The 141,156-nt window shown below is 40.6% G+C and overlaps 2 protein-coding genes across 7 annotated transcripts; one reads left to right on the forward strand and one right to left on the reverse strand.

Moving 5' to 3' along the window:
* Nucleotides 1–41,142: 41,142 nt before the first annotated feature.
* On the reverse strand, nucleotides 41,143–50,462 carry OXSM (3-oxoacyl-ACP synthase, mitochondrial). 2 transcript variants are annotated; one of them, XM_072651156.1, is made up of 3 exons: nucleotides 46,204–50,462; nucleotides 43,766–44,777; nucleotides 41,143–42,062 (listed from the first exon to the last, which is right to left on the reverse strand). In XM_072651156.1, the coding sequence occupies exons 2-3, from the start codon at nucleotides 44,749–44,751 to the stop codon at nucleotides 41,660–41,662; spliced, it is 1,389 nt and encodes a 462-aa protein (XP_072507257.1). In that variant the 5' UTR covers nucleotides 44,752–44,777; nucleotides 46,204–50,462; the 3' UTR covers nucleotides 41,143–41,659. The 2 variants fall into 2 exon arrangements, with proteins under 2 accessions (XP_072507257.1, XP_072507256.1); XM_072651155.1 differs by having other exon boundaries at nucleotides 46,462–46,702.
* Nucleotides 50,463–60,732: 10,270 nt separating this feature from the next.
* Nucleotides 60,733–117,020, forward strand: NGLY1 (N-glycanase 1). 5 transcript variants are annotated; one of them, XM_072651162.1, is made up of 13 exons: nucleotides 60,888–60,904; nucleotides 66,844–67,120; nucleotides 77,403–77,517; nucleotides 78,580–78,825; nucleotides 90,770–90,932; nucleotides 95,762–95,981; nucleotides 102,424–102,545; nucleotides 103,460–103,605; nucleotides 103,937–104,047; nucleotides 107,753–107,917; nucleotides 109,843–110,028; nucleotides 115,646–115,823; nucleotides 116,231–117,020. In XM_072651162.1, the coding sequence occupies exons 3-13, from the start codon at nucleotides 77,503–77,505 to the stop codon at nucleotides 116,404–116,406; spliced, it is 1,728 nt and encodes a 575-aa protein (XP_072507263.1). In that variant the 5' UTR covers nucleotides 60,888–60,904; nucleotides 66,844–67,120; nucleotides 77,403–77,502; the 3' UTR covers nucleotides 116,407–117,020. The 5 variants fall into 5 exon arrangements, with proteins under 5 accessions (XP_072507258.1, XP_072507259.1, XP_072507263.1 ...); XM_072651160.1 differs by lacking the exon at nucleotides 60,888–60,904 and adding an exon at nucleotides 61,684–62,750; XM_072651161.1 differs by lacking the exon at nucleotides 60,888–60,904 and adding an exon at nucleotides 64,691–66,377 and having other exon boundaries at nucleotides 66,842–67,120.
* Nucleotides 117,021–141,156: the final 24,136 nt, after the last annotated feature.

Genomic DNA, 141,156 nt, shown 5'->3' on the forward strand with positions numbered 1-141,156 from the left:
AACACCTATGATAATACTTCACTGGATGATCCTGATGTCCTTCGTGTCACCTTATCTCTACAGCTAACAGAAGTCTCTATTGATGGGATCAGTGGTCTAAGGACCACAGAGAACTGGAATTTTAGCCTCGCTTCCAATCCAGGGTCTGGTTAAGTCACAATTCTAGTTGTCAGTTAACACTTCAGCTCTTTCCTTCTCAGTTTCTTTATCTGTAAAAAGACAAACTTGAATGAGATGACCTTAACATGTCTTCTTGCTCCAAATTCTATAATCTATGGAGGTCTATGGTCCAAATAATAATGTTGAAAATAATGAGAACATGAAACAAATAAAAGATTTTGTCTTTCTTCTTCAGTTTTTCTTCTTGCAAAATGGGAATAAAGTCATATTTTGTAGGATCATAGATTTAAGGACCATCTAGCCCAAACATTTTATTTTACAGATGAGGAAATGGAGCCCAGAAAAGGAAAATGACTTGAAGGCATCAATGGAAGACTGAAGAGAGACAGCTCCAAACTGGATATTTTCAGTTCCTTTGTAAGGAATGGAGACAGTATACAGAAGGGCACAGAGATCCCTGTGCCCTTCAATGTCTGACTCCACTCAAAAGCTGAAACCTAAACTTCTATCATCAGAGAGAACTTCACCACATTTTAAGGCTTTAAATCCTGTGGAAGGTCAAATGCACTCGGGATGGGTAACATTCTTATCGGTCATTAACACCTTAGTGCTAGAGAACTTAACCTTTTTTGTGTTGTGGACCCTTCTGGAAGTCAATGAGCCTACAGACCCATCTAAGAATAATGTTTTAAGTATATAATATAAAACGTATAGGATTACAAAAGAAATCAGTTATATCAGAATAAAATTATCAAACTATAAAAGAAAGCAAAAATGTCCCCTATGACCCCAAGAATTACTGTGAACCTAAGATCTAAGAATTGGTTTGGTAGGAGGAGGTGGCAATGAAACAGATCAAGAGAAGGAGATAACCTTAGGTTGGGGGTAGGGAACATGAATACAAAATTGAGAGTCTCTGAATAGGCTGAGGTCAATTTTATCTAATTCATAGCTTTGCTGAGAGTCTATCTTAGCATCACCTCCCCCGAAATCAGATCAGATCAGATCAGATCAGAGCTTTACAGGAATAACCATGATATCTTATAACACTGAGAATTTTAATTGATGAATCCCTGCCAAGATAATTAGGAAATTATACAGAATATTAAAAAGTAACAACAATAAACAATTCAGATGTGACAGAACACACAACAGAAAAAGGTGAACTAGGAAGAATAGTTTAATTATAAAAAATAAGGAAATGGACCCCCGCATACAAAAATATTTATAGCAGCTCTATTTGTGATGGCAAAGAATTGGAAATTGGGGGAATTCCCATCACTTGTGGAATGGCTGAACAAATTGTAGTATATGAATGTGATGGAATACTCTTGTTCTGTAAGAAATTAAGAGAGGGGCAGAGCCAAGATGGCAGAGTAGAAAGATGCATATACTCTAGCTCTTGCCCCACAGCCTATAAAATACTTGCAAAGAATGACTCTCAACAAATTCTAGAACAGCAGAAGCCACAGAATGATGGAGTGGAGGAGATTTCTAGCCCAGGGTGACCTGGAAGGCCAACAGGAAAGATCTGTCATATCAAACTTGAAGCAGAGCCCGGCCCAGCCTTCATCATGTGACACCAGGAGGAACAGGACTGGAGCAGGCCTCAGGGGTGGAATTCCCAGCAGCAGCAGCAGAGCTGCTCAACCCACAAGCACCAAATAAAGCTTCAAAGGTCAGTGAGAGAGTTTTTTCACCTCAGTGACAAGGGAGCAGGGTACTCCCCTAATCCAGGCCCCAGGAGTTCGCTGCAGTGGTGGCAGCAGCAGCAGCAGGTGGGTAGCACTGCGTGGTGGTGGCCAGGGCAGGCAACAGCCAGCCTCCATTCTTGGAGCCTCAGTTTAAAGCTCCTGGGGGAATCAAGTAGCTGATCTGAACCTCACCCTTGAGCATGGTCCAGGGGCTTGACTGAGCTGCAGGTCCTTGAGGAGTAAACTCCTCTCCCTTGATTGTGCCACCTTGGAGGAACTGAGAACTTACAGGTTCCCAGAGCATACCCTATTCTTGACAAAGGACCCAAAAGTCAAGTGACTGGTTGGAAAAATGTCCAAAACAGGGGAAAAAATAAGACTACAAAAGGTTACTTTCTTGGTGAACAGGTATTTTCTCCCATCCTTTCAAATGAGGAAGAACAATGCTTACCATCAGGGGAAGACATAAAAATCAAGGCTTCTGCTTCCCAAACATCCAAAATAAATATGCAATGGGCTCAGGCCATGGAAGAGCTCAAAAAGGATTTTGAAAATCAAGTAAGACAGGTGGAGGAAAAATTGGGAAAAGAAATGAGAGAGATACAAGAAAATCATGAAAAGCAAGTCAACAGCTCACTAAAGGAGACCCAAAAAATGCTGATGAAAATAACATCTTTAAAAATTGGCTAACTCAACTGGCAAAAGAGGTCCAAAAAGTCAATGAGGAGAAGAATGCTTTAAAAAGCAGAATTAGCCAAATGGAAAAGGAGGTTCAAAAGCTCACTGAAGAAAATCATTCTTTAAAAATTAAAATGGAGCAGATGGAAGCTAATGATTTATGAGAAACCAAGAAATTACAAAACAAAACCAAAAGAATGAAAAATAGGAGATAATGTGAAATATCTCATTGGAAAAACAACTGACCTGGAAAATAGACTCAGGAGAGACAATTTAAAAATTATGGGACTACCTGGAAGCCATGATCAAAAAAAGAGCCTAGACATCATCCTTCATGAAATTATCAAGGAAAACTGCCCTGATATTCTAGAACCAGAGGATAAAATAAATATTGAAAGAATCCACCAATTATCTCCTGAAAGAGATCCAAAAAGAGAAACTCCTAGGAACATTGTAGCCAAATCCCAGAGTTACCAGGTAAAGGAGAAAATATTGCAAGCAGCCAGAAAGAAATAATTTGAGTACTGTGGAAATACAATCAGAACAACACAAGATCTAGCATCTTCTACATTAAGGGACTGAAGGGCTTGGAATAAGATATTCCAGAAGTCAAAGGAAATAGGATTAAAACCAAGAATCACCTATCTAGCAAAACTGAGTATAATACTTCAGGGAGATAAATGGTCATTCAATGAAATAGAGGACTTTCAAGTATCCTTGATGAAAAGACCAGAGATGAAAAGAAAATTAGATTTTCAAAGATAAGAATCAAGAGAAGCATGAAAGGTAAACAGGAAAGAAAAATCACAGGGGACTTACTAAAGTTGAACTGTATACATTCCTACATGGAAAGATAATATTTGTAACTCTTGAAACTTTTCTCAGTATCTGGGTAGTTGGAGTGATCATACAGACCCACACACACCCACACACACACACACACACACACACACACACACACACACACACACATGTATATAGAGAAAGAGACAGACAGACAGATAGACTGAGCCCAGGGTGAGTTGAATACAAAGAGATCATATCAAAAATAAATAAATAAAATTAAGAGGTGAGAAAATAATATATTGGGAGGAGAAAGGCAGAAATGGAATGGGGCAAATTATCTCTCATAAAAGAGGCAAGAAAAAGATTTTTCAGTGGAGGGGAAAGGGGGAGAGGTGAGAGGGAAAAAGTGAAGCTTACTCTCATCACATTTGGCTCAAGGAAGGAATAGCATGCACACTCAATTTGGTATGAAAATCTATCTTACACTACAGGAAAGCAGGGGAGAAGGGGATAAGCAGGGCGGAGGGGATGATGGAAGTGAGGACAAATAAGAGAAGGGAGAAATTAGAAGTAAACACTCTTGGGGAGGGACAAGGTCTAAAGAGAGAATAGAAGAAATGGGGGACAGGATAGGATGGAGGGAAATAGAGTTAGTCTTACACAACTTGACCATTATGGAATTCATTTACATATATAGTCTATATTGAATTGCTTGCCTTCTCAGTGAGGATGGGTGGGGAGGGAGGAAGGGAGAGAAACTGGAACTCAAAGTTTAAGGAATGAATGTTGAGAATTGTTTTTGCATGCAACTGGGAAATAAGAAATACTGGTAATGGAGTATAGAAATTTATCTCTCCCAACAGGACAAGAGAGAAGATGGGGATAAGGGAAGGGAGGGGTGTTAGAAGGAAGGACAGATTGGTGGAAGAGGTAATCAGAATGCAAGGCATTTTGGGGTGGGGGGAGGAGAAAGATGGGGAAAAATTTGGAACTCAAAATTTGTGGAAATGAATATTGAAAACTTAAAATATATTAAAAATAAAATAGGATGTCTGAACAGAATTTTTAATGAATCTATTATCATTATAAACATTAAATAAATTGAAGTGATGTTTTCATCATTAAATAAAAGGAAATGATGAGCAGATGGATTTCAGAAAAACCTGGAAAGACTTATATGAACTGACGCTGAGTGAAATGAGCAGAACCAGGAAAACATTGTACGTAGTAACAACAACACTGTGCAGTGATCAACTTTGATAGATTTAGCTCTTCTCAGCAATGCAAAGATCTAAGGCAACTCCAACAGGCTCATGATAGAAAATTCTGTCCACATCCAGGGAAAGAACTAAGGAGTCTGAATGCAGATGGAAGAAAACTATTTGCTCTCTCTTTTGTTGTCATATATTGTTTTATTTCTTCTTTCTCCTGGTTCATACCATTGATTCTAATTCTTCTTTACAACATGACAAATGCAAAAATACATTTAACATGTATGCAGACCCTATATCAGATTGCACATTATCTTGGAGAGGATGGAGAAGGGAAGTGGACAAAATTTAAAACTCTAAAGCTTGTGGAACTAAATATTAAAAACTAAAAGTACATTTTTTTTAAAATATGGAAATGTAATTGAAAATGTTTAGATTTGACAAGGGAAGGGAGGGATGATAGAAGAGAGGGCAGATTGGTGATGGGGCAATTAGAATGCTCGGTGTTTTGGGGTGAGGGGAGGGGACAAATGGGGAGAAAATTTGGAACCCAAAATTTTGTGAGAATGAATGTTAAAAGTTAAATAAATAAAATTTTAAAAAAATAAATAAAAATAAATAAATAAAAGAAAAAGAAAACATAAAATCAAGATAGTCTAGGGAAAAGTAAGAGTTTTGCTATTAGAAATAAGCATTTGAGACCACAAAGCCAGGACAGTATACAATAAAATAAAAAATTTTCTTCCTTTCCAAAAAAAAAAAAAATGTTTAGATTTTCATTGAAAAGATTATCTTTTCTCAGCATTTGCAGGGAAGTAGTCCTGAAAATGTCTTTTGTTCTCTTCTCTTAATGGTGCTGGTCTAACCTATTTGGACATTAGGAAAGTTATCCTATAATTATCCCTCTAAATGTAGCCAGGTGACTCAGGGTGGCTTCATTTGCAGCCTCAAAAGCAACAAGGAAATTTTTAAAAATAGGTTATTTGTGAATCAGTAAAATTTTGCTTTTGAAATTTGATTCTGATAAGAAACGACTTTTGTATTGCTGAACACAATAAAAAAGATCAGCAAATATGCTCTGTATGAACAAGAAGAGGCAACTAAGGGACCCAGTGTATAAAGTGGTAGGCTTGGAGTTAGGAAGCTGTTCTGTCATTTATGACTCTTCATGATCCCATTTGGGACTTTCTTGGCAGAGATACTAGAGTGCTTTGCCATTTCCTTCTCCACTTCATTTTCCAGATGAGGAAACTGAGGCAAATAGAGTTAAGTGACTTGCCCAGGCTCAGCCTCAGACACTTACTAGCTGTGTAACCGTGAACAAGTCACCTGACCCTATTTGCCTGTTTCCTCATCTGGAAAAATGGGAATGATAATACCTACCTTCCAGCGTTGTTGTGAGGATTAAATGAGAGAATAATTGTAAAATGCTTAGCATAATGCTAGGCATATAACACATACAATATAAATGTTAGCTATTATAATATATGTTTGTATGTATAATAGCACCCATCTCACTGGGTTGTTGTGAGAATCAAATGAATTTATATTTGTAAAGTACTTAGCACAATACCTGGCTCACAAAACCAACTTAAAAACTGCTTGTTCCCTTCCCCTTTAAGAAGAAAGGCAGTGCAGTCAATGGAAACAGTTCTGGATTTGGAGTCAGGATGACTGGCTCTCCCTCTTAGTACCCAGGTAGCCTTAGGTAAGTCTCTAGACCCCACCCCCATTTCTTTATCTGTGTAACAAAAGATTAAGTCCTTTCTTTCTTGAGCCCACATGAATCAAAAGGCACGCAGAGAGTTGGAGGGACTGCCCAGTGAGTTCAGTCCTTATGAGCATGGGTAGAGTGCTTAGCTGATGCAATCCCCACACGGACTTTGGAGCATTTTAGATTTCTGTATCTGTTACCAGTCTGGAGCCTCTTTTATTAGTTATGGCAGGGTAGCCAGAATTAGGCACTGGCCAACCTCACCCCTGGTCTTGGTTTAGATTATCCTAATCTGTTGGCATTCCAGTGAGAAGCAAGGCTAGAGGGGCTTTGAGGTTCTTCCCATCCAAGGGAAGAACCATGTGGCCCAAGAATACTGGCCTTTGGTTTTTGACTCTGTATTTGCTCTTTCATTTTAGGTGAAGGAGTTTAGAGTTTATGGCCTCTTGAGTTTCCGAAGGTTAGAAAGCAAGCCACCAGCAGATCCAGGGGTAGAATCTGTTGCAGGATTATGTAGGCAGCCAGTCCAGCTTTGAGGACCCCAAATCAAGGAGCAGTTGAACAGAGGCTGCTAAGGGCTCATACAGCAAAGATGCTAAATTTGGATGTGAACTTGGTGGGATGTAGCAACTACATTAAGTCTGTGCCTGCTCCTCAGAGCCCAAAGCCCCATAGCAGCAAATGTACCCCCCAAGGAATACCTGTACTTTTGTTCTGGTTTTACAAACAAAGTAAACATCACTAGGTAGTACAGGAGGTAAAATGCCAGGTCTGGAATCAGGAAGACTCCTCTTCCTGAGTTCAAATCCAGCCTCAGACACTTCCTAGCTGTGTGACCCTGGGTAAGTCACTTAACCCTGTTGGCCTCAGTTCTTCATGTGTAAAATGAACTAGAGAAGGAAATGGGAAACACTCTAGTATCTTTGCCAAGAAAATCCCAAATGACATCATGAAGAGTTGAACACAAAAACAACTCAACAATAAAAATCCCTTTGCAAAGGCTCAGCAATTTTAACTGGGTAAATGGAATTAGGGCACTCACTGTTGGCTAATGGTGGAAGAAAAAATAGACAGAATGGAAACTTGAGCCAATGACATTAGAAAAAGAGGCACTCCACCTTCAGGGGTACCTCTAGAACACTGAGGGGGAGATGCAGCCAGCTTTGCTTTTGGATAGTGAGTCCAGAGAGTATTTACTATATCTGTACAATAAGAGAGCTGGACTATATGACTTCTAGGTCCCTGAGTCTCTGAACCCAGGGAGAGATAAGTATCAGAACTGTTAGACTCAGTCTCCCTCATGGCTGAGAAACTAGGGACTAACTTATATGTCGAGAAAGACAACTATTTCAACATTAATCACATAAGATTTACTTATTATTTATTACTTTTTATAAAATTTTAATGGCAAAAAATTCTTCTCTACACAGCAAACAGATTTTTATTCTGTGGTAAGTCAAGTCTCATGTGTCATAGTGAAGGCTTAAAGCCTCTGGAACATAGTAAGGTACAAAGGATTAAATTCTATATACTACAACCTGGCTCAAGGGCACATAAATGTACCCTTGAAATTCCCACATCAGTGAAAAAGTCCCAGATATGGCCTTCATTTAATATACAGTTTAGCCTAGAATCGGTCCTGCATATTAGTAGTAGATTATTCAATGATTAGTCAATGATTCTCTGAGCAATCACTTCCATACGTACGCTCCCTTCGTTGACATAGGTAGTTGCCTCCCTATAAATTAGGAAGTCCCTTTAAGAGCTGATGAATCATAGATTTTGAGACCTAGAAGGGACATCAGTGGTCATTATGTCCAACCCATACATGAAAGGGTTACCCACTATTGTAACCATAATCAACCATGAAACACAATGACCCACAATTCCAAAAGACTCAAGATGAAAAATGATATTCACCTCCAGATATTTTTCTTCATTATTTTCTTTATTTTTCTTGCCTTTTTTTACAACATGGCTATGTGGAAATATGTTTTCCATGACTTCATATGTAAAATGGGTTTTGAATTTCTTGCCCTCTCAATGGATGGGGGAGGGGTGGCAGGAGGGAGAGAATTTAGAATTGAAAATTTTAAAAAATATTTTTTTAAAGAAAGGAATACCCACCAAAACATAACCATTGAGTGGTGATCAGTCTCTGTTTGAAGACCTAGGATGAGAGGAAATTCACTCTCTATTGAAGTGGCCATTCTATTTGGGGATATTTCTTTCCTTAATAATTAAGAAACTTTGCCTGAAATCAGACCTACTTTGCAATAACCACCCATTTGTCCTGGTTTTAAGCCTTCAGGGGTAAAACAGGACCACTCTGACCCCTCCCCCAGGTGACAGCCTTTCAGATGCCTAAAGACAACTATCTTGTTTTCACTGAGTCTTCCCATTTCCTTCCATCACATGAACCCAAGGCCCTCCAACATGCCCTCCTCTACACACTCTCCAATTTATCAAAATTCTTTTTGTGCGCCTGGAACAGAACACACTACCATACATGAGGTCTAACCAGGGCAGAGGATAGTGATCCTGGTACCTCCATAGTCCTGAAAGTTATGCCTCTTTTAAAGTACTCCAAGAGAATATTAACTTTCTTCATCCCAAAGAGGCCAGTTGGGTTGTTTGCTTTATCTAACCTATCGTTGCCTACGCAGCTTTAGGCTTACATGAACCAAATCCAATCTTAAAGACATTTCAAAAATTATACTCCTTGGCTCATGGTTCATTCAAGGTTTTCCCTAGGAACAGAAAATTGACATTGAGCTGAAAGTACTTTGAAGGGAGAGGGGGAGGAGTGAAAGTGGACATGGAGAGGACAGGTGGAGCTGTGTGAAGTATTACCTATATAAACCAACCTACTTAGACACCATGGAGAGTAGGTATAGCGTCATAAAAACACCATTAGAGATGACAGAGAGAGAGAGAGAGAGAGAGAGAGAGAGAGAGAGAGAGAGAGAGAGAGAGAGAGAGAGAGAATCCAAGAGAATCCAATCCAGCAATAAACCATGATATTAGATGTTTCTACAATGTGTGATCTATGAGTAGATCTTCCTGATAAATCATATTATCCTACTGTATTATTATATTTTATCTCTTTTCCTTCTTTTAAGCAAGACAAGCCCTTCCAGAGCCATATTCCAATTATGATTCCTATCCCATCAAGTGAATGAAGTCTATTTTGCCTATTTGCTTAGGATCTCTAATTTACTCTTTTTAATTAGAGCTTCTTGATGACTTTGAAGACAGACATCCAAGGCTATGGGTTTGAGTGTTGGCTTTCTTTTTTAGGTATGATCTTCTATGAAGTACAGGTCCTGTCTTCTACTCTTCTTTCTATGGTATGCCCAGCACTCAGCACAGAGATTGGCATATAGTAGGCATTTAATAATGTCTATTGATTGACTGATTGATTGGCATCAGGTTGGACTAGATGAGGGCAGCCTTCTTTCTACACTTCCATTTTTAATTTAAAGCCTTCTTGATCTGAATCAGAAAAATCCTGGAAATTGTATTCTCATCATCCTTTTTGAGATGCTCTCCAGTCCTGCCTTCAGGCTCATCATTCTTATATTGTAAGCATGAGTCCTTTATTTTAAACATCCGTTGAATGAGCAATTAATCCTTCCTTTATCTACTGGACTGTGACAGGGCAAATACAGTCAGACAATCCAGTAGCCAGGGATGGGACTCCATGAATAGTCAAATCTTCCTGCCTAGTAGCACAGAGCAAATTAAATTCCTTCCCTTCTTTCTATTTTTATTGTAAATGGATGTTTATGTTTCTTTCCCTGGGGTCTAACAAAATGTAAATTAACAAAGAGTAAGGGATTTCACCTGTAATGGCATTTTTGACATTTTTTCCAGTCTATCTCATTGCTTTAAAAAGAACAAAAATTGACACAAGAGATGTGGGCCTCCATAAATATATGGCACATTATTTAAATGATTCTGTTTCAGAAGAGCTAAGAGATAAGTGGCAGGTCTATAATTATCCCTCTACCATCAATAAGCCTCAAATTGCGATCTGCTCTCAAGGGTAGTGAAATTTGAAGATGTTTTTGATGAAATTTCAAAAGTTGCATATTCATTAAACTGCTACAGTATAAAATACTAGAGGTGGATAGGACCTTGAGATTCTGCTTACTTAGAAAGAACTTATTAGCCAAAATTCTTAATTAAGCATGAAGAATCATTTTTCCACCAAACTTCTGAATCTAACACATGACCCCAAACCAACCTGAGTTTTGATTGTGTACTTACAGACAGCATTAGGGTCAAAGCAGGAAGGGACCTGAGAGGAGATCTAACCCAACAAACTCATTTTACAGATAAGGAAACGGAGACTCAAAACAGTCAAGTGACTTGTCCAAGGTCACACAGGAAGGACCCCAACTTCATTAACACTCAATACTCTCTCCCCAAACCTTGATCAATTTTTTATCTTTCTCTCCAGTTACATCTTCTCTATTCAACTTTCTTTCTTGGATTTACATTGCAGTCCCAACTCTCCCAAATGGACCAAAATCAGAATAAAATGGTATTGTGAAATGTTTAACAAAACCAACAAAAATACAATAAAACATAAACGATGTTAATGTGTGATTTTCTAAGTCAACCCGCAGACCTGTGAGAATCTTTGTGTTTGGTTTAGTGACCTCCATTTCTACTTGAGTTTGACACCCCTGCATTGAAGGAGGGCAAGGAAAGGTACAAGTATCCATTTGAGACTAGCCACAGGATACTGTTTGAATAGCAAATCCTGGCCTCACTTCTCTTTAGCATCCAAGTTCAATTAAATAGTCTCTGTTCTAGTCAGCAGCATAAAGCTAAACAAAGAAAAGCTTAGCTTCAAAGGGAGAATTACTTGTCTAAAAGGCTTTTGAAATAATGTTGTTGAGACACAGAACTGTGTTATTAAAAACCTTTTTTAAATCCTGCAAGCTGTAAATGAATGCAAGCACAGGGTACATTCAGGGACACACACACTCTCGCTTTGCAGCCTGACTTCCCATTCAGTCAAGGATTTTTGATCAGCAGTGCTTCCTGGGCAGCCAATGATATCCATCTTCCCCTCATTATGAATGCTAAGGAAGGTTTCATCTGGACACGTAGTGCCCCTAAGCTGTTACAGATCAACTGGTCTCAGGGTCAGAGACTGTCTAAAAGAAATAAAAATAGTTAAAATGAAACCAAAGGGGAAATGGAATTGCCATTTTGAAATAAATTTGCAGATCAGCTATCCCATTAGGGCAAGAACAAGACATGATGAAACTGACTTGCCTAGATGGAGGAAAGTTAAAAGCATGGGATCACGGATTTAGAGCTGAAAGCAGTCTTAGACATCACCCTAATGCAACCCCTTCATTTTTCAGAAGATCAAAGAGGTCCAAGAAAGTGATGCGACATGGCCAATGTTATGTTTGAGATACAGAGCCAAACTTTGAATCCAAATCCTCTGACTTCAGATGCTGGGTTCTTTTCACCACATTGTACTGCCAAATGCACTTAAATGAGTTGATGAATGTAAAATACTTTTCATGCCTTAATGCACTATATGAGGACTTGGTGTCATTACTATTGTTTGTTAGTATCCAGTGAGTGGTGTTAGGGAACCTCAGCTTCTTAAAGATCAAAAAAATGAATCCAAGGCAACAGATGATCAGAAGACCGAGGTTGACTTCTCAATTGATCATCTTCTCAGAAAGTGCAGTTATTGGGTTCTTTTTAGATATCTCTCTCCAGCAACTTCAACTAGCTCTGAGTGATTATACTAGGAATATAAGAGTAAGTTTTTTAAAATATTCTAAGTATGTAAGGAATTAGCCAAATTAGGGGCCAGTTTTTGAAATTGTCTTAGATATTTCTTGATTGATTTCAGCAAATACAACATACATATGGGGAAGGGGAGGGGTAGAGGGAGAAAAAGAGAGATTTTTTTTTCTGCCTGTTTCCTGTCCAATGATGACATGAGTTGCTGAGCTAGAATTGCGTGCATACAAAAGAAATGCGCTTTTCTGTGGCCCTTTGATCTTTTCCTTCTTGGAAGTTATTGAGAAAGAATTTTTCTGAGGTACTAGCATCATCAACAAACTGCATTACCTAACCCAATTTCCATGTGTCCATGAGCACATGGCACCTTTGTTTCTTTTGGTTTTGTTCCTGCATATTAGTCAACTGGATATCAATAGATTAAATTAATCGGACTACAACCATGTAAACTTTGAAATGTCAAACAATCCATGAGAGGACTCAGTGGAAACCAAAGGAAGTAGGACTGGCTGATGACGAAATTCTGAAACACCTAAAAATAGATGTCCCCTGAAAGAGTGATGCCATCTCAGGAAAGACAATCACCTGAAGAAGGTGGTAGTATTGCGGAGTAGGACCCTTGAAGATCACAGACACAAAAGAAACAAATTCGCCACATGCTCATGAACACATGGCCATCCAAGGAGTCTAGTAAGGCACTGATCTCCAGAGTGCAACAGAAAGACTCCAGGAAAGAAGAAGGGCCCAGACACACCCTAGGCCCCATATGTTCTGCACAGGTGTCCCTGAGAGCTTTTGTTCTTCTAGTCTGAGTCCATTCTCTCCAGAGACCTTGATGTAAAAAAGGAGAATGAGCCTCAGAGTTTGGGGGAGTGTTATTGTTCTCACTAGATTTTCTCAGGAAATCCAGTGGACAGCACTTGGTTGATTAATAATGGCAATCACATAAGAAGAGGGCTTGGGAGCTAGAGTGTTAGAAACCCTAGTCTCTTAGGTTTACTCTTAGAAACCTAAAGGGAGAAGTCATCAGCCACCTTCTGAGGACCTCCTTCCACTAGTGTGCGTGCGACTGGGGAAAGTGGCTCCATGGAATCCTAGACGAGTAAGACAAGGTTTTCACCTGTTGGTAGCTGCTGCGTTTTTTTGTTAAACAGCCATGTCAACTGTAAGAAGGAACCGCTGTGCAAGTAACTGAACTTTTTCACTGACTTAAAAGCCCACTGGAAATATCTTGTCATTTTCAGATTTATTGCTGACCCACACTGCATAACTAACTAGTCAGCACTATTTTAAAGTCATACAGTGATCTTTCTCTGAGACTTATTTTTCATGGTAATGAAGCAGAGAATAGGTGAGATGTGACTATAAAACAGTTACTGATTTTTTTAAATTCATCCCAGTCCATTGTAGTTTAGGGAAAGTTAGACATTTCTATGGCAGAAGCACTCATGCTAATAAATGCTAAAGAAAATAGGCTTTTATTTGGCACATCTGAACTCACAAAAGGGAAAATATGTGGCTATTTATTTTAACATAATTTAATGTACTTATATGCAATATAAAATGTGAAATAATATATTACCATTAACTTGAGACCCTAGAGGATATGGGGTGGGTGGCAAGAGAAGAGGGGAAAGGATATATCTGAATCATGGTTACCAAAGAGACAAAGATGCAGTCAGTTTTCAAGAGAAGAAAGGTACATCTATCAGCAGGGAGGCACTTGGAAAAGGGTGAGATGATCTACAGTCCCGATCGGGAAGAGAAAGGGATGGAAGATCCACTGAGGCAGCCCTCCAGACCTGTCACCTAGGTTATGCCATGTTCTGGTCCATTTGAAAGCAGCAACATTATGAGTCATCCCACATAAAAGGGATGCTCAGAGATACAGATGAGAAGCAAGGTCTTAGTCTCTTTCACTCGTGTCTGATTGGTTTCCCACACCTGAACTCACAGGCAGGAAAGTGAATTAGTGAGCCTGAAAGCTTAGAGCTTGGGAGTTTCCAGATAGTTAAGGGGTACAGAAAAGGGAGCCAGGGATGGCTGCTGGGAGAGTACCAGGAACAAAAGGAGGCATATATTGAATAGAAAGTCTAAGGTCAAGAAAGTAGTGAGACTTATCAGACTACCACATCTGAACATATACCTTCTAACAAGCCCTTTAAACATATACCTTCAAAGAAGTCTCCTCAGGAAATGACCCACAGGTTGCAATAATAATACCTTTGCTAAGAGCATTGGAGAGGTCATGCTAAGATCATGAAATCTCAAGCTTACAAGGATCATAAGACACAAATCTAGAAGTAAGCCTTAGGATAAATTAGTCCACTTCTTTTATTTCACAGTTAAAGAAATTGAAGCTGAGAAAGGATGTGTACAAACTATCCAAAGAGATCTAATGAGTACCAAGTGCTAGAAGTGGAATCACAAGCCAGGTGTCTTAACTCTGAGACTATGATCTAAACCATATATTTTACACACATTCTTTCGCAGCTGGTTTTCAAAGAGAAAACGTGCCCTAATCCAATGAACAATTATTGATAATTAGTTAAGCATTTATTAAGCACTTTACTATGAGTTGGAGAAGAAAATGGCAAATTCCTCCAATATCTTTGCTAAGAAAATCCCGAATGAGGTCATGAAGAGTTGGACACAACTGAACCACAATGATATGTGCTGGACCTCTTACTAAGCAGGGTCCTCAAGAAACAAAAACAAAAATGAAATAGTTCTTGCCCTTAATTAGGGAAAACAATATGTAAACATACAAGTATAGACAACACAAGTATCCCACAAAAGAAGTTGCACAGCAAGCAAAGGGAAGCCTGGACAGGTGTAGGTTCTGATCAATTCATTGAAAAAATTTGCAATTTCAGCATTATGAGAATTATGTCAATATTATATCAACCAATGCAGGCCACAACCTACTGACTTATTCTTGATTTCTGTGATTAATTCTTTGGCATGTCCTCAAAGAAATCCTGCACAGAAGACCCACTTATTCAACATGCTAGAAGGAAACTTTCTTTAAGGTCTTGTCAGATATTTCTATTCCAGAGCATTACTGTCAGACTCAATAGAATGGATGCAAGTAATTTGTTGATTCATTTTTCTGATATTCTTTTTTTCTTTATTATTTTTATTACAAAGGGTAACTTTCTAGGTAGAATGATATAGATTCTGAAATTAATTTTAAAAGTATCATGACAAAACAAAATATAGTGATAAAAATATATAGTAACAAAATTTTTTAAGAGAACAATATATATTCTGAACCCATGTTGCTCTCAAATACATGTCTCTCTACTTGGGAAAGAGACAGTATTTGTTTGTTAGATTTAGGGGGTTTGGGATTCTTTTGGCCTCCACAGTGTGATGGTTGTTTTACATTGGTTAAATACTTCTGAGAAACGCTGACAATAGAAGTCTATATCTTCACTTTTAACAGCTTCCTTTCCTCTTCAGAGTCAACAGCTTGTATAAATAATTCAGGTTGGTGACATTATGATTATACACAGTAGCTTCTCATCCTCATCTTTTCTTGTAATATGGTTTGGATTTTTACCTCTGCTTTAACAAATCAGTGATTTGATTCTACAGACAGCTAATTAACTCCAAATGGGTAACCAGTTGCTTCCTGTCTGTTAAATTACGATCAATTTCATTTTCTGTGGAGCAATTCAGCATCTGCCTCATACAAAAAAGAGTCAGAATTCAAAGGGGTTATGATAGTTTAGGCCAAAGGGTTGAATATAATAAGAAAAAATAATAGAAATAGACTTAAAATATCACATTCAGGAATAAAAATCAACTTTATGTGTAAAAGATGGGAACAGCATGGTTAGATATGCTTGTCAGAAAAATATCTTGGACTTTTAGTAGACTGAAAACTCCATATAAATCCACAGTGTTTTGGGTCAACCAGAAAAGCTAATGAAATGTTTTTATTGTTCTGTTGTTTTCAATTGTGTCTGATTCTTTGTGACCCAGTTTGGAGTTTTCTTGGCAAAGATGCTGGAGTGGTTTGCCATTTCCTTTTCCAGTTCATTTTACAGAGGAGGAAACTGAAACAAAGAGGGTTAAGTGACTTGCCCAGGGTCCCACTGCTAGTAAGTGTCAGAGGCTGGATTTAAATTTGGAAAGATGAATTCTTTTTGACTCCAGGCCTGGCATTCTATCCACTGGGCCATCTACCTGCTTTTAATTTCTTTTGAGTAGTACTAAGTAAATTTTATTTCCTGCGGGTATATCATTTTTTTAAACCCACATTAAGACTTTTGGGACACCCTGCTAGGTATATTTTGTACATATTTATGTAGGTCTATGTTGTCTCCTCAAACTCTTAAAAATATAAGCCTCTGAAGGCAGGGATTATTTCACTTTTCCGTCCCTAACCTTTAGCACAGTCCCTGACTCATAGTGAGCACTTAATAAATGCTTGTTAATTGAATAATTGATTAATAGTGAGTCCCCCCCCCCCCACTTGAGATCTTCAAATAATGGATGAACAGCCACTGGATATGCTGCAGAGAGCACTGTTATTCATGTTAGTTGGAGTCAATGATTATCTGAGGCCTTTTCCAATTCTGAGATTCTGGGATTCTCTGAATTTTTTTTTCCTTCTTTTCTCTCTAAAAAACAGCAAACACCCAGATCCCTTCATCCGGCCTTCTATGTCTTGTAATCATTTCATATAATCATTTTGGTATTCTCTTCAAATAACTCTTCAGCAGAAAGGGAACATAAAAGTAATCTCTTTGAACCTTCAACCTCGTGTAAGAATCCCCTCTACAACAACCCTAGTTATCTAGCCTTTCTTGAACACTTCCATTGACAGGGAACTCACTCCCTATCAAAAAAGTTTTTCTGATAGTACCCATCGTAAGAAAGTCCTTCATCACACTAAGCCTACATCTGCTTCCTTTCATTCTATCCATTGTTGCTAGCTCTACCCTCTGGAGCCACACAGTAACATTATTGTTGCTCGGGCCTTCAGACATATCCAGCTCTTCATGATCCCATGGACCCTCTGTACTACATTATATCTCAAATCTGTACAAGTTTCATCTTTGTTGTTGCCATGGCAGTATCTGTTCATCTCATCCTCTGCTGTCTCCTTTTCCTTTTGCCTTCCATCTTTCACAACATCAGGGTCTTTCCCAACGAGCCCCATCTTCTTATCATGTGGCCAAAGAATTTAAGCTTAATACATGAAGACAATTACCAAGTCATCTCTTCTCCAGGTTAAACATCCCATTTTCTTCTAATGCTCTTCATGACATTTTTTTAAGTCTACTTTTATATGAAAAGAAAAACTTTTAGATTCACCAATTCTACTCTTGCTTTTTCTAAAATCTGGCTAATTCATGTCAAACTAGAAACAAGAAGCCTGCAAGTACTAAGTTTGTCTCTTGATTCATTCATTTAACAAATGTTGACTGTGATCAAGATTCTAGGACAGAATGAGCTAGTTCTTTCCAATTTTATTACTATGAACAGTTCTAATTAAATAGCAGTCAAGAGTCTTTTCTTCAAAATATTCACAAGGAGTCTTATGAATGAATGAATGACTCTAATATTCTGAGGGAATGTGAATTAACTAAAAGCTCACCCTTGCATCCAAACACAATCTGCACTTTGGGCAATTTGTCAATTAAGGGGAGTGGAATTATCTTCTACCACCAGAGTAAAGAGGGAATGTGGCTCCTCAAGTTTGTTTTGCTCTAGACTAAAATTCCGAGGTTAGATGAATGGTTTTGCTAGTAACCAGTAACCTGAGAATTAAATTAGAAAGTGAGGACTCTGAGTTCCAATCTAGACACAGTCGTTGGTTTATCATAGACCATTGACCTTACTTCAGTTTCTCTATGTGTAAAATGAGAATAGGACAGCTAGGTGGAACAATGCATAGAGCGCAGAGCCTGAAGTTAGAAAGGCTCATCTTCCTGAGTTCAAATCTGGCCTCAGACACTTCCTAGCTGTATGACCCTGGGAAAGCCCCTTAACCTGGTCTGCCTTAGTTTCCTCATCTGTACAATGAGCTGGGGAAGGGAATGGCTAACCAGTCCAGTATCTTTGCCAAGAAAACCCCAAATGGGGTCATGAAGAGTCAGACACAACTGAAGCAACTGAACAACCACAAAATAAGAATAAAGACACTGCCTCACCCCAGGCTTGATGCATGAATGATGATGAGTTACTCTGAAAATACACAGAAATGGAGCACATACTAGGATTTTTTAGAGTATCCCAGTTGCAGCTTTTCTCAAAGAAAGTCGAACTCGAAACCCAATCAGCTATGTCAACTCCTAAGGGTTTGGCGCCATCGTGTGCTCATCTTTGGTTTTTCATTTGAAGCTCAAAGGCTGTACTTTGTCTTTTATACAGAGGTCTCAAATTTTCAAGGTGCTACATTCACAACAGCCACACAGGGGAGAATATAAACTGCAAACAGGAATATAGGAGATCAAACATTAGGGCTGAATGAGACCTCAAAGCCTGCATTACACAGAGGAGGATGCTCCCTGGGTTCCTCTCTCCCAAGGGGTGTGGTGGGTAGAGGGTTAGGCTTGGATTCGGATACCTGAGCTCCAAGCCTACCTCAGACAGATGACCTTGGGAAAGTCACCTAATTTCTCTGTGTACCTGCTTTCTCAGCTGTAAAATGCATTGAGTTGGGTTAAATGGCCTCTAAAGTCCCTCCCAGCTCTAAATCTATGATCCCCAGAATAAGGGCCACAGAAACTCAGTGTGGTATAAGGGATCTGGTCTCAGAAACCTTGGACTCAAGCTACCTACAACCTGTAAGGTTTTCAGGCAAACCATTTTACTTCATGAGATCTCAGTTTCCTCACCAGCAAAATGAAAGAGTTGTATCAGACTAGGTATTTTCTAGCTCTGATTCCTAAACATAGGACAGTGAGGTGGCATGAGGGATAAAGCCCACCTCCAAGGGTGGTTTTAAGGATCAAATGAAATAACATGTAAAGTGCTTTGTAAATCTTTTTCAAAAGTGCTATATGAAAGCTAGCTGTTCCTATGATCCCCTTCCCTGCTGGCTATGAAATAAGCAGATAGCTCTTCGGCAGGGTTACAAGAAGGTTTTATTAATAGTAACTGCAGAGAAGCTCTTTCTTACCTTCTCACATCTTACTCACAGCTCATTCCTTTCATTCCCCCTTTGGGGAGGAAGAAAACTGGAGCAGATTTCTGTTGAGATTTCTGTTGAGTTCAGGACCTAGAGTCTAGGTCCTAGTCTCGAAGACCAGCGTTCAAATTCTATGTCAGACACTTAATAGCTGTGTGACCCTGGACAAGTTACTTAACCTCTCTGGGCTTCACTTGTCTCATCTGTAAGAGCGAACTGGTAAACGAGCTCAGCAGCCCCTTCCTGTTTGATGATCCTGTGGTTCTGATGCCAGAACTCAGCCTGCTCAGTGTTACCTGGGATGGCTGCTAGCTGAAGGGCTCAGACTCACAACTGGAACGTGCTTACATTCACTATCTTTGAAATGACAGGAATCATTCATCCACTTTATAGATCGTTATTGTTCAGTCACTTCAGTCCTGTCTTACTCTTCCTGACCCCATTTGGGGTTTTCTTGGCAGAGATACTGGAGTAGTTGGCCATTTCCTTCCCCAGCTCATTTTACAGATGAGGAAACTAAGGGAAACAGAGGTGAGTGACTTGCCCAGGGTCACACAGGTAAGTTTCTGAGGCTGGATTTGAACTCAGAGATGAATCTTCCTGATGCAAGGCCCAGCACTTTAGCCTCTGAGTCACCTAACTGCCCAGAGTCGGGAAGACCTGAGTTCACATTCAGCCTCAGATACTTACAACTTTTAATTCCAAGCAAGTCACTTAACCTCTCTTTCCCTCATCTACCTCCCAAGGTTGTTTTAAGGATCAAAATAGATCATTGTAAAGTCTCTGACACACAGTTAATGCTATATAAATGTTAAAATATAGTTTTTAATAATATCCTTCACTTTTCTCTATATCAATATCATATATATGATTCTGTATTTGATCTAAGAGGTTCTGAAATGCTTCAGGGCTAAGAGGGATTATATTGAGGACAATCCCATCAACGGTGACTCCCTTTTCCATTTGGACTCCATGCTGGATGACAATGTCAAACACCTTTGATGTCCATGTCTCCCTATCTCATACTTCACTTGATATTAATAATCAGAGGGTTATTTATTTCTAATCAGTCCCCTGGCATTTAAGGCCCTTCATAATGTGTTCTCTTTCTGCTTCCCAGTCTTCTTACAGTTTACTCCCCTCTGTGTAGTCCACAGTCCAGCTACACTAGCCTACATGCTGTTCCTCAAATGCTACCCTCCACCTCACATCTCTGTGCCTTTACACTGCCTGTCCTCTATGCCTAAAATGCTTTCCCCCTTCCCCACTATCTCAGCTTCCTTCATGATTCATCTGAAAGCTCCTTTTCTTCGGGAGGCCTTTCCTGGTATCCTCAGATGCTCATGCCCTCCCCTTTCAGGTCACCTTCCATCTACTCTGTGTATGGAAGACCCTTTACCTGGTCTGGTGACCCTTCTGAGGAGGACTTGGGACTTGTGGTAAGACAAAGGCAAGAGTGGCCCAGAACAGGTAGGCATGGGGTGGGGAGGGAAGGAATTACAATCTGCATTGATGGAAGGGACATACAGATAGATAAGATCCCAGATCTACTGCAATATTTTTAAATATCACTTTTAAAGACACGTTTTCCATTAAAAACAAGTCAACAAAAAAATAAAAATGTGAAACATAAAATGTGAACCAAATTCAAAATTAAAAGTCGATGTTCATCCCAGGGTGAGAGATAAGGAACAGAACTGATTTGAAGAATTAAAGTTAGACTTTTAGAAAACATAGTCAGTTCCTAGAGAGGCTGTGCGATATAGTGGATAGAAAGCTGCCCTCACAGTCAGGAAGACCTGCAGATGTGTGATCTTGGACAAGTTACCTAACCTAACCTCATGGATTCAGATCTCATTTCTGACACAGACTAGCTGAGTAACCCCAGGTAAGTCACCTGAGCTCTCTAAGCCGTAGTTTTCTCATCTGTAAAGTGGGGACAAAAATAGGACCTAACTCAGAGAACTGCCATCAGGATCAGGTGAAGTGAAATGATCTTTGAGAACCTTAAACTCTAAATGAGCGTCAGCTGTCCTTACCACGATTTAAGCCATAGAATATGATTTCAAGTGAAAGACTTTTGCTCCAAAATCATGTAATTTAGTCCGGATTGTAAATCAAAAAGCAGAATGTCCGAAGATGTGATCTAATCACGTACAAAAGTTTGAATCCATCATCACCCCAGCAGCCACATGGAGACATGTGGTTAAGATCACATCATACACTGAAAGAGGCAGTTTCATGTTTAAAAAAAAAAAAAAAGATTTGCCCAGAAAACACATGTGCTAGTAGGTTAGGAACAGTCTAACTCTAAAGGCACAGCTGCCTCATTATCTCTCCCTCTCCAGGACTCCCTGGGAAAACTTAGCCATTCCTGCAAGGAGAATTTATGGAATTCCTGGGGCTGGCAGACATAAGGACTCCAGGTGAAGGAGAGGCCTGCTCTGGGAAAACGAGAGAGGGCCTGAGCTGTTTTAAATAATCCGTTTCTCCAACTCCTTGGATTCTGTTTTATTTCATTTGCTTGACTTATGTAACTGCTGCCTTTCTGCTTGCCCCCTCAGGGTATACTTACAGAGCAGGACCTTTATTAAATCTACACCATTCATAAGGCTGGGAAAGCAGCAAAAACGTGGTAATCACCCTCTTGGGGATAGCAGATGGAAAAGTACCTCTGTAAGGTCAGCAGAGTGGAATTCTGGGGAACTGAGGTAGGAAAGGATCCTCTGTGAAGCAAGGTACATGTGTCTATCCAACAGGCCAAGTCAACAAGCATTTATTAAGCTCTTACTATGTGCGAGGCACTCTGCTAAGCACTAGGGATCCAGATAAAAATAAAAACTGGGCCCTGCTCTCGAGGAGCTCATAGCATAATGTCTTCCGATGACAGTAAACAACTAAGTACAAATGAGATAAAACAGGGTAAATTAGAGATGATCCACAGAGGGCAGGCACTAAGATCAAGGAGCACAGGGGAAGGCAGTAGATGGGACTTCAGGCCGGAGGCAGAAATAAGGAGAAAACATCCTGGGACAAGAGGGATGAACGGTGAAAATGACCACAAGAGAGAGGATGGCCACTCTGCTAGTGCCCAGGCTACCACGCTCATGGCCTCACCATCACAGGCAGACTGCCTGGTTGTCAGTCACGGGGGCCAGGAGTTTAGGGAATGCTCTGGTGCACTGAGTAGAAGGCCAGATGTTAAGACAAGAGATCAGGCTAAATTCCATCTCAGATCTGAGGGTCCATGGTAACCGGCAAGGCAGCTAACCTCTTCAGAACCTCCATTCTCACATGGATAAGTTGAGAATAGTCCATTGGGAGTCAGTGTGACCTAGTGGATGAAGGGCTGGCCTTTGAGTCAGGAAGTTCCAGGTTCAGGTCCTACCTTTACCACCAGCTGGCTAAGCTAAAATGAGGGACCATGGGAAATCTAACCTCTCGGTGCCCCATCTTTCCTAAGGCTATATGTTACAGAGAAGTCACCAATCAAGTCACATCATTGGAAATTTCCATGTGGATGAAATCATAGGTCCAGATCCAAAAAAAGGAGAGGATCCTCCATATCTCCCTCCCTCACAGGGACCTTGTGAGAAAGGCTCTTCATGAAGCATAAAGAGATCTGGAAATGTGAGTGGCTAATACAGTAATAGAGCTGTGCAGTGGGTTGGAATCAGGATGACTCATCTTCCTGAGTTCAAATTCAGCCTCAGACATTTACTGTATAACCCTGGGCAAATCCTTTCACCCTTTATGTCTCAGTTTCCTCATCTGTACAATGGGTTGGAGAAAGAAATAGCAAACCACTCCAGCATCTTCGCCAAGAAAACCCCAAATAGGGTAAGGAAGAGTCAGACAGGACTAAACAACAAAAACAATGCAGTAAAATCAGGACACAGGAGAGAGAGCCAGGTTCAGTCCCATAAGGGCTCCTGATACTTCCACTCAGTCACACAACCTAGCAACATCAACTCTAGAATGGGAAAGGACCCCAGAACACATCAAGGAGGAAAGCATAGTTCACAGATATTGGATGACTTGCCTGAGGTTCCTCAGTTTTTGGTGGCATCATCAAGATCTACCCCTGGGTCTTCCCATTAAACTAAACATTCTTTCCACTACAACATGGTGACCATGAGAAGTCATTAGTTCTAACCATCTTTGAAGACCTTGCCATGTCTCTATAGATCTTCATGTAGAATGGGGAGATGATGTAGGAAGAGGAAGGCTGGCTTAACCTAAAACTTGGGGACAGGCTTTAGTGAATATACTCATATGAATTCACTGCAGTTAAAGAGGGTCTCCATTTCCTTTCACAGCTACCAAACACCCAAGAATGAGTCTGGTATCACTGTTCCCTAACAGGTTCAAAGGAGCAGAGAATTTTAACGTTGGAAGGAACTTTAGTTAGAACTCATCTAAACCAAATCTCTGTTTTTACAGATGAGGAAACTGAGGCACAAAGTGATATAGGGACTAACTCAAGGTCATACAAGAAAGGTTGCTGAGCTGGACTTCAACTCTGAGTCATCCGAGATTAAACCTTATGTTTAGAACTAGAAGAGACCAAAGAGATTTACCCAATATTACACAGGAAGTAAGAAACAGAGTCAGGATTCCACCCCAGGTTTTCTAACTTTAAACCTAAAGCCCTTGTCCTGCCATTAACAATGATGGTAGTAGGAGGTGGGCAGCAAAGTGGGCATCTGTCAATAAACAGCCATGAACCAAGGGTTACCAACTGGAAGCTACATTTTAGATATTGGGAATAACCATTCTCAGTGAGTACAAAGGAACTGAGGGTCAGAACCAGAGACTAAGATGTAGCATAGCATCAGAAGTACGAAGTTGAATCAAAACAGGAGCCTCTAAAAGGACCATCACACATAGCAGTCTATAACAGCAGAAGTCAGACAGCAAAGACTGTTCAAGGACAATAAGAGGTCAACAGAGGCAGGGCAAAAAGAAACAACAGTTCAAAACAAGCCAATATTTGGAAAGTTAAAAAAAAAAAAAAAAAAGCAAGTGCAGCCCATCTGGGAGCCCGGGCTGTCTAGCACATGACAGTTTATGGTTCCAGATTGCGTCCTTTCTACAGGGAACAGCACTTACTTCGTAAAGGTCCAGCAGCCCTATCACAGGCTGGAGTTCCTACTTTATCCTCTTCCCTTGGTAGGACCATTCACACAAGCTGAAGAACTCTGGAAAGCTAATCACTGAGACTTACCATGGCAGGATAGGACAAGACATCTGCTTGGGGATGATCTCAAGGTCCTACCAGTATGTGGAGATTTTCTAATCTGATGAATTGTAACAAACAAAGGCAGTCAATACGTGATACATGCTGATTGAGTGAACACGGAATATTTGTGGGGAAGTTTCATCTTAAAGATGACTAAAGAAGTAGCAAGACCACTGACCCTGGCATTAGACTTCAGTACAAATCTTACCTGTGCGACCTTGGGTAAATCACTGTCACTCCCACCATGGCTTTCCTTTCAAAATATGGAGTTGAACTGGATTACCTCTTTCCAGAGCATCCCATGAGCCTTTAAGAACTACAATATGTTAGATGGATAAGTAGCCTGCACTGACTGGCTAGAAAATCTACTTGTGCAAAAGAATTTGACCCCAGTATCTTTGCAGGAAGAACTATATGGGGACACACTGAATAGTGGGGGAACAATCACAGCATAACTGAACCCATTGTGGGACTGTTGTCAGAAGGCCTGGGCTCAATACCACCTTTGTCATTACCACCCATGTGATGCAGACAAGTCATTTCCCTGCTCTGTGCCTCAGTTTCCTCATCTGTAAAATAAAGGGGGTGGGACTCTGAGATCTCTTACTGCTTCAAATGTAGGATCCTAAGTTGGAGAAAAGAATGAGGGAGTAATGGCATGTGTGCCCTCCACATCCATCATTCAGGGATTCAACTTGGCAATAGCTTCTGGAAGGGCCACAACCCTCGCCTCCACTGCCAAAGTACATCTAGAGCCTGGGAAGACCTTGCCATGACTTCCCATCAGTCTTTAACCAGGGCATTCCTCCACCCCACCCAGATGCCCAAGACCTTTCTCTAGATCTCTCTTGATGTTATATGGATGCAATGAAACTATAAGAGCTCTATCCATTGGACTATCCCTAACTTTCACTATAATGAAAATGGGAATAAAATTTTTTTAAAAACTGTTCGTTGGAAATGTAATGAGGGAAGGTAGGGTACTCAAATTCAAAAGCTGGAGAACTCCCCTTCTCCCCATAACTTTGCCTTATGTTCCTCCTGAACTCTGTGCATAAGGTATTTTATCAAGCTGAAGGAAAAAGACATGAAATTCAAATCTGCCCATTTTTGTTTCCCTATAATAGTTCTGGGTACAATGTTTCATAGAGAGAAAGACTGATTGCTAAAATGAGGTTTGGGGATTAGCTGTAGATTTCATGGATATCTGTTCCAAATATTCAATGAGATATGTTTCTTCTTACCTTATGGGAGCTAATTATTTCATTCCATGGCCTGAAGTGAGAAAGAAAGGGGCAGAAACTTTCCATTAGTATAGTCATAAAAATTAATGTGGGCCCATGAGCCTCAGGCCAGGAAAAAAGAAAGAGGCTGAGTCCAAAAGAGAAAACTAGCAGCACACAAACAATAATTTTATTAAATATTTTTAAATAAGTTAATTTTTTTCAGCTGAGTACACATCATTGTCATATGTAAAATCACCCTGGCATTTGTAGGTGTGCAAGGGACTGATGGGAGGGAAGGGGAGTGGCTGGGGGAAGTAGAGTAGAGACCCACGTCCTTAATTTATTTTCACATTGATTACACTTTTCAGAATGTAGTTCTGTCCTCCTTAAACTTAGATGTAAACCCCAGCTTCAGAAGAAAAAAATTAAAAAATTTAAGTTGTAATAGAAAAAAACATTTTTCATGTGTTTGTTTATAAATGCAACAGCAACAGAGAAGTAAGGAGGAGGGGACACTGGAGCTTTATTCCAAGGCTCCAAAATGTAGATGGTGATGACAGAACTTATTTTCCTTCAGTGGGCAAAAAGAACTGAAAATGGAATTAGTGAAATCGATCAGTTAAACCAGGAAGCAACCTCAGAATCAAGGCTACATTATTCCCTTCCCTGGTAGCCTTCCCACCAGGATCCTTGTGATATCCCAGGGGCTCTGCTTATGGGGGACAAGATCCTGGGATTTCTCCCTGATGAAAACTCAGCTTCTATGGCCTGAAGTCTTTCTCTCTAGAATCACAGAATTCCAGAACTGGAGTTATAAGGAACCACAGTGGCCAATCAGTCCCACTCATACCTGAAAATACAGCTAGCAGGTGGTCATCCAAATTCTGCTAGAAGACCTCCGGTAAGGGGAACCTTCCTAAAATGTTTCATTGTACTTTAACAGCTCCAAAAGTCAGGAGCTTCTTCCCAATGTCACATTTCAATGAGTCTCTGCAGCTTCCCCCATATCTCCTCCATGATTCTCAGTTTGACCTGTAGGGCCAAAGAGGACAAATCTAATGCCTGATCTATAGGAGGGCCCTTCATATACTTGAAGATAGTTGGCATGTGCTCCCAACCTCCACCCCCCAGGACCTTGTCTTTTCCAAGCTGAGCATTCCTAATTCTTTTCACAGGCCCTACACTCTTCTGCTTACATTCTTCTGAATACTCTCCAATGTCCTTCTTAAGTTAGGATACTCAGAATTGATCACAGTGCTCCAGATGAGGCTTGACCAGGGCACAATGGGACTGTCATCTCCAGATTCCTGGAAGTCACCTTCCTCTCAATGCAGGCCAAGATCACATTAGCTTGTAGGGCTGCTACATCATGCCTCTGACATATTGTTTTGTCTAAGATCCTTTCTGGCTCTCGAGATCTAGTCTGCCCGTAACCCTCCCTATAACAGGTTTGGGCCTGCTTTCTCTATCTTGGCTGACACAGTTGGCCTGTTACACAATTCTCTGAACAGGAAGCTTCCTGCCTGCCTAGTCCTCTCTTTATCTAATCAGTGACTGAAGTTCTTTTAGCAGAGCACACATCTCTCCAAATTCCTCTGGACACATTTGTCCTTCTCTTGAGGTTTTTCTCCCTTGCAGCTCACCAATCTCTGAATGTCCATGGCCTCTCCCAGAAGTAGCCCCCTGGCATTTCCTTACAGAGTGGCAACTTCTATCATCTTTTAAGTTTCCTTCCTTCCAATTAGAGTCCCAATCCTGGGACAAAAGAAGGAGGAAGAAAAAAGTGGACTTGCTTTATGCACCACTGTAAGGCTGTCTACTTCATAGAATACAAAACTTTCTAAAAACTTAGAATTGTCTGACATAGTCTTAAGGACAATGGAACAGACTGTGTTATAAGGTAATGAGCTCCATCTCACTGGGGGTATCAAAACAGAAAATGGATAAACATCTTCTATACTTGGGTATCCTGAACTGGATGACATCTAAGTTTACCTCCTAATATGCCTCACACTTTCTCCCCTCTGTGACTGCTCACTCCATTCTCTCTACCTGAAGTGCCCTCCCCATACCCACACACCTCTTCTGATGAAAAGCCTGTCATTCAAGGCACAGCTCACATCCTTCATCTTTCATAAAATCTTCCCTGATAGCCAAAGCCAAAAGGGATCTTTCTCTCCATTAGACCAATTATATACCATTATACCAATCAAGTATCATGCTCTGATTTCTATTATTATAACTATTTGCACACTTGTCCTATATCTTTTACTAGATTAATATTAATATTAACTGATATTTATATAGCAGTTTCAAATTTGCAAAACACTTTACAGTAATTATCTTTTGAGCTTCCCAACTCTGCGAGGTAAGTACAAGTGTCACTATTTTGATTTTATAGATGAGGAAACCAAAGTTCAGAGATGGGAAACTGCTTGCTCAGAAAAACACAGTTACTAAGAGTCGAGGTCAGGATTTGAACCAAATCTTCCTGAGGCCCGGTTCAAAGCTTTTACAACCAAGGCAGGCTGCCTTTCCCCTTGAGGGAAGGAAGTACAACTTTTGTAGTCTCCCTAGCACCTAGCAGAGGATCTTCAGCACCGTAGATATTTAATAAATGTTGGTTGAATTAATTAATGATGAATGAATGAATGAAACCCAATCTTTTATCATTCTATTTCTGAGTGAGAATGCAAAGCTCTTACTGTGTGCAAAGAGCTGGGTACACTGAAAAAGTAAGACAGATCCTGCAAGGCAGGTGGAAGGATCCCATGGTCCTTACAGTAAAGCAAAGCAAATGTTACCGTTTCATCTTTAAAGCTGTTCCATTGATAAAACTTTATCAGTTTCTGATGCTGGAACACGGACAGTGCCAAGGCTGTAGGCAGCAATGATTTTTTTTTTCTGGGTCTTCAACAGCACCTACAGACACAGTGGTCAGGCTGCATTTCCATGATAGGTCTGCGGGTTGGGTAGGGGAAATGGTTTCCCAGGATGGTAGCTCTGAGAGTCAGAAACAGCACCTGAGGGTGGTGTGGGGGTGATATCACTTCTGTGGATCTTAGGCTTACCTACTCATCAGTAGAAGCTGGTCAGCAATTAGTGTTGGTGGTGCAAGGCACGTGGTCTCCTTCTACACAATAATTTTTCTCTTTATTAATGGCTTCAGAGGCCATGTTGAACACAGGGCCAGTGCCAAGGTTCTTGAGTCCAGGGTCCTGGATTATTTTCATTCAGGTCTCTGGAGAAGTTACGGTTAGACTCACCTGGCACATGTCACTTCCTGTCTTTCCCTCAGGGGGCCTGGCTGCTTCAGCAAAATGCCTGCCAAGGCTTAGAACTCATTAGAAGCTGAGAACCTGGAAGATGCTGTCCCTTGTTTCCAAAACCTCTTGTCTAAATTTTGAAAGATCCTAAGCCCAGCTCGCACTTCAAAGAATGAAACAAAACCACATGAAAACAAAGTCACGTACTATGCTGAAAAACAGAAACCACCAAGTTTCATTTAGCTCTATTATTATCTTTCTTGCAAACTGAACTCCCAGAACGCTACTCAACTCAGCTCTTAGCCTAGCTTTTTGCCTATAGAGAGCTGCACCCTGGTTTTAAATTACACCATTCTTATGCTTATTAAAGTATGTTTAATATCACGTCTGCCCAAAAGACATCTCCCTGGCGTGTGACAATAGTACATACAGACTAATTATAGGATAAATTCTGAGGACTTTTTTTCCTCTAGCAGGTTGCATAGTAACTTACCTTGGGTAATCCCTAAGTCATTTGCAGAAACCTATAATTACTTGGCATTTACAGTTGAGAGGTTTCTGTGTGTTTGCCAAATGAAACCTATGCAGATACTATAGACTATCCCTTTAGGCAGAGAACATTATTAGGGCAAGAACATATGGCTTTATTTTCATTCTGTGGGATCTGTATCCCTGCCATTTGGTCCTCCTAATTCTATGTGTTATCTTGAGTAGACTTACCTGCCTGTGGGTATTATCATGGCTCACTAAAACTTAGGGAGGCATGCCCATTTTAGAGAAAACTGCATGTATTAGCTTACCTTTAATAAAGAACAGTATTTCAAAAGGTTTATGATGTTTAAGGGATGGTGCTCTTGTCTGACTCAAATGTCTAGTGACCATTCCTATCAATAGGTCAATATTCCTATATTGTGTATGCATATATATGTGTGCGTGTATACATATATGTATACATATACAAATATAGTTTATATTGTCATATATTCCTATCAATAGGTCAATTACTCAGGCAGCTAGCATATATTAAAAATCTACTATGTACCCGGCACCATGCTAAGCTCCAGGGAAACAGAGAAAGACAAAAAAACGTCCCTAGTCTCAAGAAGCTCACAGTCTAATGGAGAGAGAACATTCTAACTGCTTTGTACAAACAAGATATTTACAGGATAAATTGGGGAAAGCACTGAGATTAAGGAGCATTAGGAATATATTAAGAGAAGTCAAATGGACCACAGAATTCCAGAATTAAAAGGGGCCAAGCCCATTCTGAAATAAATTCTCTTTACAATTTGCCTAAGGATTGGTCATCCATCCTTTGCTTCAATTAATCTATTAACCGATAATCAACAAGCATTTATTAAAGCTGTGTGCCAGGAACTGTGCTAAGCACGGGAGATATGAATACAATGAATAAAACAATCTTCTCAGAAGGAGCTTACATGTTAATGAGGTAGATATGCTCATATACGAATATGTGCAGAGTACATATAAGGTAGTTAAGGAATAAAGTGGTTAGAGAGAGCCCTAATGACTGAATCAATCAGAAAAGACTTCATGTAGAAGGTAGTATTTGAGCTGGGTTTGGATGGAAGAGGAAGAGGAGGTGAGGAGGGAGTGTGGGCCAGTCACAGGAGATGGCAAAGATAGGAGAGGAGCATTGTGTTTCAAGATCACTGAGAAGACCAGTTTGTCTGAATCACAGATATAGATGAGTACCATCCAGTGAGGTTGGAAAGATAGGTTGGAACAAGGCTGTAAAGGACATTAAAAGCTAAACAAAAGCATTTACATTGGATCCTAGAGGCAAAAGGGAGACAGTTGAGTTTAATGAGAGGCATGGTCAGATCTGAATTTAAGGAAAATCATTGGTAGCTGAGTGAAGGATGAATGAGAGTGGGGATACACTTGAGGGAGAGACATCCATTAGTAAGTCATATTAAAGACCCCTTCTCTCCACTCACACAGCTACCATCACAATAGCTATGTGAGTGGAGAGAAGGGGTCAGATATGAGAGATGTTAAGAAGTTAGAAATGAAAAGATTTGACAACTGATTGAATATGTGGAATTAAGAATCAGATACACCAAAATATTTAGAGCATCACTTTTTGTCATAACAAATAACTGGAAACAAAGTAGATGGCCATTGACTAAGGAACAGCTAAACAAACTGTAGCACATTTGCATAAAGTCATACTGCTTTGCTATAAAAATGATAAATATGAAAAATATAGTAAGTCGGAGGAAGACATATGAACTTGTACAAAGTAAAGTAAGCCAAACTAGGGGAACAATAAACCAAAGGACTGCAGCAACATAAAAGGAAAGGACAAAGACAACAAGAATCAAAACTAAATGCTGTGTAATTATGACCAAACTTAGCTATAAGAATGCATCTCCCTCAATCAACGATCAATAATCAAGATTTATTAAGCTCTTGCTCTATTGCCAGGCACTGTGCTGGGTGTGGAGAATACAAATATAATGAATGAAACATTCTCTCTTCATAAGTAACTTACATTCCTTGTAAAGGCAGAGGATTATGAAGGTGAAACACAGCATACACTGTCAGACTTGATTAATAATTTAATTAGTTTTGCCAAACTATTTTTTTCTTTCTTTTTATTCTTTGTTATGAGAGATGGCTCTCAGGGTGAGGAAGGGAAGGATATATTGGAAAACTGAAGGTGCTATAAAAATAAATGATCTTAATCATTTTTAGTTCATAGAATCTCAGAATTGGACAAGTTCTCTGAGACTAATCCAATCCACATCTAACCAAGACACAGTTCTAAAACATTCCCCAAAAAATGAACCCCCAAACCTCTATTCAAAGCTATCTCCTGTGAGAGGGAACCCAGCCCCTCCCCAGGCAATCACTTCCACTTTGAGATGACTTTGTTAGGAGATTTCTCTTTCCTTATGTGTAATCAAAACCTACCTTTGAGTCTTCCACTAATTGCTCCATATTGTATCAGTCTAGGCAATTGGAATATCATTTGATGCCACACCTCATTGCTGACAGATTCTACAATGTTGTGAAAGGAACATCATCCTGCCCACATGCAAATCAGGCTGGTTTTTCCTTAAAAGGTACTGAAACCATCCTCAATGCTAGATAGGCTCAGGAGACTCAAGGCTTAAGCTGTTAGTAATCACTTCCTGGTCACCTGAGTGCAAAACAGCCCAAGAAACTCCAGGTTCTCTACAACGTTTGGTTGGTGGAAAATAACGGTCAGTGCAGGCACACCTGAATCTACGTGAGATGTTCTCCATGTCTGTTCTTATTGAATATACTTGAGGTAAGTCACTTAACCCCAATTGCTTCATCCTGGGTCATCTCCAGTCATCCTGACGAATATCTGGTTACTGGATTCATAAGGCTCTGGAGAAGAAGTGAGGCTGGTGACCTGCATAGCCCTCCCTCACTCAAAACAAAGTCAAGTGCAAGTCATGTCATCATTTCTCTGATGGCATGGTCTTCTTTGGCAAGGAAGGACGAACACACATACTGAATATACTCATTCTACAACTAGGTAAGGGAAGCTAGGTGGTGCCACAGTGGATAGAGTACAGAGCTTAGAAGCAGAAGACTCATCTTCCTGAGTCTAAATCCAGCCTCAGACACTCACTAACTGTATGACCCTGGGCAAGTCACTTAACCTTATTTGCCTCAGTTTCTCATCTGTAAAATGAACTGGAGAAGGAAATGGCAAACCACTCCAAAATACCACAAAAGAGATCACAAAGGGCCAGACACAACTGAAATAACCCAACAACTAGCTAAGTAAATTTCCTTTTGTTAACTGCTGGGTCGCAAGTGTCTTATTTTATTCCAGTGCCAAACCTAATCTACCAGGCTTGAGGCAGACCTAGACCAGAATAAATGTAGATCAATAGGTTTTAAAAACAGACTTGAAAGAAAGAAGCTGTTGAAGGTTTATGGAGACAAAAGGTCCACAGATACACATAGGAGAGAACCTTAAGCAAGAAACAGGAAGTCAGGAGTATAAAGATCTGAATCTGAAAAGAAATTGGACAATTAAACCGAAATCCACGACGAATCCAGGTTTCTCATTTTTTTTTAAATAAGGGAAAGTGTCAACCAAATAAGTAATTAAGAGGATGTCCATGGAAGTTGACACATCATAGGCAAAATCACCTTTCCCTGTCGAGGATCAGGAATATCTTGTAATGAGGTTTCCAAGGAACTTGGTACCGATTCAGATAACTTTGTAAGAAGCAAGGTTAGTGTTTGGGGGTGGAGGTGGGGGAGATGATCAAAGGCAGAGCCAAGAATCTAAGAGTCGAGGAAAGACTATACAAGCCAACCCTCTGAAGATTTCTTTCAGCCACGAGTAAAATATTTATGGAGAGCTTTGAATCTTAAAAATTTACAATGGAGATGGGAGCCAGCAGCTAGAGTAGTCACCCAGAAAACATTTTTTTGAAGTTGCACTTACTTATAGTCCAGAAAGTGGCTCAATATTAAAACTGTAAAACATTACGACTGACCTTCTGGAGATTCTGCTAATGAAAGACTCTTTAAAACAATTTTTTTAAAAAAGTTTTTAGATGACCTTTAAAATCTAGATTGTAAAGCACTTTCCTACCTTTACCTCTGGCATCTTTGTGTCCCTAGCAGATGTTTCTTGCTGCTCAGTCCTCTGGCCATTCTCATCTTCAGTCCTTTTCTTACATATTTTCAGAAATCCTGAGTATTAACAGTTTTCTGTAGGGCCTCTTGGCTTCCTTATATGTGAGCTGACATCATGAAATGATTGTGGCTCCTAGCCAGAGGCCAAAATTCCCAACAATGGTAACTGACAAACTATTTTAGAATTCCTCATCTCCTTATCATCTCCTCCTCCAAGAATGTGGGTTTTCTACTCCATTGAAAATGAACACCATTTTTTAAAAATACAGGATGGACCTCATCATAAATGCCAAAAACATATTTAAGGTGCTCTGGCTCTGTGGCAGATTCCAATATTCATTAGAGGTAGAAGGAATGAGGAATGAGGTTTCCTCTCAAGAGAATGGCTGACCAACATCCAACACTGGCTTGTTTTGTGTCACAGAGAAAAGTCAGTGATAGAGCCCCTGCACAACTCGAGGTACGATAGTGCATGGCTGGGACTTCAGAGAAGTGAAGATCAAAAGCTGGAGGAACTTCAGAGGTCAAAGTCATCTAGTTCCATCCCTTCGTTTTTTATAGACAAGGACAAAGGCTATAAAATGTGCCCACAGCCACACAGGCAGGATCTGAACCTGGATCTCCTCACTCCAAAACCAACGCTCCTTCCACGGCATTACGTTGTCTCCCCCCCACCCCAAAAACTGTGGCTCATATTGGGGATACAAAAGCAATCTGACAGAATATTAAACTAATTCTTCTATATAAAAAAATGTTAAAACTTCCTTACAGGAATCTTTAAATTTTAGTTTTTGTTTCCTTTTTAATATGGCATGTTCAAGGGCATGAATAAAGGAAAGGTTAAAAAAAAAAAGATGGGGCAAAGATATGATGAGATCACAGTCGACAGGAGACAAGCATATCATTAGTTCTCAGGTCATGGTCAGAGGTGGCAAGGAGTGGAGAAATCAGCCCAAGCTTCCCTTAGACCTTGAAAACCAGGGTTTTATGATTCTGGTGAGAACACACCTGGTAAGTCCCACCCAAGAGCTAAAGGTGGGAGAAGGTTGGGGGAAGGGGTAATGTCTCACTCTAGACCCCTTGATTGGTTTTCTTATACAACTGAAGGCAGGGGATTGGCAATTGTGAAGGTTGAAGCGATGGAAATTCCTAGCACAGGAGAGGTTCTAGGTACAGATGATTCCAGAAAAGGGAAGAGGATGCCAGGGGAAGGAAGAGCATATCTCTAGCAGGGACACTGTGTTATAAGAATGAATAGGCCTGAAGAAAACAGGTTTTTTTCAGACTATCATAAGTTGCTGAGACAAAATATTCATTTTAATAATAATTAATCTTAATGACAAATGTTCATCTTTATTATGCACTTCAAATGAGATAATGCAGGTAAAGTGGTTTGGCACCGAATTGTCCCTCAGACACATCATCGTTGTGGGAGCCTAGACAAGCTCCTTGACCTCTTCTGGTCTCTGTTTCCTCAGCTGAGGAGGATGCTTGAGTCTGATGACTCCAAGGTGTCCTCCAGTTCTCCATCTGTGATCTCATGGTGCTTCAAAACCTCTATGAATGCTAGATATCATTATTATCAGTAATTATATGCAGGGCATTATGCACGTCGATCATGATAGGGAAAGAGACCAGACTTGGAATTTCAGTGGTGTTGGGAACTCCCAGGTAAGGTAACTCCCTCTATCAATGTAGGTCAGCATCTTCTCAGCATCCCATAGTCTAAGGGTTTTGCCTAGAGCCCTCAGGGGTTAAGTGACTTGTCCAAGTTTATACAGTTAAGATATTTAAGTAGAGGGGTAAATCCCTTGCCACAGGCCTAGTGAAGAATGATATGTTCCCAAAAGGTGGAAAAAGAATAGAAGGGACATGACAACTGTCAACAGAGCCGTCACACAGAATGCTGGAGTTGGAAGGAACCTTAAACATTATCTGATCCAAAGCTCCCATTTCACAGATAGCAGAACTGAAATAAAAATCAGTATAAATGTATTGTTCATCAATATATTAAAGTGAGGACTAGGAATGATGCTAGCTGAGATCTTTGGGGTGCTTAAAGGTTTGCAAACTGCCCTGCATTCATCTGATATCATTTAACCTGCCTCTGGGGCCCGGAACAGCAGGCCTAATCTGTCTTTTTGCAGAAAAGGCCTTCAATACTGTGACAGCTCTCAAGTCTCCTCCATCCCCTAAATCTCTCTTTCAAGTGAAACATCCTCAGTTCTCTCTCCTTATCCCCAGGCCCTTCTCTATCTTGAATTTTTTGAATGGAGGTCAGGAGTAAAAAGGCTGGAGAGGGAAAAGGAGAATCGTAAGAGAAGAAACAAAGCTAGCTCTGTTTTTAAGGAATTCCACAAAAGTGGATGAAGAGTCTGAGTAAATGGGCCCAGCGACAGAACAGGACATTTTTGTCAGCGTGTATGAAACACATTCAGCAGAATGAAAACACACCCAGTGTCTCCATCATTCCGGTGAGCCTGTCTTGACAAAGACAGTGTGTGCTGAGATGGGTGAGCACAATATTAGGGATGTGGCGGTGGGAGGAGCAGGGGTCCCAGCTGGAGGAAATGTTACATTATTGTGAACACAGTGTGCTACTCGGCTCTGTACACATGGATTGCCCTGCTTTTCCCATGTGTGAAATAGAGAGTAATATGCTGTGAAAATCCTCTGAGGTAGTTCAAAGAATAATGAGCAAAAAATAATTGGAAGTATTTAAAAAAACACCAAGTATTAAATAAACACTAAATTATAATTACTTCTGAAAATGGAAATGGGAATTATTCGGCCAAGCTCCTTCAATGAGATTATAACCCAACTATTTGTAAATAACAACTAATGAGACCCCTCGTTAAAATTTCTAATTTTCTACTGTCTAAGTCTTCACCAAGTGAAAATTATTGGTAAATCTGGATAACTATTGCTGCAAGTGCCCAAAATGTCATTCGGTTTAATCAATTCCATTTCCTTTTAGGAACAGGTGACCTGTGCCACCAAAGGACACAATATTGCAACAGAGGGAAGAGCGACAGGGCAACCAAGGGAACCAACAGCCTCTTCTCAGTCCCCAGAAAAATGTAAAGCTATGCCAAGCCACAGGCCTTTTCCCTGGTACTTTGAACAGTGACACTGATGGGCTCACTAACTTTATGACTTCAGGCAAGGGATCTCCCTGGGACTCAGTTCCCTCATCTGTAAAGTGGAGGGGTTGGACTTCCAGCTGTGGTATCTGTGACCAAGATAAAAGACAAATGACTGGTATCATGTCATCACTCTAAATCTTTTAGCTAAAGGAAAATAGATACAGAGAGTAGATCCTAATTCTCCTTCTGAGCTCATAATGACATTTCCATCTGTGGTGGAGGGGAAAATCCCAAGGCGTCTGACTCTCTGAGTCTAAAAAAGGTCATTCTAGGCATTGAAAATAGGCCTTCAGAAGAACCTTTTGGGGCTGGCAAGAATGACAGCAGAGACCAGAGCCGCCAGCCTGCCCCTAGCTTCAGCCCTCTCCTCTTCATCTCTTCCTTTATCATGCCAGTAAAATTAGCATGCTTATTGCATTTCTTCTTTACAGGGACCCTATCGCTTTTGCCCTGGAAAGCAGGTAAAGTTTATTTTCAGAACTTCAGCACTCTTGGTGACCTCATTAGTTCCCATGGATTGAATTATCATCTCTGCACAGAGGACTCCCAGATCTATAGGTCCAGCCCCAGTCTCTCTGGAGCTTTGGTCCACTCTGGTTATTTCAGCCTGGATTTCCTAGAGGCTTCTCCAACCCAACATGCCAAGCAGTACTTAGCCTTGACCCCAAACACACTCCTCTTCCAAACTCTGCTATTTCTTTTGACAGTAAAAATGTGTGCACTTATAAAAAGTATTTTGAGGTGTCACTCAGGCACCCCTCAATGCTGCACATAGGGAGCTGCAAACTTCAGAGGCCTGCAGACCCAGCTTTGGGTAAGTTACTAACGACACAATATTAATGAAGGAGAGATACTGCAGATTAAGAAGAAGAGGCAATCTTCATCGCCAGCATTTTTATAGGGCTTTAAGGCTGACAAAGCACTTCACAAATATTGTCTTGTTTGACCCTTACCATGACCCTGGCAGAAATGAGATGATTTGTCCAGGGTCACACAACTAGTGAGTGTGAGGAAGGATCCAAACTTGGGTCTTAGACAGGAACAGCTGCATCGGCATCACAAAGTATGTGAGATCTGTGAAGGAAGAAGGGAGGGAAGGGGAAGGAAAGGAAAATGAGATTATACCTAGGAACCCGGCAAACATTACAAATAAGGACTTGATGCTATAAATCGAGCCTTCATTTATTGTTTTGTTAATTGTCTAGCCTTACTAAAGGAAGAGAAAATGTTAATAATTCAAATTAAATTTAAAAGTGTGTCAAGTACGAGGATAAACTGAGATAACATTTGTAAAGTGCTACTTACCATTATACTCATCCTTCAGACAACAGAAGGGCCACGTCACCAGCTGCATTATTGACAAGGGGGTACAATTTCTAAGTTGTCCATCAGGTGGCGATCCCCTCGAGCCTTCAGCTCCCTTGCCCCCTCTCTTCCTTTCTGGTTCATCTCTGCAGAGACCTAGCTCTCACCATGAGAAGACCCCTTTGTCTGAGTTTTAAAAGCACAATGAATGAGGAGTGTGACATCTCTACTCTCCCCTGGTCAGAGGACATGTAGACGATTAGATCTAATTTGGGGCATAACCTTTTCAGGAGGTCTCTGACAAACAGCTGAGTGTCCAGAATATGGTGAAAAGAGTAGAAATCAAGTGGTATGCAAACTTTTGTAGGAAGTAGGGATGTTTAGCCTGCAGAAGAGAGGACCTGAGGGTGGAGTGTGGAATGAGGGCAGGGAACATGACACATGTCCAAATGTCTGAAGAGTTATTGCTTGGACTTTACTGGTTCCCTCAAAAAAAAGATAATAGTTGGAACAAGGAGTAGCGATCATTGAAGTCGATTTAGGCTTGATATAAATGGAAACTTCTTAACAGAGAGACTTCCTAAAGTGGAATGGGCTACGTCAGGAGGTTGTGGGCTCCCTCTCACCCAAAGCAGAGGATCAATGGACCCCTTGTCAGAAAAAGTTCTTAGTCAACTACAGATCAGAATAGATAGCTTTCCCTCTAGTTCTTAGACTCTGTGATCCTCATTTCCACAATCCCCATTCATTTGCTCTCCTCTGAGCTTTGACTCATAAATTTCCTTAAAGATCTCTGCTTTCTCCACAACTCACTAGGAGTTATAGTGGATTAAATTAGAATAGGTCATACCAAACTAACCTCATTTAAAAAAAAAAAACTAAGACCATTGAATCAAGACATACTATAGATCATAGTATATCTTGATTTCAACAAGATATTTAATTGTCTTGCATGATCACATGGGGAACAAGATAGAGATGTATGCAGGTTGGTAGTGTAGTGAGGATTAGAACCTGGTTGAACAGCCTTACTTAAAGAGTATCAAAAACTTAAAGAGTTATTCTGAAGCAAAATCTAAAGTCCTAAAGGGCTGGATACTTGGCCCTGTCTTGCATAGTCATCATTTTTGATCAATGACTTAAATGAAGGTATAGGACTCACCATTCAGATTTGTAGATGACACACAGAATGGAGAGACAGCCAACAAGTCAAATGTCAAACCAAACTACAAAAAAGATTTTGACAGATTGGATCAATGCATAGAATTAGGATTAAATTTAACACAATTCAATTTAAAGTCCTTCACGTAGTTTCAAAATTTAATTGCACAAGTGCAGAAATAAGGGAGACCTAGCCTAACAGCAATACATATCAAATAAACCTGGGATTTTGGCTGACTACAGCTTTAGCATGAGTCAGTTTTGTGAGGTAGCTGTTGAAAATTAAACCAACCAAACCTAATGCAGTCTTTGGCTATCTTAATGGATATATGGCAAAGCAGAGGAGAGCAGGCAAGCCAGTCTTCCTGAAGCAGAAAAGCAAAGTGAAGGAGAGCCAGGAGGTAGCATGTCAGGCAAGGCAAACCACCACCACCTTGACCATCATCTCCCCCTCAGACCCTGATGGAGGCAGCCCAGGACATTGAAGGCAAGAGCCTTGGGATAGCAATGCTTCTATCCCAATGCCTTCAGCCCACTGCTCCTGATAGGGCTGCAGCCATGGCCACTGGACTCCAAAGAGAGTTCTTATCACCAAAATCCTTGGAACTGTCAGATGGTTCAATATCAGGAACTGAGATTATTTTCATCAGTGAAAATGACATGAGAGAAGAGCAATTACAATCTGCTTTGCTGCTGCATCCTAAAGATCAAAGGACCTTCTATCTTTCAGCTGAAACTTCCTCTAGAAATTTCCCACATTAGAATGTGAACTCCATGGGAATAGGAATTGTCTTACTTTTTTTTATCTTTAGTACTTTGCACAGTTAGCACTTAATAAAGGCTTCATTCATTTATTCACTCAAATAGTGTTCAGAGTAAGTGAGGTTTAGTCCTACTGTACTGAACACTAGCCAGAAGAGATCTGGAGTATCATATTCAGTTCCACACAACACACTTTTGAAAGATATTAAAAAAAAAAAATGTCCCAAATTGCTGAACTAGCATGGTTGTTTCTGGTAATGGAATTACAAAGAGAAGTTGAAAAATATTTAGCCTAGAAAAAATTCAAGAACAAGATAGCAATCTTTATTTTTTTTTTTTAGGACTATCCTATGGGAAAGAGCTGAAATTTATTGAGGGCCTCAGAAGACAAAACTGAGATCAATGAATGAAAAGTTGCATGGATAGAGATTTCAGCTCACTAGAAGAAAATATACTAGAATGAGCTTATATTGCAACGAGTTCCATGACCCTATAGCTAGCTGTTCAAGCTACATGACCATAAGTCAGAGGGTTGTTCAAGAGCATCTTGAACAAGATACCTCTAAGATGATTTGATTATAATCCTCCAAAAGAATGTAAACTCCGTAAGGTTAGGGACTAGTTCATTTTGGCTTTGAATTTCTAACCAAGCACAACGTCTGACACATAGTAAGCACTTAATCTTACTGACTGGATGAATGAATCCTTGTGTAATGCAAACTCCTCCAGTAACACAAGCCCAACATCTCTAAAATTTCTCTTCATCTTCAGTCCTCAGCCCCTTACATGTTTCTAGTAGTTAAATTTTACCTGTCATCTCTGTTAAGAGTGGCAGCTTGGCAAAGTGAATAAAGTACCAACTGCTGGCAGGAAGACCCATGTTCAAGGCCTGCCCAAGTCACATTCTGTCTATGTGACATTGGGCATTTAACCTTTCCATGTCCTGGACAACTCTGAGACCATAAGTGGCAGAATGGTTGCTGAGATGCATCAGATGAATGCTCCCTATACCACTAAACTCTTAAGTCCGGATTTTTTTTTAAGATCCTACTATAGCCTCTAAAAATTGCCTGCATAATGGCTGAACTTTTGGAAGAATAATTCTAATCTTAAAGTTCCAAAATTTCAAATAATTATTTTGGACTCTCTACAAGTGTAGTATCTCAGAATGCTAGAAACAAGTTGGGAAACATGTTTTAATCAATTTTTAAAAAACATTAACTGCCACTTAAATAAATTTTCTCAACAATGGTATAAATAACATTTAATTTTCCAACAAAATACATTAGGAAGTAGCTCCCCAAGAATTAAGTTGCCATACCATTCTGTTTAATTTGGCGTCATCTTTCCAGAAGCAAACTTAAGGTTGAAGAGACCATTATTAATCTCATGCAGAACATGCAATAGTTGAGGAAGAATAAAGAAAATCTAAGGAGATCAAGATAGTTGTCTTTAAATATTTATACAGCTAGTCCATGGGAAAGGGCTGAGTCCTATGCTGGGGAATTCAAAAGACAGAATTAAGGTCAATGGGTAGAAGTTTTATGGATGCAGATTTCAGCTCAAGTAAGGAAAAGTAAAATGGAAAGATGAAATATGAGAAGGTATCTGTAGGTGATTGAAACATGGTATTTATAAAGTCCCCAAATCACAAATATCAAGGAGAGACTCCACATGTTTATCCATATAAATATTATTTTTTTTTTCCAACTGATCATCACTGGTGTCATTCATCAGTGTTCACATACACACAAAATACACATACTACATGCTAGAGATACAGAGGGTTGCATTTGTCCCACCAAAGCCAAAGGAGTTGGTCAATCCAATGCGCCTACTTCCTGACTTCCACTCCTGGGCTGTCAATGGAACATAATTGAGGTCAAATTCAGGTTCCAAGCAGTCCAAGTTGAGGGTGGGTGGCAGCGTTCTATGGTAACAAGCCAAGGCGGTAAAAGCAGCTTCCAATGCTCCAGCAGCTCCTAACAGATGTCCTGTGGCTCCCTTGGTGGAAGACACTGCAAGGGAATGAGCGTGCTCTTTAAAGAGTTGTTTGATGGCCTTGTTTTCAGCAGCATCTCCTAGAGGTGTGGAAGTAGCATGTGCATTGACATAGGACACGTCTTCAGGAGAGATGCCTGCATCTTTGATTGCAGCAGCCATACATCTAATGAAGTTAAGAAAGATGTTTCATTTGGTAAATTATCAAGAATAAATGGTCCCTGTCTAGAACAATACTTTTATTAGTAACACAAAATGTGCATCTGTATCAGATAATGATGAAAATGATAATCTCCCTTAGAGATTACTCTTTAAAAAAGATAAATTTAGGTTAGAAACTTACTTTATCTTTAGGATATGTGGCAAGATTCCTTCATATTCATTTATTAAGATCTTCCTGTACATATACCCAAGGATTCAGACTTAACAATCCTTAACAAAATATGAGTGGTAAGTACCAAAGAAGAAAGAGAGCTGCCCCTGGGGTCAGGCAGGCTTCGAGTCATGTGCCCAACTCAGACAGGCTGTGTGACCCTGGGCCAGTCACTTAGCCAAGCAGCTTGAAGACTGTGAGTTGAAATGCATTTCCTTATTTGTACTGGTGGAGGAAATTTACACACCAAGAATTCCTTTACACCTATGAAAGCAAAGTTCAAAATATATACATATTCATCATATGTGTGCATATAACACATGTATGACCTTAAGCAAATTACTTAATCTTTCTGTTCTCAGTTTCCTAATCTATAAAATGAAGGGATTGTACTCAATGACCTCTGAGGTCTTTTCCAATTCCATGAAACTATGTTCTAACTAAACTGAATTTGTGATTTTTTTTTCCTGGGAAAAGTTCACGGCCTCAGGTGTAGCAGGGAGAGGAGGGAGGGAATAAGCATTCTATAGTGCCTATGATGTGCCAGGCACTATGCTCAGCACTGAGCAGAGCACACCATCTTTGCCCTTATCTGAGTCATTGATAAAATCATTAAAAACAAGTCAGGCCCAAGCACACATCTCCAGGGTACTCTAATGGGGAACTCTTGACCCACTGACATGCAATTATGGCAGGGAGGTGCAATCTGTATGAATGGAGGGAACCCCCACAGCAAGGAGATCACTGGAGGTTTCAAAGCCTTCATTTCTGGTCAATGAATAACCTGGCCCACAGATTGCCAGATTCTCAAGTAACTTTTGGAAAATATCTTCAGTGATGACAGTAAAGCAATCCTCAAAAGTCGAAAAGTAAATTAAAATTAAAATAAAGCTATGCTAAATTTTTTAAATATCTGTTGCAAAGAATATAATCTAAAGCTTTCCCTAACAGCTCTTCCTCAATATTCCAAGTATTTTTCTAATTTTCTTAAAACAAAAAAAACGAACTTCTTTGGCCAAAGACTTTACCACCTATTGAGTATCTTCTGATTTGGGGGCTGCCTATAATGCTGTGACAGGAAAGCTGATGAGAACAGAAAGAATAGAGACCCCTTTGTGGAGTGTGATTTGAAAAATGAAAACACCCCTTCCATGCCCCAGCCCAGCTGGCTAAAAACATCTCATCCACCAGCTCATCACCACATATGAAATTCCTAGCCTTAAATTTACTATTTCAAAGTCCAAGTGTATTTTTCTTGAGTTACAGAATAATATAATGTGGGAGGGCTGATATAATATCAAGGATTCATTTATCTAATTAACATATTATCCATCTACTCTCACAAAGGAAGAAAGCTTAGACCTACAAGCATGGGGCAAAAAACAAATAAGTTTGGATGGAATGAGGTCCTCTCTAGGGTCTTTGAGCACCACAGAGGGGATGGATGCTGAAGAATAAAACAGTCTTAGCTGAGGAACAAATGTGAAAAGCTCTACCTTACAGCCCCTGCTCCTTCTGAATCAGGTGCTGTTATATGGCCGGCATCCCCTGAAAGGCCATAGCCCAAGATTTCGGCATAGATCCTGGCTCCTCTCGCAACAGCATGTTCATATTCTTCCAGCACCAGGACAGCGGCTCCCTCGCCCATTACAAAGCCATCTCTCTTGAGATGGAATGGGCGGCAGGCTGACTTGGGATCCGAGTTTGTGCTCAGAGCCCGAGCCCTAGAAAATCCAGCCAGAGACAAGGGGCTGATGCAGGCATCCGTTCCTCCGGCCACCATCACATCGGCATCGCCATGCACAATAAATCTAAAAGAATCTCCCAAAGCGTGTGCTCCTGTGGTGCAGGCAGTTGATACAGCATGATTGGGTCCTTTGAGTTGGTAACGGATGCTGACTTGACCGGCTGCCATGTTAACCAGGATCTTAGGGACAAAGAAGGGGCTGACTTTGTTGTACCCTTTTGTCTGAAAAAGCATAGCTGTGTCGGAAATCACTTCCAGGGGAACCATCCCCATACCGATGGCAACACCGGCATTCCTTTGATCGGCTTCTGATTGAGGATGCCAACCAGAGTCTTGAATTGCTAACTCTGCTGCTCCAACGGCCAAGATGGTGGGAAAGGACATTGATTTTGCCTCTGACCCGGGCACAAAGCTTTCTTCATTAAACTGCCCTTCACCAGCCCCTTTGGGCACATAGGCAGCAACTTTGCAGGGGATATTCTTATACTCTTCACCCTCCAGTGAAACAATGCCACACTGTCCCTGGATGAGGCGATCCCACACCAGCTGAGTTCCAACCCCAAGAGGAGTTACTAATCCAATACCGGTGATCACAACCCGCCTTCGCCGCTTAGTCTGCGGCACAGCACACAAACACCTTGGTTTACTTCCAGCTAAGCAGGGCAGCAACCTGGAGTGCAGAATGCCACGGGAGCGTGCCACTTGGCTCACCTCCTGAAAGCAGCGTGGCAACATGGTGGAGACGGACGTGAGCAGCTTTCCTGCAACAGAGCAGAACAAAGCCATGAGACTGGGGGCCGTAACTACCCCTGCGGACAGAAGGGGGTGCTTGGGGAACGTGCTGAAGGCCCTCGTGAGGAAGCCTTCCACAAAAGCACTCACTGACTGCAGCCCTTCGGACAATGCCTGCGCCCGGAGCGCTGCCTGGAGCGCTGCAGGGCTGAGCCTGAGGGCCCCGCGCCCAGGACACCAGGCCGGCCCGGGGCTGACAGCACAGCCTCACGTGCGGCCCACAGAGGGCTGCTTTAGGACAGGGGTGCCTAACCTGATCCTCACAACTGCTTCCACTTCGCCGCTTTACTGTGTCATGCTGTGCACTTTATTTCACGTACCACTCTGGAAGAGAGACTGAGGCCGACTCTGAGCAGCCCTGCCTCCTTTAAGCGCGAGTCCGAGGACACAACCCGTACCACTCTACCTGGACCGCGACAGGGACATCCAGGAAGGACAACCGCCATCACGGACGCGCTTAAAGACAGGCTCCGTGCCACCAGGAAGGTTAGCCACACCTGCCCCGGGGAGTCCACCAGGAAGCTGCCCAGGCTACTCTCTACAGTGACCTCGAGCCCTTCCTAGCCCCGGTCTAGGACCCTGGGGTGATCTGTGACCTTTGACCTACGGATCCGCAAGAGCAGAGTTTCCAAGGTAGGAAGGTGCTCACACCAAGAAATCACTGGCAGGAACTACAATAAATACTTATTAATGGTCTGCTAGCCCTAACCCTCGGCACTCTCACGCGAACCCGGACCCCCGGTGCCCGCTTCATTAGACGAGGGACCGGCTGCCCGGCTGCCCGGTGAGGCAGCCCCGGGCCCGACACGGGCCCCCCAATCGCACCGCGGAGCCTCCTAACGCCGGCTAAACGTGGAATGGATGAGGGCGGGCACGACAGCACCCTCCTCCGGCCGGCGCGGGGCACCATGGCAACCTTTTTGCCATTTTACATCCGAGTAAACTGAGGCTCAGAGGCCGCCTCCGCTCGGCCCCACGACCGTTCCCATCTCTAGGCTGCCAAATCATTTCGTTGAAAAGAACTGCCCTGAAGACATTCGGGTGGGTGGCGTTGGCCAAAGGAGAAAACTGGGGCGGAAAGGGATAAAATCCTAGATGTCCGGCTGCAAGGGCCCACGGGCGTCATCTCGCTCCACAAACTCATTTTACAGGAGGGGAAACTGAGGCCCGGTGCGACCTAGCACCTTACACGCGGGGTACGTTCGCTTTACAGAGAAGGAAACTGAGACCCCGAGAGGAGAGGGCCTCTCCCTGGGTTGCCCGGGTTGGAATAATCAGGGGCAGATTTTAAACCTTCTCCCCAAGACAAAGACGACCACGCCTGTCGGAAAAGGAACCCTGATGGAGGTCACGGGGCGGGACCTATTGGTGACGTCACGTCCCCCGCCCGCTCACGTCTAGCTCCTGCGCGAAGGGAGGGCTCCCAGCGCCTGCGCAAAGGAAGGCTCCCAGCGCCTGCGCAGAGGAGACAAAGGCTCTCGGCGTCTGCGTAGCAGATTTGATGGCTGCCGGAAGCCTCTTCCAACGGCTAGGCCGCCCATGTGGAGCTCGCCTTTGGGCCGAGTCGGAAGGGTTTGGAGAAGCGAGGATCTCAGGGTCGCCTCTTTAAGAGGAAAGAGAGGGAAGAGGGACACGGCTCCCAGCTCCTGGTACCTGGGTCCGGCCTCGCGCCGCCACCATCTGCCTCCTTTAGATGACGCGATACGCAACGCCCCTCCCCCCTCCGTCCTTGCCTGATGAAGAGTGGGGGCGTGGCCTTGCCCTCCTTTTCTCCCTTCCCCCACTTCCCTTCTCTAGACTCCAGGCCTGCGCTATGGGAGGGGAAGCAGCGTCGCGTGAGCCCACGTAGCACTCCCTCCTGCGCCAGCTTTGCGCATGCGCTTCGAGCCGTCCAGTCAAAAGCGGCCTTGCAGGCTCGGGCGATGGGAGTGTCTTGCGTTGGGGCAGCCTTTTTTTTTTTTTAATTTAAATACAATAGCTGTTAAAACATAATTCGACCCGATACTATTCCTCAGGCATGGTCCAACCTCATCTTACAAATAAGGAAACTGAGGCACACGGATTTAAGTTAATTGCCCAAGGCCCCAAAGCCGCTAAGGAGCGGCCAGGATTTGCTCCCAAAGCTGGTGACGGCAAAGCCACCGCGCCAGTGACCAAGCCGGGGCTGTGCCAGGCGCTGCGTGTTGGGCCTGCCCTCCCCCGGGCGCCCTTTGGGGCGCGGGCTCCTTGTCTGAGCGTGGAGAGCGTCCTTCAGCCCGAGCCTTTCGGGGTGAGAAGAGAGGCGCAGCCACGTGACCTGAGGCCCTGCCACGTGTGACCTGAGGCCCTGCCACGTGGCCTCGTTCTGTGGAGGCCCTGCACCTGGAGCCCAGCAGATGCCAGGTTGTGGAGCCCGCTGCCTTCCTGGAGATCTCTTCCAGCTCCCCATCTTCAGGAGGATCGCAGGAGATAATGGCCGGGCAGCAGAAGAGGCAGCTAGGAAGCCTTCCAGGAGGCGCGTCTTCGTCCTTGGAGGACTTGCCCTCTGGCGCCTCCGCGGATCACTGAGAACATGGGCTCTAGAGACTGGCTGTGGTCTCGCGTCTGCTACCTGCAGTCAACCTGGCCACGTTGAAGCGGGCTGGCCCTCGGAGGGCAGACACGCTGGGATGCCCGGAGAAGCCTTGGTGGGACCTCCCGGAGTTGTTACCGAGTTGTCTTAGCCCGCCTCGGGTTCTCCCTGATAGTAGCCCTTAAGTCCTGGGCCATGTCTCTGGCACAGTCCTGCGATGACAGGTCGCAGCCCCCCGACCCCCAATCCATGGGGCTGCCCCCTTTGGAGCCTTTGATGACTTGGATCACACTACATCACTAGAAAGGTGGGCCTTGGCTTCAGGGTTGTTCCAGCGCAATGCAGCCTCCCACATGAAGCCCAATCCTTCCTTCCTCCTGTTCGGTTCTTGGCCCGATTCACCGTGTATCCGCAGGATGGGTCTGACATACGTACGCAAAGAAACGAGCTCTGAGGGTCATCCAACCAACAGAACAGCATCATCTGGACCGTGGACGTTCCTAAGACCCCTGGATAGTTAGACCAAACTTTCTGTATGTGTGTGTGTGTGTGACTGTGGATCTCATTCAGGAGACTGCCGTCCACCAACAGCAGCACCTTGAGGGCCTTACTATAGGGAATCTCTTCTCTTTGGGTCATGGATTAGACTTCCTCCATGACAGTGGGCCTATCGTGGAGGTTATGTGGCTATATTTCTTATTATAAAAGTAAATTAATTTTAATGGATAGGAGGTACTCAGCAGCTACTTGCACTCATTCTTGTGCATCAGTGGTTCTCAGTATGGACTGGGGATCAATAAGGATCTCTGAGATTCTTTCAGATCCATGAGGTCAAAACTATTTTCATAACAATATTAAGATGTTTTAAACATCTAATATAGTAAATGTGGACAGATAAACCCCACATAAGCCAAAGCTCAATAATTTTTAAGAGGATAAAGTGGTTCTGAGGCCAAAAAGTTTGAGAACTATTTCTACAGAATGTTTTGCCACAGAACTGTAGTAATGAGTAGTTTCCCCAGGTTTCCCAAGTGCTTCATAAACTTACTTTAAAATATTAGAGTACAGTTACATGTAACATTCTTTTATCATATTACAAGATAATATTGGATAAGGGGACGAATCAGTTAAAAAAAGAATCAGAGAATGGGCAAATAGCAACTTCATTTTATTCCAGATTCTGATTCCCTCGCTTGTGGGAGGGAGAGAAAATTGTGGCATTTTCAGTAACTCTTGTGACTGGAATATGTCAAGAGCTGTCTACATCTCCTCTGAAAAATACTTCAATATGTTTTCAGCACCATAAAGGCAGCTGAATGGTGAAGTAGATATCACACTGGATCTGGAATCTGGAAGACCATAATTCAGAGACCACTTCAAACACTAGCTGTGTAAACTTGGGCCATTAACCTCTCTGTGCCTCAGTTACCAATCTCAGGATAATATTTATAAAGTGCTTTGCAAAGCTTGAAAGGACTATATAAATTTCACTGGTTTCAGGGATTACAGAGATCTGGATTTTAATACACAATGTGACTTTAGTTGTGGGACCTTGGATAAATAACTTTACTTTTCTGGATCTTAGTTTCCTTAGCTCTAAGTTAAGTAGCCATAGGTGAAAATGCTCTGATATAGTAGTGTAAAATTGTATTACCTATAGTATAAAGTTAAAATTACTGAATATTACATTGAATTCAGATAATTTACAATCTATCTCCATATATTTTACTACTCTACTAACTTTGCATTTCAGTTAAGTTGGTCTACTCCCTATTCCCCAAAATATATGTTCCCCAACCTCTTTTTTCACTCATTCCTCTAACCTAAATGACTTCCCTGTTCTAAGCTCTCGTATTTTTTCCCCAATGAAGTCTTCCAACCCTATTCAATGCCATTGTGTCTCCCTCCTCTCAATTCATAACATACACCCACTTATTTAGTAAATATGTATTGCCTTGTGTTGTTACTTAAGTAAGGGGAAAGAGTTGAACAGGGGATGACTGATCAATAGAATTCTACCATTCATTTAATCAGGCTACAGGGTGTTTAATTGTGAGTGATGCTTTTTCCAGCGGGTAAGGATTTTAGACTTTTGAATGGTCAGCTGAAGATTGTTTCTTGTAAATGGCGCTGTTGCCCTTTTCCTGCATATTTGCTGGTGTGAGAAAATGGGAATCTGAGAATTTCACCAACCCCAGTTTAATCAGTCAGGAAGACTGTCAGCTCTTAGGAGTCATCTCTAGTGAAAGGACTGAACTCTTGAGGAAGTTCTGAGGATTGTTCTGTGGCCCTTACTGAATGCAGTAAGGTCAGGAGGGTATATTTTTCTTCTCCAATCCTGGCAGTACTGCAGCAGGATCTTGACACAGAAGTGCGTAACAGAGGTATTTGAACACAGCAGGAAAACTGAAAGAGGCTGCTTCCCAAACCCCAAACATGTCCAAAGAATCTAGAATAAAGCGAGATTGGCATCTGCAGCTGAGAAGACGGTAGACCTCAGAGCTAAGAACTAGAGAAAACAGAACCTAAGGTCTTCTCATTGTCCTTAACTAGAGTTCCAGTTCTTTTAGGAGTATAACTGTGCCTTCGCCAAAGACTTCAAGTAAAACAGATGCTGTAAGAAACAGACTGTAACCAATGGGCAGAAGTGGATGTTCTTCAAAAAGCAGGCCCAAGGAGCCCAGCTAAGCAGTCCACCCAGCCAAGAGGTCTCACCCAGCACAGAACAGTTCAGGGACACCTCAAGGGACCGACGGAGGCCCTGCTCCATCAGAGGGGTAACTTGCTACATAGCATGTTTGTTTGGTTTTTTAAATTCATTTTGAACTTAAATACAAAAAGACAAAATAACCAAATTTCCATGCAAACAGCATATAAGGGGGATTCAAACCATGAATGTTTTTCACACTGTAAATAAATTATGCTTGGTTTTCAAAGCTACCCTGCTTTTCTGTGCTTCCTTCTAAGTTTTCTTTTGTTCTCTGCTGTGCACTTGTCATTTTTTTCTCCTTCCTTCCTCACCTCACAAATCTGTGTATCCATGTACAGTATTACTGTATGTGCTTCTGTTTATCAGATCTGCCTTCATCGGCCTTTTCAGCTGATTCAGGCATTTCTAATACTCTTAGACTTAGTCGTTCCAAGTTCTCAGAACAACGTGGCTGTTACCGTGCACAGCATTCTCCTGGTTGTGCTCATTTCACTCTTCATTATTTCAAACGAGTCTTTCCATGTTTTTTTAAAATCAATTCTAAACAATCTGAATCAATTCTAAAATCATTCTTTATAGCACAGCAGTATTCCATCAAAACCATTCCATTTCACTGACATTGTGAATTTATTGGCATAGTTGGTCAAAACAACTCCTTATAATTGCTTTAATTTCATCTTCATTAGTGGTTTATTCACCCTTTCCATTTTTAATACTAGTGAGTGGGCTTTCAGCTCTTTTTAAAAAATCATTAAGCAATGGTTTATCTATTTTTATTGTTTTTTCATAAAACCAATTCCTAGCTTTAGTTATTAATTCAGTGGTTTTCTTCTACTCAATTTTATTGATTTTACCTTTAATTTTTTGGATTTTCAATTCAGTGTTTCATTGGGGACTTTTAATTTGTTCTTTTTCTAATTTTTTAAATTGTCTACCCAATTCACTGGTCTGTTCTTTGCCTCTTTTATTAATATGAGCATTTTATTCACATTTATATAATTTATGTATCATTGATATTATTTATACATCATATCTATACCATTTCTATTATTTATATCCTAAGCATATATTCATTTTCTTCTGATTACTGCTTTGCTACATCCCATAGGTTTGAGCATGTTGTCTCATTATTGTCATTCTCTTTAACGAAGTTATGGACTGTTTCTGTGATTTGTTCTTTAACGCACTCATTCTTTAAGATTGGGTTGTTTAGTCTTTAATTAGTTTTTACAGATTGAAAATTGCTACGCTAACATACAATTGTTACCATAGTTATCATGTTTCCCCCATAGTTTTTTCTCTTTTTCCCTTTTGGTTTTTGATTGTAAACTCTGAAGGGGAAAGGAGCATGTCTTGTATTTGTTTGCATGCCCCATTGCACGTACCATGTTATCGTGGACACAGTGGGCATTTGATAAATGTCACATGGTCCCTTTTAGTTTTAAAAGTATACGGTTCTATTACCTGTTGCTTTTGTGATTGATTGCCTATGAGCTCAGAATGTCACTTACCGCTTCCAGTTCCTGAAGAACTTGTTACTTCCTGCTATTTAATGATGTCCAATGTTTTTAAGTGAACCAAACAAAACTCAGTGATACTTATGGTACTGAATTAAACTTAGTGCGGCAGTATAAGTTCACTTAGTAGTCTTTTTATCAAAAATTGTTTAGCCATATGGGTTCAAGTCAAAAGCTGGCCATTTTCCCACTAATTTAACAATAGTGCCACCATGTGACAACATTAAAAATGCTGTTTTCCACCAATAAATGTGAAATTAAAGAAAATTCACAAAAAGCAAACAAGAAAAATACAAATACAACTTAGAAATCATAAATCAGTATGGATCCATAGAGGGATGTTTTTTGGCAGCTCAAAATAATAATGTGTAAAGAAAGATTAGGAGGTAGTTTAATCTTCACCTCTATGAAAACATTACTGTTTGGAAGATAATGGCCAACTTTTCATTGAGGTCAAAAGGTGCAAACATGAAAAATAGGGAAAGAAAGAGGTAAGTTGAAAATAAGAAAAGAACAGCCTGATTGCACAGGGGAAAGACTCCTGGGTTTGGAATAGGAAGGCCTTGAGTCTTCAAACCCTGGCTCTGCCATTTACTGTCCGCATGGCCTCTGGCAAGTCACTGACTCTCCTTGGCCCGGTTTTCTCATTTGTAAAAAATGAGGGGCCTAGACCACCTACCTTTTAAGATCACTTACAGCTCTACATTTGTGATCCTAATATTGAGGCTTCTTACTAAAAATTTTAATGGATTTGCAGCTGTCCTGAGTGACTTAAACTAGAAGCAATTTTATACAAACTTTAGAATGAGGAGGAACCGATTGAATAACTTACTGGACAATTCATAGATGAGTCGTTTCTATATTTTCTTGAATTACTTGGGATTTCCACAAGGCAGAGAACTAGAAGAGAAAGGATAGCCTCCAGATTTGTATCTCCAACTGTCTACTGGACATCACAAACTAAATATCCCATCTCAAGCTTAACTTGTCCAAAACTGACCTCATTATTTTTCCCACCAAACCCTTTCCTCTTCCTAATTACCCTATTACTATCATGGAGGGCACCACAAGCTAGGTGTTATCCTCAACTTCTGACTCTCTCTTACCACCCATAAAAATCTAATCATTTGCCACCCTACTTTCATAACATCTCTCATAGAGGTCCTCTTCTCCCCTTACCAGAGTGTAGGTCCTTAACATCTTATGCAATAGCCTGATAGCTGGTCTTAGTGTCCTAACTCTTCCTATCCTCCCCTATCCTAGTCCATCATCCACTCAGCTATCAAATTGATCTTCCAAATGCACAGGTCTGACCACGTTACCTCTTTGTTCCATAAATCTCAGTGTTTTCCTATTAACCTCCAGTGTCAAAAATAAAATCTTCTGTTTGACTTTTAAAGTACTTCACTCCCTGGCCCTTTCCTGCCTTTCTAGTCTTCTTATATCTTATTCCCTCCCCCACTCATTCCACCCCTTCCAAAATATTCTGTGATCCAACAACAGTCTTCCATGCAGTTCCTCAAACAAGAAACTCCATTGCTTGACTACATGCATTTTCAATGTCTCCTGTGTGAGGAATTCTCTCCTCATCTCCACTCCCTTGATTCCCTGGCTTCAAGTCTCAGCCCAAATCCTTCCTTCTTGAAGAATACTATCTCTATTGGCCTTAATGCTAGTTCCTCCCCTCTGTGATTATCTTGTTATCCTGTATTTTTGTTTGTACAGTCGTTATTGAGGTCTTTGTGAGTAGGGACTGTTTGTTTATTTTTGTATCCCATTGCTTAGCCCAGTGTCTGACACACAGTAAGTGCTTAATAAATGCCTGTTGTCTTGGATGGATCTCCTGTAGAAGATCTGTGCAAAGATGTGGATAAAAATCGTACAGGATGAGAGGAAGTAGATAGATTGATATCTGTACTCAAGGAAGGAAGTGCCCACAAAGATGAGCTCACAGACCAGTCCACTGAAGTTTGTCCTTCCATGTGCAGATTACAACCTTTTCTTGATAGCACACACAGTTTTCAAAAATTGTTATTACACCAGGCTGTCCCATTGGGCAAGATAACTTAGTTTAACGAAGAGATAGCTCTGGATCTTACTGTCGTGGAAACTTTTCTGAAATCTCTATTATAGCAAGCTGAGAATAGGGGCATGATAAAAACTGCCAGCTTTCTCTCATATGTTCCCAGAGTCTTTTCCTTTAGCAACCTGAAATGAGGTTGGCTTCTTCCAGCTTCTTTTTGGTAGCCACAAGTACCTGAGATGTCTCTAAGATAGAAGAGTCTGGAAGGGGTCTGAAGAAGGCTGGAGCCACTCTCACCAACCCCTCACGTGGAGGGGACAATACATCTCCACCAATAAGGAGTCCCATACCAATGGGATTTGGGACAAGAGTTATGCTAAAAAATAAATACAGCACAATTGACCACCTCTCCATACTTAGCTAGAATGGTCAGTTGAAAAGAATCATATAGTCTATATCCAGGACCTCACATAAAGCCTACCCCTCTTGGTTGGACTTGCTGTAGCTTGAATTCTACTAGTCTAGGTTTTAAGATTTCACGTTAGTATGTCTATAAGGAGGCATTTAAGTAGGATTTTAGTCAACATGAACTGTAGTGTAAATGAACATAACTCAGTTGGAAAACAACACTGGGAAAACTGGAGTGAATCCAACTCTTCAAAGTTCACCATAATCATTAAAAAAAAAAAGTCACCAGCATTTGAAACAACTGAAATAGATTACATGGTTAGGACTTTGGTAAGAGAATTGAAACAGAATCCCTAACAGGGGGTACCTTACCAAGGCATTTCAAAAGGAAATACCATAGCAACATGTCAGAAAAAACGTTTCAGGAGTAAGTATAGTCAAAAGCTGCGGAAGCATTTGGGAACATAAGGAAGGAGCAATATCCTTCAGTTTGGTTGCAAACCTCCCTCCATGTACGATGCATGCCTCAGACAGATCCCTCTGGGGAGACATAACTATTTGGCTGAGAAACCTTTGAAACTTTGATGTTACATACATTATACGTAAGGGAGAATGACTTTAGATTGGGAGAGAGAGGTGGGAAAGCCTGAATTTTAAGAGACCAGGCAAGAGAAAAAGCACACACACATAAGCTATTACCCTCCGCTTTAGAAAGTGGCTCTTATCCTCAACCCCAAGAAGTCCGTTGTACCTCTAGACTAGAGTCTAGAGATGTATGTCTAACCCACTACCTTTTTTGGAGATTGGAGAGTAGAGAAGTGAGAGCCCTGCCAAGGCCTTCCTCCTGCCCCACCCAGAGGTGGACATCACAGTGTCTCTAGCGATGTGGAGTGGGACATTCTGGACCTTATCTATCCTTGTAATCAGGCCTCCCTGAGTCCCTGTGACCATGGTTTAGTCTCATTACATTGGTAAATGGAGTTCATTAATAATCATGATTTCATTTCAGTGACATCATAGGACATGAAGTTAGATTAAATGAAGTCAGACTAAATATTTCAGGAAAAATAAAGGGCCTGGCATTGCTGTGCTGTGGTTGTGACCTTCAAAAAGGGGGTGAGGTCACCTATAGGGAGAGAGAACAGAGAAGTGAGATAGACTAGAGTATTCCTTTGAGGGGACTCTAAAAGCTGTGAGTCATTTAAAAAATGTGGGTCATTTTATTTGTATATCAAATACATAAGTTATATTTGTAAGAAGCAAATGCAGAGGTAGTCAGTTTTTTAGCCAATAGCTAAACAAAACTGTTTAGCGTGGGTGCAAGAGAAAAGTTGGATGGTTCTTTGAGTGAACCAGAATTTAGTTCTGGAATATTTTACTTTACGGGTGCAGGAGGAATCAAAGAAGTTCCATGCTTCTGATTTTCAGTAAGAACACAATAAAATCTAGGAGGAACTGGGAGATGAGAAAAGGTAATAAAAGTTTGGGTCAGATGGAAACAAAGTGATGATCCAAGAGTACCCTTGAGGTTGGTGCACTTGAATGCTGCTACAACCAGTCCTAATTACCAATTTAAAATTCACAATCCATTTATTACATTCAGCCTTCCTAGAGGGGATTGTATTGTCAGATCTTTGAATAAGAAGGAGAGAAACTACTTGTCAGATCTGAAGGAAGTTGATGTTCTAGATGTAGAAGCTGGATAGGAATAAGAGATAAAGTCCATCTCAACAGAGCTGACACAGTCTGCCAATAAAAGGAGAAACCTGGTCTTTAGAGGATAATGGGAGATTAGAGACAAAAGGGGACGTCAGCAGTATCATTCTGTACTTCCCTGAGAGAAATGGTGCCAGTGACAGGGATACTGGGGATGACAAATAGATTACAGTAATATAAAGGGAAGAAAACTTAGTCTAAGACGGGATTGGTGGCGGGAACAGAAGTTGAAATAAGATTCATGTAACTTTGTGAAGGAAAAAAAAAATGACAGGATTCCTTGAAGAACTGGATGTAGGATGTAAAAAGAAGTAAAATGGCCGGGACAGGGACATTGAGATTGCTGAGGTGTGGCTACTAGCTTTAGTCAGGGGGCCTCAGTCTGAATCTTAACACTGCTACTCGCTGCCTCTGCGATGGACACATGGCAACCTTTTCCTCAATTATAAATGAGGGGGGTGAGTAGATGATGTTTCAGCTTTAAATACTGGAGTTCATTCATCTGAGGAAAAGTCAGTTCAACAACAAATTTATTAACAGTAACAAGGCACTCATTATCAGGGGAAGATACTGTGGATACAAAAATAAAGGTTTCTGTGCTAAAGAGTTGATGATATAAGAGGAAAGATGCGTTTACAGATAAGCATAATACATATGCAAGAAAGCCAAAAGTTCATCATTATGGGTACTCCCTCCATAGTGTTGACCTGAAAACTTGGTTAAAGAAAAGGCAACAGGCTAATTGCATACATTTTATGATTTAATTAATTAATCAATCAATTCCCTATTAAAGGTAACGGTAACATAATGCATTATGGAGCCAGAAATGTTCTGGCTACCCAGTGCAGAAATCTTCTGGCTTATATACATTATGCTGTGAGAAAGGAACTTTCCTAGTTGAACAAATCATAAATTTAGTAAGACAAGACAATTAACAAAGTAATGTTGGTCAGGCCTTGCAATTCCAGCTGGGTAAACATATGTCTCAGTGACGAGAAAGGAAATCCCACCACTAGTGAGTGGCAGGCTTCCTGCCCTAAACAGATAACTGACATAGGAAAAGGCTAAACAAAGTTCAATAGAAATTACGACCTAAGATGTCTATTTTTCTTTACCATTAATATGCCATAACATAGTATATGTCTATAGATAATAAGATACAAAGGAAAGCCTCATTATTCAAGATATAGTGTCTTAGGTTAAAGGTCTTCTTAAGGAGTGTAGAGTCGGCCTTGGCTGGCTTTTGCTGACATAGGAAGAGGCACTCTCTGAGTTTGCTTCAGAGAGAACAAAGAGATTATTCTAAAATTTTATATTAAACATTATCAATAGAAAGAGATCAAAACCCTTTCTGACCTTGAGAGATGGCTAATAGGAGTTACTGTGGACTAATAATTCATTGCTTGATGGCCAACCTTCTGGTGATGAACATCTCCAAATAAAGCTAGGCTGGGAGTCTGTTGTCTACTCATATTTAAAATCTTTCTGGCTCAGTAGTGTTGGCAGAGTCTTTGCAAGTTTACATTCTTTTCCATTTCATAGAGAGGTAAGAGTAAAAATTTAGTAGGTTCCAGTCTCTGACTAGAGAGATGCTTAGAATTATACACATGTAACAATGTCAATAGGGAAGTAAAGAGGTGGGAGAGTGGGGCAGAGCAACACAAAAACAGAATATTTATCATGTTAGGCCTATACTCAAGCTGAATGATATTCCTGACAGATTATGAGGAGATGTTGAAAGAAGGAAAAAGAATATGAAGTAGAAAGAAAGGTAGCGATCACTAAGTTTTGTGTGGTTTTGTGTTTTGTTTGGGGTTTGGTTGGTGGGGAAGGATTCAGAAATGTGAGCATGGAAGAACTCCCATTAGGGAAACTCCACCTATGAAACTCAGCAAATGTAACCCATAGTTTTGGAATTGCCTGGGGCACTAAGAGGTTAATTGATTTAGCCTTATTCACACCACTAGCATATGGCAGAGGCAAGATTTGAACCCAGCTTCCAGATTCCAACACCAGCTTAACCATTATCTGTGGTTCTTGGACCATATAATCACCCAAAAAAAGAGGTACAGGGATAGGATATAAAAAAGGTTCAAGGACAACACCTGAAGAGCACACACTGAGAAGTTTCCTGAATGTAATCAGAAATAATAAATCAATTTGTTAATCAATTTGTTAAGCCCAAGAAAATATTACAATGACATAAGAAGTAGGCAACTATATGTAAGACTAGGGATTTGCTGTGGAAATCATTTAATCAACAAGTGGCTACTGTGTGCCAGGCATTCTGCAAAGAGCTGAGGAAAAGAAGATCAAAAGGAAGTAGTCCCTGCCCTCCAGAAGCTTACAATCTTTCAGGGGAAATCACATGGACACAAAATAAATATAAAATATGTACATAGTCATTGGGGAAAGCACAGGGGTCAGAAAAGTCTTCATGGAGGAAGCCCTCTCTAGCTCAGCTTTGAAAGTAATTATGGATTCTAAGAAGTAGGAGTGAGGAAGGAATATAGCCCAGTAGGGGAGGAAGCAGCCTGCACAAAGGTGTGGAGACTGAAAATGGAATGTGATGTTTAGGAAACAGCAAATAAACCTGTTGGGTAGGACTGTAGAGTGTGTGAAAAGGAGAGCTGTGGGCCTGGAAGGATACTGTGAAATCACAGATTTAGAGCTAGAAAGGATTTTGGAGGCTATCTGCTTTTAGAGGTCATCAACATCATTTTACAGATGAAGTACAGAAAAGTTAAGTGACATGCTCCAATGTCTGAAGGAGGATTCAAACTCAGGTCTTCACGACTCCAAGTCTAGTGCCCTATCCCCAATTCACCTGGATGTCAAGTGGTGTAGATGGAGACTCTGAAGGACTTTGAATTATAGAGGTGCTGGTATTTTTTCTTATCAGCAATAGGGAGCCACTGGAGCTTTTCCCTTTTTTTTCTGACATGGTGCAACAGCTTTAGGAATGTCACTTTGTCAGTTCTGAGAAGGAAGGGCTGGAGAGGAGAGAGACTAGATGAGGAAGCTATTGCAATGATCAAGATGAAAGGTGAAAAGGGCTGAAACTAGGGCAACAGTTGAGTAAGTGCAGAGAAGATGCCAGAAGTTGGAGATGTTGTAAGACTTGGCCGCTAGCTGCCTATCAGAAATGGAACATGACTGAGGGTGTGAACCTGGGGGACTGGAAAGATGGTGGTGTTCTCGATACAAATAGGATGATTAGGAAGAGGGGTCAGCTCCAGGACAATAGAGGAAAATGGGTCATGTACAGGACACCCAGTACAGCTTGTTCAGGGATCAATTATAGATAGAGGACTGGAGCTCAGGGAAGAGATGATGGCCATTGTAGACGCAGAAGTTACCTGCATTGAGATGACAGGTGAACCCGTGCAAGCGATGAAAAGTTAGAGGGCATCGAGGACCCAGGACAGAGTTTGAGAGAGCAGGGCCTGAGTGGTGATCCAACAAAGGTGGTCGTGCTAATTCCTGGACTGGGAACATGGTAGTGATAAGGAGACTAAGGATTTGATTGTAGAGACGGAGTAAGGCAAAGTGGTAAATTCTAGAATTGATGTTTGCAAGGGAGGAAAAGGAAAGTGAGGGCAGAGCGGGGAGAAATGATGGGTACAATGAAGGTCAAAAATAGGTTTAGGAGGAGCAAACCATCCTAGGATAGGTTGGAGAAAGGACTTTCTGAATTCCTTACCATGGAATTGAATCAAATCAGGAAAAGTATAAGGGGTGTGTGTATGTGTACTCTCTCTCTATATTTAGACACACCATATGTACGTTCTGCATGGTTACGTAGACTGTTCCTAGATGTGGATCTGGAGAGAACCTCAGAAACTGTCCAGTTCAAACCCTTCCTTCGACAGAGGAGACTGAAGATCAGAAGGTTTCATATTTAATCAGTGACAGGGTCATTCACTCTTATGCCAGAACCAAGGATTTTTCACCAGTCATCAGAGGGTCATGTCTGTCATTTTCTGACCCGGGTTTTAAGACCGGGACTAGAGGCTTAGCAATGACTGCCTTACCAGGTCAGGGCTTCAAGGCGGAAGGGAGAAGAAACAGACAGTAAACTACAGGTCTAGCCATTAACCTCATCAGAGGCTTAAACCCAGCCGTGAAATGAGATGGAGCCCAAAGGGAATGCTCTCAGGGAGACGACACACACAGCAGGGCCTGGGGTGGGGGGCGCCGGCGGCCTGGGGGTTCAGGAAGGCCTTCTGTGGGAGCTGGTGCTGGAGCTGAGCCGACTCGAACGGGGGATGCCCCGGGGCAGAGAGGAGGGAGGGCATCGCAGACCGGGCCAGCCTGCGTGAAGGCAGAAAGGTCCAGCAAGGTCACCCGGGGCCGGAGGGGCCCAGCGCGGCGGAGGGGCCCAGCGCGGCGGAGGGGCCCAGCGCGGCCGGAGGGGCCCAGCGCGGCCGGAGGGGCCCAGCGCGGCCGAGGGGCCCAGCGCGGCCGGAGGGGCCCAGTGCGGCCGAACCGGGGCTGGGGGGGCGGAGCGGGGCATTAATGGGGTACCAGGAAGGCTGGAGTCTCCGTTGGGAAACATGTTAAACGCCACAGTTCGAGTTTGCTTCGGAGCCACCGGGGCTTCTGAGCCCCGCTCCTCTCGGGGATCCCAGCCCAGCTTTGGCGAGCCGGGGAACGATGCCCATGCTAAATGCTGGGCTGGCATCGCTGCCCGGGGACGGGCGAGGGGGCACTGAGGGGGTCCGGGCTCCCGAGGGGGAGGACGGGCTGTTAGGTGCGGGGCGCTGCAGAGGTCCGAGCTCTCCAGTCCGGGTCAGGCCCGCCTGCGGCCCCCCGGGAGCACCGTCCGAGGACGCGGCCCCAGGGGTCCTCGGGGTCCCCCCAGCCCCGGCCCGGGGCGGGTCAAGGACGCGCCCTCCCCCGCGGGGTGCCCGGCGCGCGTGGCCGCGGCCTGGCGGGCGGGGCGGGCGCCTGCTCAGTGCAGGGGGCGGGGGCCGGGGAGGGGGGAGGGGGAGGAGGCCGGGCCGAGCCGAGCCGAGCCGCAGCCGGAGCGGGATGGCCGCCGCCGCCGCCGCGCTCGGCCCCGCCGCGCCCGCCCTCTCCAGGGCCGTGTCCGAGCTGTGCCAGAACCCCCGAGAAACCTTCCTGGAGGCCTCCCGCCTGCTGCTCACCTACGCCGACAACATCCTGCGGTAGGACCCCCGCCCCGCCCCCGCCGCGGGGTCACGGCCGCACGTGGTCGCCGGGCCGGGCTGCGGGGGGCCAGCCGGGCGGGGGGGCGGGGTGACAGCGGCGCGCGCCCCCGGGGGCCCGGGAGGGGGAGGGGCAGGGGTCCGCGGTGCGGCGGAGCCGGGCCGGGACCGGGGAGGGGGAGAGGGGGAGGGGTCCTTGGTGCGGCGGCGCGCGCCCCCGGGGGCCCGGGAGGGGGGAGGGGGTCCTCGGCCCGGGGCCGGGGAGGGGGGGAGGGAGAGGGGGGGGGTCCTCGGCCCGGGGCCGGGGAGGGGGAGGGGGGAGGGGAAGGGGAGGGGTCCTCGGCCCGGGGCCGGGGAGAGGGGGAGGGGGGGGAGGGAGAGGGGGAGGGGGGGAGGGAGAGGGGGAGGGGTCCTCGGCCCGGGGCCGGGGAGGGGGGGGGGGGGAGGGAGAGGGGGGGGTCCTCGGCCCGGGGCTGGGGAGGGGGAGGGGGGAGGGGGAAGGGGAGGGGTCCTCGGCCCGGGGCCGGGGAGGGGGGGGGGGGGTCCTCGGCCCGGGGCCGGGGAGAGGGGGAGGGGGGGAGGGAGAGGGGGAGGGGTCCTCGGCCCGGGGCCGGGGAGGCGCCGCCTCTGCCTTAATGATGGGTGCCCGGGACACCCGGGAGACGCGGGGAGGCCGTGCGCGGAGGTCGGGCTGGGCGCACGTCCCCTGGCCCCCTCTTGTGCGTCTGCCCCCGGGCAGTGCCCCCCCCCCCACCCCGCCTTGGGCCCTCGGTTTGATAAACGCGCCCGATCCCTGCCGAGAGTGGGACAAGATTCAGAGTCACCGCTGCGGCTGCCCACCTCGGGGCCTTTGCCCCGGACGGTGTACGGTTACTTGGGCACCGCTGGCCGTGTAAGCCGGTGTGTGCGGGCCTGCCGGGTGCCAGAGGACATGCCACCCTCCCGTGCCCGCTGCGCCCCACCTGCCCAGGAGGCCCGGGGCCGCGGACAGTCACCCCCAGATCCCCTTTACCCCCGCCCCGAAGAACCGCGGACTGCTTGGTGCCCCTCCAGCCGTCTGGGCATGGAGCTGTTTGTAAACAACTTGGCAGCGTTATCCGGGACCCGGTTCTTGTCTCAGCCTTAAAATGAAACCAAAACGCTTAGAGCAGATACCCCTGATCAGTGAGATGTCTGCCTGGTACTACCCCTGGCTTTGGGGGGCGTTCTGAGGTGTGTAGGTATTGATCAGCACGTTCACTGAGGTTCTTCTGAGGCCTGTGCACAGGCATGAGTCCCAAGCTCCCCCCACCCCCCGCTGTGTGTGTCTGTCTGTGTGTCTAATCGAGAAAGGGGACAGGATTCGGGGTGCCTAGGGCAGGTGCAGGAAAAGCCTGGGAGTTGACATTTAACCTCAATTCTTTCACTTCCCCGACTAGCCCCAGCCTGCAGGTGCTGAGGGGCCCTTGGCCTCGGCCCAGGGCCCTCCTCAGGGGCTCTGACCCCTTTCTTCCAGGAGTGACCCAAGCAGAGTTACCTCTTGCATTTACAGAAAAGCCTCCAGATTGTTTTTATTTTTTTGTACCTTGCCTGGATGCCTCTGGCAGTATGACTGCACCGAGGACTCTCCCTCCTTACAGAGCTCTACAGACATTGAACTTCAAACTTCCAATACAAAGTGTGGACAGATCTTCACCTTTCTCCATTAGGATACTAACTCACAGATTTTTGTTTTGTGAACTGAAAATCCTAGAGTCAGGGAGAATTAACCACAAGATGCCACGGTGTCTGCAACATCGACAAACTGGTTCTGACCCATTTGTTTTACTTCATGATGAGTGACTAAAGCTTTACTAAAGACAAAATGGTAAATGACTTGCCAGAAATGAGTATCTTAGTAGATCGGGAAGTATTTCTGGACCACCCAAAGGAGAGCTTTGCACTCCGGTGCTTAATAAAGTTAAAAAATCACCATTTAAAAAAAGTTATAAGCCCTGCCGGACATCCTCTCTGTCAGCTGCCTTGCCCTTTTGGACTTTGGAAAGAGGAGCCTTCCATTACGTTTTCAGCTCTCACTCCATTTTCACTCAGATGCCCTCTGGCAACTGAACCAGCCAGCCACTGATTGTAGCTTTGTCAGAAGTTCAGTGATCTCTTAATTGCTTAATCCAGTGTCTCGTCTCAGTCTTCATCTACCTGCAGATTTTGATGCTGCAGATGCTTCCTCCTGGTTCTCTAGATGGGCCTTCTTTGTGTCCCTTGAGGGAAGAGAATCTTTCTGCCAGTGTTGTTCTCTGTCTCCACACCAAAGCTTGTGCATCCCCAAAGGCTGTCTCCTGAGCCTCTGATTCCCTCCCTTAGTGATCCAGCATATCTTGAAGTGTTTCCCCCCATTAGAATGTGAAATTGTTGAGGAGAGTGACTAGCTAGTATGCTTTCACTTGGAGCCTAGCACTTAGCCCATTGCCTGGCACATAAGAATAAGTACTCTAGCTATTTCAGCTGCTCTCACTGGTTCCTTGATCACTTCAAGTGACTCCCAAAGCTGTACAGAGATCACAGAGTATAGAATTGGAGATTTGGAAGCCACCACTGCCAAAGCTGTCTCGTCCAGCCCATACCTGAAGGGCATCCTCATTATTTCATGGACAGGTGCTTGTTCAGCCTCTGCCTAGAGAGCTTCCATGGAAACCTACTGCCCCTCGAGGCAGCCCTTTCCATTTTGGGGCCAGCTAACCTTGAAGATTTTCCTAATACCCAGCCTAAATTGGTGGTTTTGCAGTTTGCATTGGCATGGAGTTTGATACCTCTTCCATATAACAGCCTTCAGATACTTGAAGGCAGCTTTCATGTCCCCGGAGTCTTTTTTTCTTCAAACCGAGTCATTTCTAGTTTCTTCTTCCAGTCTTCATGAGATGTGGACTCGGGTCCCTTCACCAAACCCAGCTGTCCTCCTCTGGATACTCCAGCCCATCAGTATCCTTGAATAGAGGTGTCCTGGACTGCATAGAGATGAGTCTGACCAGGACAGAGACACTATCATCTCTCTCTTCCTGGAAGTTATCTCTTTCTGTGTATCCCAAGATCATATTTACTTTCTCTTTGCTACATAGTTACTCACTCTTATTGAGCTTGTGCTCCAGTCCACCCCCAGATCCTTTTGGATTCTGACTCTTTCATCCACTATGTTAGCTTTCCCACCTAGCCTTGTGGCATCTCTAGATGTGTTAAGCATGTCATCTATTCCTTCATCCATGTCATTGATAAAGGTATATAGGTGACATTCTTATCAAACTAGTATATGACTCAAAGCTTGTCAAACCTCCTCATTTTATGAGGCCCAGAGAGATTGTGACTTACTTATCCAAGGTCATACTATATCCAGCCCTAATCTCTGCTGACCTCTCTTCCCACTTCTCCAGCTTCCTGTTGTATAGATCTATCCAGATGGCTGCCAGCACCTTAAATGCAACATGTTCTCTTCCTTTCTTTCTAATTCCTTGCCTCCTCTCCTGTCCAGACCTACTTAAAGCTTTCATTTTTCAGTTGATGGCACCAATATTCCCCTAGTTATGAAGACTCAAAACCCTGGATTCTTCTTTCACTCTCTCCAATGCCCTAGATCTGGGTGGGGAACCTGCAGCCTTGAGGCCACATGTGGCCTTCTAGGTCCTTGGGTTTGACTTGAGTCCAAGTATTACAAAACAAATCCTTTTATCAAGGGGATTTATTTTGTGAAGCTTGGATTCAGTCACAGGGCTGCATTTGAGGACCTAGGGGGCCACATGTGGCCTGGAGGCTGCAGGTTCCCCACTTCTGTCCTAGATAGTCAGATCAGTTGGCCAAGTCCTACAAAGTGTTCCTCCATGCATCTTTTCATCTGTCCTCTCCTCCCTATTCACAATACTACTATCCTAGTCCAGGCCCTCATTGCCACTTGACTATTACAATAGCCTCCTAATTGGTTTTCATACTTCAAATCTCTTTATTCATTCTCTGTGTAGCTACTAAAATAATTTTACAAAGGCACAGTTCTGATCATTTCTGTGTCCAAGCCCTTCCAGTGACCTGCTGCTGCTTACTCTAGTCTGATATGCGCATTCTTTAGTCCAGCATGTAATCCTTTGAAGTCAGATTACAATTTATTTCAGTTTCCAGTCATGATCCCTCTGAGTTTGAGTTCTGGACTTGCATCTCCACTTAGTTCTAGGACTGTTTTACCTGGATGTCCTACCAGCACTTAAAACTCAGCTTGGCCCAAACTCAGCTTATTAACCTCAACTTAAGTCTGCTCCTCCCTCTGACTACAGTGTTTGTGCCCCTGGCACCACCATATGTCCAGTTTCACAAATTCAGAATCTCAAGGTTCATTTTGTCCTTTACCTCTCCTTACTTCTCATGCCCAGTTAGTTGCCAAGTTCTCTGGTTTCCATTCATCTCTCTCCATTCTGCTCACGGTCGCTGCCTTGGTTGGGGCACTCACTGCCATAAGCTTCCTAACGATTCTTTCACACGCCACTCCAGTTTTCTCCCTGCTGCCAAAATGCTGGTGCCCTCTCCCAAGCAAGGCCCTGACTGGTGCCCTCCTGAAATTACTTTCTCTTTGCCTTGTATGTCATTTGTAGTTACTCAGGCACATACACGTTGTTTTCCCCAACAGAATGTTTGCTTTTTGACAGTGGGGATGCTTTCCTTCTTGTCTTTATGTCCCCAGCACCTCCTGCAGAGCTTGGCACATGGTGTTTTAATACATGCTTGTTAATTGGCTTTATCTTTTATGATGTTGCTTTGTTTATATGGTTTTCTGCTTATTTCTCCCTGCATCTGTTCACAGGGATCTCCCCATCTTTCTCTAAATAACTTTTGTCACTTATTACTGCACAATACTATTCCATGACATTCATATTACCTTAGTTTTTTTCGGCCATTCATCATTTGATGAGTCCCCACTTTTAGTTTTCTGTTATTTCCTACCACAGAATGCACACTGTGAGTAATTTTACTGTCTGTTGGTCCTTTCTTTCTGACTTTGACTTACTTGGGATATGTGCTTAGGAGTAGCATCTTTCAATCAAAGGGTATGAACAGTTAAGTCATTTTTTCTTTCAGAATTCCAAATTGATATTTTAAATCACTGGCCCACTTCATAGCCTAAACAGCTGTCTATCACTGTGGACTTCCCCCAGGCCCTCCAGCAGTGATTGCAGCTGTCTTTTGTCATTTTTGCACTGTGAGGCAAAATCTCATAACTGTTTGAATGTGCTTTTCTTACTATTAGGGATTTCAAGAATGTTTTCATGTAGCCACTTAGAATTTTCAGTTCTTATTTGAAAACCACGCATGTCCTTGAGCACTTATTTTTTGAAGATTGGCTCTTGGTGTTATTAACTTTGTATGCTAATAGGCTGAAATGGGCTCTTTCTCCAGTCCCACCATTCAGAATCTTTATCTGTCTTCTGGACTCTCTCCAGTGACATGTCCTCTGGGTTGCCTGGTAAGCCTTCCTTAGCTGAAAGTGTTTTCTCCCTCCTCAGATGTTCTTAGAGCGCACTGTCAGAATTCCTTCTTTGCACCTTGTGTCTTCTACATACAGGCTGCGTCCTTCTTCAAAGTAGCTTGCTCCCAGGCATTGCATGTATACTTGTTGAATTGAATAGGAATATATTCTTCGAGGAATCTTAGTCAGTCAAGCAATATAAAGTTGTTAAATATGAGAAACTGGGGAGCACAGTAGCATGGCGGGGGGGGGATCAGGAAAGGTTTCACGTGGTTCCTGCATCATGAAGGAAGAGAGGGAATGTGTAAGGCAGAGGAGAGAAGAGTGCATGTACCAGGTAGGGGGAACTAGAGATTGAGTATTGTGTATGGTGAACATAGGCAGTCACTTTAGGTGGACTGTTGGGACCAGGTGGTGAAGGGCTTTCGAAGCTAAACAGAGAAATTCCTGTTTTGACCTAGAGACAGTAGAACATCCCTGGATCTGATTGAGTGGAGAATGACGTGGTTGGACCTGGGCAGCCTGGGATGTACTGGCGTGGGAGGAGACTCAAGGCAGTCTGCAATAGATGACCACATGGTCTGGTCTAGGCCAGATGTGCTGAAAGCCAGAACTGGATGATGAGCAGCTGGAGTGGCTGGATGACTTGGGAGGATGCTGTGGAGGGAGACATACAAAGATTTGGCACCTGATTGTCTGTGTATGGCAAGGGAGAGAAAGTGAAATGGGAAATGAAAACAGTAAGTGTGCCTTTGACAGAAATGGGGAAGTGTGGAAAAGGGCTGGATTTGGGAGGGGGGGATAGATTTCAATTTGGGGCATTTTAAGTTTGAGATGTTTCTGATAGTCCAGTTTGAAATGTCCTCTAGGCTGCTGATGGTGTGGGATTCAAGCACTGGGTAGAGACTATGAATCTGAGTTTTCTCCTTGGAGGTAGTAATTAATGAGGAGATCACTAAGAGCAGGAGTATAGAGAGGGAAGAGGAGGGCTGTTACCTTGTCCAACTGTTATGAGGAAGCTGAGGCCCATAGAGGTTTACTGACCTGCCTGCTAAGATCCTACAGTAAGTGGCAGTCACAATTCAAATCTAGCTCCTCTGACTCAAAATCCACTGTTCTTTCCATTGCACCACACCTGGAACTCAGAAAAGAGGGCAGGACTGGAATTCTGGATCTGGGAATCATCTGTGTTAACATGAGATTGCCAAGGGAGAGAGCTGAGTTTAAGGAGGCCAAATTAAGAACTTCAAAGAACACCTCCATTAAGAGGTTGGAAAGAGGACCAGAAGCTAAAGGAGGAATAGTGAAAAGGGATCCAAGGAAAACCTGAATCATGGTATTTTGGAAATAATTTTCAAAATAGTGTATTTGAAGGAGATGATAGTCAGCATGCCAGATACAACCGAGAAATCAAGGAGGGTCAGGAAATTAAATTGGCTGTTGGCTTTGGTGAGTAAGGGGTGACCTTGGAGTGAATAGTGTTGGGGAGGGCAAAGAAGACATAATACAAGGTGGTAAGGAATGAGTTTGAGAGAATTTTTTCATGATGTTTGACTGCAAAGGAGAAAAGAGATGAGATGGTTAGAAGTCAAGGGAACCTTTTTTTTTTTTTTTTTAAGGATTACAGACATTTGAACATTTTTAGAGCCATGAGGAGGAAGAGATTTTCAGGCATGGGAAACATCCAGGAACAATACCCAGTCAGGAACTGGATTGTGCTGTGCAAGGAGCCCCAGAGAGGGCAGGGTCACTGAATCACAGAGGATGTGGGGAGGTCAGGTGGAGTGAGGTATGAGACCACTAGACGGATTAGAGAGGGGCCGGGCTGTGAAGGGCTTTGAATGACAAATCGAAGGTCTTATATTTGACCTTGAAGGTGATAGGGACACACTGGAATTTGAAAGGGAGGATGACATAGTCAGATCTGTTCTTTAGGAAAATCACTTTGGCAGTGAAACAGAAGATGAATGGGAGTGGGCAGAGACTTAAGGCAGGCAGATCCACCATCAAGGGGTCAGCATCAGAGGAGAGAAAGGGACACATTCAAGAGATGTTACAAAGGTAAAATCCACAGGCCTTGGTAACTGAATATGAGGCCTGAAAGTGAGTTGAGGCCGACTCCTCAGTTGGGAGCCTGAGAGGCCAGGAGGATGGTGCGAGATGATTCTAGAAATGCTTCTGAAGTGTAACCCCTGCAACATGGTTTTCAGACACTGATAAGAGAAGAAAATGAAAAATGAAAAACTACCTTGTTATATTTAATAAGTACGTATATATTTTATTGTTGTTGAGTTGTTTTCAGTCATATCCAACTCTTTGTGACCCCATTTGGGGTTTTCTTGGCAAAGATATGAGAGTGGTTTGCCGTTTCCTTCTCCAGCTCATTTCACAGCTGAGGAAATTAAAGAAACAGGGTTACGTGACTTGACCAGATCTGAACTCAGAAAGACAAGTCTTTCTGACTTTGGGACCTGTACCACCTAGCTACCCTGAAGTATATGTGTACTTTTAAAAAACAAATTATGTGCAACAAACTGTTTCTTATACAGGACTCTTTCTTCTTTGTGTATATTGAAATGTTTGTCTTTATTCTTTGTGATTAAATTTTTTAATTACATTTTTTGTGATTAAATTCACAACAAAATATAAAATTTATTCATAAGGTTTATTTTGTTATTTGTCCTTTATTTATAAGTTAAAGAATTACGTAGTTAGGACGTTAGAATGATGGTTAGTATAGAAGCATAGATTAAGAGTTGCAAGATGCCTTAGCAGCCTTCTAGTTTATCCTATAGATTATCCTATAGATTTTTTTGGAATCCAGAGAAAGAAGCACCTTGCCCAAAGTCTCATTGGAAGTAAGTGGCAAAGCCAGAATTCTGGCCAGGCTTCTCTCTCTGATTCTCCTCTGTGTCCCACTGCCTCCTGTTCCCTGCATATTGGCATTTACAAGAACAGAGGTGTGATGGAGGTAAAGAAGATCCTGAGACAGAAAATAAAACCATTGAGAAAGGTGGGATCCAGCCTCTTACAGGTCAGGTGATAGTAATAAAGGTGGAGAAAGAATGTTATAAATGGATTACAGATACTTTTTTTAAGTGTATTATTTTATATCACTGTCACTTCCCCGTGATTCACTCCCACCAATAGAACTCTTCTTGGTAATCAGCAAGTGCAGTAAAATCTGTAAACAAATTATCATATTAATTCATGTCTGAAAATGCGTGCCTCACTCCACAGGGTTAGTCTATGGCTTCTGTAAACAAATGAGAGGCATTCTTCCCTTCTTTTTAGCAGAAGTGTCCAGCTCTGCCCAGCCTGAACCAGATTAAAATGTTATTGAGAATGTTTAGCAAAATAAATAAGAACAATAAAACATAGGTAATGTTACTTTGTGGTTTCTAAGTCAGTATGGCCACAGCAATCCGTTTCTATTTGAGGCTGATAATGCTGCTATAAAGTAATGATTGATCATTGCGTTGATCATAGTTTTGAAGTCTTTCAAGTGTCTCCCTTTGTAATATTATATGCATCATCTAAATTGTTTCTTGGTTCTGTCTTCTCTGTTCATCAGTTATACAACTCTTCCCAGGTTCTTTAGATGTGTCATTTCCTGTAGGGCAGCAGCATTTCATCCCATTAAGACACCACAGTTTGTTAAGCCAGTTCCCAATATATGGGGACTCCTTTTTCTTTACAACTCTCTTCGATGCTATAAGCATTTCATTTACATGGGACCTTTCTCTTTGTCTGATTTTCATAAGAGATTGAACATAAATGAGCTGCTCTCCCTTACGTTAATGAATGTGATGATACTACCTTCCCAGAGTCTTCTTACTGACCTCTCCAACCAGTCTTTTCTGTCCTGGGTCCTATTCTTCAGCGGTTCTGCCGAGATTCAAGAAAAGGGATCCAGAACATCTGGAGAATAGGACCCAGAGAAATTGAGTGTTGGAGGGGAAATGATGAGCACCTAGCTTGGGAGGGAGTGACTGCAGCATCTTAGAAGGTGTGATGGAGTACAGGAGGAAAGCCGGGAAGCATTTGACAGGCAGCCTACATTTTGGGAGCATTTTTCAAAGAATTCAGAAGAAAGACAGGTAGGATCCCATGACCTAAAGTTATTTAGGAGAAGCTCTTAAGAATATGATTCTAAAAACAGAAATAATTCCAGCGAGGAAGAACAGTGGAAGCTCTGTGCATGGGAGACTCACTGAGTAACTAGCATTTTTAAGAGGCAGCACAGAAGAAGGAAGCCAGATTGGATGACCAAGCAAGAATATACAAAGGCCTAGCAGGGGCCTGGCTGAGAAGTGGGGTGCTGAAGCCCAGGACGAATTGAAGGTGGTGAGGAACGTCAAGGACAACTAGAAGGGTGGTTTTCTAAAATCTCTGTTGAAGTAAAGAGAGTCTAGTTGGATGAGGGACCATGTTGCCCATTGACCAAAAGAAGGTAGAACTGCTTGGCTTACTGTTTGTTTTCTCTGCCAAGTAGAATGATACTTGGACTAGATAGAATAAAACAATAACTTAATACCCAAGATAGAAATGGAGATAGTAAGACTATCTAGCTGGCCTTGACCAATTCAAGTCACCAAGCCTAGATTCACAACATTTTCAAGTCATGAAAGAGCCTACACACATGATTGTTGAGCCACTGTTGGTGATCACTGAAATGTGGAGACTGGAAAACTGAGATCTTGCCTAAGATGATCAGTTGAGGAAAATAGGGATGTTGAGCCTGAAGAAGAAAAGATTTAGTGGCAATGTAGTAGCTGGTTTTGAGTGTTTGATATAAATGTGGAAAATGTGGAATTAGATTGTGAGAAGTAGGCAGTAGTGGAAAACCACAGTCCCTATGATGAGCTATCCACAAGGGGATTGGGCTGCCTCGGAGGTCCTGATGTTCTCTACACTCCCTCTAGGTCTCCAAGGAAAGGCTGGGTGATCTGGGAGGTTGAGGTTCCATGGTGTCTTCTGAGGCCTAATTCTGAGATTCTTTCTGTGAAGTTAAAACGTGATAGGAGTTAGGGTGTTAGGTGGGGATCAAAATATATAAGGTGGGGCATTGTTACTTTAATGATGGAAGATAGTAGGAAGATCACAAGATTTGGAAACAGAAATTGGTTTTGAATTTTCAGCTGTTAGATTTAGTACTTGAGTGATACTGGTCAAATCACAACTCTCTGGGCCTCCGTTTTTCATTGTGTGTAAAATATGTTTATAGGATCACCTGTTAGGGCTGGAAGGACCCTAGAGGTCCTCCAGGTGAAGCCCTTCATTTCACTGAAGGCCAGAGAGGGCCAGTGACCTGTCCAGAGAGTTTCATGTCTAGTAGTTACCTGAGATGGAGTTCCAATCCATTCTTCCTAATTCCAAGTCCTTTCTTCTGTCCTCTGCACTGATGGTGTTAAGCTCAAGAAGTAGTTTAGCAAACCAGCTGTTAACATTATCCGTGTTCTGTTGTATTCTATTTATTTTGTTGAGTATCTCCCCATTACATTGGGTGGGTTCAGGCAGTGTTTCCCCATCCTGCTGCCCTGAAGCTGAACTAAATGGCCTGGTAGGGTGGGAGTGGTCCTCTTAGCATCCTTCTGAAACCCCTTGTCCTACAATCCTTCCCTTCTCAGTGGTTTTCTGCTTTATGTTTGTATCCCAATATAATGCCTTGTGTATAGTAAGCACCTGATAAGGCCTTGTCAAATGATCGAATAAATCTTTGTTCCTCTGTCAACTGGGAGAAGCTTTGAATTTGCCCAAAAAGGTCATGATAATCAAAGCACAGCTAAGGTGAATGCTGAATAAAAGTTGTAAGGGACTGAGGGAGTGCAGTGGTGCAGTGGCAGTTCTCTAAACCACACATTTTTAAATTCCATTTATTTTTTTCCAGAATGGAACTGTGGGCATGTGTGGGATAGGTAAAGACTATCTAGTGGGCTAATACCTCTGGTTAGAAATGAGAAAGAAATAAGACACCCCTGGAGCCTCTTAATAGTTAACAGAAGGAGCTCTGTTTAGCCACAAAAGGGAATGGAGATTCCGCTAAGGATACAGGACTGATGCAGCTGAGTACAGCGGCCTTGCCTTTGGGTTACTCATGGTTGTCTACAAGCCAAGAGCCAAGGCCCAGCTGGAGTCCTCTGGCTTTTTGTCCTCAGATGATCCGGACAATGTCAGCAGGGCCACGGTGACTTGGTGAGCTTTAACCTTATATTGACTAGGGCCTGACCACCCCACTGGGGTCCAGTTGTTCCTAACCATGCTGACTTGTTCTTTGTCCCCCAGCTTTCTAGTTCCTCTTTAAGTCTTATTTTTCCCATCAGAATGTAAGTGCCTTGAGGACAGGCTCTGTCTTCTTTGTATTTGTATTCACATGGGTTGGCACAATTCCTTGCCCATAGTAAGTACTCAATAAATACTTTTTCATCTATTCAGTTGAGTCTTAAAGCTAGTTTGTCTTTTAAGAAAAAGAACTAGCTCATTCCTCATGGCAGGAGACTGATAATATTCCTATCACCACAGAAAAAGACATGGTGACTCGGTTAAGTGCTAATTCACAATTCTGAGGAAAGTAGAAGACCAGTTATAGAGTAGAGAACTTGGAGGGATGTGAAGTGAAGAAGGTAGGTGCCTTTGATTCAGGGGCAGACATTGGTCATAGCTGGGGCAGAGGACAGCCAGGGATATACTCTAGCTGTACCTTAAGCATTGGTGCTGCTTCCTCAGGAAATTTTCCCTGTTCCTTCCAGATGTTAGTGCTACCTCTTTCTTCTCTCCTGTACTTAATTGTGTAAAGCTGTGTTCCTCAGAGATTGTGGATTGCTACCCATTTTTAGTGATCTGTGCCATGATCCTTTCAGAAGGAATCTAGAAAGTGCTGTTAGGGAGGATGAAATCCAAGTCAAGAAACAGAAAGCTTCAGGATGCTGCTTGTTTTTTCCTGCTTGCTGCTGATTATCGGCAGGAACTTCAGATTTGGGAAGGGAACAGCTGATTAAGAAGATGGTGTCTGAGAACAGGATTTGGATTTCTGTACTAGAGCTTACAACATGAAAATGATGGGCTTTGGCTTAGAGTTAGAGTACACCCTTAGAGGAGTGTTGAAATACATATTTGTCTTTAGTGTTGCAATCTAATCAGAAAGGTTATAGATGGAAAAGACAGAAGGAGGTTGAAAACTGTTGACCCAAAGCCACCGAGGTAGAGGAAAGGGTAGCTACAGTACAGGAAAAAGAATGGTGGTAGAGATGCCCAGTAATTCAAAGGACATAGGATGTAAGAAAGGATAAACAAGGAAACCCATGGTTCTAGGTGTCTATACACACGTGAGTGTAAAGTAAGGTATATAAGAGGTCCTAATTCAGAGAGACACATTTTGCCTAAGTTTCATCTAAGACTTGATGGAATGAAACTCATGTCAGAAAGAAGCCCCTGGAAAGGTGTACTTTTTATAGACCCAGAACAGATCCCACAGAGCAGAACAGAATGGCATTGTTTATTAAGATAAATTTATTTGAGGACATCCAGGAATGATAAATGACAACAAAACCTTTGGATGAAAAACCACCTAGACCAAAGTAGAAAATAAATGAAGAGTTTAGGAAACATTACAGGTCTGAAATAGAAGCGTGATACAGCAGTGATGGCCGACATCAACTTTTAAACTTCTTGAAGCTTGGGGTAGGGCCCAAGGCAGAACAGCTAATAAACGCAGGGCTTCTTTTAGTGATGATGATCATGTATCCTTCAGAAGCAATAAGGGGAACTGATTCCCTCAACTTTATTCTGACCAAAAAGTAGAAATTTCTTACCAAGATTGAAATGAAGCAAACATTTTTATGACATAGTTGTGACTGTTCCATCTTATATTTGGGATAGAAAATGAGAAGAAAAGGAGGCATTAGTGTGCTGTACACCATGATTTAATACCTACCATGTGCCAGGTGTTTTAGTAGGCACCAGGAATCCAAAGGAACAGTGAAAGTCTACACCTTGGAGAAGTTTACATTCTGTTAGGTGAGATACCTCAGCATATTTAAAGTAAATAAAAGGTAACTCTGGGTGCTTGGTGAAGTCAGAAAAGACCATCTGTAAGAGGTGGCACTTGAGTTGAGCTTGGAAGGAAACTGGGGTTTTTAGAAGGTGGATGTTATGAGGAAATGGATTCCAGGAAGGGAGGCCTCCTGTGCAAACGTGTGGCAGTGAGAGATGGAAGCTGTGTGTGAGGAGGACCCAGAAAACCCATTTGAATGGACTATAAAATGCATCAAGGGGAATAATGTACCATAAGCCTGGAAGTGTTGGAGCTAGATGGTAAAGGGCTTTGAATGTCAAACAGTTGTTTATAATTGGTCCTTGAGGCAATGGGGAGCCATGGCCATTTCCTTTGTTGGGAGTGACGTGGTCTCATCTCTGTTTTTGCAGCGGCATTTTGGCATCTGTGCAGGACAGATTGGAGTGGGGAGAGGCTTCAGGCATGGACACTGCTTTATTGCAGTACGTCAATCAAGAGATGATAAGGGCCTAACCTGGGAAGTATGAGTGAAGACAAGGGGATGGATGAGAGATATGGGGGTGTAGAACTGGTAAGACTTGATAACTCGTTAGATCTGTGGAGAGGAAGGACTCTGAGATTGCAAATCTGAGTGACTGCAAGGTGGGTGGTGCCTTTAACAGAAACAGGAAAGTCTTGGGGGTAGGCATGGAGAAATAATGACTTCTGTTTTGGACATGTTCAACTTCAGGTCCCTGTGGGAAATCTCAGTATATTCAGTTATCTGGGCCACAAGGTCCATTGTCTTGTTGCTGAAAGAAGGGGAGCTAGCCATGAGAAATGCAGGATTGATTTTTGTTCATCTGTGGTTGGAAAGAATGTGCTGGGGGTAAACTTCACAGGCCATCTTACTACTGAAAGAGACTTATGGAAGGGAGCATTTCCTCACACAGGGTTTCATTCTCAGATTCACATCTGGTTCTGCTGTCCTTGTTGGAGCCAGCCTCCTTCCACCTTGTGGTGGCCTATAGCACAAAGAGTGGTCCTTAAGGTTTAACCAGTTTTTAACTCTTCCTAATAGAAATTTGCGGTTAATATTTCATTCCAAAGGCCACAGGGAGTAAATGAACATCATCTGAGTGTGGGAGTGACTTAGTCCTGTGCATTAGGAAGATTATTTTGCCAGGGAATGATGGATTAGAGAAGGTGAGAAACCAGAAACAGGGAGACCCATTAGGAGGCTGGTGTAGTGGGGCCAGGGTAGAGGTGAAAAGTCTTGAAGTGGGTAGTGTGTGTCCCAGAATACAGCCCTTTTTTATTTTTCTATTAGAAAGAGCTTTCTTATTCTGCAAATAGTTGAAATGAAAAGCCCAAGAAGCCACCATGCCGAAGGTGATCTTTCCTGACCCTATTTTCTCAAAACACTGGGTCCTCTGCCCTGGCCATTCTCTGCTTTGCATTGTATTTGTGGGTGCATCGTTCCCTTTGCATACCCTCCCCCACCCCCTTTAAATTATAAACTCCCTTTTTTCGTTTTTTGTGCCTCAAGTACTTCCTTGCGCACTGGATGTGGTCCTTTGTTTGAATTGAGTGTGCACGATGGACAATACAGTCTGAGAACCTAGAAGGAAAAACTGGGAAAGTTATACCAGAGGTCTGCTTGACAGAACGTTAGACCTGGAGTCAGAAATCCAGCTGTGTGGCTGTGGGTGAGCCACTTTATGTCCAAACCTCAGTTTCTTCATCTGTAAAATGGCATATTACCTGTTGTATCTCACCTGCATTGTTATTATGAGATTTAAATGAGAGAATTGTGTGTGAAGAACTTTGCGAACCCTAAAGCATCTGCCAGGTTTTTAAAATTGTATACAAGTAAGTACTAAGTTGAAATGGATGAATTAGAGAATGAAGCCTCTAAAAATGTTTTTAAGAGGTTGTAGGGCACAGAATTAAAGCAAAATAAAACTCTTCTGTCAAAAAGAGAAGTTTTCTCTGATCCCAGAGCAAGAATTCAAAACGAAGGATATTGTCTTGATGCTTACTAAAAACTCTGGGTGCCATGTCAGAAGGTTGTAGAGAAGAGGGGATGGGCAGGTGATAGTCACAAGGGAGGTTACAGATCTTTGTTAAAAGGTAGGACAGGGTAGAAAGGAGAAGGGAAGACCCACTATTTGTGTGACAATCAGATGGATTGTCTAGTAAGGTTAAAGAAAAAGGAACAACCCACTGTGGAGAAAAAGGAAAACGTTTATTGGTTGTGTTGTAAAGAAGCTTGTAACACTTTTGAATGGTACCGTGAGGTGGCCTGTGTAAGCGTTATTAACATTAACTTTACAAATGAAAAGACTGAGGGAATGAGAAGAAGGAATTTGCCTGTCTTCCAGTCCAAGTCTTTCTTTCCCTGTAATACACCACCTCCAATATGGAATTCATTTGTAACTGTGGACATTTTACTCTCAGAGACGTGGTGACTCTCCATTGGTTTGGCTTCCCTGTTTTGTTTTGTTTTTTTTTTTTTTTTGGTTACAAGGCACTGCTCCCTGGGATGGCTGAGGGTGGATGGGCAGGGAGAATTGTAAGGTAAAAATAATGTCATCAGTAGAACTTAGAAAAATAAGCCATCGATTGTGTAGCGTGACACCTGAATCTCTCATTCCCACACAGCAAACTATCATGTTAAATTTTTTTTTTCTTTTTGTAGTTCCTTAAACATTTCCTAAAGATTTATAGTTGGAACATTCATGTCCACTGACAGTCATACTGAGCTCCTCTCTTCTACACAGTTTGTCCCCCATGTTCCTTTCTCTGATCTGGACGTTAGCGTTTACTTCATTATCGCCCATTGTGTGACTGAACAAATCCATAAGAACCCGTCTGGACCTCAGGTTATAGCTCATCTTCAGAAATGAGCAGCGTAGTAATGCTTGCTTTACTCAGCTCGCACTGGAACGCACTGAGATCTTGGAGATGAAAAGATGTCAGAAAGCATACGGTGCTGTGTAAAATTAATTTTGTTTATTTCTTATCAGAAACCCTAATGATGAAAAATACAGATCTATCCGGATTGGAAATGCAGCCTTTTCTACTCGACTCTTGCCTGTCAGAGGAGCGGTGGAATGCTTGTTTGAGATGGGCTTTGAAGAAGTAAGTATTTTGTAGGAACCTCTTGCCAGATATATGGAGATGTGTGCTTCCCTACTAAAGTCATTCATGAAATGGTAAATTAATTCTTGAGCTCTTAGACTTAGGAAAACTGCACTGTATGCCAGCTCTAATTTTACTGTCCTGAATCTCTTAGGTTACATAGAGTACTGTAGATAACTATTTTTTTTTTTGACTTTGAGAATGATTTTCTAGGAAATGTGTGTGAGCACCAGTGCCTCTGACCCTCCCTGAGACTCTGCCACCTCTGTCTATTATCACTTTTAACTTGATTGTATCACTGTAAATTTATAGATGGAAAGAACCTTAGACTCTAGAGAGGTCAGAACACAGCACACGGGGCAGAGCTGGGATTTGCACCCATCCGAAGGCCATTGTTCTGTGTGCTCTGTCCTCCAATGCCCTTTTGTATTATTTGGGAAATACTTGGCTTGGCGGCTTTGTTTTTTGTTTTTTCCAGAGGAGAGAGGAACATGTACATTTTCATAACTTATCTAAAGGCTTTTTTGTCTAAGTATCACAAAACAAAGGTATTTTTTAAAAGCTGTTTCCCTAAATGACATAGTTCAAAAGTTTTGTGCTAATAAACTGGGAACATTCTACTTGGTTCTGGTTGCATGTGTCTAGGACAAAATAGACCTTGTTTCCTATGAGGTAATGCTTGTTGATGTTATCCCAGCACATAGCAGTTCAGGGGTGCCAGAGTACCCTGAACACTGGCCTGGAGTCAGGAAGACAGGAGTTCAAATCCTGCCTCCGAGGGTCATTTCACCTGTCTGCCTTGGTTTCTTCAGCTGCAAAATGGGAATCAAAATAGCACCTCCCTCCCAGGGTTGTTGTATCAAGTGCAGTACTATTTGTAAGGTGCTTAGCATGAGTGCTATGTAAATGCTAGCTATTTATAGTATTGTTACGTAGTAGGCACATTATACGTTTGTTTGTGGAATCGGAGCAGCATGTTCTGCCATCTTGGTTTCTAACAAATAGTAAGCCACTCAAAGCGTAAAGCAAAGCTTGAATTTTCTGTATTTTTGTCTCTTTCAGGGAGAGACACATCTTGTGTTTCCTAAGAAAGCATCCGTTGAGCAGCTTCAGAAAATCCGCGACCTAATTGCCATAGAGAGAAGCAGCAGATTGAATGACTCAACTAAGACTCACAAAGTAGATTCCTCTCAGAGACCCACGAGGGACGCTCAGCCAGTGACACCCCAGCTGTCCAGGCCCTCTGAGTTAACACAGTACCCAGTGAACAGTCAGCTACAGTCAGCCACTACACACTCTGCTCAGACGGTAATTCTGGTTTGGAATCTTAAAATTAAAAAAAAATGTTTAAATAGAGTAACATTGACAAGTCCTTTGAGGGAGAGGTCATTTAAAAATCATTTCCTGAGTTATACCAATTATTTCTGGAACTTTTTAATCCCCACACAGGAAACACTGCATAGTTGCCCTGAAACTGGTTGCATGACTGCCAAATTTGTCATGAGATGATGAAAAATGTTCTCTTTTTTTTTCCCTTGACACTTGTACCTTTATGTTGGTGTTTTATTATAATGATGAGGTGGTAAGTTATTTGTGACTGCCCCCTATGTCCTGCTTCATTTTTTATTTAAAGTAGACACTCCTCAACTATGAGCCTCATAAAGTGATTGCAAAGGATCCAGCTTATTAAGTGACTTACATATAATCAATAAGCAAATACTTGCTATAGACAGTAAATATTTCACACAGGATACTGTTTTTAAAACAATAGGTGCTATTTTGATTAATATAAAATTTCATTTCATTTAAAAGTATTACTGAATCCGCAGTAACTTTTTGTCATATCATTTCTCAAAGAATATTAATAGTACCCTTAGAGGTCTGGGACGCTTTTTTTGATAATCAGAGACTGGGGTTCATTGATTTCCATGTGGGCCTGTTAGCCTAGGTCAGCAGTACAAATCGGTGTTTAGCCTAAGATCAGCTAATGATGGACCTGGTAGTCTGTTCTAGGAAAGTTGTAGGTTGAATCTTGGTTGATCAGGTTGTTCGTATCCTAACAATTTGTTTATTGATCAGGCCAACATCTAACTTTTGGTAATTGGAAATGAATACACTCTTCCTGGTTGGCCTAGCAGCTGTTAGACCTACTACAGAGTAAAGTTGCCAGTTTCTGATGATGGATGACATATAAGTTGTGAACTTTAGCTACAAATACTCACCACTACAGATGTACACTCTTAGAATTAGAGGCTGAAAGGCACCCAGAAGTGTCCTCTGCTCTGTCCTTTGCCTTGTCTAGTGTACTTGTCATTCAGGTGAGGATCCAAGGAGATGACAGTCTTCCACGCTAACTCATGCCTTACTTTCAGGAAGTTCTTTCTTATTTTCTGACATCATTTTGTCTCTCATCAGTTTAAGCCCATAGTGTCTTATCCTTTCTTTAGCCAAAAAAGTTGTTCTCTAGTCTCCGTTTAGCAGCCCCTTACATGAGATATTGTTAATTATTCAGTCTTTTTTTCAGAGGGAATAATTTCAGAACCACTGACCTTTCCTCCCTCATCAGGGTCACAGAACATGGGCATAGCTCTTTATTCTGGGAATGCTCTAAACTACTCCTTGAGAGACAAAAGAGCAGACATTTTGGCTGGTGGGTCAGAAGAAGCCTGTCTCTGCCTCCAAATCATTTATCCCTCTGTTGTTGTCTAGTGTTTTTTTTATTTTTTTCATTCAACAAAAATTTATCTTCTTTCTTTCCTTCCTCCCTATTGGGGAAAAAAAAGAGATACTAAACCTTGTTCCAAATATGTACAGTTGAGCAAAACAAAATTTCCATATTAGCCATGTCCCCAACCTACATATCCCATCCTTCACCTTAAATCCATTGCCTTTCTGTGAGGAAGTAGGTAGCATTTTTCTTCCTTGGTCCCCTGGCATCACGTTTTTTCAATCTGTTGAGCAATTCTTAAGCTTTTCAGAGTTCTTTCTATGTATAATGTTGTTGCCCTATAAATTCTTCCAGTTCTGCCCATTTGATTCTGCATCAATTCTTATAAGTCCTCCCAGTTTCTCTGAAACTGTCTCTTTCAGTACATTCATATGTCTTTTGATAATGTTATTTTTTTTTATCTCCTCTTTACTAGTTGAAAGAAAAGTCACCCTAGTGATTCCTGCTTATGAAAGCTTATCACACCCCTGTCATTAATATTGAGGGGAAGTAGGCTGCAGAGTTAAGGACTTATTGGTTTTTTAACTTCCTAATTATGTTCTGAAGTTTTAAGACTTTCTGCTTCATCTTTTTATATTATGTAATAGTTTGCTCTAAAGAACAATTTCAGTTTTAAAGAAATTTACATCACTTTTTACAAATGAGGGCCTATTTACCTGGACTAACATATTTTGTTATTGTTGTTATGACTTAGAGAGTCCTATCTGTTAAATTAATTTTCAGATTACCCTCCTTTTCTTTTCATTTGAAATACCTTGGAGGTTAGCACTGTGGTATTGATTTTGGGTCATGCCAACCACAGGGCTCAGTAAAAAAATAAAAACACCATTATATTCTTAAACCAAATTCTGATTTCAGAAATTAAAAATACATCTTTGTCTTTTTATGTATTATTCATACACTTTATAGTCAGAATGTTTATTTAGCACCTATTCCTGGGGTGCTTATGACAATTCTACCTTTAAAAATATTAAGAGTTGTAATGGATTGCTTACCTGAACCATATCTTAGAGATAATTTAGTTCAAAAACATAATATAACAATAATGGGGGACTTCAGTTAACTAGACTTCTTCTGGAACTTTCTGCTTCTTGAATTATCTTAGTTATAAATTCATTCTACAAAAGGTGCTAGATCCAACCAGGGGAAATTTTATTCTGTATCTAGTTGCACAAATACAAAGGATCTATTTTCAGAGATGGAAATTATGGGAACCCTCAGGGGAAGTGATCCATTTCTTTTAGAATTTGATAAGAAAAATATCCAGGCATAGTCTGACATGCATCCTAGATTTGGGGAAAACATTTCAAAAGGTTCAGAAGAAACATAGGATGTTTTCTTTCATAACATGGCTATTATGGATATGTTTTGCATGACTCCACATATATAACCTATATTGAGCTGCTTGCCTTCTCATGGGCAGGGGAGAGGAATGAGAGAGAGAATTTGGAACTCAGGTTTTATAAATGAATGTTAGAAATTGTTTTTACATGTAACTGGGGAAAGTTAATTTTAAAAAAGAAGAAGAAACATAGCAGCCTATGGATTAAGATACTTCATTGGGGTGATCTGATCCCAGTCTCTGAAGGAGGGGGGACCTGTGGACCAAGCCCCCTGAGCATGGAAAGGGCCTTTAACTCTTGCTGCAATCAGATTGTTAGGGGAGGAAAATCTGAGATTTGAACCCCTGTCGGAGAGCAAGGTCTCAGCCAGTTTTGATCATGATCCCAAGAATGGGGATCTGAGACTCAATCTGTGTGTCAGGCATGGGGCCGTACACTTTACACTTTATATGTACGTACATACAATAGATCTATATATATACACACACATATAAATACATTAACACATGCATACATATATGTATACATACATACATTATGTTTATTCATATCTATATCTATATATACAAAAACCACCTGCTGTGTGTCAGGCATTGTGCTGTGAACTTTAGAATTCTCTCCTGTGATCCTCACAAATGCCCTTTAAGGTAGGTGCTGTGGAGGAAACTCAGACAGACAGAAGTTAAGTGACACTGCTTGTAGGTGTCTGAGTCTGGATTTGAACTCAGGTCTTCCTGACTCCAGACCCAGTGCTTTATGCATTGTGGAGTTCCCTAGCTACCTTAAATAAGTGAACAAAATAGATCTGTTATGATGCCGGGAATGCTCAAGACAAACCCATCCAGAAGAGGAAAATAACTCCAAAACATGTACTTCCTGACCCCCTTCCTCCCAACAAAAGGCACAGCTTGCCTAGAAGATCAATTAGAATTCCTAGAGGAAATAGTATGAGTTTGGAAAACAAGTTTAAAATGAGATTATAAATGAAATACATGACAGGGGAAAGAATTGGAAAAGAAATAAAAGCTATGAGGGAGAAATTTGGGGGAAAAAAATGAACAGCTTAGCATAAGAGGTACAAAAGCTTTTTTAAGTATTCCCTGAAAGGTTGAATGTTCCAAGCAAAAGTCAGTGATTCCATGTGACAACAAGAATGCTCAAAGTCAAAAGACTGAAGAAAACAGAAGAAAATGTCCTATCAAAAACAACAGACCTGGAAGACAGATCAAAGATTTAAGAATTTAAGAATTATTGGGAGACATCCTGGTCATGTGACCAACAGGTGGAGAACTAGAAATTTCTCCAGTCTCTATGACCTCTCAATAGTCCCCACATTAGGAATTATATTTCAGAGATAAAGCAATGTCAGCTATCTCCATGATCAAGGATACCAAGAGCCCCGAAAAGATAAAGATTTAGTGAATAATCCCTAATCCCTAAAGTGTATCCTCACCACCACCCAACCATACTCACAGCAATATTGTATAAACTGTCCTGTTGCACATTTACAGCAAACTTAAATCTATACCCTGATTGAACCCTCCCTCACCCCGCCCCCAAATGCTCAGGCCGTGACATCAGTGTGGCAGCGCTCTGTGCCACCACCAAGCTCAGTCAGAGAACTGAGCATATGGAGATGAGACGTGTGTAGCTGTGTGAATCTCCACTAAGCCTGAGCAAAAGTGCTCAGCACCCCATTGGGCCAGTTATGTCTTCTCCCCCACCTCTACCCCCCAGAAGTCACTTGTGGCAAAGACCAAGGCCAGTGAATCATGAGTTGCCCATATAGAAGGAGGCTGAGATGCTTTAAGATCCAATCAAAAGACTCCATAGATTGTTTCCAGAAAATAAAAAGGGGGGGGAAATCCCTATGTTGCAAACTCCAAGACCCATAGTAGTTAAATTTAATGATTCCATTGAAGTAGTAAGTTTTCCAAGCAACCCAGAGAAAGACCTTCAAATGTAGAGGCAATGAAATTCTGACTACCTAAGCCTGTTGTGCATCCACCAGAAACTAAAGTTCCAAAAACCAAAGCAAGGTGACGTATACTACAAATCTGAACCTAACCGTAAATGAAGAAAAAATGGATGTTCAATAAAAAAGACACTCAGAACACTCCTAGAAATAAAACATACTTGAAGAAATTATTTGCTTCTCAAACACACCAGGCAGCAGAAGGGTTGGGTAAACAAATCAACCTAGGACAATAACTAAAGAACAATCGATGAAGTCATTAAGAAATTTCTTTCTAAATGTAAACAAGGGGGAGAGCAGGAATCTAATAGAAGCAGTGGGGAAGAAACATCATGGCCTAAACCTCAAAACACCTCACCTGCAAGTGAGTCCTTTTCTTTCTGTAGGACTAAATTATAAAACAGAAATGTACAAAATGGAAGAGTATAAAAAAAGGAGTAGGGGATGAAGAAGATAGAGGGGAGTGTGTGATGTATCCTCATCCAGTCAAAATCTAAGAAGGAAGGGGAAATAACTCCTGGAATCTCTCAGCCAGAAGAGAGCCCTCCAGGAAAATGATCAAAGAGGAAAAGGAAGAGATTGAAAAAGGAGAAAAGAATGGGAAAAATCTTATTTCAGTGGTGGGAGTGAGTATCCCTGATGAATACACTTAGGGAAGAATAAGGATTTTCTGTAAAGGGAGATAGGGACTTGCAGGAATTTGGTGCTTAGAGACACCATTCACCCTGCCTCAGGAGAAGAGTTCCTGGGAGCAGACACCATCCAGAAGAGTGGAGGGCACGGATACAGGAAGAGATTTTGAGGCAAATTTGGTGGGGAATTCCTGCTCAGGAACAATACCTTCTCTCTCTCCTGCAGGAATTGATATTTATGAGAGTAAAACACAAAGAAAAAGGGAGCTAGGGGACAAGACCTACAAAACAATAGCCAACTCTTTAGTAGAGGGAACCGTAAATAGGTATCTTACAAGTCTTAATTCCATGAAAAATACAGAGAATAAAAAGTACTAAATAAGTAAAAGGTCTGTGAGTCAAAGAATAGTTGGATAGAAAAGACAGGGAAGAAGAGTAATGAAGAGGATGAGGGAAAGAAATCCTTTTTAGAAAAAAGTGCGGGGAAATTAAATTTTAAGGAATTAACACAATAAAACAAGTTGAAGAGGGAAGGGAAAAGGGAGATTATACGTGATTATATAACTGAGAAGGAAAAAAAAAGAGAAAAATTAAATAACTAGAAAAAGCAAGAAATAGAAAGGAACTAATAAGCAAAACTCCGAAACTAGGAAAAGGGATAGCAAATCGGGCAAGGACCCTAAGGGTGAGGGGCTTAGAACCCGTGTGAGTATAGTTACCTTAAAATAGATTAAGCTACAATAACTGAAAACATAGTGCCTCATTTACAGAGAAGGGGGAATCCTAATTTAGGGGAGGGGAAGTATTAGAGACAAATGAAGGAAAATAAAAATTAAATTGAATAGCTATAAATGTGAATGAATTAAATAGTTTAATAAAATGAAAAAGAATGATGTATTGAACAAGAAAGCAAGACCCCACAAACTGTTCCTTGCAAGAAACACATTAAAAATAAAATAAAGACATTAGAAATCAAAGACATATACAGAATAAAAATGAGGGTCTAGAAAAAATTTACCAAGCATCAAGTGAATCCAAAGAAGCAGGAGTTGAAATCATGCTGACAAAGAAAGTAAAAACAGTCATTTGGAGCCTAAAAGGGATAAACAAGGAAACTGTATTATGCTGAAAATAACCATAGACAACAAACCAATGCCCATAATAAACTGATATGCTCCAAATGTCCTAGCTTCTAAATTAATAAAGGAAGCATTAATTGAGTTACAAGAAGATAATAGACAGTAACACAATAGTGACTGATTTTTAATGTCCCTCACTCAGTTTTGAGTAAGTCTAACAGAAAGATAGAGAAAAGGGAAAAGATAAAACAGAACGCTGTAGAAACTGAAGCTAAAAGTTTATGGCATCTTCTAAATGGGACTGCTGAAGAACATACATAATTCTGCTATTGTCTGTAAGAAATGATGAACAAGAGGGCTTCAGAGAGGCCTGGAAGGACTTAGATGAACTGACACAGTAGCAGCCACAGTGTGCGAGGACTGTTTCTGATAGACTTAGCTCTACACAGCAACGCAAGGACCTAAAACATTGCCAAAAGACTCTTGAGGCAAAATGCCATCCACATCCAGAGAAAGAACTGTGGAATTGGAACTCAGAATGAAGCAGACTATTTTCTCTTGTGTTATGTTTTGTTTTGGTTTACCTCATGGTTTCTCCTGTTCATTTTAATTCTTCTATGCAACATGACTAATGTGAAAATGTATTTAATAAGGATGTATGTGTAGCCCCCATATAAGACGGCATGCTGTCTTGGGAAGGAGGTGGAGAAAATTTGAGACTTGTGGAACTGATTGTTGAAAACTGAAAACAAATAAATTAATTTTAAAAAAATACATAATTCTCAAAATCACTTGGCACTTAAATAAAAAATGGCCATGTATTAAGATAGCACGGAGATATTCTTGTGAATGTGCAAAAAGACAGAAATAGTTAATGCAACTTTTTGGACCATAATGCAATAAAAATAGTAATCTCTATAAGGACCACAAACAAAAAACAGACAACAAAATGGAGACTTTAACATTGAAAACCTAAATAATGATTTGCTGTAAGAACAACTCATGTGAAAAACTTGTAGTGATGGAATTGGCACATCAAAATTTCTGGGATGCAACTATCGCAAATAACCCTACAAACACACATGAACAAAAATGAACTGAATGTGCACTTAAAAAATAAGAAAATAGCTAAACAAATATAAAATAAAAACAGAAGAGGAGATATTAAAAAATTTAAAGGAGAAATGGATAAACTAGAAACAGAAATAATTGATAAACCTTTAGCAAATCTGATTAAAAAGAAGGCAGAAAACAAGGTCAACAAAAAGCAAATGCTTTGGCAAAATCCAAACAAAACCAGAAGAAATAGAAAGTACAACTAGAATCTATTATGCATAGTTATATGTTAACAAAACGGAACACAAATGAAATGAATACTGTTAAAATATAAAACACCCCAACTAAAAGATGGCCAATAAATTCCCAGTCCTGATGATTCACTGGAGAATTCTGTCAGACTTTTAAGGAATGAGTAGTGTCCATCCTCCAGAAATTATTCACACCTTACCAAAATCATTTTTATGAGGCAAGTAGAAAACTAATACCTAAACCTAATATCAAAAATAAAGCACAGGAGAACTATGGGTCAATATCATTAATGAATATTAGTTCAAACATTTTAAGTAAAATTCTGTGAAACAGACTACAGCAATTTATCCAAGAAATCACTCAATATGATCAAGTTGGATTTGTAGCAGTGCTGCAAGGATAGTGTAATATTAGGAAAATAATTAATATAATGAATTTTAAAACCATGTGATCATCTTAGTAGATGAAGAAAAAGCCTTTGACAAATCTCAACACTCGTTTATGCCAGAATCCCTACAAAATATAGGCCTAGAAGGTTCTTTTTTTAAAACATCATAAATAGTATCTAACATAAAAAACAAGCATCATATGTAATGGGGATACACTAGGAAGGAAGGATAAAAGCACTTATTAAGTGCGTACTATGTTCAAGGCACTGTGCTAAGCATTTTACAAATATGTCATTTTGGTTTCACGATCATTCTGAGTGGTAGATCCAATTATTTCCATTTTGCAGTTGAGGAAACCGATTTTGACAGGGTTTTAGTGATTTATCCAAGGTCACACAGTCTTAGGTAAAATTTGAAATTGTCTTCCTGGTTCCAGGCTCTGTGCACTCTATAGCACCATCTAGCTCCCTTTTCCATAAAGCAAGGATGCTGATTCTTAGGCATAATTCTGGTATTAGAAATAGTTCTGGAGGTGCTGGCAACAGCAATAAGATAGGAAAAAGAAATTAGAGATGCAAAGGTATATAAAGAAGATATAAAACCATCCCTATTTGTCGATAAGATAATGATAAACTTGGAAAATTCTAGAGAATCCATGAAGCTATTAATGGATAATTAATGGTCTCGGCAAAATTTCAGGCTCCAGCAAAAATCAGCAGCATTTCTGTATGTAATAATAAAAAGTCCCAAGAGGCAGGGTAAGGGAAATCCCCCTCCAAATGACTTCAAAATGCACAAAAATATCAGGGGATTGACTGACCTACCCTTGGACACAGAAGGTTTGTGTAGAATCAAGGACAAGGTGCTCCTTAAGGAACGCTGCAGGATTGCTGCAGGAGCATTTGATGCTTATGGTTGGCCTGTGACGTTCCTGCCAAAGTTAATTTACACTTTTAATGCTATATCAATCAATTTATAGAACTGGATAAGATAATGAAAAAAATCCATTTCGAAAAATAAAAGATGCAGAATAGCTAGGGAAATGATGAAGAGAGGGGAGGGATGGAAGGAAAATAACACTTCCAGAATTCAGATTATATTATAAAGCAGCAGCATCACAGCCATCTGGTGCTGGTTAAAAATAGTGAGGTCAGTCAGTAGAACGCACTAGACAAAGGAGAATCAGAAATGGTAAAACTCGGTGTCCAATAAATTGGAAAACACAAGTTACATGGGAAAGAATTTCTCATTTGGCCAAAAACTGCTGGGAAACCTGGAAAGCAGTCTGGCAGAAATGAAGCTTAGACCAACAGCTTACACCATCTTCACAATAGGTTCTAAGTAGAAATTCCATCTTAATATTAAAGATCACGCGATTAAGAAAAAATTAGAAAAGAAGCAGATCGTAACCTTCTCCCAGTTACGAATAACAGATGTCTTCTGAACCAAACCAGGAGCAGAGCAGGAATGTGCCTGGAATGACCCTCCTCCTGCTTCTTTCCTGTGGCTCTTAGCAAGGCTTGGGTGCCACCTTCCTGGTCCTGCCAGCCGCTAATGCCTCCTCCCCTAAAACTACGTCATACTTCTGGTTCATACATACATACATGTATATGTATGTATGTATGTATGTATATATGTGTGTATGTATACGCATATACATATATATTTATTATGTCTCCTCTGAGAGAACGTATGCTTTTGTAGGTCAGGGAGCATTTCTTTTGGCCTCTGTATCCCTTGTGCTCAGCCCTAGGACCCAGGAGATGTTTAATCAGCGCTTGTGGATTGACTGATTTTTGTCTTTGTTCCAAAAAACCAAAAACCCAGCCTTGTAAACAAGGAGTATTAAAATGAACTGGGAGTGATCGTATATTGCTTAGATCGAGCCATGGTTTAAAACTTTATTTTATTGTGAATGTTTTTTTACTTATGTATTTTATTGAGTGTATTTTTTGTGTTCTACACAAGTAGCCTCCATATTATGCGCAGTGGGATAATTTTTGTCTAAGCATCTTCCAGTTATTTCCTTCATTTGTCTACCTGACAGCAATAATCTGCTGCTTGGAATTCCTGGCCTCCATTCAGAATTCTGGTCTTTAGCTTCCTGTTGACCTTTTTGTTTATACGTTCAATAGAGCCCATGCTCCTACTGGTGGTGCCTTTCAGATCATTCCCATTAGGACAAACTGTCAGTGACTCAGAGCCTGAAAAGACAAGGAGGATTCTATCCCCAGGCTCGTTACTACTTCTGGGGTGAAAAAGAGATGGTGTGAAAACATGATTGACTTAAGAAAGACACACACACACACACACACACACATGCACACACACGGGCAATTAGTGAACAGCTGGTCTAAATTTATACTTTTGCTGGGCAAGTGTTCGTTTCAGAACATGTGTGAATTTTTGTGTGCTTTTCTTAGCAGCCAGAGTGGTGTATGAGTTACTGCCATGTGTGAGGATTTTTTTTTCTCTTTAAAAGAAGTAAGCACTATTTGAGAGCTCTTGGTGTTAGGAGAAGTCATAAAAATAGTTCAGCCAGTGTTAGTTTCTGCAATAAACATCAGGTTCCTTTTGTGTTAGATTCTGTATTCATGTGTCTGTGTACATGTAGTAAGAATCATTATATGAGAAGGTGCGATTTATGTCTCTTTGCCGTCTTGTCCTCTTGTTCCCAAAGGTAATTTAGAAGATATTAATTGATAGAAAGTAGTGTTTAAATTTATCCAAATAAGTAAAAACTCTTCTTTTTGAAGTAACAAGCACAACCTAGTGCTGCAGGGATGAGAGCCAAGGGCTGCTAGAGCTCAGGCTAGAGAAGGAGAGAGGTCCTTATCTTCCTGGTGGCTAAAGGCACTTGTGGGCCCTGCTTCTGTTACATGGAGGCTGATTTTGTCCCACTGATCTGACAGTCTGTTCCAGATGTGTGTTTTTCTCGCAATGAGTCTTAAATACGTCTCCATATTCTTCATACGAATGCAGAGTTGGCCTGCATTTAATGGGAAAAGAAGACACATCCTCGATCTCTAACATCACATTCCCCATTCTTGCATTGTCTTTCTACTGCAAGCCTCTCTGACTACTCCAGACAATTAACTCCTGCTTCTTGTAGCTGCTGCCTTAGTACATGGTTACCAAAGCGGCTGTAATAGCTATGTAATCAGCAGTTTATTTTTATGTCTGCACTTATCTGAGCTGTGCCAATGCATGCATAAAGAAATAAACCTTGTTATTTAAATGCTATTAAAATCACAAGCAGTGAAGTAGTTTGCAAATTGAAAAAGACAAAATTGAAAATGAAAGCACTTTTGGAAAACTCTCCTCCCCCATTCCACAAATGAGAGTTTGAGTGGAAAATTACTGCAAAAGGAACCACTAGACAAACTCATTTCAATATGAAAAAGCAGCCTTGAACAATGCACTTAAGAGCCTTTGTTCTGTTTTCTGTAAATACTGATAAAGGTTTGAATCCATTAAATCCATGATTAGTTATAGTAGAGCTATGTCATCAATTTGTGTCACACACACAGAATCAGGTAAACTGCTGATTCATCAGGCCTCCAGAATCATCCTAAATACACGAAACATGGCTGTTCACTGAGGAAGAGGTCTACAGCTTGTCACACCAGTGATAAGGTGGCACCATTGGGTTTAACATCACTCTTTGGAATGAGCCCATTCATCCTGTTTTAAATAAAACAGATTTTAGTATTGTAGATCTTAGGAAATAACTTTTAAATTATTTAGATAGAAGCTCAGATCAAGAGGTTTGGTTTTGCTCTGTTTTTCCCTCCATAGGCTTCTGATGCAGCTATTCTAAAAATGCTTCAGACCAAATTTGATGACGTGCTTGTCTACGAAAACCTTTCTCTTCAGAAGAAAGCTTTGACTTGCATTCCAGTGCAAGAATTGCAAAGAAGAGCTCAAGAGAAGTTTGAAAGAGCTAAAAAAGTGGATCAAGGTAGTACTGGGACTATTTATTATTCATTATATTCATGGGTATAAAAGTAAAAATATTAGACTGCTTGTAAAGTGATAATATGGTGCTTTCTGTGCACTCTGCCTAAACTTTCTCAAATAGTTTATATATTTAAAAGGTCAATAGTAATGTAAACAATTGTATAAACAACTGAATACACATATTTATTATACGTAATACCTACGTAAGTCATGTTCATAGTCAAAAATAATCCTTCCTGATTTGACGTGTTAATGACTTAATGATCTGTTTACGATATGGCCGCTGTCCACAGCTCTGTGAGTAGATTAGGAATTACTTGGAGCCCCAAGTAAAATTATCATTGTTACATTCTTTAACTCCAGAGGCTAATATGTGTGTGTGTGTATATAAAGAACTCACTAGGGTGAGAATACAAGCATTAACCCCATTGCTTAGCCCAGTGCCTGGCACATAATTCATTCCCAAGTAATTTATGTTTTAGGTTTTATTGTATGTTATAGGGTTGCATTGTATATATTGTATGGATTGACTTCAGTGAATTCTGATTCTCTGTCTCACTGTTCCACTGGCCTTTTTTTAACTAGAACCAAGTAATTTTGATGGTTAGTCCTTTATAGTATTTTACTTTTTTTCTCACTTTTTCTCTAGGTATTCTAGACTTTTTTGTTCCTCCAAATGAAATTTTCATTACCTCTGTAAAGTATTCCCTTGATAATGTGATTGATATAGTATGAAATCTGTAAATTAATTTAAACAATATTGTCATTGACCCAGTCATGAGTATTGAAGATTCTTCCAGTCTAGATGTCATATGTTCAGTGTTCTTTGGTAGATTGACTTCCTTTTTTTTTTTTTTTAACATTTTGTAATCACTTCTAATGTAATTTTTCCTTTTCCTTTTTCTTTTCCCTTTCCTTTCCTTTCCTTATAGCTGTGTAAAAATGTCATTGATTTTCGTGGATTTATTTTGCATTCAGTACCTTAGTGAAACTCTTAATCATTTCAGTTGCTTTGCTGATTCTCCGGGATTTTCTAAGTTAAACCACCATGCCGTCAGCAAATAGAATTTGGCCTTCCCTTTGCCCGCGCCTCTGATGTCTTTCTTTTGTCTTATTGCTGTGGCTTGCATTTTCAGAACTATATCAAATCAGGGAGAAAGACATCTTTTCTTTATTCCTTTATTTATTGGGAAATTTTCTAACATTTTCTGCTAGATTTTGATTTTAGATACTTTTCATCATATTTTTAAATGTCTCTCTAAGGTCATACTTTGAAAGATTATTTTTAGTATAATTGAGTTTTGCATTTTGTCAAAGGAGTTTTCTGCACCTCTATAATCATGTTTTATTAGATAGTTGGTTTTTACCATGACTTATTGTATTGTTGTTTTCCTAACGCATCCTTGCATCCATGAATAAATTAATGTAGTATTTACGGCAGAATATGATTTAATTTCTTAATTGGCACTAATTAGCTATATTGGTCTATTTCTTTAGGCTTCCTTGGTTTAGGTGTTAGTACTATATTTGTCTAATGAAAGGAGTGTGGTAGAATGTTTTCGTTCCCAATTTTTAAGAATAGTTTATAAAATGTAAGTATTAATTCTTTTAAAATCTACATAATCTTCCCATGACTGCATCAGGACTAAGAGTTTCATATTTTTGGTGGTTTCTCTACATCTATTTTGATTTCCTCACTTGATTGTAAATTATTTGAATTCTTGGTTTTGCTAGCATGTAATTGTGTAGCAATTTCTGATTTTTTAACATTTTCTGTTGTGATCTTATTAACTTGATTTTCCTCATTTTATCCACATTGACTAATTTTTAGTTTTTTAAAGAATCAACTTTTAATTTTGTCAGTTTTAAAATCTGCCATTTTATTTGTCTGATTTTCAAGATTTCTTCTTTTTGGATTTTTTTTTTTGGTGTATTTCTAATTTTTAACTGCGTGGTTAATTCATTAGCACTTTCTTTGTATTTTACTGAAGTATATTCTTAAGGATATAATTTTTCTGAGGACTGTATTAACTGAATTTCAGAAATTTTCATATGTTGTCTCATCACTGTCTTTCTCATACTTACAAATTATTTCATTTATTTGTTTATGATCTGTTTTTTGGGCAGGATGTTATTAAGTCTCTATTTAGGTCTGCATCTTTTGAATGTTCTCTGTGTATTGATGACTACTTTTATTGTGTTATCTGTTAAAGATGTTTATTATTTATTTTTTACAGCTGTAATTTCTGTATTCTTAGTTCATGGTTTGTTTTTGTAAAGGTTGTGGTGTGAGAAATGTGTATGTTATTAAATGTTCCATTCAGAAAACATCATAGGCCTTTCAGTTCTAAATTCTCCAGTGGTCCGATTCTTTATTTTCCCTTTTGCTTATCTTTCTGTTAGATTCATCCAACTCTAAGAGAACGTTCAAGTCACCTGCTGTCTTAGCTAATTTTTCCTTTATTTTTACATCTAGTGTGTGCATGTTTAGTATTGAAATTAGTTCATTATCTAGGAACTATCCTACGCTTATGAAAGAAAAGTTTGTTTCATTCTTTGAATTTGCGTCCCCATTACCTAGCACAGTTCCTGGTCCATAGTCGGCACTTAATCAGTGCATAATGACTGTCTAAGTGCTGATGTTACAAATTTTAACAAAACAAAATTTTTGACAAATTTTTAATAAGTTTTTATTTTTACTTTGTCTGATAAATAACATGACTGCAACCCTACTGTTCTGGAGTCATCTGATGCATAGTCAGTTTTGTTCCCATTTCTCGTTTTGTTTTTAGGCGTGTTTTTTAATACAAGTGATTATGGGGTTATGTTTAATAGAAAACGGTCGCAGCTGTGACCATTGCTGTTTAACTCCCCTTCATGACTTACATGTCCAGTGGGGAGGGCGTGGGCTGACTGTCTCTCTGTGGTTGGGCCATGGCAGGAGAACAGGGAGGGGAACGGCCCAGGATGGAAGGTGGGCTCGCACCTGCTCGGTAGCCAGCCTCTCTCCAGTCAGCTCTTACTTTAGCTTACCTCCAGTATTACTCTGCACTCTGGGTAGTTACAGACTCAGGAGAGACATCTGTTACTATTGCCCTTTCCCACAAATCTGTGCCATAAGAATGAGAAGTGCTGTTCTCATCTCCTTCCCCTGAAAATTTGTGTTCTGGTGCCCGGCTTTGAAGGCGTCTATGGTCCTTTGCTACTTTGACCATACCCCTTACTTCAGCTGTTCATGCATTTCATCTGTGTCTGGCTGTGGCACCACTTTTGGGGTTTTCTTGTCAGAGATACTGGAGTGGTTTGTCATTTCCTTCTCCAAATCATTTTACAGATGAGGACACTGAGGCAAACAGGGTTAAGTGACTTGCCCAAGGTCACAGAGATAATAAATGTCTAAGGCCAGATCTGAACTCAGGAAATGAGTCTTTCTGACTCCAGGCTCACATGCTATCCACTGTGGTGCCACCCAACTGCCCATTACACACTTTAATATATAAGCTCTGTGTATACATATTTATGTGCATGTATATGTCTAAAGGCACACATATGTGTTTGTATCTATAAGTATATGTATACATGTATGCACATGTGTATATATATATATATATATATATATATATATATATATATATATATATACATAGGCATGCGTGTGTGCCCATGTATAGGGATTCTTAATCTAGAGGTTCATGAACTTGGTTTTTAAAAAATATTTTGATAACTATGTCATTACAGTTGGCTTTCTTTGTGTATTATATTTTATGCATTTGAAAACATTCTAGAAGAGGATCCACAGGCTTCAAAGGGGCCCATGGTCCCCTCAGAAGGTTAACCATGCCTAATGATGGATAGACACGCACACATGAACAGGTGACGTGTCATATTTATGTACATCATGACAGTTGTTACACTTTCGTATGTATATGTCTCTACACAAACAAGTCAAACCAGTGATGTTCAAGTTCTGCTAAAACTCACAAGCATGAATTCATTTTCAGATGGCAAGAGACACCCCTGAAAACAAAGTCACTTTGGGATACTTCTCTCCATTCCCACCTCCTTGGTTAAGGTGATTCTTGGAATAGAGAGCTACCTCAGAAGAATGTTATGCAACATGTTGGTGCATTTTAAGTTCAAAGAGTGGCTGTTTCTCAGTGTGCACAATCATCGGAAGGTGTAGGTCATAGTAGCTATAGATATGTTCGCTACTCCTGTCATTGGATTTTTCTGTTGGTTTTTATACAGTCATTGTAATTTTTGTATAAATAGGCAGCTTTTAGACAAAATGGTGTAATATAAGCAGGAGATGGATTTGAATCCTGCCCCTAACATTTACCAGCCGTCTAACCATGGGGAAGGCCCTTAACTGCTCTGAATCTCTGTTTCTTTGGGTTTAAAATGGAAATGATAAAATCTGCAATATCCACCTCACAATATTTTTTAAAATTATTTTATTTGTTTTCAGTTTTCTCTAATCACTTCCATATGTCTTAGATTTTTTCCCCTCCATCCCCCTCCTTTTCCCCTTCCTCCCCACTCCCGCCCTGAGACGGCGTGCAATCTTATATAGGTTCTACACTTCACAATATTTTTGAAGGATCAGATGGGATAATGTCTGTAAATGCTGATATTCTTGGCTCAGTTTAAAGTTCTCTAAAGTGTCAGGCACTGCTGCTTTTGCTGTTATCGAGGCCTCTGTGTTAGACCAAATTGTGCACAACTAGCACGTGGTGGGCGCTTAATACAGGCTTATTGATTGATTGATTGTAACAGCTTAGGTGTTGCAGAAGTTATCTCTTATGCCTTAGTTTGGTTTTAACCTTTCAGGTGGTAACATAAATGAAGAGGATTTTCTTCTGCTGGAACTCTTGCACTGGTTTAAAGAAGAGTTTTTCCAGTGGGTGAATCACCTTCCGTGTGCCAAGTGTGGCGGCGAGACGATAAATAGAGGAAAACTGCCTCCTGATGATGATGAGCAGAGGTGGGGAGCGAGTCGAGTCGAAGAGCATTTCTGTAGCTCCTGCCATGTCAGTAATCGATTCCCCAGGTACGGACACACCAGGTGGTTAGAAGCACCTTGCTATCTCTGGCCTTAAAGATTGTAAGTTAATTTTCCTTAGCTGAATTCTGTTATCCCCACTGACTGTATGTGATTACAAAATCAGAGCTGTGTTCCATCTGAAAATAATATTATCCCTAGAAGTACTAGAATATTATTTATTTCAGTCATCCACTTAGAAGTAAATGTATAAAGAAAAACAATGGCTTTCTGATAACATGAACAATAATGCTCAAAGCTGTTGCACTTAAAATTGTAAAATAAAAATACCACGGAACACTGTGCTAGATAGTTTTAAATGGGAATGGGCTCAGGCTTCTGTCTCACTCGCATTTCCTTCTTTAAAGTTGTCAGTTTGCATTATTAACTTAGCTACTTTCTCACCCGACTGATTTGTTACTGCTAAATTTACATCTAAGGACATTTATTTGGTCTGCCTTTCTTTCTTTGCTTTCTTCACACTAATTGCTTTTTTCCTAGATGGGTTTTTGCCTGCTAATACAGGATTTGTTACAGTATTCTTATAGGACAAGCTGCCTCCCCTTCCTAGTTAATGTTTGAAATTCCCAAGGTCTTAGTATTAGTCATTCAGTGTCAACTGGGACCTGGAGTTGTCTTACAACCTCTCTTGTTCAGTAATCAGCACATTTGAGTAGGTGGTGCCCCTGTGGGCTGTTCATTGCCCAGCCTAGGAGCTTGTTACTTTAGCAGATGCCTAGGGACTGGTTAGCACATCATCAGAAATGACAAAAGGCTTATGAGTGTCAGCCAATGGCCAGAGGCTTGTCATCATCTGTATTAGAGGATCCAGGCATTTTACTTGACAGAAGCAATACAACAAGATGGTATTGTGGGACTCCCCAAACCAGGATTTCCTATAGTGAATTTTGACTTGACAGAACTCATAATTTAAGGAATTCGTTTTTAAGGCAGTCTCCCTTAAGAGAGATGATTACTTAAGGTCAAGGGGTGTGTCCTCAGCTGTCGCTGTAAGCTAACTTTGACTTGGAGACCGTGACTTTCGCTCCCAGTCAGCTTGGTCATTATCATTATTGTTTTAGAAGCAAACAAGCTTTTTCATTTGGAAACTCTTTAAATCCTAAGAAGGTTTTATTGACGAAGCTAGATTGCTCTTATAATGACACCGTGCCAAGAGAGCTTTGTGCCAGGTGCTGTGAGACCCGGTGCAGGCTGGCCTACAAAGGCCTTAGTCTCAGGAGGAGATGGGATGCAGGGTAATTCATCTTTCTGATATGGTCAGCTCATTCGTTACAAAAGAAGGCATCTTGTTGTGGAATGGTCATCATCAGGGGACATGGGTGGGTTGTGGAGGAGGTGGTATTTAAGTGGAAAGAGTGCTTGGAAGGCATGAGGATGCCAGGTGTGTTCAAGGGAAACAGCATTGCTCCGTTTGGGTCGAGTGTTGAGTACATGGAACTATCAGAAAAGTCTGGAAAGCGAGATGACCTTGACTGCTGGGCTGAGGGGTTTGAAGTTTACCTGGAAAGTAATAGGAAGTCCCATAAGCAAAAGAGCAGGTGTTATAATCAGATTAATTACTTGGTGAAATAAAAGGTGAATGAATGGGAGCTGTGCCACTTGGTAATAATAGCTGTTGGTATTTTTAAAGAATTATTGATCCTGGAATGGCAGCATTGTAAATGATCACATTGTTTCTTTGTTGGGCACATGAAAATGTAAAACTTTTACAGTTTTGGAGTGATCCAAAACTTGGAAAGAATACAGACACAGACATATATGTATATATATACATCTGTGTGTGTATATATGTGTATATATGTATATATGTGTGTGTGTGTGTGTATGTTTATGCACACATGCATAAAAGAAGATGTAGAGTAAAATAATCAAAATAGTGCTTGCTAGTTCAGGAAGCACATCTTTGAAAGTTAAGAGAAAAGAACTTGATTAATGAAAAATACTTCATTCAATAACTTGTGAATAAGCAGCATCCTGTTCATCTACCAGAGGGTTTAATTTTCCACTCATTAAAAAGAGCCAGGGCCAGGCTGGGCTGCCCCACCTGGGAGGAGCAGGGCTGACCCCAGAGAAGCTACCCAAGGTGCTTCTCCTAGACTGAAGCCACAGAAGACTAGATTTGTTTCTTTTCTCTTTAAGTTTTCCTTGTCATTGTTACAGACTTCACACAACATCCACAGGTACGATACAAAACAATGCAGGACCGACTGCATATGAAGCTGTGAATGTCCGCTGGGAACAGCTGTGCGCGTCAGACTTAACATGGCTGCTCCAAAGCTCTCCTGTTTGTTTGTTCTGATTCTTCTCTAGTTACTTTTATGTGTTTGGTTAAATGTTACTCAATTACATATGAAATATTCCTAACAATCTTTTAAAAAATTTTTGAGATCTGAATTCTCTTCCTCCCTTCTGCTGCTCTGTCCTTGCGGAGGCAAGCAATTTGATATCTATTACAGATGGTTCTCACTTTAGTTAAGTTGACCGCACCATGGTGATTTTTACATCAAGTGAATTTACCTACAAACAGGGGAAAGGGAAGGTGGAGGGACCTTGGAAGGAGACCACATGCTCGTGGAGGGGTGGGACTGGCACATGGTTCAAGGACATGTGGGAACAAGAGATAGAGAAGTAAGAGCAGGAGGAGAAATACTGGTGCAGGAGGGTCTGGGACCAGCTACTGGGGATATAGTACTGGCTGGAACCAAGAGGAAGAAAATGCAGGGAGGCTGGACACAGACACAGACAGGTGGGGAACTGGGGAGACATGTAGTACCCAACCAGGGATGGACAGAAGACAGACATACAGGTGGGTGGGCAGAGTGGGGCAGAAACCTCAAGCCAAACCCCCAGCCAGCAGCAGTGGCTGTCTCTCCTCACATCTGTTCTTGTGCTTTCACTTGGAAGGGGTTTTTTTTAGGTTCATTTTTTGTTTATTGTTTCGGTGGGAGGGTAGGAGGCCTTGGAGCTGAGGGGCAACATTGGAGAGAACACAGTTATTTAAGTTCAACTTAACACTTGCTTTTTTGGAATGCATATTTCTTTCAGAATTCTTTATGTAAAGTTGAATTTGCATAATGCTAATTGACAGAAAACTAGAACTATAAAGATGTGAAGTTGTGCAAAACACATTTCCCTATTATCCAGGTGACAAAAGAAAACAATAAAAATGAAATTAAGAAATATACTTCAGTTTGCATTCAGAGTTTGTCAGTTCTCTCTCTAGAGGTGGGGATAGCATTTTTCATCATGAGTCCTTTGGGATTCTCTTAGATTATTGTCTTGATCAGAGTAGCTAAGTCTTTCACAGTTGATTGTCCTTACAATATTGCACTACTATGTGCACTGTTTTTCTGGTACTGCTCACTTCACTTTACGTCAGTTCATAAAAGTCTTTCTAGGTTTTTCTGAAACCATCCTGCTCATCATTTCTCATGGCACAGTAGCATTCCATCACAATCATAGACCATAGTTTGTTCAACCATTCTCCAGTTCATGGGTATCCCCTCAATTTCTAAATCTTTGCCACTACAAAAAGAACTGCTGTAAATATTTTTGTACATATAGGTCCTTTTCCCTTTTCTTTGATCTCTTTGAGATACAGACATAGTAGTGGTATTGCTGGGTCAAAGAGTATGCGCAGTTGTATAGTTTTTTGGGCATAATTTCAAATTGTCCTCACGAATGGTTGGTCTAGTTCACATACGGTGCAGAACTGTCCCAATTTTTGCACATCCCCTTCAGCATTTGTCATTTCCTTTTCTGTTATGTTAGCTAACTTGGTAGGTGTGAGGTGATATCTCAGAGTTGTTTTAATTTTCATTTCTCTAGTCAGTACTTTAGAGCATTTTTTTCAAGTGACTATTGATAGCTTTGATTTCTTCTTCTGAAAACTGTTCATAACCTTTTGACCTTTTATCAATTTGTAAATGTTCTCATCTTTATGATTTGTCTCTATTTCCTATTGTGACATTTAAAAAGTTTGAGAGAGATAGTTTCTGGGTAATTTTATCATTTATTAATAATGCCAATGTGTACATTAATAAAAGGATGGTCATTTGGCTGTCTCTCTTAGACCAAAGACCTCATAGTAGTGGACTCATGTTTTATATGACCATGGAAGAGTAATGTTCCTTAGGGTGGAAATCAACTCTGGTTAACAGTTAATGAAGAAAAGAATATTATACGGAGAGGCTGGACTGTAATGACAATGAGGGTCTTTGGGCGTATGACTTGGGTTACCCAAATTTCCACATCATCTGTCTAACAGGGGAGGAATCAACATTTTCCCAGCCCTGTCTGAGCAAACACAGTGAACCAAGAATGTACTCATTAGCCTAAATTTAGAATTTCTTTTAATGTCTTTGATTATATCTCAGTCATCCTGGCTGGGTAGGTCTTTGAGAGATAGCCCACATTGGTTGATTTCTGTTTGAGAAAGTAGAAAATGGGAAAAACTTTGGTCCTAATTCAATTAATTATTAATAAAAAAGAGGAATAATCATTTCTCTCACTAAATATTTGAAAAATGAAGCCTTTATCAGAGAAACTTGCTGTACAATATTTTCCCCAGTTTCCTGTTTTCCTTCTTATTTTTGTTATATTAGTTTTGTTTTTGCAGAAGCTTTTTAATTTCATGTAAACAAAATTATCTATTCTATTTAACTCCTCTTATCTCTTTCTTGTTTAGTCATAAGCTCTTATCAGACAATCTGACAGGTATATTTTTCCCTCATTTTCTTCTGATATCATCCTTTATCATCCTTTTGGGGTTTTTTGTAAATTTTATTTTAAACTTAAATACAAAATAAGAAAAGAAAAAAAATATTGCCACATGCACAGCAGAGCATAAGAGAGCATTCAACATATAAAGCAATAAACTCACATTTCAAGAAAACCTGTATAGTAAATGCTACACATTGTGTTCAGAGCTGTTCATCTTTTCTTTACTTCCTTGTAAGTTTTATTTTGTTCTTTGCTATGCACTTTTTACTTTGTTCTTCACCCTCCACCCCCAAAGGCTACAATTAAGCATGGATATATCTATCGATGATAGATAGATAGATAGAGAGAGAGAGAGAGAGAGAGAGAGAGAGACAGACAGACAGACAGACAGACAGACAGGTAGATAGATAGATAGATAGATAGATAGATAGATAGATAGATAGATAGATAGATAGATAGATAGATATCACCCATCTGGAGCATTATTTTTAAGTTGTTTTGAGGGGAATGTTAAGAGAGCTCAGCCAAGTGCTTTCTCTGCTATATTGGCTCTGCCCCTCTGTTCTGATTCTGAGCTTTTTTCTCTCTCTTTTTTACTATTTTGTTGATACTCCTTTCTTTTCTTTTTTTAGCATTATTATCCTCTCCCCCCCCCCCAAAAAAAACCCAAAAGTTTAAGCCCTCTCTTGTAACTAATAAGTATAATCAGGCAAATAAACGTTTTGGCCATGTGTGAAAGTGCATGTCTTATTTTATACATCTAGTCTATTAACTCTCTACCATGTGGTAGGAAGATTGCTTCCCCAGGCTTCTGCAGTCAGCTGGTCATTGCGATGACCAGAGCTCTTCAGTCTTCCAATGTTGTTTTCCTTTGTTGTCATTGTATACGTTGTTCTCCTGGTTCTGCTTAGGTCATTCTGTTGTTGTGGTTTAGCCATTTCAGTCATGTCCTATTCTTTGTGACCCCTTTTGAAGTTTTCTTGGCAGAGATACTGGACTGCTTTGCCTTTTCCTTCTTTAGCTCATTTTACAGATGAGGAAACTGAGGCAACCCTGGTTAAGTGACTCATTCTGGGTCATACAGCTCGAAAGTGTCTGAGGCCAGATTTGAAATCAGGTTTTCCTGACTCTAGATTCAGTGCTCTATCCTTTGTGCCACCTGTGTGCCCCTGGGTCATCCTCCATCCATTCATATATGCCCTCCTGGGGTTCTCTGAATCTGTCCCTTTTGTCATTTCTTAATGGTGAAGTAATATTTCATTATGTATATACCACAATTTGCTCAGCCACTCCCTAGTCTGTGGGCAACCATTTGGCTTCTAATTGTTTATTCCAGCAAAGAATTATAAATATTTTTGTACTCTCTTGGGTCTCTTTAGGGTAAAGACATAATAGTGCTCTCACTGGATGAAATTCTAACAGTATGATTTTGCCTATGCATTCTTGAAGAGTTTAATATATTTATACACCAAACTTTAAGGAGGTTGGGGATGTATCTGTGTGTGTGTGTATAAGACAAAGTATCTACTCAGTACTATTCTTTTTGTCAAGAATGTTTGAAAGTCTTCTATTAAAGATCTATTTTTCCCATAGGAGGTTTTTTTAAATCATTATTGACCTGTTTTGTTTTTTATATTACAGATATTTCCAAATTACCTCTATCCCTAGTTTTTCTTCTAATACAAGTTTTGTTTGTTTGGTTTTTCAGGTATAATGATCCTGAGAAACTCTTAGAAACCAGACGTGGGCGATGTGGTGAATGGGCCAACTGTTTCACTCTGTGCTGCAGAGCTCTGGGGTTTGAGGCACGCTACGTCTGGGATTCAACTGGTAACCATGTCCTCTGGAGACTCTTCTGTCCGATTTAGCTTGCTTTTAATGTTTTCTCATAAAAATCTCATTTGTGGTTTGAGGTATATGGTACTGTATAGACAACGAAACACAATTTACCTGACATGGAATGCCTTGTTCTCTACTCACCAATATGGTGTTTGCTTCTTTGAATCTGGTCTACTCTTCACTCTGCTCATTTAAAAAGTAAAATATAAGACAATCCCTGCCTTTAAAAGGAAATGCCAATAAAGAAGCCAATTGGCGTCAGGAAGGATAGGGTGGTAGAGGCAAGCTCACTTCCATAACAACTCCTGCTTCTCCCAGGACGTTACAGATATAGCTGGGACTTATTTCAGATGAAAAGAAGTACTAATAACTCATCGTACTTTAGCATTTAGCAAAAAGGATGTTTATAAAAAAAAAGTATGCTGACTAAAAATAGTTTGTTTGGAGACTGTCTTGCTTACTAGTATTTGTATCCCAGCACTTAGCACACCATTCACCTACCTACCAATCTCTCTGTGTTGTAGCATAGTGATTTTTTTTAACCATCTTAAATTTGACTATATGGTTAATGAATTGTTATTACAAAGAACATAGGTCTTTTTAAAAAGATTCCAGTGAAATGGATTGGGGGGGTGGTGGAATTAAGGAACAAGTTTTCCTTAACACATTTCATCCAAAATCCTATCTCATAGGTAAAAATGTGTGTGTGTGTGTGTGTGTGTGTGTGTGTGTGTGTGTGTGTGTGTAAGTAATACACACATAACACATTATACATAGCATAGATATATATACACAAGTGAATATAGCCATCCATACATGTCTATATATAATGTGTAGGTATAAAGATAGAGCAATAGATATGTTTAATTAGCTATAAATTTTTTTCTCCTCTATTGCTTGTGCAGATCATGTTTGGACAGAAGTCTATTCTCCATCTCAGCAGCGATGGCTACACTGTGATGCTTGTGAAAATGTTTGTGATAAACCTCTCCTTTATGAAGTAGGATGGGGGAAGAAGCTTTCCTATATCCTAGCATTCTCCAAGGATGAGGTAGGGAAAATAATTTTTTTTATACTTGAGACATAAAAATTAAGGTATTTTAATTACTTCACAAATGAAGCAGTTTACTAAATTAGCTTTCCAAATAAAATAGAAATTTTTTGTGTCAGATTCTGAAAATTTGTTTTGTTTTCCAATCACTCTTAGAAATATGCTGGTTATAATTTGAAAATTAATATCTTTGCACTATTTTCTAGTGTTTAAAGAGAATAATCTTGAAAAGCTTGCTAAATATTAGCTTGTTGTGTGTGCTGCATATTCAGAAACTAAGTAGTGATGGTCATGAGCATGATAAACGTAAACATCCTCTCTTTTGTTTGAGATTGTTGATGTCACTTGGAGATATTCCTGTAAACATGAAGAAGTGGTCTCTAGGAGAACTCAGATTAAAGAAGAATTACTTAGAGAAGTGATTAATGGCCTTAATAAGCAGGTATGGAATTGCCCACTGTTTCTGTAAAGACAAAGAGTTCTAGAAAGACAAATCTCTGTAAAGAGATTTGAGCTGAAAATAAAAAGTCGTTTTCTTTTCATCGGGGCTATAAAGTGGAAGGGTTGCTTTGTAAGAAAGTGTGTTTTTTCTATTTGTACTTTTAACTTTTCCACATGGTAGAAAATGGAACCTTTTTAAATCCTTTTTAAACTTTTAAAGTGCATTTTGTATGTTAGACTCCTTTGCTTTGTCTCTTGTGCATTCAAATTGCTTCATTGAAGTGTTACTCCCATACCTTATTTGAGGAAGTGTGGGGGAGTCTTCAAAGGCTGTGACTCCAAGCTGGACAGGCTTCATCCCCATGGGTGAGGGGCTATTGCTTGAGAATTGGTCTAACTGGCAGGAGGTTCATCATGGGGTTGGCCATAGGGCAAGGAAACCTTCAGCCACAGCTCTTAAAGAACAGTGATCTGTGTTGATAGAAGAGCCTTGTTGACAAAATCACAGGTGCTTTATTTAAGTTTGAAGCCTAATTCAAATCCTATATATTTTAGTCTTCTTTAATGTGGACTATTATAAAGTGGAACTTCTCCAAGTATGTTACAGTACAGTTTTTGGTATTAAGGGGCTTAGGATTGGTTGGTTGTTGTCCTATGTCCTCAGAGAGGACCAGAAGGGCATCAGTATGTTGGGGTCAAGGTACAATGTGCCAACGGTTTCTGATCAGACAAATATGAATGCAGAAGGCTCTACCACAGGTTGGGCACAAATAGTCCACATGAATATTTGAAGTGGAAATGGCTCTAAATTTGCACATCTCACATTTCTTTTGAGCTAATGCAGTTCTGCTTTGCTCATAGAGTGTAGTGCCTTCTTTGATGTAGGCATGCTGAGTGGTCCTTTACCCGTGTCTCCCATGTCTCACAATTGATTCCAGAATTCTTCAGAGAGTCCTTGAGAATGTCCTTGTACAGCTTCCTCTGATCTCCGTGTGAGCATCTGCCTTGTGGGAGTTCTCCATTAAATAATCATTTAGGCAAATGTACATTTAGCATTCAAACAACGTGGCCAGTCTGTTGGACTTGCACTTTCTACAGTAGAGTTTGAATGCTTGACTTTTCAATCTGAGAAAGGACCTCAGTATCTAGTACCTTATCTTGTCAGATGATGATCTTCAGAATCTTCCTAAGAATTCAAATGGAAGTGATTCAGTGTCCTGGCATTGCACTGGCAGACTGTCCAGGTTTTACAACAGTGAGGTCAGCACAGCAGCTCTGTACACCTGCCGTTTGGTCAGCTCCTTAGAATTAACTTTTTAAACAAAGGAAGAAAAGGGTGCAGAAATGGAGAGATGCTGAATATTGGTTATTAGACTTACTATTTTCCCTGGCCCTTATCTATGGCATTCCAGTCTTCACCTTATGAATGGCATGAGGGATTTATAAGGTAGGAGGTGTGAACAACAAAGGGGATACAGAAGCATGCCGTGTATTATGGGCTAGTATTTTGTCATTGGCATTTATTTGGCAGTATTTATCAGTGCTGACACTCGTCAGTGAATAGACTGTCATTGACCTTTCCCAACTTTCTGAAGTAGATATTACTTGATAGGTGTTATTTCCCCTTTTTACGGATGGATAAACTGATATTCCAGCTCAGTGCCTTACTCAGAGCTCCATAGCTGAGAACTGCCAGTGACAGCATTGGCATCCATGGGTCTGTAGACTCTTTCCAGGGCACCAAAATGTCACTTCTCCATGGCTTCACACCAGAACTGTGCTGCATTTGCAGATGCTGCAGAAATACATGTTCACTTACTTTCAGCAGGGTCTTAGAAGGAGGCAAGGCTAACCCTTGAAACAGTGAGATAACAACAGAAGACCATGTATCATGAAGGGCTGAATTGGGGTGTTGACCTTGGGGAGTTTGGAGCAGGAAGAGAAGGGTATGGAGGTAGGCACATCAGTATGGAATGGAGATGCGAGAAGGGTCAGCCCCAGGTCGTGAGTACAGATGATATGAATATGAAAGAGCACACACTGGAGCCATTTCTGTATTCTGTCATTAAAAGGGACTGGCACTTTTTGCCTGTTTTCCCAGTGCTCATTTGGGATCACATCAGTTTTGTGTATTTGGATCTAAGACTCCTGAAGGATATTTCAAATTTGGCCTCTTACACACTGTAAGGTGTGGCTAATGTATCTGGTGTGGCATCCCTGAAGGCCTACTCTGATGCCTGTGATGGTGATGGCGGGCTCTCAAAGGCTGTGCCCACAGGACTATAGGCCCAGTCAGGAAAGGAAGAATATAGACCTGCTGCCAGAACCCCATGCCTGCCATCTCCAGTCTGGCTGCAAGGTTATGAAGTTTGAGACCACAACACTGGAAGACTGCTGATGCTCATCATCTAGCAGCAGAGTCCTGTGCACTCATGAAGTCATGCAGAGTCTTCAGATACCAAAGGGAATGGGCAATAAGTAACTCCAAATTCTCTGTTCTCTGTGAGAATTCTCTGTCAGCTTCTGCCTCTGTGAAGTTCATCCTGTTTCAGGCATGGTTTCTAGTGTGACTGAACATCACCAAACATTCTGATGAGATTTTACTTAGAGCCTTAATTGGGCTGCTATTGAGGGGAAATAGCCCTTGTCAAGCTGTTCTCTTGTTCGGTCAGAAATTCTGAGAAGTCATTTCATGTGCCCTTGCAATCTTTCAAATAACCTGAGAAAGGGATATTTAACGTAGCTAGCTCCCTTCTCCTCCAGAAGAAGACACTCTGGTATGTAATGGATGAGTGTGTGTATGTGGGAGGGTGTATGTGTGGTTTAGAGCCTTTCTCCTTCTTACCTTCTGTATAAATCTCACTTTTTTACTTTACAAAATTTCTTCTGCATTTTTGTCACCAAATAGACCAGCCACATCTTGCAGAGTGTAATAGAACACATGTGCAGTATCCTTCAGGAGTCCTAGCTCCAGAAGCCAGAGATTGATGGGTCTTAGAAGTGTGCATTTGGAAATTAGGCAAACAGTGTCAGTCATGCTTTATTTATAGAGCATAGAAATGACTTCAGTGTATTTCAAAAATAGATTTGCCAAAGAAAATCAGAAAGTAGAATTTGGGTAAAGTAGTGTATTAAAATGTAAGAACATTTCGTTGAAAAAGTAAGTACAAAATGCTTTTTTTTGAGTAAATATCAGCTAATGATAGATGGAGTTAATTTAAATGAACAGTAGAACATAGAATTATCTTGGGGTTAGACTTGTTATAATTTGAAATTGTTTGCCATTATTATAATCCATCTTCCTCATGTTGCAGAGAGGAAAATGAAAGATTAAGTGACTCCTAGGGTGTTGAGAATCATTTTAATTGCATTATAGGGCATTTGATTTTCCTATCTCTTTTTAAGAAAAAAAATAAATCTTGAAATTGAAGGAAATGTTTCCACTGCTGTTTTTTTCCTTATCCTCTCCAGCTTCTTAGTTCTAAAGTTATTTCAGATTTTAATAATTTTTTTTTGTCCTTGTGAGACAAAACTCTGCAACTCCAGGTTGCAGAGAAAATACCAACCTGTGACTCTTGTGGGAGGTCCTTAGACCTGAAAAGACAGGCTCAGTTGTTGTCCCTAACCTTACTTAGACTCTGGCTTCCAGTAGGCCATCATCCGAAAGGACTGTCAGGTTTTTTGGTTTTGTTTCCCTTTCTCACAGAGGCAGCTCTCCTTACCAGAGAGCCGAAGAAGGGAGCTCCTGCTCAGGATCATTGTGGAGCTTGTGGAATTCATCTCTCCCAAAACTCCTAAGCCTGGAGAGCTTGGTGGCCGCATCTCGGGTTCCTTGGCTTGGAGAGTCGCCCGAGGCGAAATGGGTTCTGAGGTATTTGATTCATTGCCTGGGAGAAACTTCTCTTTCTTCCCTCCGCTCCCCTCCCATGAGCCAGCCCTCGGGAGTTCTTGGTCTTAGGATAATGGCTTTGACATTTCCCCCTATCAATTCACATTAGAAAGTAAAGTAATGGTTTAAAAGAACATAAAAATTTGGAGGGAATCAGTGATTAATTGCTTTGGAGAAGGAATAAGGAGAAATAATAGTTGGTGACAATTATACTATAGAAATTCTAAGAATTCTTAAACTTAAGGGTTTGAAACTATTGCATCCTTGTTAAAAGAGTTTTGATATTGTAAATATGCTTATTTGTGTCTACGCTTTGTTCATTTTCAAGCTGCTTAGTTTTTAATTATACAGAACTCATTAGGTTGTAGTTAGTTGGGAAGATATAAAGAAATAGGATTGTGTTAGGCTTCCCTTTCCTCTGAATTGTTCTTTAAACACCTGATTTTCTGGCCATTCGTATACATTGAAAACTATGTATTACAATTGGTAAGGAGATAAACTTATTTTATTGATAAGTATTCCATTTAAACCCATCTTAGATTCCACAAATACAAACCCCACCATAGTCTGCTTTTGGGAGAGGACATGAACACTCAGACGACAAAGTGATATGTTGATAACAAAACAATTGACTTTTATACAAGAGATTTTATAATAGGATTGTAATATCCTTGACTTTTATTTATTTTTATAAACGATATGACAGTTTTGTAAGATAAAGTGGGAGAAGTTTTGGTGATGATAATAAATTTCTCCTAATGATTTGATTAGAAATTATTTTTAATGGTAAAATTGTTGGTGTATCATTGAAGTTATTTCTAAATTATTCTTTGATTAATATTCCTGATGCTAGGTAATATACTGTATAAATAATATATTTGTCCAATCCAGGAAATATTGTAATTTAAATCAAATTAACAAATATTTGAACAGTTGCCTTGCTAGGTATTGCAAAAGATAGGAAAATATGTGACATATGGCCTCTGACTTCAGAGAATTTGTGATCTAATTTACAGAAAGCAGAGGTGTGGCAGGGAGAGGATAATCTACCAAAAAAATATGGAAATACACTCTTTTTAAAACTATACTGTTATTTTTCCCTATTGATATCAATCTATTCTAATTTTTCAAAATTTGTCATTACTGATTCTCTATGTGACTGAAGGGTGTGGGTCATTTTAATGACATTTTGCACCGGTTTTTTCTGTAATAGAGAAGACTCCTTTTTCAGTTGTCTTAGAATTGTAGGACAAAATTCAACCAGTAAATCAAATCATTAATTGCTATACAAGTTATAATCTGAATAGACTTAATTTAACGTGCATCTCATGTTCTGTTAAAAGTAAGTTAATTATTTAGTTGGCCACATCTTTTTCTTCTAAAGTCCTTGTTCTTCTAATCACGATATGGTAGTCGATTAAAGTAGATTAAGTATCTACCACTATTAGTCTTTATTTTCAGTGGAAGTCAGCAAAAGAAAGGAAGCCTTGTGATCAGAGAGAAAGGAGGAAACCTTGGTCATATATCACAGGAGCTAATAAAATTTCCAGAAAGTCAATATTTTAATTGCTTTAATGTCTAGAATAACAACATAGCTGCTGTTCCAAATTGCTGTGTTCATTTGGATGGGATGGGAATTGGACTTGTGATTTCATTAGTCCAGGGAACTCCTGGGTGAAGAAACTCCCTCTTAATAAATAGATGCTTAATGTGAATTTCAATAAAGCTATTTAAGCTTTAATAGCTTCAAACTACACGAAGACTTTTGGAACACCCTGTATTACTCCATTAATAAGAGAGTATTTTTAAGAAGTCTGTCATTTAGAAGCCTAATTATGTGCATGCCCAGACCTTTCTGTCCACTTCTAACATATCTGGAAAAAATAATTCTATTTTCTTTTGTTAAGAGTAAAGAAACTGTGTTCATACCATCTGAAGATGAGAAAATGGCTCAGCTTTTCCACCTCACTTATAATTCAGTGGATGATTGTTATGTCCGAGTTTCAAGTAGTAATGAAAAAATTTCTGGATGGGAAAATGGTGTTTGGAAAATGGATTCTATATTCAGAAAAGTTGAGACGGACTGGAAAATGGTAATTGTATGCGTTGCACAGCCTGTCTTGAGGACTCTCATTGGTGTTCTCTGTTAACTGGTTGTTTACATCAATATTTTAGTGAATTTGTGATTGCATTGATAAAGGAATTCTTTTCATCTTTGCAATGCCCCCTTCTCCTGTAGATACTTCAGAGGTTACCTCCCCCAATGGAAGCTTGGGTCTTTTCACATTTCCTGGGTCCCAGGGTGGGCAGCACTGTGTGTCTGTTACCCTTCATTTGCTGTGTGACTGGCCAGCTCCCTATTCCAAGTCTCATCTTTCCTGAGTGATCTCCTTGACCCTCCTCCAGTGTCTGTTATCATTGGTCTCTGCTAATGCCCCACCCTGATTCTCTCTGTTGTCATTGGGTTTACCCCGAGTTTTGCTTCTTTTTATTCTGGATTAGCTCTTTAAATAAAAGTTAAGACATCTTGGCCTCAGTTTATGTTTTGTTAGGCTCCTCTATGTAAAATGGAAAAAAAATTTACATATATATGTATTTCTCACCAATGCTATTTTAAAGGCACTTTTCCAAGAGTAGAAATCTTTCTGTAACCAGATATCACTTCTAACTGCTTATAATTATTTGAAGGACTATTCCAGCATCCCCAGCTGGCCACCCCCCCCCCCCCCACACACACACTTCTAAACTCTGGTGCCCTCCATTACCCCCAGGATCAAATATGTCCTTTACAACCAAGCCCGTTCTGACTTGTGAGTGTTCTCCTCCTTGATGGCCCTGGACGTCCACTGTGAACAGGCAGTAGTGGCCTCTACACAGTGCCCTATCCCTCCAGTCTGTTTTTTCAGTGGCTGTCCCCTTTCCTCCTCACCTCCAGTGCCTATTTCCTTGGATTCCTTCAGCCCTAGGCTCATCCCCTCTTCGAGAGGAGGCCTTTCCTAATCAGTTAGTGAGCACTGATTAAGGCTTCTGTGGTTACTCACTATTTACACAGGATGTGTCTTCAGTTTTTTTGTGTGTGGTCTCCCTCATTAGAATTCAAAGACAAAGGATCCTTTTTTTCCTTTCTTTATATTCTTAACACTTAACACAATGCCTGGCACCCATTAAGTGTGTAATAAATGCGTGTTGGCCTGACCTACCAAATGATGTCAGTGTGTGTGATTTTTGTTCTTCTAGATGTAAAAACCCATCACAACATGTTCTTCCATCTCATGTTTGAGGTCCTCCTGTGCAAGATATCACTAGGTGCTGTGGGAGGAGCTTCTTACACAGGAAACTGCTGATGTCTTGGCAGGGCTCATGGGCTTCCTTCAGTGTCACTGACTTAATACATGGTGAATTTGATGAAAAGTTAAGCAACTTGGTTTTCTGTTAAGCAGAATTCATCAGCTGGAAAGAGCAGCACTTTACCAACTGCATTATCAAGTGAATAAATAGAAAAAAAAAACCCATTTATTAAGCCTTTACTTTGCTTATCAAATGGAATCATCCCTGGAGTTCTGTAGGAGCTCACCATCAACTTGCATTAGATGTTAAATGTCCAGATGGTATCCCCCAGACTTGGTTTAGAAAGAATGCCCTTCTACCAGCAGTCTGCTTTGAAATGCTCTGTCCAAGGCATCCACAGAGATTGTGCTCCTTCCTCACTTGGGCATTGTGTTGTTAGCTCCCTGCCAAGGAGGCATTTCCTGTCTTCTCCTCCCATTAACACAGTTGGTTTATTCATATTTGTATTTACATGTGTACGTTTTGTTTCCGCACCAATAGAAGTTAATTAAAGTCCTTGAGAGGAGATACTTTCATTTCTGTTTTTATTTCCCCCAGCATCTAATACAGTTCCTGGCACATCATAGGTGCTTCATAAATACTTGCTGACTGACTGACTCTAGGTTAGAGTACCATAGAGTAAGGGTAAATGGCGTGAATACTGACAGGGTAGAGTAGAAAACTTCCTTTAAGAACTTACTGAAAAACAACACGAACAATTTCAAAGCACAGTTTAGCATAACTCAGCTGCTGGGAAACCCCAACAGGTGACAGACCCATCTAGCCTATGACAGTCAGAAAAGTATGTCAGTACCCCCAACCCAACCACAGGTGTGGGAAGAGGCAAAGGAGAGTCATGCATGGCAAGAAATGATTGTAATGGTAAACTAAGGAGCAGTCTGTTAGGCGAATTCAGTCTGAAAAACGTCTCTGACTTCTTACAGTGGTGTGCAAATTAACCTGCACCAAGTAAAATAATTAAATTTATTGATTCATATAATCAGACTGACAGCTTTACATCTTAGTATGCATTCTGTGTTCCTTTTGCTGTAAGCACTTGTTTCACTTGATTTTGCATTGTTTACAAGATTTTGACACATTCTTTAATTAGTCATAGTGAAACCACACTTAGTGTATTCAGCTGTAAGTGTGCCTTTTATGAATAGCCCCATATTTTCCAAATCTAACATTGATCATTGCTGATAGATATACAGTGGGCTTAAATCAGGTGAGTGCTCGGACCATTAACATGGTGATCTCCATCTCTTAGATACAGTTCTTAACCTTTCATGATCTGACATGGTACAGGGCCATGTTACAGTATCAGATTTCTATACAGGAATTTAAAAATTTTCCTTCTAAATTATATCAATATATTTATCAGAGTTCCTTATTCCTCAAATGGGGACAAGACTTCCATGCCAACTGGAAGTAAAACAAATCCTCAAAAAAGTCTGATGATCTCACAGGCTCACTTATAGTTCTGACCTGAGTGTAGGTATAGCCTTAAAGGAAAAAATGAGTTGCATCAGTAAAAACTATCTTTTTTTCTTTTCCAATCTTTCATACTCCAGTCTTCATATTGTCTTGCATATGAGAAATAGTTTTTATAACAATTGTTATTGACTGTATTTTTAACTAGTCTTCTTCCTATTCTTTCAACTTCAAGAAGCAACAACCCCTTGTTCAGTAATAACCCTTCCAGTTGCCAGGTGCCTGTGAAGGTCTTTAATGATTAATTAGACTATTTTTCTGTTTGTCACTCCTTGGTGTGTTTGTGTTTGGTTTTGACGAGATTTTCCTTGGTGCTTTGATGTGGCTGATCATGTTTTTGTTGTGTTTGAAACACCTTGAATTGCCTGACTTCTGTAAACCAACAGTTCCTGCAGTATCTCTAAAAGTTATTGATGTATGCACTTTAAGATCTATAACTTTTGCGTATTTCCTTAGTTAATATCCATTCTTAAAAACCACAGAGTTTAAAAGAAAACAAAACAAGCCGGGGAAATGGGTGTATGCCAGGAAATCCAGCAATCAACTAACTGAACTTTATTCTAGTAGCCAGCACATGGTAGGTGCTTACTAAAGGTTTATTAATTGCAGACTAACTTAAGATGGGGAAAGCTGTTCAATCTCATAGCTAAGGCTAATATTCTGAGTCAGCCTAGTATCAGTAGAAACGCACACACACACGCACGCACACACACACACATACAGACATACAGACACACACACATACACACACACCAATTGCTGTCAGAAAATGAAATTGTATCAGAATTCTTACTTGTCCCAAATAATTCAAACATTAATGGTTAGAGAATTAGCAGCAGTTGTATCCTACCTGCTGTGATGTCTTCATCTCAATTCTCTGAGGAAAATATTTACTGTAGTTACACAAAATCTAAATTAATATTAAAAATGTAAAAATTAAGTGAATTGAAATACAATATTGAAAGAATATTGACTTGGGTCAAAATGTATAGTTAGCTAATAGAATCTAAAAATTCAGTTTACCTACAACTTTTTAGGACCACATTTATTAGTGTACTTGAATTCAGTCAACACTAAGATTTCTTCCAGAGTGTTAAAGGCATGATGACATAGAAAGCTTTTTTATTTAAATTAGACTCTACCCTGGGATTTCTTTTCTCTCGATACTCTTTCCCTGATTTTATCTGCTCCCAGGGGCTAATCATCTCTGTGCAGATAACTCAGATCTCTATATCCAATCCAGAGCCAAGCCTTCACTTCTGCAGTGCCAGCTGCCTGTTAGACATTTCAGATTGGACATCCTGAATGCATCTCAGACTCAACCTGTCAAAAACTGAATTCATTCTTTTTTCCCTGAAGCCCCACTCTCTGACTAAGCTTCTTGATTTCTGAGAAAGGTGCCATCATTCTTCTAGTCTCCTGGGTCCACAGTATCAACATTATCCTCAACTTCTTATTCTGGCTTCTCACATATCCAGTCAGTTGCCAGTTCTTGCAACTCATTTATGTTTATATCTGTCCTCCGACCCTTTCTGCTGGCCTTAGTTCAGGACCTCATCAACACCTCACTTGGTCTCCTTGCTTCAAGTCCCTCCCTCTTCCAAGACATTGTCCATTCTGCTGGTCGCTCCATCAACCCCAAGACTCCCAGTGATGCCTAGGAGAAAACAAATGGCTTGTCTTTCTCTAAGCCAATTAAACATTATGGAGGGGGGCCAGCTCCCACCCAGGTGCTGTCATCTATACAAATTACCCTTCTTATTATTCACATAATACATCTTCCTTCTCTGTGCCCTTTGTCATGGCCTGCTTCTTCTACCTGGAATGCACTTTTCTCCTCGCCCCTGCTTCGTAAAAGCTTTCTCCTCCTGAAGTATGCATCTCAAACACTGCATTCTATGTGAATTCTTTCCTGTACCTTCCTTAACCACCGTGTCTTTACTTTGTATGTTATTTCTTGTAGCGGCAAGCACCCTGACACATCCAGGATGGCCTGCTAGCACAGGTTCTTAGATCCACTTTTCTAAAAGGAAAGCAACTTTTGAGGGGTCCACAACCTTCTTTAATCACATATATGAACAGAGAAAAAGACCAAGAGACAGGGCTTCTAACTGTCCAACCCAATACTGTCTGACCATTGCATACATACATAGTTACCAGAGAGAAAAGCCCCAACATCTGAGTTTTTAAAGGTGGGCCGGGGTGGGGGATGGAGGGGAGCCTGCCCAGAGCCTTATCTAGCAAATGAACCTTCTTCCAGAGAGTAAGTCCTAAAGTGAAACCTCACGACAGAGTATAAATAGACTTTTTAGAGCCAGAGGGCATCCACCACCCTAGATCCTAATTAACAAAAGCTATGAAAGCCTTCAAGCAAGCAAACCTCCGCATGAGCAAACTTTCCCTTTAAACAAGTTCCTCCCTCAGTGGGCTCCACCTGAGGCCTATGAATGGGTGGAGAAGATCTTTAACTCCCATGAATATAAATCCCATTAACATTACATTTATATATGTATAAATATGCATATACACTGTGATTGAAAGTCCCGTTGGCCTGAGTTCACACCAGAGGAATTCAGATCAGTTTCTATCTGTCTTTCTATTTCTCTTAGTAAGGAGAAACAAGAAATGATCACAGAATATAAATTCTTTGAGAATTAGGATTGTCTCATTGTTTGTATTTTGTAATTCCAGTATCTGGAAAATAGCTGGCACCTAATAAATGATGAATGATTAAACCAATTAAACCAGTGAACTCTTAAGTATGAAAAAGCTAGGTTTCCCTAAATCATTTAACTGTGTGATGATCACATTACTACATTAGTCTCCAAACCTTGTTTACTTCTTTCTCTGATTCCTCATCTCACTTCATTTTGTGTTTTTACCTTCTAGGTTTACTTAGCTCGAAAAGAAGGATCGTCTTCTGCCTACATTTCTTGGAAGTTTGAATGTGGGTCAGTTGGGCTTAAAGTCGAGACCATTTCCATCAGAACAAGCAGTCAGACATTTAAAAATGGAAAGATACAATGGAAGCTCCGTTCTGATTCCACACAAGTAGAACTGCCAGGAGGTAAGCATTGAACTTAGAGGCTTGATCATGGAATGCGTTTACCATGTAATGACCATTTTAATGTAATCCTATTTAACTAGATGCTAAACATTATCAGGCCCAGTGTAATTTTTTAAAAATTCTAGTCACACAAAAAAGGATGATGTTTTGTTGTTTCCAAATCAAGTACAAGCAGGAAAGTCCTTTAAGGTAACTATGGTGTCACAACACACACAAAAAGATGTGTTGACCTTTTTGACCATCTTAAAATAATTCCTATTTGTTTGGGTAGGTTTTATTTTTTGGTGGGTAGGAGGCTGTGGTTACTAAAACATCCACTCCAAAACTGCCTCTTCAAGCTGTGGACTTAAATTTAAATTACTTAGGACAGAGCTTTAATTATTTTTTTATTTCTTTCCACTCAACAGATAAAAGCCTTCATTCCTATTGTGATTTTTCTGATGCCACAGAAGTTATTTTGGAAGCAAAACTAAGTGGAGGGGATGGCGATGTTGCCTGGCAACATACCCAGCTGTTTAGACAAAGCTTAAATGACCGTGGAGAAAATTGTTTGGAGATAATTATAAAATTCAGTGACCTTTAAGAACCTGAACGTTGCAGAAATGCTGGCAATCATCAAGGACTTATCATGTCTAAAGTCTTCTGTTGATTCAATGAATGTTGGCAATTTACCACTGTTCACCCTGCTGACAGCATCCTTTTTTAACTGGCCATCAATCATATCACTCTTGTCAAAATAATAAACCTTTATACCATGGACCGTAGCGAAATCCTAGAATTTTTAAAGCTACCTCTCTTTAATATGCTAATTAATGTGTTAATGGTTAGAATGAGACCTTACTACATGGGAATCATATTTTACATTAAAATCGCATATATAGTATCGAGCCAAATATGATACTCTCTTAATGCCCTATTCATAGTTATGGCAAAACATGGAATTGTCATTCTTGGTCTTTTGGCGTTTTCCAGCCTCTGATGCTGCCTTGCGTATTGCTGGTGCTTCACGTTTCTTGAGTTGGTTAACTTGGTTAATTTCTTGGGAGGGGAACAGTGGAACTGAAATCTTTATGATTTTCAAACTTTGTTTTAATCTTTAAAATTAACAGTTAAGAAGTTATGGTGCATGATAAAATTTTTATTGTAAATATGTAGGCATTTTAAAATAAAATAAACTATTTTGCATTATGCCTTTCAGTGGTTGTTTTAAGACAAAATTTTGTAAGGCATTATGCTTGAAAATAATGTAATGACTGGTTTTTTTTTGAAAGGATGTCTTTCAAATTTTCTTTAACAAGCTTACCTAAGGAAAAAAAAGGCACTTTTGACCTAAATTTTTATCCCTCTCTCTGGATAAAAATGCCTGTTCTAGATATTGGCATTCTCTAGCCATTTCATGTTGTATATGAAGCAATGTAGTGTTTTCCATAATGACTTATTTATTACATGTCACATGTAAAGCATTTTAAAATTTTCTGAAACAATTTATTCCGTGTCATCTTTTGGAGACAACAGAGGACACTGAAAGGAAAACTGGAGATGGAGTTGAGTCCTGACTAGTCAGCCTCTCAGAGCTTCAGTTTTCTCATCTAAAAAATGGGGATAATATTTAGATTGCCTTGAAAGGTTGTTGCGTTATGTAAATGTGCATGAGATTTATTATGTATTCTTTTAGAACCACGGATGGATTCTTAAGAGCATATATTTCATATTAAGAAAATCAGATTTTCTAAAAATACTGTTTCTCTTTTTATCCATCTCAGTGGAAAATGAACAGGTATTACTTATTTCAAACTTGAGGATCTGTGATTTTTATTGGTGTGGGTTTTCCTTTCATTGATGTAGACTATAGTCTTTCTTTAGCAATTGCCCTGGCATTTTGTCAACTGATTTAGTGGCCGGTCTTCTGGTGAGGAGCATCTGCAAACACATCTGTATTTTGACAGTGACAGACGTATATCTGTTACCGGATCCTTTGTCAAAAGCTGTTCCTCCTCCCCTGGAGTTGCTTTTGTGAACCCAAAGTAGCCTCCATGCCACAGCAAGGCCCCTGACTCAGACTGACCTTCAGAAGAGGTACAGGGGTTCTCAAAGAGGATATTCTGGCTATCTATGAGCAACCGGTGCCTATTGTGAATCAATACAGGGGATCTGCTTTTGAAGTAACAGGAGTGTCATCACTTCTTGGACATTTAAACCCAGAACTATGCACACTGGTGGGGGGGGGGGCGCGGTAAATTGTTAAGAGCTGGCTAGAATCATTACCTACCTTTGAAGTTTTTATTGGCAGGAAGAGGAGTCCCTTGAACTGTTCTAGAAAACTGCATAGCCGTTGAAAACAGCTTCACAAGAGAGGATATCGAAAATGAAAATGCTTGTGGGGTGTTTTCCTGTACACACACACAAACACAGAATTTCCTCTTCAGGCTGCTTCAGCCTGCATCATTTTAGCATAAAGTATTTCCCCTCCCCCAGCCTAGTTGTTTTTCTCTTTGGAGCCAAACAAAAAAAAAAAATGATGTTTGCTTTTCAGTCATTCTGAACTGGAGGCTCTGATTTCATTTATATAGGGAGCTGGGATGAGGTTCCTTCTACTTTTGCATTTTACCCTAAGACACTGGAAAGCTAAGTAACTTGCCCAGGTCACTTGGCCACTACAGGGGTGGGTCTTGAACCCAAGGTCTTGACCCTCAAGCCAGATCTTTATCCACAACATCCTTCATATAAATATATAGGAAAAGCATACCGATATATATAAGAAAAGTGTATGTGCTGTGTACATTATACACACATGAAAAGTGTGGCTTTATTGCCTGACTTGAAGGATAAAAATAATGGGAATGAGAGAAGTGGAATACTTTGTGCTAAAAGTGTATGGCTAAGGTAACAGAGAGGGGAAATTCTCTGAGCACAGACTTGGTAATCTATACGGTTACCAGCACTAGGAGCCTCATGAATGTCAAATGATGAGATTCCGATATACAGAAACATCCAGAAATTGTTCGCAGGAATCTCTCTGGACAGAATAAATTGCCAATTTTTTTTTTTTAATCAAATAAGAATTGAAAGGCATAGGGACACTTTGTAGGCCAACAGGTGAGGCTGAAATAACCATGCTCTCTAGTCAATGGAGGCTTGGGCCAAGTGGCACCAAGCTGATGGACCACCTGTGTGAAAGCACTTGGCTCTTGCATGGCTGATGAGGGGCACAAGATTGTTTATTTATGCACACCTTATTTATAGCCACATTGTATTTTGAGGCACGAGATCAAATCCCTGCTAAGGCTTAGCATATGTGTATTATCTGGGCAGTTAACAAATCTGTGATTTGGGTTATTTACCTTTTTCTTCCTAAAGCTAATAAGGATTGATGCCCTAACTACGAAATAGAAGCACCATAGGACATTCAGTGGTTAGGTTCGTGTGTGTGTGTGTGTGTGTTTGTGTGTGTGTGTGTGTGTGTGTGTGTGTAGATTTGTTGCAATAAGTACGTGGCTATAAACTGCATCCTTCTCAAGGAGGCACAGAATTAAAGCTAAATCCAGTAGCAGAAAAAGGGACGTTTTGAGTGTAAATCTTGAGGCTGCTCCAAGATCCTTTTTCAAGTGTGTTAGGGTATATTCTTCCCATGCGTGATTTGGCCATTTCCTTTGTCTGGCTGGTATGTTTGCCATGGGGAGTGGCAGGGACATTTACTCCTTGAGGGAGAACAAAGAACCTGCTCAGCTGCTGACTAGTTCTCTTGGGTAGGGACTGTGCTGCTGTGACAATTTTAAAGACGTGTCACCTTCCCCTTTCACTTGGCAGTGACCTTGGTTGTACTCACCCTTTTGTGGGCTGGCTCTCCTGGTAAAGATTTTTCTCCTGGCCAGTCCTTTATATGTGGAGTTGCTTGAATTTTACAAGTGTTTGTTTAACTCCAAGAAGCCAAGGTCAGTGAATGTGGTTTCACAGTCTAATAATCAAGGCAGCCGGAGGCATAGATGATTTAACAAAATTACAGGGCATGAATTTGCTGATTAGTCTTCCTTCTGGTCATCACCATCTTTAGCGCTAGCATGCACACTGACCTAATGTAACATACTGTGGTAGAAAGAGCCCTAAATTTGGGTTTGAACACCTGGGTTTAAATCCCTGCTATTATTTATGTTACCTAGTTCGGGGGCCTTCTCCCTTCTTTGTGTCCTGGACCCCTTAGAAGCCTAGTGACCCTTTCTCAGAATCACATTTTTAAACAATTGAAGAAAATGCTAAACTTCAGTTAGAGATTATTGAAAATAAAGGTGAGGGTATTTTGTGTTTGTTTTGTTTTACCCTTTAAGCTCATGGACAGCCTGAAATCCATCCAGAGACTTCTTTAGTAGGGACTCCTTGGCCCTAGATTAAGAATCACTGGACAAAATGATCATTAAAGTTCTTTCCAGGGGACAAAACCTCATAATAGTACTTTATTTCTAAATATGGAATTGGGGGAGGGGGTAGAGTCAGAACAGATGAATCATCTGTAGTGTAGAGAGTTAACTGTGGGCATCAAGAGTGTACATGCGTAAGACAGCTAGTTTGTGTTCAGTTTCACAACTCAAATGTCGGTCCTCTAACCCCTTTCTCTTAGTTTTCAAAGTTGTTGCTTGGTACGAAGAGATCTAGGAATTGTAATATGAAATTTATCCAGCAGCTGCAGCTCTTTAGCAAGGGCCAAGAACCTGGACCTTCTGAAAAAGTGCTGAACTTGGAGCCCAAAGGACTGAGTTTGAGCCATGGTGGTAAAACACTGAGCGACCTCAGAAAAATAACTTCTGGGAACCTTTTTCTTCTGTCAAGTCAAGGTAATCATGCTTACGTTAGTGACCTCACAGGGTGATCATATGAATGAAATCATACATGTTTTAATTGTAAGCGATTATGAAAACTCCTGGAAACTCTCACTCAGAACCTATTTACTCTCTTTTTCCTTGAATCTAACATCTTCGATTTCCCAGACTGTAACAAATTATAGGAAGATGCCACTCAGCGGTAAAATATGATAGTTCACAACCACTCAGTTGGGGAAGAGGAGAGAAATTAAGGAAAAGCAGACATGCCTTAAAGAAAACAAGGTAATCTGGAACCATTTGTGTGCCTCAACTTTTCAAGGAATGACTGGAATATCCGTCTGTTGATTTTTGTAATGGAGATGATGAACCATAGAAACTGGAGCCCAGAAAGGTCAGGCAAGAGACTTAACTCTCTTTAGCCTCCTGTAACATGAAGGAATTGTATTAGAGGATCTTCAGAGGACTCTTTCAGCTTTAAAATTCTGTGTGAATCAAGAACAGATTAACTCAGAAGGCAGAGGTAATGTGCCATGCATTTTAGAATTTTATCAAAATGGGGGAATTGATTGGTTTTGCTTGAAAGGAGTGTCACCTGTCAAAAAATTGCTGACTATAACAATTCACTCCCTGCTGATACCAGATAAATGAGAACACTTTATTCTGATGGAGAAAGATAGGACTTTTAAAAACACCATACTAATAAAAAAATTTTTAATGTTGAAAAATATACCTATATATTTATATATTGAAAAATTACAAAATTTTAGACCTCTTTTGAGTTTTTACACAATCCAGATTATGTAGAACTGTAACACCTATATATATCCTAACTGTAGGGCCAGTCAGATAAGTCAGTGCTTAATACATGAGTGCTTAGTGTATGCTAAGTTTTGGAGAATTTACAGGAAAGAGAAAATAAGGAGTTTATATTCTAATGAAGTAGTTACAGTTCAGGGTTTTACGCTTCTCATTGCTCAAATCTGAAGGAATGCCAGTAGTCTGATAGTGGGGACTAGATCCTGCCTCTGGTTAATAATTAGATGTATGACTTTGAGCAGGTCATTTAACCTCTGGTCCCCAGGCTTATCTGTAAACAGAATTAAACTGAATGGTCTCTAAATCGTTTCCAGTTTTAACATTCTCGTGTTAAATAATTCTGGAATAAGATTGCTACAGCTGTTTCAAGAAGTTAAAATCTCCCAGCAAATTCATGTTTCAGCCTTCATTTTAGTTAATGCCCTTATTGATGTGATCACAGTTTATTTTCTTAAATTTGTATCTTTCCCCCAGACCCACTAAATTTTCTCCATTACTAATAATATACTCAACTGCTGGAATTTTCTCAGAATTTCCTGGGAATTAGCATTTTTCACAATACCCTGAAAATATCACCATTACTTGCTGTAAATAATGGCCTGGAAGGACAGGTAGTGGTTTACTAAATAATACTTAACACTTTCCTTAGAACCAAAAAGCACCCTTTAGCCTCCTCACAGAGAATAACTGAGTATGCCAGTGGTGACTCCCACCTGAGCTGATTCCCAAGTCACTCCTAGAGACAGTAATAAAAATCCTACCCTTTAACAGATTGGGTGGTTACCAACCTGGGATGAGCAAAGTCTGTAATGGCCACACTACCCAGGACTTAGAGTTTGATTTATCCGTAGTGAGAGTTAAGCACATAGTATAATATTCATGGCATCGTGGATAAAGAGTGGCCTTGGAGTCAAGGAGACGTGGGCTGCAGTCCTGCCTAATATACATCCTGGCCCTGGGCAAGTCACTTAACTTTGCAAGGCTCTCAGAAGCTCTCTCAGACTAGAAATTGAAGAAAAGGTGCTACCTGCATTGGTAGAGTTTCCTCTTCTGGGAGTGTCCTCTACCAATGAAATCACAGGTTCAGTCCTTATCCTTGTATAGTGCTCTAGTTAATTTATCAGTTTCCCTCCATGTATGCTTTTTCACCATTAGCATTTGCCATAAACCCTCTTAAAGTACAGTCAAGTATGACAAAAGCAATGTTATTCCTTTGAAATTTGTTTTCATAGTATCACAGAAGTGATGAAGGTTTCTATTCTGTGTTCAATTTGTCATTCTGAAATGGCGTTATTGGTTAAAAAAAAAAAGTCCAGTATATTTATCAGAAGTACAACAGTTTCAATTTCAAGAAACAAATCCAAAAGTGTTTTCCTTCTCAGCCTTGAAAGGGGTGTGTCTCTATGCTCCTCTAAATGCCAAATAACCCTGTTGCTTCTCAGGAAATAATTACTTTTGCAATTTCATTATCGGTGTGTTTCAGTTGATGCTTCTGAATTGTGATTTCCATGTCTTGGGAAGGTGAAATTCATCTCTAAATCCTTTTAAAGGACTTTATATAAAATGTAACAGTCCCCTTCCTCCAGCTATCCTCCAGACACACTCTTTTCAGAAACTGAAAAACCACACATGGCACTTTTCCATCATGAAAATTTTGAAAAATATTTCGAGTGCTTTTGTTTTCTTGCAGGACATTCATTTGAGCATAAGACTTGGGAACATTTTCATGCTTTTGGTCTCAGAAACAAACTAGATTCGGTCTCCTTGTGTGGAAAAAAAAAGCATTGTGTTAAGGTATTGGCGTCAGTGCACTTCAAATATCGTTGGAAGCCTGGTTTCTCATTGCACCAATTTCTACTACAAGCAGGGAATTTCAAGACAGCAAGGTTGTGGTGATCCCTTCCTATCTCTCTACCCAATGATCTTGATTTCCAGCTCTATTTCTCTCAAGAATGATCAAGGTAGATTTTTTCTTTTTAACTGAGAAGTATTGGCATGTAACCCTACTATAGCCAGTACTGCTAGCCTTCCCAAGAAAGGGTTATCTGAAATGAAAAATTATTCCAGTCACTGGGATAATGGTGTGCAAGAGCTCATAAGAGGGCAATATTAGATGATTATTATCTTTTATGGAGGGGTGACTCTCTAGGACTTGATGAAATAATTGAACAGATTGTGATCTGGAGGATGTGGCCCCCCTCCTTATCCTGAAAGAAATTACAGATCTCTTATACAATTGTAGATCTTTTTTAATAAACATTCTCAAGGAAGAAATAGGGGAGAGAGAAATTATCAAAAGCCAAAGAATTCTTAGATCCTTGCTTGGGAAGCAAGAACAGCTTCTGGAATGTTGGACAATCACTTTGAATTGAGGAGACTTAAGAAAAGAGAACTCAGGGCCTTTGAATTTCTTTTAATAAATAGAGAGCCATGGACATTCTTCCACTTCTTGTAAACTTAATCTGAAACAGATTTGAGTGCACTGGGCAATGGCAAGAGGAAAGGAAGGAGAAAGAATGCTATGGGAAGTGGATCATGAAACCAGTGAATTAACCTTGAAAAGGAGGGATGGAATTCTAACTGGATTCAAATGCACATCGCAGGGTAAAGGAGTGTTGGCACATGATAATCGTGAAATGGAGAAACTATCTTCTTTAGTACTAAGGAAAGAGGCATAACACTCTGATGCTTTTAAAGTATTTTCATAATGCCATTAATATTAGGCATATCTATGGTATTTCAAGGTTTGCTAAATGCTTTACATACAACATTTGTGGATAAGGAACAAAAATTATAGAGCAGATCTCAGGTAGGTAATTGGATAGATGGGTAGATAAATAGATGAAAAAGAGAGAGCTCATTTATTAAAGGGTTAGTATGTGCCAAGTACTGGGAGGTTACAAATACATTCAAGTAAGAACCCTTGAGGGTAGGGACTTCTAAAGGCAGAAGATAAAGGGAAAGTCGGGCATGAGGAAGAAAGGGTATGAGAAGAAAGAGGAGCTCATAGATAGTCACAGTATAAGTAAAATGAAGCTAGCCAAGGCCCTACCCAAAATGGTGGTCCCACTAAAGAAATCACCAGTGGATAGATGAAGACATGCAACAGATGAAGAGAGTCCAGGCATGAGTAAGGTAGAAGCTTGGGCTGGTTCTGCATCATCCAGATGGTATGTATCTGAAGTGAGACAGGCCCAGGGCTTTGAATGAGAGCTGCCTAAGGTGATAAGACGTTACCTGGCCTTCTCATGGAGCTGGATGAGTTCTGATAATTCTGAGTTCTACCTATCTGGACCTTCACTCATCAACAGCAGTATTCCAGTTCCAAGGATTTGACAGAACCCAGTTGTCCCAGTTACTGAATCAATCTGAAATGTACAAACTCTCTAAATTTTGTAGAGGAGGGAGAATTGAATTCTTCTGTATTTGCATTCTGAAAATGTGCGGTCCACATTACACATTCACAGGTAAGTGTTATTTTTCTGAATACTTTTCCATCTTGAGTCTAGTGTTGTTTCTTGATTTGAGTGTAATGTTGATGTGTGAGCCTCATTTTCTTAGAATGAGTTTTTGGATTACTACGTACTTCCGTTTATTTTATTTTAAATTTATGTACTATAAAAAAGGACATGTAGAATAAAATGTAGAATAAATTATACTATCACTTATTCAATGAATCCTACAGCAAAAAAAAGTATTTGGAAAAGTTTTTCAGTTAAACTCTCAACAAAGTTCTGACGACTCAAGGTTCTGGAGGACTGTGCTAGGAAAGGATAAACTCTGGCAGGTCCAGCAAACTAGAATGATTTCAAGTATTAGCCTGCTTATTTAGGCTGCTCGTTTGTTGCTCAAGGACCAGGCTAAGTTCAAGGAGGTTTATTCTTTGGCTTCACGGTGATGATTTTTTTTATCTATAGCAGCTCTAGAAGATCTTCTGTAAAGTCACAGGGGAATGATAATTTGCATCAGTGCAGGAAGTACCCACACCAATGAAATCACATACCAATGAAGTATCTTAATGAAGCCAATAAAAGGGAAAATATATGTGTGCGTATGTGTGTATATGTATGTATTAGTATAATTTGCAATATAACTTCAAGAGAAGAAATGCCAAAAGACCATTTGTTTTATAAATCTTGCATTTTCTATTTATGCCTTTCATGTCATGATGAAACTTCATAGCATATTATTGAATCTTAAAACTAGAAGATCTAATTCAGTATCATTTTATAAATGCAGAAACCGAGGCCCCTAAAGTTATCTTGTTCTGTAAAATGGGGATAATAACAGCACAATTGAGGTAACATATATAAAGTGTTTTACAAATCTTAAAGCCTTATATAAATGCTAGCTATAATTCTCTGTTCTGTTTTCTATCCGGGAATGATCAGGAGTGGGGAGGAGGGGTTAGCATTCCTTAAGTTCAGAATAAGAACAAAATTAATTTATAAAAAGTACTCTGATGATAAAACCTTTAGAATTCATAGACAAACTCTGAATGATCACTGGTAATGTGGGATAGGAACGCATCAACGCTTAAATGGACCATGACTTCATCTTTGCAGCTACTTCTTGCTCCAGGGCCAATTACAACCCTTCTGTGACTCAGACTGTTTTCTGGAGTGGCTGTGACCAATCCAGTGATTAACTTCTTTGAATTGAGCTTAGACAATAGGCATTCAGCTCAGCACCAGTCTATCCTGAAAGTCTTCCATCTAGTTCGGGTCTAGAGCTTGCAATAGGCTTAAGTAGCCTTTGAAAAGCTAAGATCACTACCATGCATGCCAACATGAGAACTTTTTTGAAGGTGTGTTAGGAACATTGCATAAAATTGAAATCCACAGATAATATTTTTTAAAACTTTGATAACCAGTCATTTTAAACCTTTGCTTTAAATGTTAGCTGGAACTCCTAAGTACATTTCTCCAGACTGAGAAATGACCCAAATCTTTGTTGTTTCTGCCTGTTTGCCTCCATGGAAGAAATGTTTTAAAGCAATAAAAATTGAGACGAGTAAGGGAGACCAAGTGAGCCTTGAATAATCCTGGATAATTTTGAATAAAATTGGATAATTCTTTCTAAAGTAATTGTGCACATTTGTTGATATAATGATGAAATCCATTTTAGCATTATGGTGGCAACACTCCATACTTGCTAACTGCATCCTGAATGTCAAGTTGGCTGCATTACAAGAACTTTAGGGAGAAATGTTTGGAGTTGCCAAAGTGATTTAAAGTGAGTCGGGATGATTTAAAACACACATAACTATTGTGCACTAGTAGTTTTTTTTTAACTGATCAGCCAGATGGAGCTAAGCTTTTCCTTTACCTTGCTTAAACAAGGTTATCCTGAAAATAGCTTGTAGAGTTTAAAACCTGGGAAGGATTATGTATAAAGATGATTTCCCAAGGAGTGTTCCTATACTACATGTGTTAGCTTTGCTTTCAGTTCTCATGCCAGTGTAAGGGGAAATAAATTATTCTCAAGGAAAAGGCAACACTCATTACAGCAGCGGTAAAGGTCTGGAAGCACTCTCTCATGGCAAACTTTGTTTCCTATTGTGCTGGGGAGAAATCAGTACTAGTTAATCCCATGTCCTATTTGGGAACTCTGATGATTTTGTTTGTATGTTTTTTGGTGGGAATCATTTTCAATAGTGCTTCCGTGGATGGGGACTCCTCGCTTTGCTCAAGAACAGCCCAAGTGATTATCAGTAAATAAGAATAACATACATCGCTCTTTAAGGCTTGCAAAACACTTTCCAAGACATTTAATCAAAAACAAGGTAGTTGTTAGAAAATTTCCCATGTGTTAGAAAGTCTCTGGGGGTTGATGTGTTTTGACTCAAATACAAGATGAACGTTAATTAGAGTTAAGTACAGCTGTGCCATCTCACTGATGCATATATTCCGTCCAGTGAAGTTGATCACAGCCACACTGTTCTTCTCACCCTGTGTTAACTCTTGTCCAAGGTCTCCTCAGAATCCCTCCTACATGCTAAGTGCCTTCCTTTTGATGTTCTGACATTCCAGGGATACCAGTGCCAAGCACGGCCTGTCCTCTGCTTATCCTTTGCCTTCCCTGGGTGACTAACCCACCTTCTTTTCTGGGCCTCCCCTCTCAGATGACACCCTTCTCTTGCACATGCTGCCTCTGGTTGTATTGCAGACTGTTCCATGCATACCATCGGATTGTTTTCTTGTAGATGTTTGGAGATATACACTAATGAGAGATTCTTGACTTAAGCTTTTTAGGTTACAAAAAAGGAAATCTGATCTTTGTTACTATCAATGCAATGTATGATTTACAACTTAATGTGCCTTGTACATAGTAGGCATTTAATAATATTTGGTGAATTGTTGTTTATTTTTATTCTATACGCTAATTTACACGTGAGCTATTTGCAGTTTAGAGTTTGATAGATAACCTCCAATTATGCCCTGAATTGTGGACTGGTATAACAACCTCACTATGAGTTTAATAACACTCTTTATGAGGGAAAAATGCATTTCCCTGAGCCCATAGAGAAGGGAACTTGGAGACTTTCCTCCCTCCCTCCCTTGCCCCTGCTACTCCTTCAGTGTATTTGTGAGTCCTGAAAATGATTTTTTATGATGTGGTTCTTGCTCTCAGGGATGCACACAAGATGCTTTTAGTGACTTACCTGGGACATTAGTAAACTGGCTCTTCATAAGCCAGAGAGTGTCTGTGTTTGTTAAAGTTGTTTGCTGATGATTTCATAGAGTATGCCTGTCCTGCTGCATGATGGAAAGAGTGTTATATTTGGAGTCAGAAGACTCCAAGATAAAATCCTGGCTCTGTTTCTGACTACCTTGGAGTTTATCCTTGAGTCATTTTGGTCACGTCCAACTCTTTGTGATGCCATCTGTTTTTTGTTTTATTTTTGGCAAAGATACTGGTGTGATTTGCCATTTTCTTCTCCAGCTCATTTTACAGATGAGGAAACTGAGGCAAACAAGGTTAAGTGATTTGCCCAGGGTCACACAGCTCGTAAGCATGTGGGGCCAGGTTTGAACTCAGGAAGATGAGTCTTCCTGACTCCAGGCCGGGTGCTAGTACCTTATTACAGGTCACTTGATCTTTCAGGACCCCCTACAAAATGACGGGGGGTGGTGGAGAAATAATTTATACTTCCTTCTAGTGCTCTCTATCATACTTTCAAGAATCTACTGTTTTCAAGGTGCTAAAGTTTTTGGCATCTCCTTACCAATAGATCTTTATAGATAGAAAAAAAAAAACTGACCAGTCCAGAAGTACTTAAGATGTAGCTCTTCCCTGGAGGAAGAGGACTAGACCCTTTCTAACCCTATGCTGTGCTTTAAGAGATCACATAGAGTACTTTAGGCTAACCACTTAAGTGCTCTGTCCACCCCCACTTTCTTCCTCTTTAAAATGAAGGGGCTGAACTAGATGACACCAGGGGTCTTTTCTAGAACTTCAGTCCTATGAATTTTTTATACAGAATTTCTCATCTGAATGTTTCATGTCTTACAACTGCTCAGTGCCCACAGACTTCTTCCTCTCTGTCCCTGCTCATGGGTTTGGTCGTCCATGTGTCTGGCATTCTGAAAGTGAATACTGAGCAAACTGGTTCTCAAAGGGGTGGGAGTCCCTTGCTGGATCACAGATACACACTGCTAACAGCATAGTATATCTCATGGTCTACAAAGCCAGAATAAGCCAAAGATTTCCCCAAGCCCCCAGAAACTCTCTTATTTTCCAAGGTTAGCCCTCTTTTGATCTATGGAACACAAGGGGGTTGGGGATTTTCCCAGAAAGCTACATCATTTGAAAAGTAGATTCCTCAGCAGCAGGTGTGCCAAGTCTTTCTCTAGCTCCCCCATGTAGAACCAGCAGGACTTACTCTCTCAGGTTAGGCACCTCTTAAAGGTGAAATACTTCAGTGCACAACACCTACACTATTTTTTCTTTTAAGCAAATTAAGAAACAAACTTAAGAGGCAGATCCTAATGAATAGGAGGCAGATCTTAGAGTCAGGGATACCTAAGCTCAAGACCAGCCATTGTCACACTGCTAGAGTTTGTCAACCCATCCAGGCTACTCTAAGACTATGTCAAAGAGGTTTCAAACTGCATCAGTGGAGAGAGTTTCCACATCTGGGATTCCCAATACCAATTAAATAATACCTCTGGATTCCTCACTCCTCCCACCCACAGCCCCTCCAACTAGCAAAAAACTTATTTAGAGTTCAGGTATTTAGGTCCATGCCATAGAGTTATATGTAGAACCTGTGAGCATTCTTTTTCTAGTTTGCATGCCAGTATTCTAAAGAGCACAACCTATGGTTATTTAATTGATATTCTAATGAATCAGATCATGAATGAGTTCTGTTGCTTGCTACAAAGCACAGCACATGGGAATGGATTCTGAAACCTAACAGTTTTCTTGAACTGTCTTTTCTTCCCCCAAAAAAGGAGATTCTAGTGAATAAAAGCCCTATGTTTCAAACTAAGATCATTTTTAAGACTATGGCATTGTTCTGCATTTGTCATAAATTTCTGAATGTATTTTGTTGTCCTAAAAACTCCTAGGGATGTAAATGGTAAAAGTTTTCAGTTCACAATCCTGTATGTCTTGAGGGATTGGCATAGTTTGATTATTGACAGTCTGGCATATGACCAATGGAATAAAGATGGATATGAATTTTATTCTGGTTTGCTGGAAGACCTATGCTCCTCACATTTCCTAGGTATTGCGTTAAATTTGGTATGGAAGGAACTCAACATTTAAAAAATTATCTCAAAGGGCAGCCTGTAGCAGATGGCATTGCTTTAGGAAATCTGACTAGAGATGGAGCTGAAAAGGTACCTATTGCCCCCAAATATCTCTTTCAGCACCCTACTAGTCTAGCCCTGGTTTTATTGTTCAGTCATTTCAGTCATGTGCAACTCTTTGTGACCGCATTTGGGGTTTTCTTGGCTTAGATACTGGAGTGGTTTGCTGTTTCCTTCTCCAACTCATTTAACAGATGAGTTAACTGAGGCAAACACCTTGGGAGGAATTTGAATAATAACTATCGTCTTGAAGAACAGTGAGCCAGAGCTCTGAAGGAATGTAGACAATTTTTTTTTAGTGCATCAAGGATGGATTTTTTTTTTTTTCCCATCAAGATGAAAAAGGTCTGATCTGTGACATCAGGTACAGCCTTGGGTGGAAGGGAGGTTGGGCACAGATAGAGGGCTATCTTGAGAGATTATAGAAAGCTAGATCAAGTCATGATGCCACTCTGGGTGCCCACAAGAATGAGGAGGCAAGAAGACAGAGGAAGGCACTGTGAGAGGGTCTCACAGTGAACATCACAGCCTGCACTTCCTCACCTCAAAACAATGAGTGAAACTTAGCATGTTCAACTGATGTACAAACATTTTTTTTGGTAAACAGAGTCCTTCCCAATTCCACACAGGAAAGGGGCTGGTGATGAACTTCATAGTTATGCTTAGGGACCTTCGGTGCACATTTAATGAGTGTCATTATTGCAAGACAGACATGAAAACTGTCATGCTTCTGAACTCCAGGAGTTCACCATTAACTGGAATTGGAAGGGGAGTAGGCAGTTAGGGAGGATAAGCAACCAGAATCCAGATTAGAATAGAGTATGTAGGAGCATACTTCTAGCTAGGGAAGAGTCCGAGAAGGCTCAAGGTTCCATGGAGAAAGAGGACGCCTAAGAACACTTGAAAGAAGGGGTGGAGCTAAGGATGGGCACATGGAGGAATCCACAGCAGTCATGGAAAGCTGTTTGACCAGCCAAGCACAAAGAGCAAGATAGATGTACCTGGGATTTGGTGTCCTGGATGGGAAGTAGTAGGAAGTTAGGTGGAGGGGATTTGGGACCTTGAAACCCTAGTGTGTGTGTGTGTGGGGGGGGGGGGGGTTGTTGCTTTTTTTTTTTTTAATTAGGCAATGGAGAACCCTCAAAATCAGGGGAGTGACATTCCCAGATTGGTGACTTAGGAAGGCTGATTTTGTCATTGATGTAAAGGATGAGTTTAAAGGGCAGAAACTAGTTAGTACTTTGTTGTGGAACCCAAAACCTCTGAATATCAGCCTGTGAATTGGATATATTGACCTGGTAGCAACGATTTTCTCTTGTTGTAGCACTTCAGATTTTTGCTCACATTGGCATGACAAATTTACACCACTGTGAGATAAAGATTGAGTAAAGCCATTTATGGGGTAGGGTTCCAATTTCCTAAGGGCATTTGGGAAGTTCTTAGTCTCTGCTGTAACCTGCCTCTCTTCCCATTTCCCAGGATATGATGAAATAAGCTTAGCTCCACCTTTAGCCGGTTCTTACCTCTACTCTACTAATGTAATTGTCACCAATTCCCGGAGACCCTGCCCCCACGATATGTACCTAGAGGTATGCAGAGTTTGCTGTGTGAGGCCCAGGAAGTTCTATGGGAAAGGACTAGTCATTTGGGGGACAGTCGAGACTGCTATTGAATTTTTTTAGATGATGTTTTTCAACTGAAGCTATTTTGGCTCCCTTTTACCTCCCCTCACATACTGCAAAGGAAGAAAGAAAGGGAAAAGAGAGGGAGGGAGAGCAGAAGGAGAAAGGAAAGAAGGAGGAAGGAAGGGGAAATGTGGAAGGAAAGATGGAAAGAAAGGAAGATATTTGCCCCTATATCATATAAGCATAATAAAGCAAACAAATTCCCATGTTGTCCACACCCAGAAATGTGTTTTTATTCTGTATATTAATCATCTCTCTGTCATGTGGGTACGGTCTAGTGAGGAGGAAAATATAAAATATATAGAAACATACAGAAACTATAAAGAGACCATGCATGGTAGTTAAATATAAGATTGTCCAGGAGGAAGAGTACTTAGCAGGTGGAGGGGAAATCAGGAAAGGCTTTATATAGAATGTCACTCAAAGGAAAAGGAGGAAAAGTTTAGGACTGAACCTTGAAAAATGCCTACAGTTGGGGAGTGTGACATGGATGATAAGCCAGCAAATGAGAATGAGAAGGGGCAGTCAGACAGGTAGCAGGTAGATCAGGAGAGAATAAGGTCACAGAAAACCAGGGAGGAAAGAATATGTAGGAGTAGTGAGTGATCAACAGTTTCAAAGACGATGGGTTAAGAATGAAGATTGAGAGAAGACCCTCACGTGTAACAATGAAGAGATCACTGTAATTTTAGGGAAAGGAGTTTCAGTAGAATAATGAGGACAGAAACCAAACTGTAGAACTGAGGAGTGAGAAAAAAAGAGAGGTGGTGAGTGTAAACAACTTTTCAAGGAGTTTAGCTGAGAAAGGGAAGGGAGATGACAGCTAGAGGGATGGTAGGGTCTAGTACCAATGCTTGTGGATCTTGCTATGGAGGGTATGGTTGGCCAGCTGATACTTGTCATGGCCTTCTCCTCTCTAACCTTGCTCTGAGAATTTAAACTACGTTACAACAGTTGGCTCATTTTTAAACCCAGTAGCATATAATGATTTCCCAGGTCCATCAAGTCCTTTAACAGAATTAATATTAAATAAAAAGTTCAGATGTAGTCAAAATGTAGTCAGAGCCTCCAGTTAGAAAAATTCCTAACATTTAGGCAGAAATTAGGCTCTTTGACCTAATTCGTTTATGTTTATGTGTAGCCTGACCATTTTCTGATTTAAGAAAAAAAATTGGATTACCTGAAACATTGGGGCAACAAAAAGAGAGAACTATGTTCCATTGTGTGTTAGTGGAGGGGAACTGGGAAAGAAAGTTGAGGGAAGACCATTGCTTTTCTTGAAATATCCCTCACTCCTTGAAGAAAGAGGTAGAACCAGTAGCTTTAGCCTGAGTCTTCTGCTCTGAGATGCTTGTGTACCCAATGACTTTCTTTAATCTCTCTTTTCTTTGCCATAGCTGAGCCTACTTTCTCCTCTCCTTTTTGCATCTTGGGCCCATGCTGTATGTTCTTTCTGGATCATTTCTAGAGGTTCCCCTTCTCAGTCTGTCTCTCAAAGACTATGAGTATTTCTTTAGGAACTCCAGAGCATGACTTATGATCACTATAGTTCCAAAATGCTTTCAAAACTGAGGGAGGAATGCTTGTCACTCTAAAATACAAATTCCAAGATCCAGTCCATCCACCTTGTTGGTGTCACTAATAATACCAGATAAAGACCTAGAATAAGGAGAGTTTTTAGTCAAATAGTGTTTCATTTTACAATTCTCTTTTCTACTTTGAAATGCTTTAAAAAAAATCAGTTGTTGAGCATCCATTATTTGTCTTGCATAGGCCACATCCTTACTGGAAAATCAACCCTCCTCTTCCTCCAACACACCCTGGCCATGTGGGTAAAGTCTGCATTAAAGCATGATCCTGGATATATTACTGTTTGAAAGAAAGGGCGACTTCAGTGACATTTTCAGTTGATCCCACAGGGTTTTAGGTCATCAAAAGGAACGTTTGCTTGGTTGGAGAACTACAAGAGGTTTTAGAAAGTCAATGCAGAGCTCTTATTTGAGAGAAAGCTGTCAAGAGTCCCAACACCCTGAGTGAAAAGAAAGATGGAGCAGTTTGTCAGAGACGGCTCAAAGTTGTATTACAAGTTGGGCGAAGTCACTTGGCTTTAACTACCTGGATTTCTTGGAATTATGTCAGCTCTCTGTGGGCTTAGTTCTGAAGGATTTGTAATCTTGTCTTGCCTTTCTTTCCTTTTAAACAAAGGCCGTTAGAAAGTAAAGTGTGCTTGCTCTTCTTGGGTACTGTTTTAAATTTGCAAATATAAAGAAGAAAGTAAGGCAGTGTGGAAAGAGCACTAAATTTGGACTCAGAGGACTTGGGTTCCATCTTGGCTCTGTTGTACAGCAATAATATCAATTTATCTATATTAAACTCTAAGATTGGCAATGGGCAACGAGATGGTGCTGTGGGGAGACAGGAAGACCTGAGTTCAAATCCCACCTCAGACACTTACTAGTTATATGGCTCTGGACAAGTCATTTAACCCTGTTTGCCTCAGTTTCCTCATCTATAAAATAAGCTAGAGAAGGAAATGGCAGAACCACTTCAGTATCTTTTTCAAGAAAACCTCAAATGGGGTCACAGAGATGAACATGACTAAACAACAATACGTTTGCAAAGCACTTTACAAATATGTCACATTATCTTCACATCAACCCTAGGGGTAGCTGCCATTATGAACTTAGTTTTACATATAGGGAAACTGAGGCAGGCAGAAGTGCTCAGGGTCACACAGCTAGTAAGTGTCTGATGCTGGATTTAAATTTAGGTGTTCCTGAGTTTAGGTCCAATATTTGATCCACCACAACCACAACCATCTAGTTGTTCGTGTGATCTTGGACAAATTATACCCTCTCCCCAGGTCCTCAGTCCCTTCATTTGTAAAACCAAGGATTTGCACCAGAAATGACTCAGAACCAAAGTTGGGGTTGTTAACTTTTTTGTGTATCATGAACCTCATCTCAGAATCATGTTTTAAAATGAATAAAACAAAATGCACAGAATTACAAAGGAAGCCAATTCAATTGAAATAGTTACGGAAATATTTTTTGAGAAGTTTATGGACTCCAGGTTAAGAAACTTGGACTTTATGATCATTCAATTCTTTTACAGCTCTAAATTCTTTGATCCTGATGAGAATAATTTCCCTAATTCCTTGGAGATATCTTCATTGGTATCTCAATCAAAGGTAGAATCCTGAGCTAGCTAGCTAGATATGATCTGATGTACTATGCCATTTCATATGTATGTGTGTGTATTCACTCTTGCACTGTGATTTATAAGTCATGGTTCTACAAGTATAAGCAGTATCTGCTAGGAACATGTGGCAAGCCAATCCAAATACAAATAAGGCAAATTCTGAACGGTGAAATTTAAAAATCAGCTAAGCTTCTGGTATTAGAAAGTAGTGACAGGAGATGGAGTTAAAGGGACTGGTGATGCTCCCTAAACAGTATTACAAAAAGTAAAATTAGCAAAACTTAATTTAAAAAATCCTTTCTTGGCCCCATTTCATGTTTGTTATCTTTTTTCTCAGCTTATAACTCTTAAAAGTCAGGGATTTTAGGTTACTTTGGATAGTGTTATGTGGTGCTATGTAGCAGCAATTAAGAATTAGCAAAGGTAAAATAATTTTTTTCAGTGATCCACAAATCTAAAAATTCCCACCAAGAAGGTCTATTAGTTTGTTCTTCTTCTGGTTGCCTACAATAGAGTTCCATTTTAATGGGTCTTTTATTAGGCTGACTCAGGTAGAACACAAGTTAAGTCATGTTCTCTGTAATAGGACTGCATAGAGTAAAAGCCTGAAATAACATGATTAACCTATAATGTAGTTGTTAGACCTGTCTCCTAACAACAGCCTTATTAGAGAGATTCTGTCATATTTGAAATGATCATCATCTATCAGTGCTCGAGGGGTTTGAAGAAGGAAAAGAGGACTACGTGGGCTGGAACAGTAATGGGCATGGTGGAGGACAGGAAGTAAACCAACTAAAGTTAGAAATGGTAATGAAATGATGATCACCACTTGTTGGAGAAGTTTAGCTTAGTGTAAAGCAGTCATCCATACTGAGTAGGCCAGAAGACTCCAGAAACTATCTCTACTATCAGACTCCCCATCTTCCCCAGAGGAAATACTTAGCAATTAAGGGCAGCACTGGCTTAGAATACAAGCTCATTTCCAAAACATATCAAAAGGAAGATGGCTAAAGATTAGGAACAGCATTGCCTCATAACAGAGAAAAGCAGTGGATGGGACAGTGAGCCCACAGAAAAAGCATGGTGTGAGACCCATGCATAAATAAAGGCGGGTCATCCCAAAAGGATTTATAGATAAACCTAGAAGGAGAAAACAAACAGATATGAAAGGGAATAGATTTTCCAGTGTTTTGATAGCGATTTATTTTTATCTTTCCCACCATATTTAACCTCTTATACCTCAACAGCCAATTTGCTATATGAGGAAATGGATAATAGATTTAAGAACCTTAGGAATCATTTCAAACTCAGCATGTCTCAGCCAGAACTCATCAGTTTCTCATCTAAACCTTCCAAACTTCCCTATCATTGTTGAGGGTGCCCCATCCTCCAAGTGACTCAGACTTGTAACCTCAGTGTCATCCGGGACTCTCACACTCATCCCATATATCAAGTCATATCAAATCTTGTTTCAGCCTCCAAGACACACATCCATGTAGATTTAGATATATAGATGGGCAGTCATAGGGCATTCCCTCATCACCTCACATCTGGACTATTATAATAGCTAAGTGGTCTCCCAACCTCGAGGCTCTCCAATCTAGTCTCTGCTTAGCTGCCAAAGTGATTTTACAGGGGCATCCTCCTACCCAGTAAAACCCAGTGGTTTCTATTACATTCTCTTCATGAGTTCAAATCTGGCCTCAGAAACTTACTAGCTATGTGACCCCTGGGCAAGTCACTTCTCCCTGTGTGCCTCAGTTTCCTCATCTGTAAAATGAACTGGAGAAGGAAACAGCAAACAACTCCATTATCTTTGCCAACAAAACTCCAAATGGGGTCATGAAGAATAGGTTGTAGTTGAAATGAATGACCCCTACGTATGTCTATGTATGTGTAGATAGATGCAGAGATCATCGTCATGGATTTCCTTTATGCCAATATATTATGTGTATACACATATGTATGTGTGCACATATAAAATATCTATATCTCTACATAGAGCTATAGATATAGATATTTATAAAATTCACACCTATAGAGAATTCACATTCAGAGCGGGGAGACAACATGAAAACAAATACAAACATACGATATACTATACTATATAGTATGTTCATAGTTATTTCTCTGTTGCTGAATCTCCTCTAGTAATGTAGATGTCCAATCTCCCAGTTCCTGATGTCCTCATCCATTTTTTTAGATGTACCTAGTCCCTCCTTATGTTCTTTTATTGTCTACCCAGTCTCCTGTTAGCTCAGAAGGTATCCATATTTCCCTTTTTGGTACCTTTCTTTCCACAAATGCACACCCACAAATTCATGTTGGTTTGATTCATGTCTTGTTAGAGGGTCAGAAAGGAGCCAATCTATTGGAAGTAAACTTCTAGTTGCAAACAAGATGAACCACTTTTTTTTTTGGTATATACTAAAGGAGAGAAAAGGAAAGTAGGATGGTGTACCTTGTCTGGAGTCAGGACTTTGTGAGTTCAAATCTGGCCTTAGACACTAGCTATTTGACCCTGGGTAAGTCACTTAACCCTGTTGGCCTTAGTTTTTTCCACAGTAAATGAGCTGAAGAAAGAAGTGATAAACCACTCCAGTAAAAGAAAACCCCAAGTGAGGTCGTGAAGAGTTGGACATGCCTGAAACAACTGAACACACAAAGGAAAGAAAATGTGTCATGGATTGGTGTTGGAGCAAGGCTGTTAAAGTGTACAGTCCTGTCTGGTCTTTATTACCTTGCTTGACTCTAAAAGGCTAGGTCTTAAACAGCTTGCCATCACTCTTTTAAAGAAACTGAGTGGGAAATGGGGATAAGGGAAGGGAGAGGTGTGATAGAAGGGAGGGCAGATTGGGGAAGGGGTAATCAGAATGCATGGTATCTTGGGATGAGGGGAGGGGAGAGAGGGAGAAAATTTGGAACTCAAAATCTAGTGGAAATAAATGTTGAAAATTAAAAATAAATAAATAAATTTATATATATAAAAAAAAGAAAGTGCAATTTCTAGAAATCAGAAAGTTTCAGGAGAGAGAGTCAGACTGCTTGATATCCCTTTTCTCAGAGAAGAGCCCTGTAGAGGTAACCAGAGAATCAGTTACTTTCCACGAAGAAAGTGGGCTCTCCAAAGCCGGTCTCTTATTTCCTTTTCCTGTAGCAGGTGAATTTTGGAACTGGCCCAAGCAACTAGATATTTAAAAGCAAACAAATAAACTTTAAAAACAATTAGAGGTTTTTTTTTTTTTAAAGTAAAACATAATTGGCTTTTTAGGTGAGCTGGGGAGAAGAAACATGATAGGAAATGGAGTCTCCTCCAACTTGTCTAGTACTCTTATACTATACAAAAAAAGCAGTGTCAGAAACCCCAAACCCAGCTGCATCTCTGGAAAAAGAAAGTTCACAGGAGTAATTCCAGGAGCCTAATAGCAAAATAGGTATGAGTGTCCTTTTCTTTAAGTCATTTGAAGGCTTCTTTACTAACCTGTACCAATCACTTTATCTTGAGTTTCCAAATTTGTGTTTATCCTTTACTTTTTATTTACTGTTTATTTCAGGCAGTAAGATATAATAATAGATATAATACTGTATTTAGAGTCAACAAGGTCTGGGTTCAAATCCCACCTCAGACACTGACTAGCTGTGTGACTGGAGACATAACTTAATCTTGATCTGCCTCAGTTTCCTCACCTATAAAATTGGGATAGTCATAGTCACTGCCTCAAAAAGTTGTCATGAGAATCAAATGTTTGTAACAAGAGCTTTTGTAATCCTGAAAACTCTCTGTGTGTCTGTTATTGTTTCATTATTCTTATTATCCTAACTAGACCATATGTTTTTATATCTTGTCTGTTCAACTATCAATGTCCAGTATTTTGATGGGCACAGAGTAAGTAGAGCCTTAATAAATACTTGCCACTTGATTTTGTTTCTGCCTACTTTTTAACCAGGGGCGTTCACACTTATTTTTGTCATGCTTTGCAGGATCACAGGATTTAGAACCAGAAGGAGAAAGGAGAGGTCTCCAGCTCCAGTGATCCTTCAGTCCAAAGAGGCCCAGAGCAGTGATGCAGGTAACAAATAACCAATGTAGGATTTGAACCCAGGCTCTCTGACTCCAAATCTCAGTCTCTGTCCAGTGCACTGAGGTGATTTCAATCCTCCATGAGTCTGTCCTATCTGAGACCGTGGGTACGTTAGCATGGCCCAGGGATGACATCCTTCACTCATATCCCAAGTGACTGCGGAGTTTTCTGTGGATGCCTCCACTCTGGCTCATTTCCCAGCTGTCACAATATATTGCCTTTTCATTCAAGCGCTAGTCCACGCAGCTCCCTCTAACAACAGATTCTTTCTCTGCTTCTGGGCTCCTCCTCTCCCCCTGACAATGTCACTTTCTGACTTTCACTCCTGCAGTTACCCAGAGCATGGGGATGTGCATGTCTTTATGGATGAGATCCTAGGGTCCTAGCCCTCTGGAGGGGGTTATCATCATCTAGTTTGGAGGCCACCTTTCTGTCCACTGTGTCATGTTGCCTCCCATGCTATCCATATGTTATGATTTTATCCTACTAAAATTACTCCTGCTCAGAGATTCCTGCACTTCAATTCTTTACCTTTAGGCTTTAATCCCCATAAAAATAAAACTCTCCCAAGAGATTTGGGATATGGGCATGGACATGGACATGTTTATAGGCAGTAGGGAATGAACTGGTTGTTGCATTATTCTCAATATTTTTTTCACCATTCCATGAAAGAGTTCCAAATCCTTTTTATGAGAAGTGAGGTTTTTGGATAAGGAGAGATCAATAGGACATTAGCGGTGCCAGTGGAAAGCTAGACGCTCGGAAGACAAGCAGTGGGCCATTTGTTGTGATTCTGGCTGGATATTTGTGAGAGGAGGTTTTTGGGGGTACAAATTCCAAAGTGAAATTCATATAATTCAGCAATAAGAAGAGTTTGGTCAGAAATGTCGGATTTACTACAAAACATTAAATAGTAGGACTCCACTCTGATATCTTTTTTTCTTTAAATTTCAGAGCTGGATTTGTTTCCTAAATTTTTATGTGAAATAAACTATAAGGAATAGTGGGGTATAATATCTAAGGCTGGGGAAACAAGACCTTGGGGGATGGCTTCCACTCCTTTGATGTTTAAATACACAGATTTAGAGTTTGGAGAGGACAGCTAAGAGGCATGAATGTGTAGCTTTTGGCTGGGTTACCAAGGGCTGCTTTGGGAGGCTTGGATCAAATTGGAACAGCCTAGGTAGGTATTTGGACAATTTCCAAGACAGGTCAGCGCCTCTAAAATCACCTATAAGCCACTCTAGAATGAAGTGGGATAGTCTGGACCAACACACTTTAGGCAAAGTTACACAATCAGGTGGTTTTTGTCTTGTGTTTTACATCTTCTCTTTCTGCATTCTTTTACCTGCCACTTAATTTTCTGGCGTTTTTGTAGCTCTCTAGGTCCTCTCCTCCCTTCACCCCCCCCCCCCCCTTCATATCAGATGTCAGCTGTTTATACTTTGTAAATTTATGGCTATTGAATCATTTGATCATTTTCTAAGGTATTGGCTGTCATTTGGAATCAAATAGTCAACATTTGCTAAGCACCTACTATGTTCCGGGCACTGTGCTAAGCCCTGAGGATACAAAAAGAGGAAAAAGATAGACCCTGACCTGAAAAATCTCACAATCTATTGCAGCAGGGAATGAGACAGTAGAGGGAGAGAGTGGGGAAGAGAGAGGGGCAATCTGTTGGGAAAGGCAAGAAAGAATGGGATAGCTTGGGTAAGTAGAGAGGTTGTGTGTGTGTATGTTTGTCCTTCATTGCCAAAGAAGACCATGCTATCAGAGAAATAATGACATGACTAGCACTTGACTTTGTTTTGAGTGAGGGAGCACTGTGCAGGTCACCAGCCTCATGTCTCCTCCAGAGCCATCTGAATCCAGTGACCAGATATTCATCAGGATGACTGGAGATGACCCAGGATGACCAA

The sequence above is a fragment of the Notamacropus eugenii genome, chromosome 3 (assembly GCF_028372415.1).
Source record: "Notamacropus eugenii isolate mMacEug1 chromosome 3, mMacEug1.pri_v2, whole genome shotgun sequence".
NCBI lineage: Eukaryota > Metazoa > Chordata > Mammalia > Diprotodontia > Macropodidae > Notamacropus > Notamacropus eugenii.

Excerpts from the sequence above, each read along its gene's own strand:
- NGLY1 (XM_072651157.1), top strand. The coding sequence starts at position 60,768 with ATGGCCGCCGCCGCCGCCGCGCTCGGCCCCGCCGCGCCCGCCCTCTCC. Across the intron at positions 95,982-102,423 it reads GTCAGTAATCGATTCCCCAG|GTATAATGATCCTGAGAAAC; the intron begins GTACGGACACAC and ends TTGGTTTTTCAG. Across the intron at positions 102,546-103,459 it reads CTACGTCTGGGATTCAACTG|ATCATGTTTGGACAGAAGTC; the intron begins GTAACCATGTCC and ends TTGCTTGTGCAG.
- OXSM (XM_072651156.1), bottom strand. The coding sequence starts at position 44,751 with ATGTTGCCACGCTGCTTTCAGGAGGTGAGCCAAGTGGCACGCTCCCGT. Across the intron at positions 42,063-43,765 it reads GAAGGAGCAGGGGCTGTAAG|ATGTATGGCTGCTGCAATCA; the intron begins GTAGAGCTTTTC and ends TAACTTCATTAG.